The 144179-nt window shown below is 39.0% G+C and overlaps 3 protein-coding genes, 2 long non-coding RNA genes and 1 pseudogene across 9 annotated transcripts in view; 1 reads left to right on the forward strand and 5 right to left on the reverse strand.

Moving 5' to 3' along the window:
• The window catches only part of LOC143850700 (uncharacterized), a 10830-nt gene extending 5759 nt beyond the window's left edge, over nucleotides 1-5071 (reverse strand). The window contains exons 1-10 of one of the 3 annotated variants that reach the window (XM_077359925.1): nucleotides 4924-5071; nucleotides 4659-4774; nucleotides 4237-4306; nucleotides 3442-3525; nucleotides 2937-3053; nucleotides 2044-2484; nucleotides 1472-1869; nucleotides 706-805; nucleotides 405-464; nucleotides 229-315 (exon numbers count right to left, since the gene is read on the reverse strand). In XM_077359925.1, coding sequence (XP_077216040.1) covers nucleotides 229-315; nucleotides 405-464; nucleotides 706-805; nucleotides 1472-1869; nucleotides 2044-2484; nucleotides 2937-3053; nucleotides 3442-3525; nucleotides 4237-4306; nucleotides 4659-4747 — 1446 coding nt within the window. In that variant the 5' untranslated portion in view covers nucleotides 4748-4774; nucleotides 4924-5071. Of the gene's footprint in view, nucleotides 1-228; nucleotides 316-404; nucleotides 465-705; nucleotides 806-1471; nucleotides 1870-2043; nucleotides 2488-2936; nucleotides 3054-3441; nucleotides 3526-4236; nucleotides 4307-4658; nucleotides 4845-4923 lie in introns of those variants that run through there. The other 2 variants (XM_077359923.1, XM_077359924.1) reach the window with 2 other exon arrangements.
• A 24963-nt stretch (nucleotides 5072-30034) lies between these two features.
• On the reverse strand, nucleotides 30035-34587 carry LOC143851575 (uncharacterized). The gene is made up of 2 exons (XR_013236407.1): nucleotides 33532-34587; nucleotides 30035-30367 (listed from the first exon to the last, which is right to left on the reverse strand). It is a non-coding gene; the product is annotated as an uncharacterized LOC143851575 (long non-coding RNA).
• Nucleotides 34588-37684: 3097 nt separating this feature from the next.
• Nucleotides 37685-42583, reverse strand: LOC143851736 (uncharacterized). The gene is made up of 2 exons (XR_013236487.1): nucleotides 42323-42583; nucleotides 37685-39307 (listed from the first exon to the last, which is right to left on the reverse strand). It is a non-coding gene; the product is annotated as an uncharacterized LOC143851736 (long non-coding RNA).
• Nucleotides 42584-46134: 3551 nt separating this feature from the next.
• LOC143850643 (zinc finger BED domain-containing protein RICESLEEPER 2-like) lies at nucleotides 46135-52702 on the reverse strand (annotated as a pseudogene).
• Nucleotides 52703-62129: 9427 nt separating this feature from the next.
• LOC143849778 (putative E3 ubiquitin-protein ligase ARI2) lies at nucleotides 62130-120501 on the reverse strand. 3 transcript variants are annotated; one of them, XM_077358963.1, is made up of 7 exons: nucleotides 120208-120501; nucleotides 103482-103514; nucleotides 102924-103203; nucleotides 102068-102548; nucleotides 63531-64079; nucleotides 63261-63454; nucleotides 62130-63025 (listed from the first exon to the last, which is right to left on the reverse strand). In XM_077358963.1, the coding sequence occupies exons 1-7, from the start codon at nucleotides 120343-120345 to the stop codon at nucleotides 62865-62867; spliced, it is 1836 nt and encodes a 611-aa protein (XP_077215078.1). In that variant the 5' UTR covers nucleotides 120346-120501; the 3' UTR covers nucleotides 62130-62864. The 3 variants fall into 3 exon arrangements, with proteins under 3 accessions (XP_077215078.1, XP_077215079.1, XP_077215080.1); XM_077358965.1 differs by having other exon boundaries at nucleotides 62970-63108; XM_077358964.1 differs by lacking the exon at nucleotides 103482-103514.
• Nucleotides 120502-126978: 6477 nt separating this feature from the next.
• Nucleotides 126979-144179, forward strand: part of LOC143849849 (protein DETOXIFICATION 33-like) — a 24439-nt gene continuing 7238 nt past the window's right edge. Inside the window, exons 1-5 of the mRNA XM_077359116.1 lie at nucleotides 126979-127283; nucleotides 127483-127678; nucleotides 142474-142819; nucleotides 143465-143551; nucleotides 143652-143708. Of these exons, the coding sequence (XP_077215231.1) occupies nucleotides 127056-127283; nucleotides 127483-127678; nucleotides 142474-142819; nucleotides 143465-143551; nucleotides 143652-143708 (914 nt within the window). The 5' untranslated portion in view covers nucleotides 126979-127055. The remainder of the gene's footprint in view (nucleotides 127284-127482; nucleotides 127679-142473; nucleotides 142820-143464; nucleotides 143552-143651; nucleotides 143709-144179) is intronic.

A 144179-nucleotide genomic window follows, 5' to 3' on the forward strand; every position in this document is an offset into this window, starting at 1 on the left:
ATGATCCTACTAGAAAGTTTCCGGTAACTATGGTAATAACATAGTATTTGATAATTTAAAAGAGAAATATCTGGGTGAATTGATCTTCAATTGTTTTTACTAAAGATGTCAATATAATACAAGATCAAGTGCATGGACAAGAATAAACAGTATATGTGGTACCTCAAACTCATATAACATATCATATGCCAGATGACTTATTGGAAATGCGTAACATGGGGAACACACCTGTCCAGGACGCTGAGTACGACATCCCAAAATAGAACTCTGAATTGTGTCTGCACTAACAGTGCGACCTCCCACATTATATGCAGCCTGAAACAAACAAGGGAAGCAAATAAAGTTTCATATCCATAAAACTAAGAAATTTCTTCCTAAACACCAACTGATGAAGCTATGTTAACCTTAAGGAGTAACGACCCTCTTTTTAGATTGTTTCGTGGAATCCCATACGCCAAATATGCCTGCAGAATCCACCAAAAGCAAATGAGTGATGAACTGAGATCCTTTGGAAAGAGAAATGTGACAGAAAAGAGAACACAGTGGAATTAAGGCCCTGTTCGTTTGAGATTATGCCAACCGATGGTGAGTCCAAAACCAATTATTGGACTCAAAATTAAACATAAATTTGAGTCAAATAATTGGTTTTGAGCTTCATTGGTTTGCATAATTTTAAAGGAACAGGGCATAAGACTCAATTATTACATGCATCACCAACGCATTGTGGATGTTGATCCAAAAAGCAAGCTTCTCCTTGTTCTTCATTCTTCTCAGATCAACTTTCTCCAATCGCTGAATAAGTGACCTGCAACACAACCACTTTGAGGATGAGATGCATATTCTGAAAGGAGGTGCCTCGAAGATGGAAGTGAGGTCTACAAGGATGGGAGACAAAAGTATAGATTCAAAGCAGTGTTTAAAAATGTGGATGCGGTGCGCAACGCGGCCGAAGAAAATCCTAGTCGACTTCGCACGACGCGGTCGAGTACTTAGTTGATGCTGTCATAATTCGGGAGAGTCAAAGAAGTTTTTATTGACTTCATAGGGCAAAATGCAGAATGCGGTGAAGGTAAAAAGAAGTCAACTCAAGGGAGTCCACGATGATGTGGGGGAGTTTTAAAACGATCAAAGCACAAATGCGGGTCAAAATGCAGCCAGAGCAAATCCTAGTTGACTCGGTTGAGTACTCGGTTGACATGGCTGAGTACTCTGTTGATGCGATCATAACTCAGGAGGGTGCAAGGAGTTTTTATTAACTTTGTAGGGCAAAATGCAGCCTTAGACAAGAACACAGCCAAGGTAAAAGGGAGTTGACTTGGGAGAGTCCATGATAATGCGGGGGAGTTTTGAAACTATGGTATATACAATATTGATACAATACTCACTAGGTAATATGGAAGTTCTCGAAAAAGTAAATGATAGATTCATACACTACCAATACCAAAAACAATTCCTGAGTCATAGAACTCACTTGAAATTCTGTAGCATGTGTTCAACATCACCGAGTCTTTGGCTATCCCTACAAATCCAAGGAACTTCTACCATTGCACTGTAAGGCCCACTGAACTCTCTTACCCCTTCAACTTGTAAAGGGTTTTCTAACTGTGCTTCAAAAGAAAAATCTTTCCTGAAGTGAGGGCTCCACATATCACCATGGTCCACTGGATAAAATTCACTTGTTGATGATAAGGATGAGCTTGGAGAAGAGGACATGCCATGATACACCAGAGAGGGTTCTGCAAGTTTGCAATATATAGAGGCCATGCATCTAACCACATTTTCTGAAAGTCTATTGGGTGTCTCGGGAACGTGATCGGCAATTTGGGTACCGAGATGATCTGCTAAGCTGATCACATTTGTTGGTTCACTCTGTGCAGATAATCCAGCAAAAGAAGCCCTTAAAACACATTCATATTTTGGAAATAAAATGATTATCTATCACATATTAATTGAAGATGTTAAAGTATAAAAGATTAAATATCGCCATCTCCAAAGCTTAAGCTTTTGGAGTAATTGGTACTTTACAGAAGAAAATTCAGTTACCTCCATATATAAAGGTTGTGAATGACATGCTCTGAAAGATTTAGATAGTTTCTCCATTGGTGGGGAGGTTATAGCTGAGTAAACCGAACGGTGTGATAGTGAGGAATGGCAGCGGTGAACACCTTGATCAATTAGCTTATCTGTAATTCCAATGCTACTAGTTTCCCTTTTCGTCTTAACAATTGGAGTTGGAGGCAACATAAACTGATTAGATTGAACTCCTTTCTTTTCTCTCTTTGATGTGTGATCAATTCCATCAACTTTTAAAAATAGCCCTGCCTTGGAGATCAAAGGTGATCTTAACCTTTCATCAATGGTAGATGGAGATAAAGACGAAACTTGTTGGTCGAACGCTTTCCGATAAAGTGACAAAAGATATTGTTCCAAATACATGACTTCCAATTCCATTACTGCAATCTCCTTGATTAGTTCCTTGGTAGGCTGCTGAAAAGTAATTGTAAATTAATAAAGTGAAATTGACTATAAGTGGGGAACTAATCACAAAAAATAAAACAAGAGTGCTAACTATGCAAAATCCTAGTATGAATGTTTGAAAACAAGTAATGACCAAATTTTCTTTCTGGAGTCTAACCTCAAACAAACATAAGATGATAGAGATGATAAGGGTTTGATTGCTGTCCTCCAAGAGTTATGCAAACATTGACTCACCAAGAGATAAATAAAACCAACACCAATGAGTTGTGCTTGAACAAAAACTGAATTTTTTATTTCCACTTCACAAAATATGTTAAAAGTTATTATTTGATGATTATATTAACTGCATTAATCCTTCATTCAAGATATCTACGTAACTTCACAACCCTATATCCAATCAGTTTACATGGTGGTATTGTTAGCATCAGCCACATGCAAAATTGGAAGGAGTGGGCTACCTTGGAAATTGAATTTTCATTTGAATTATAATGGGAGGAATATCTATATCCCAATGCTTTTTCTAGAGCCTGGCGTACTGCAAACTGATCTTGTAAACGTCTTTCAAGGTCTAGAATCTGCATAAAACATTAAATATAATGAGGAATGATAACAAAAGTCCATGTTTGCAAGTTTGCAACAGGTTAAGGTGTACAAGAAGCGCGGAGTAGACATTTTAAATACACATTATGAATGGTAATTAGCCAATTCACTCATTATGAGGACATGAAACTAAAAAGTTATCAAGGAACCACTGAGGCCCTGTTTGTTTTGGATTTTGAGAATTGATTGAGTCTAATTTTGAGTCCAATAATCAGTTTTGGACTCAAAATTGATTATAAACATCCAAAATGAACAGGACCTAAGTGTGTTCTAAGGCCATACGAAAATTAGGTAAATAGCCTTGAAAGTTAGTAAATCTTCTTCATTGAGTGTATTCAGATCTCTACAATTTCACTTGCATACCTCTTGGTTCAAAGAACTTTGAAGCTCAGTTTTAGGGGATTGCTTATTCTCGATGTCAATATTGTCCTTGACTTTCCTCATATCCTTTCAACCAAAAGAATTCTAAAATCAAATACTTCTGAAAATACCTTAATAAAATCATTCAAAAGGAGATTAGTTCCAAACAACAGATTCAAGTTGTGAGTAACTGAAATGGTCACTAACAAAAACAGTACCCTAGAAAAGAAAAACACAAACAATAAACACCAGATACAACTATACAAGTAGTAAACAGTTCTCTTCAACAAAAATGGATAACCTAAAAGGTTGAACAGAAGCAACCTAAGTGCCATCCGTCCTTTACGACTATCTTAGTCTTCCTCTGTTAACTTACTCATTATTCAGCATTAAATCGCAGAAAAGAATGCAGCTACCAGCAACAAAATTCCATCATTAGGATAGCGAAAAAAATGCCAAAACTAAATACATTATCTAACCAATCTGCTACCAACCGGAAATAAAAATCCATCCAATCTTTTGATGCTATGTTGATGTTCATGATATATAGTGAAAAACAATCAAAATGTGTTTTTCAAAAACAATGTGGTGGGCCAAAAAGTAGGGTGCGAATGGGTCGAATCGAGTTGAGCTTTTGCTTAAAAAATGAATTGGAATCAACTCAAACCTGAACCAATTTTATTCCATTTCAAAAAAAAAAAAAAACATTAAAAATGTGTTTGTGTAGAAATTCCCTAGTCTTGCATTTGAGTATTAGTGATGCAGTAAGCTCTTAAAGAAGAAAGGCAGGAATCTTACCAGCTTAAGATGATGAAGAGAAAGAGGAGAAGTGCTCATTCCATCTCCATTGACTCTCTTATCAGGGTAACTGCCATTATAAAATAAAAATCAGGGGAATCTCAACAGCACATAAAGAACATAATGAAACATCAAATTCATATCTCTTTTTCCTTCAAAGGTGTCCTACTCTCCTACTTGATATAAACACAAACAAGATGAGATCCTATGTATCTATGAATGCACAAAGAAAAGGTCTTCTATAAAACCCAAAATTTCTGACTAAAGGATTCATTTTTGTTTCCATTTAGTTTTAGTTGTTAAAGGTCTGATTGTCATGTCTCTAAAGACCCACTTAAGAATTCTCTTCAATAGGCATAATAGACCTACTGAAACTAAGAAAAAATTAAAAGAAAAGGCCAGTTTTCAATAAGATTGGTTACCTCTTAGAGCGCTTGTGTCTTGAAAATATCTCCTCAGAACTCAATGGTTTCAAAGAAGAACCATGGCATTTGCTCACCTCAAATCCCATAGTTGGAAATAGTCTTAGACAGCACAGCTGAAATTTCAGGAAAACTTTTTATAAGAAACCAAAGGGTCTAAGGAGAATGACAGAAACAGAGCATAAACAGGACAGTAAACAAACAAAGACTTAATAAAGAAGAAAAGGAGAAGAAACACTTTTTGTATGAGAAAAAGATCACTCACCCAAATTGGGTGTCAAAAAGACCAAACCAAACAGCCCAATTCAATGTCAAACTGGGGCTCAGATTTCTCCAGCTCCAATCAAAATCTCATTTTTTAGTGTTCCTTGCAGTAACCAAAGCCAACCCACTACCACATGATGGTTGGGTCTATTAAGTGTCTGAAACAAACAGAACTAACAGTAGGAAGTTATATATATATATATATATATATATATATATATGAGAATACGGTTCCTGCGGGTGCCCTCAGGAAAGTTACCTGCGGTGATGAATTAAATAATAGCGGTGATGAATTAAATAATAGCGGTGGCGTGAGCTCATGTGCGCAAATGAATTAAATAATGTGAGAGTGCGTTCTATGAAAACAGTAGTGTTGATATTTTAATCTTTCTTATTTTATAATAATGTGCTACCAAGCTTCTCCTCTTGGCAAGTGGCAATGGTGGTGCAAAGATGCGCCAGATGGCAAATGGTGCTAGCAAAAAACGTAAAAACGTAATCATTAAAATTATGAAAAAAATACGAATAAAATATATAAGGTTATGACAATTACCGTAATAAAATACATAAGTTTATGACAATTATTGAAAGAAACACATATTTAGAATAATTGTGACAATTACTGAAAGAAACACATATATGAGATTTGGGCTGTTTTCAATACAATTAGGCCACATGATGAGCGATGGGGATCACATACACGTCATCCATGTGTGCGTAAGATGTCTTGTGTCTTGCTAATATTAGCAGTTCAATTATAGGGGATGTTTGTATGCATGGAAAACTTGTAATAATTATTCTAAGTAAGTGTTTCTTTTATTAATTGTCATAAACTTATGTATTTTATTACGGTAATTGTCATAACCTTATATATTTTATTGGTATTTTTTTCATAATTTTACAATTTTATAACTATTTCTAGGTAATGTTTCATTTAAAACTTTATACTTTACCTATTTTACTTCTCTGTGTAATGATTACGTTTACGTTTTTTTGCTAGCATCATTTGCCATCTGCGCGCATCTTTGCACCACCATTGCCACTTGCCAAGAGGAGAAGCTTGGTAGCACATTATTATAAAATAAGAAAGATTAAAATATCAACACTACTGTTTTCATAGAACGCACTCTCACATTATTTAATTCATTTGCGCACATGAGCTCACGCCACCGCTATTATTTAATTCATCACCGCAGGTAACTTTCCTGAGGGCACCCGCAGGAACCGTATTCTCTATATATATATACACCCCTTAAAAGGTATTTTGACTCTGGTATCTTTGCCTTTTTCTTCTCTTCTTTTCAAAGCTTTTTGTATTAAATGGAAAAATCAATATGTCACACTTAAATGTCAATGTCAAAGCAGACCAATTTTCAGCCACATGCAGGGAGAATGGAGAAAAAAGTAGTATCTCTGGTGAAAAGGAAGTGGAGTTGGTGGCTGACTCTCCAATTACTTTCTTTATACTTTAGATAAAAGGGATTTGCTAACGTCCATCGCACAAGGCATTTTGCGGATGGGCCGTTGCATGTGAGAGCAACCACCTCATGAATGATGACAAAACCTGCTGAAAAAGTGAGCCTGTGTGGCTGCTCACATGCAACAGCCCATCCGCGAAATGCCTTCTTCGATGGACGCTGGCAAATCCCAATAATATCAGCACAACCTTGTTTTAACAATTGCATTAACCCACGTAGTTCCCAAAAAAAGTCTCACAAGCCATTTAGAAAAGACAAGCTGAGTTTGTACAATTATTAGAACATGGTTGTGCTAGTATCATTTCCTTTAATTTATTTTTATAAATTTTGGCAATGCCATGTGCCCTTTGAGACAGGAATAAGAATCAGCATTCTATTTCGAGCCTCGCCATGACATGAGGTTTCCGACTTGTTGTTTATTTATGATCTTTGGTTGAATTGAATGTTGGCCGACCTTCATACTTTGACCGAAAGAAATCCAAATAAGCCTCTTCTGCTGTCTTCCCAACAGAAAAAAAAAATTAAGATAAATATTTAATTAAAAAATCTAATAAAAATTTCAATCAGAATACCATCTCTTGTGAGTGGAAACAAATTTTAGCATTTCCCCCATTTAATTCCACCCTGATGTCAGTTCCGCTCCTTGATTACACTATTTTTGAGCCAATCGAGCGGAATCGGAATAGGATGTCAATTCCCGTGCTTGATTCTTGCAATCCAAACCTATGCTTAATGTACTCAGCTAGACACCTTAATCTAAATTATATATGTTTTTATAAGAGACCCATAAGGCCATAACTATATCAATAGGTAGATATGGTCACTTGTGGCACTAAGGTTGAATGTATTAGGTAGATACTTAAGGTGGGTAATTTAGCATTAGTGCCAAGTGGGTGTTGTCTAAAAAGCAAGGTTTTAAATTTCAGTTTCGGTGAAATCCGAAATCCGAAATTTCGGGCTGAAATTTCGTAAAAATTAAAAAAGATTATTTAATTCATTTCGAAATTTCGGACCGAAATTTCAGCTGAAATTTTGTAACATTTTTTATTTTATTTTTTAAATATTTTTTCTCAAAATTCCGAAAAGTCCGAAATTCCGGATTTCGCCAAATTCCGGTTTCGGTCTCCACCGAAATCCGAAATTTAAAACCATGCTAAAAGGTCAATAAAACTGAAAAGAGAAAACCCCTCAAAAGGGCTGAAAGTTGGGGGTTAAAAGGAACATCGGATACTAAGGGATTGAAGATGCCCTAGTTGCCTCTATGTCAAAGGAGGCTCCTTTTTGTAACAGAATCCTTTAATAAAATATTGAGATGGGGTTTGGCCTTTTGCAAGATCGATACAAAAGTAGAAGTGGGTGTGATTGCGGTAAGGTGGGCATGGTCCCTCTTTTGGTAGTGATAGAGACATGCTTAGAAAAAGTCTACCTTTTACGGGGAGAGTTTTTTAAAGGTTCATTGGAGAATGCATAAAAAAGACTTCTCACTGTAATCACACGAGTTTATAGAGTATTATAGGGTTCCCTCTACCACCACTTGATAGACCAATATTCCATGGAAAAAATTCCCATGGCTGCCAAACATGGCTTAAGTTTTTTGCACAAGGGATTAAACGACTATTTGGACCTTATAGATTTTACATAATAACATATACTTTGAGATTCAGTTGTTAAATAAATGGCAATTGAATCATGAGCGGGATCATAACAAGCATATTGCGAAAAGATGGAATTTTGTTCAATGAATACATGATCAAACTTTGTACTAAGGCCTTGTTTTGCAACCATGAATATATTTTCCATGGAATATTAGTTTATCCAATGGTGAGGCAGGGCCAGTAAGGGAGAGACCTAAGAGCACCACTGATGCAACCCAAATCCTATGGGCTGATTTGTTTCTATTTTTTTGCATATCATTTAGGCTAGATCTATTTCAATTTTCTTTCATGCCAATTAGGATAGATTTATTTCTATTTCCATGCATGACCAAATAAGGAATTTGTCCATTCAATGCATAGCTAAATAAGGTCATTTAGGATTGAGTTTATTTTTTATATTTAAGTTGCCTTTAATATGAAGGTGGCAATTTTAGTTGTTTCTTTTTGCTTGTATGATATTCCATTTTTAGAATTCCTCCAAATCTATAGAATGAGGTGGATGAGACATGTAATGGGACTTGATTATTGAATGAAATTTGCCTTTGGCTTTTGAGTTCTTTTAAGAACTTTTGGTTGCTTGGATTAGCACCTGCAGGAGTATTTTCTAGTTTCACTCTAAGAAACTCGACTTCGACAAGATCGAAGTAAATCGCATCCCCTTCGACGGTGATCGAAGTATTATATTCCATACGACGGTGTTCGAAGGGCCCATTTTTCATTTATCTTATCAATCTTGCATCCGCTGCTGCGCCACGAAGAGCGTCCAAATTTTTAGACTCCATCAACCACACTTTGCAGAAATTAACCAATAAGGGCGCCCTTGAAGCTGATATTTCCAAGGGCGCCCTTCATTCTTTCATTTCTCAAAAAATAGCACTCAAGATATGATTTATTTTCCTATTTTTAGCCACTTCTCACCTTTCTCATCCACGTTCTCTCAAATCTCTCCTTCTCCCACCCTCCTTACCCCTCTCTCACCACTTGATAATCTAATATTCCATGAAATAAAAATTTTCACGATTGCCAAAATGCCCTAAAATTTGAAGAAATGTTTAAACAAATTTGCCTGGTAATTATAAGTGTTAAGCACAGTAGGATTAGCTCAAGTAATTAACTACGATTAGCATGTAGTAAGTTGACTACTATGAAAAAATATGATACCTGTCTTACTGGAAATGACAAGGGCAAAGTTGGTAATTTACCTAAGCGCAGCCACAAATTATGTTGAAATAAGTATACATAATAAGTACAGATAATTAATTTTAATAAAATAAATGGTTAGAAATTTTATTTTTTGATTATTTTTTCAGGTGTTACTCATTTTAAATTGAAATTAGGAATTCAAAATTAAATTTTAAAATTTTTAAGGTTACCCTAGGTGGGTGAATCTATTGTCTTAATAAAATTTAGGGAAAATTGTTTAAAAAAATGCAAACATTTGCTTAAATTGTTAATCAAGGTAAAATTATAAAAGAGGGGTTGTCAGGTACTTTTAGAGTGCTTTTAAGACAAGAATACCCTCCTCGCTTTTTCCTCTACCTTTTAGCTCTAATCCCCATGCACTTTTCACCTACCCCTTTTCACCTTTTACCTTCTTCTTCCCCAAGGCCCAAGCCATCCAAATGTGAGAAACTTCATTGAAGGACTTTTCACTCATCCAAGCTAAAACCTAGATTAAGTACATTTACAGGATTGTGAAATCCAAGTTTTATCTTATAGAGTCAAGGTTCTATCTTAAAAAATCTGAGTTTTTATATGGTGTAAGCCCTTATAGTACCGTATTTTTCACAAAGTACTGTATGGACAACACTATAAGATGATCCAAACCGTCCATGTGATGGGCCATAACGTAAATAGGTTGTGTCCAAAATATCATTTCTGTAGGATGATCCCAACCCTCTGATCTATAGAGGAACTGCATAATATGGAAACCTATGTAGATCGGGGGGCTAGGATCATCCTACATAAATTATTTTTGGGCCACAACCTATTTACGTTGAGTTCCATCACATGGACGGTTTGGATAATCCTATGATGTTGTCCGTACAGTACTTTGTGAAAAATACGGTACAACAAGGGCTTACACCATATAAAAACTCATAAAATCTAGGTTTTAGCCTATTAAATCTAGGATTTTACATGTATCCACACACTCTCTCCCTCTTTCTTTATATAGAAGAGGGAGAGGCATGAATGCCCACTTATACATGGACAATACTTTCTCATCGCACCATGTACACTTTATTTGTTTACATGTGAGAAATAATATTTCCTCTCGCTTATGATAATGAGACTCCATACTTTATCAAGCACTTTTTTGATTGGTTGTAGATAGGAGGGAATTATAACAGCCTATGACATCTCAATAGTCAAATGAAAGTTACGGTAAGGAGTGCCATTACCAGATCAAGGAAGGGTACATGTCATTGCATTATAATGTATATAAATATGCAGAGTATACATTATTGAGAAAGAGAGAGAGAGAGAGAGAGAGAGAGAGAGATAGTCAAGTATCTAGAGAATACATATACATTCATACACACAGGCGGCTAATTTCTACACCACCATGGTTTGATAATTGCACTACATAGCAGCATGAGTACTATTGTAAAAGCTGTTCAAATCTAAATAAAAATCTAAAACCATCAAAACCACTATTTATACACTTGGAACCACTATTTAATCAATCGAAACTACTAAATTGCAGTTTCGATGTCTACATAATGGTTCCGATTGTATACATACTGATTATGAGTACCTAAACCAGTATTATACACTTATGATCACTTTTGGAAACATTGAAATACTATTACATTGTATGAACCCCTATTTACACTCTTTGAACCATAATTTACACTCTTGGAACCACTATTTAATCAATCGAAACCACTAAATTATGGTTCCGAGGTCTACATAATGGTTCCGATTGTATACATACTGATTATGAGTACCTAAACCACTATTAATACACTTATGATCACTTTTGAAACCAATGAAATACTATTACAACCGCAATTTACACACTTGGAACCATTATTCAATCAGTCGAAACCACTAAATTGTGGTTCTGAGGTCTACATAATGGTTCCAATGGTATACATACTGATTATGAGTACATAAACCACTATTAATACACTTATGATCACTTTTGGAACCAATGAAATACTATTAGAACCCTTATTTACACTCTTGGAACCACTATTTAATCAATCGAAACCACTAAATTGTGGTTCCGAGGTCTACATAATGGTTCCGATTGTATACATACTGATTATGAGTACCTAAGCCACTATTAATACACATATTATCACTTTTGCAACCTTAGAAACCACTAAATTGTGGTTCCAAGGTCTACATAATGGTTCTGATTGTATACATACTTATTTTTGAGTACCTAAACCACTATTAATACACTTATGATCACTTTTGGAACCAATAAAATATTATTACAACGTATGAACCACTATTTACACTGTTGGAACCATAATTTACACTCTTGGAACCACTATTTAATCAATCGGAACAACTAAATTATGGTTCTGAGGTCAACATAATGGTTCTGATTGTATAGATACTAATTTTGAGTACCTAAGCCACTATTAATACACACATTATCACTTTCGCAACCTTCGAAACCACTAAATTATGGTTCCGAGGTCTACATAATGGTTTCGACTGTATGCTGTAGACACCCCATTTTGACCTGACCCAAACTTCCCAAAAATTGAATAAATCCCGAAATCGATCCCTGAAAAATTCGAAATTGCCCACTTGAAAATTATTTTCGAAATATTTTGAAAGCTCGAGTGATCTCTGAATCCCATTGATGTTCTCCGTTTAACCGTCCCGACCTTCTCTTTCATTTGTGCTAAAATTAGAAAAATTGTAAAGTGCCCCTGAGTTTTGGTAGTGACCCCCATGTTTGAACCCCGGACTCCAATGTGTATCGGCACAGTCATATTTTTATATTTTCGACAACTCGGCTTGTTCTGAGATTTAAAGGATTATCGAACGGTTTTTACATTTCAAAATACTCCATAAATGAGAAAAGACAAGCAGGGAGAGTGTAATTATCAAAATATGGATGTGCCGATATCATTTTCCTAGAAGAAATGTACAAAAGAAAAAAAAGAAAAATTCATCCTTCTCCTATTCTTGCTTAGACCACCCCCCTGTAGCACATAAAATATGTTAAGGAGGGTTGTTTGAGGAAGAAAGAAGAGGCAGATGTATTTTTTTAGAAATAGGGTGAATTAGCAAAGAAATGGTGCTCATTGATAAGAAGAAAAGGCAAGTAGGGCCTAATGGCAGGAGGGTAAAATCACCTTACCCTAGGGATATTTTAGTAAAATGAGTATTCCTTCCCCTACAAGTAATGAACATGGGCTGTTGGATCAAAAGGGTGAGGTGTATGGCTGGATTAGATTAGAACACTCTAGATCCTTAGGGTTTCTAAAATTGCATTATGGCAAAGACAAGGATCAAGGGCCAGGGGTAATCAAGAAGAATAAGATACCAAATGAATGGTTAAGATCAACTATTAAAAAAAAAAAAAAAACCTAGCTACTTAACCCAAGAGAGAGAGCTTGTCGAAAGAAAAAAGGGGGAGGGGAGTTCTTCATTTTTTGAAAAAAAAAAAAAAAAAACTTGCAGAGAAAAGAGAGAGAGGAGAAGAAGGAACGGCCGGCCAATCACCTCTACCACTGTCTTCCCCGGCCATCCTAGCCGGAGTCCGGCAAAAATCCAAGCCGCCATCAACCCCATCTCTTCTTACTATCTTCTTCCACCTTCATCTCTACACCACCACCTTCAGCCACCGATCTAACCTAAATCCGGCCCCCACTCTCCGGCGAATTCCACCCTAGCCGACCAACCTCCATCGTCTTCTCCAATCTACATCTTCTCTGCAAATCCAAATCCTCAACCACCTCCTAATCTAAGCCACCGAACCAAACCCATTTCATTTTCAACCAAACCCATCTTCAACCTCACAACCATTGCCCAAACCCCATCGGCCATTCCATCTCTACCTTCAAAAACCCATCCATTAAACCCCCTCAAATCTGACCGTATCCCACCTCCTTCACATCATCCCCATCTTCTCTTCTCCACACCCACAAGCCATCTCCTCCACCGAACCACCTCTTCAAACCCAATTCCATCTTCACAGACCCTATCTATAAACCCACTCCACCTTCTCCGGTGACATCGGCCGGAATCCGGCCACCCTTCCTCTGTATATCCGAGCCCAATATTTCCACAATCATTTCTACAATCCCTCCTCCATATAAACCCATTTCAATCATCCTCTACTCCCCATCAACTCTCTTCCATCTCCATTGCAGCCACCAAGCCCTCATTCATTTATATATTTTTTTTAAAGAAACACACACACACAGAGAGAGAGAGAGAGAGAGAGAGAGAGAGAGAGAGAGAGAGAAGGGGATTTTGCAGCCACCTCCTATCTCCATTCCGCCAGCCACCATCTCTACCACCACTTTCAACTTCCCCTGTTTTTACTCTTTTCCCATTTCCAACCTCCATCTCTAGCTAACCCACCCTCTTCACTACCCAAATCCAGCTCATCGACACCCATCTTCACTCTATTGCCTTCAATTCGACCACCTTTATCCTCATTAGCCTCCAATTTCCATTACTTTGTCAATACCCAACTCCATTTCTGCTCTCTGCAAACCCACCTTCAAATTCCAGTCAAAACCCACATCAAAACCGTCAATAGATCCTCCATCCCACCTCTAAACCATCACCAAATCTCTCCGTTCCCCCTGCTGTCCGAAAATCATTTGTATCCCCTACCCCGATTCGGACACGAAGCCATTAATTCCGGCAAGCACTATTGATTCCTGTGATTTCTCCTGGATCCGATCATCGTCATCTTCACCGGCATAAGCTCCGGTCATCATTGTCATCGCTGATATTACGTTCTATCCAGGAGAAGTTCTGACCGAGCACTACGCTCTCGTAGCGCGGGATCGTCCCCGGATTGGTTATTTTGTGAGACATCAATAGAAAGAGCTCTTATAGAATTGATATCTATTCTACCCCAGACAGATTCAGGTAATCCTCTCTCGCTTTCATTTTTACTCATGATTAGATCATAGATCAAGGTAGCGATGTAATTTTGGGTTTTGTGTGTTAGTTGCTAATGGTTTTCTAAGAGATTAAGATTCCCCTTCTCTGTTCTCTCTTCATGATTGCACAAGCTTGCCTTATGTGACCGAGAAAACAGGATAAGCTTGGTGTCAAGGAAATTACCTTGTCGTTTCCTCTCCTTTTATTGTTTTTTATCACAGGATGTTTCCAAATTATAAGAGCATTTGATGGCTCTGTGTATAATAAAAGAGAGGGTAAGTTGATACCATTGTGAAAACATTATTGTGAGGGCGCCATCTCCATAAGACATTCATTGAAGACTGATATCCCCATAACCATGTTTTGTTCATAGAGAACCCTTTTTTTAGTAGATTAATTGTTGACCCTATACTCATCTATGATGCGATTTTTCTAAAGCTCTATTAAGATGCTATGGAATATGCCAAAATGTACCTGTGGGTTGATGTAGCTCTTGCTCCTGCAAGCTTTATATTCTTTTGTATATCAGATGGTTTTGTTTTCAGTATAGGTGTTGAAACCATCTCTAATGTTTTGTTGGGCATTTGATCTTCACGATAGTGATGTCATGAGCAAATGGAAATTCAGCTCAACGTCCTATGTTTCTCGTCTTCTTTGGTGCTATTCTTCTTGTAATGCTTAATATTGGAGTCCACCCTGAATTGGACAGCATGGTCTAATACTAAGGTTCTGATTTCTAGAGCTTCTCCATGGCTGCGGTATTTTCATTAACGTTCGGGAATGCTATCGGCGTTTGATCTTTCCATTGATTTTCGGAAGCCTTCCTTCGGGCCTAGGCGATGACGGAATGTTTCTTGAGCCAACCCCTTGCCCTTCCTATCATTTTCCCCACCTTAGGGTCTTCACAGGATTTGAAGGGTTTCCTTTATTTTCGGGATTATTCTTTGCACGTTCCTCGGGATCCTTTTCGAGTTTCGGGATTCCATCGATTTTGGGAACACCTTCTCTCGGGTTTAGGCGACGACGGACAGAAACCTCCTGAGCCAAAACCCCCTTTCAATCAAAGGGATAAAATATCAAAAATCTAAAACAACAAAAATCTAAAAAACATCAAAAGCATTTTTCGAAAAGGTTGTTTCGAACTACGTTGGCTTGATCCTTTTCCACATGATACGTAGGTAGCTTGGGTCCACCCAAGTCCAGTCAAACCTTTTTAATAAATATTTACAAACATTTTCAAACCTTTCAAAACAAAAATGGGCAGGGATGATGATCGCCAGGTCACTCGGAGTCCCCTTTTCATTCCGTTTCCGATTTCGATCGTAGTTTTCCGGTTTTCATCGGTTTTTCGACGTTTTATCGGGTTTTGGGACGGGCGATGACATAGCGTGGTCCCTTCACGGGGATTGTCCTCGCTGAGCCCAACGATAGGTCATGACGATCTCGAGACTTGTCCGATCTTCAGCAGATTAGGATCACTGGGCTTGATTCTTTTTGAATCGCCCTCTAAGCCTATCGTGTGTTCCATTTTCTTTTTCCTTGTAGTTTTTGGTTCTCGCATACCGATGATTTTCTGATTCTTTTCTTTTCTTGCATCTTTTAGCTTATCGTGTGCTTGCCTCAGATTTCTCATGCGTCGCTTCTAGTTTGTTTGCTTCTCAAGCATGTGATTGATCGTTATTTTCTTAACCTTATCTCTCGCATAGGTTCGCATGTTAGTGTGATTACTTTATTGCTTTGGTTGCTTAGCTATAACGTTTATTCATTTGTCTTATCTTGATTATCTGTCTAGATATAGATCTTTACTGCTTTCCTTATCTCATTATATCTATCATTGTCTGTTTAGTTATAGCTCTGCATGTGGTTGTTTACTGCTTTATTAGATGCGATGAGTTAGGACTTGGATGTTTATTTTCTTTTGCCCATCCCCGGGTCATGCATGCTTAGATAGACATTTTCTCGGGGATGTTCGTTCTCATTTCACATGATTTTCGCCCAAAACTCTTCAAAGTTAATTAAAAATGGCATTAGAGACCAAGTGCTTGTACTTGGGCGAATTGGGGGTGCTCTTCGGATCTTCCTCATTAGTCACCAGGCACGGACCTTTGCATCTCTGGTTATCCGTTGCGACAGAGTATTTTATGGGATTCTAGGGCCGACTTCCTGGATGGCGACTCTGAGTTATTTTAGGTATGTCTTGGTTTCGAGGCTCCTATCTCCGGATCAAGATGTATCTCATACATATACATCGCCACCCATGCTGTGAGTGGCATCTGTTTCGAGAGTTCCTTGGTAGAGCTCTCCTTCACATTGTGGAGGTCTCAGAGGATTGACTGGGGGATCTCGCGTCCCTCGCTCACCATCCTCTCGGGATCGGGGTCCACATATGCATACTGATTATGAGTAGCTAAACCACTATTAATACACTTATGATCACTTTTAGAACCAATAAAATACTATTGCAATCTATGAACCACTATTTACACTGTTGGAACCATAATTTACACTCTTGGAACCACTATTTAATCAATCGAAACCACTAAATTGTGGTTCCGTGGTCTACATAATGGTTCTGATTGTATACATACTAATTATGAGTACCTAAGCTACTATTAATACACACATTACCACTTTTGCAACTTTGAAACCACTAAATTGAGCTTCCGAGGTCTACCAAATGGTTTCGAATGTATACATACTGCTTATGAGTACTTAAACACCTATTAATACACTTATGATCAGTTTTGGAACCAATAAAATACTATAACAATGTATGAACCCCTATGTATGTTGTTGGAACCATAATTTACACTCTTGGAACCACTATTTAATCAATCGAAACCACTAAATTATAGTTCCGAGGTCTACATAATGGTTCCGATTGTATACATAGTGATTATGAGTACCTAAACCACTATTAATACACTTATGATCACTTTTGGAACCAATGAAATAGTATTACAACCCCTGTTTACACTCTTGGAACCACTATTTAATCAATTGAAACCACTAAATTGTGGTTCCGAGGTCTACATAATTGTTCCGATTGTATACATACTGATTATGAGCATGGTTTAAAATTTCGGTTTCGGTAACCGTTTCGGACCCCATAGAAAACCGAAATTTCGGCGAAATCCGAAACTTCAGTTCGAAATTTGGTAATTTGGTTCGAAATTCCGGACTGAAATTTTGTAACACTTTTTAAAAAAATTAAAAACGGCATATAATCGAAATTTCAGACCGAAAATACTGAAATTTCTGAAAATGGTGAAATAATGAATTTCGGCAGATTTCGGTTTCGGTCCCCACCAAAATCCAAAATTTCAGATTTCGGTCGAAATTTAATACCATGATTATGAGTACTTAAGCCACTATTAATACACTCATGATCACTTTAGCAACTGAAATTCCAAGGGTAGGCCCGAGTACTTATTCTAACGGCAACTTATGAGGAGGGAAAATTTAGGTTACTAACAAGTTTTAATCTTTTGAAAACTTCTAACCCAATTTTGAAGATTAAGAGATCAAGAATGAAAATTAAGCACACAAGTTAAATCCTAAGTGCAATGCAAATGTAAAGCAAGAGATAGGAGAGAGTGCACCCGAGATTTAAAGTGGTTCAGTCCTCCAACGCGAGGCCTACTCCACTCTACCAACCAAACCCGTTGATGACTTCACTATTTGATCTTCTTAACTTCGGCGAAGATCGGTGCCGATTACAATTCCAATTGCCTTTAACCTTGGTGGCAATCTTCACCACGAAGAGAGGGCTCCGCTTCTCCGAACACTCGCCCGAATACAATCTTCTTGATAAGAAAGAAAGAACAAAAAAATCCCTCAAGGGTTTACAAGATTTGTAGAAGATGTACAAATTTGAGTCTAATGATCCAAATCCTAATTCTAGATGATGAGAGGCATAAACAAGCTTGATTCACTCTTAGGATATTCCAATAGGTTTTTTGAGTGTTAGGATTGATAGTTGGGAAGTTTAGAATACCCATATTTATAGAAAAATCCAAATATGACTGTTTGGTGGCATAGTGGTAATTCTGGCAAAAACACCAACTGCTCTTTTTTCTTCCCTAAGTAGTGGTCTCGGAGTTCCAAGAATTTCTCTCCGAGTTCCGGGAATACAAACAGAAGTTGAAAAACTGTTACTGGACCATTTCTCGGAGCTTCGAGGAATCTCTCGGAGTTCCGAGCTCGGAGCTCTGAGAATTCTCTTGGAGTTCCGAGAATCCTATTTCCAGCAGATTTTCAATTCTGTTTCTTGGACTTCCAACTTTACACCAAAATGGGATTGTTATGAGGGTTCCAAAGTGTTGGAACACCACAAGGACAATCTCTTAAACATTTAGGGTGTGTGAGATTACTTTATTTATACCTCTTAAAATCTAAACTAGGATTGGATCTTATACATTCTAAGATGACTTCGATCTTCAATTGCGATGCTTCAAGTCTTCGTGCGTCTTGGATCTCCGATGTCTTTGGCCTTCCGAATGCGGTTCAATGAGAGCTTCTTGGCCTCAATCCAAGCAATCTTGTCTTTAAACAATCATGATCTACAACTTAGACAATCAAACACATTAGTGATATAAAATCACTTGTGTATTGGAATCATCAAAAGAAGATGGGAATTGCCAAGGTGGGAACCATTGGGCTTATAGCAACCTTCGAAACCACTAAATTGTGGTTCCGAGGTCTACATAATGGTTCCGATTGTATACATACTGATTATGAGTACCTAAACCACTATTAATATACTCATGATCACTTTTACAATGTATGAACCCCTATTTACACTCTTAGAACCATAATTTACACACTTGAAACTACTATTTAATCAATCGAACCCACTAAATTGTGGTTCAGAGGTCTACATAATGGTTCCAACTGTATAAATAGGTTGTTCTGAGCGTCTAAATAGAGTACTCTACCATTGATAATGTTTACAACCATTGAACCATTTAGAGAGAGAGGTCAAAACATACATGTAACCAAATAAAGACACCACTGTAAATATGATGAAAATAAACCAAATCACAAAAAACATAAAAACATGAAAAGAATACCTAAAACCTAAGCAAGTGGAGGAGAATGGACCGACCGGAGCACTCGAAGCAAACTAAAGAAAACCAATGGAGTTTTTTTTCAAATGGCAATGGCAATAGAGTTTCTAACATATGGATTAGCAAGCTTCAACGGAGTTCATGGAGTTTCTCACGTTTGGGATGGGTTGGCGAAGAAGAAGGTAAAAGGTGGAGGGAAAAGGTGAAAAGTGCATGAGGATTAGAGCTAAATGGAGGAGGAAAATGGAAGGAGGGTATTCTTGTCCTATGAGCTCTCTAAAAGTACCCGACAACCCCTCTTTTACAATTTTTCAAAAGCTACCCTTAATTGACAATTTCAGCAAATGTTTGCATTTTTTTTAACAATTTTCCCTATTTTTTATATTATTTCCTCTTTTACACAAAGACATTAACTCATCTCGTGTCCTTTGCCTACCCATCTTGTCTTCTCTGCAAAGAAACCCCCTGAATGTAGAAACCCTCTTTTCAGATTCAAGATGCACAAGATGCCTTCTTCTTTGTTTAGAAGGCTGGCAACCATCCCACCTTCTCCGTTGATCGCACGACATGACGGCAAGCATCCCACCCCAAGAACTCTCTCCCGTCTTCTCCGACATCCTCGACTTACCTCTGCTTTTCATCCTCAACAGAAGAATTCGCCTTTTTACTTCTGTCTTAATCATTATGTTAATCACATTAGAATCATGACCTGGCCTCAACCACGTGGTGGAATTGATTTGGTCACGTTGTTCTTAACGACTAGCTTTCAAGGGCTAGTTGTACTCGAGTCGCAACACATATAATAAACTGCAGATGGTTTAAACTTACAGCACAACCAAACATATATTAATAAAAGAAGCCGTTTTTTGTTTCTTAATTAACCATATCTTACGTTGAAGGAAAGAGGGCCCTAAGTATACACATCATAGATAGAAAGAGGCCCCAAGAACACACATAATACAATACCTTCTAGTATTTTGCACCGTAGTCGAGAACCTTGCGCCCAATAGTGCAACACAAGGGGACCTTTGGGCAGCAGGATTTCTGGTGACTACTCCCCCTACCCTCCACGCTAATTGTGTGGGTGAGAAAATGAAGGAACAGAGCAACAATAAGGAAGAAAATTTTCTTGAACGTCATGATCTTATTTCTTTCTTTTATGCTTCTCTTGTCACAAGCTATGCCTTGAAACAATACAAATCACCGCTTTATATAGAGACAAGTAACACAAGTGAAAAGTAATAATGAGTCCACCACGAAATCACATGCCCTCCGCCACACCAACCACACCAACTACACCGACTATTAAAAAAATTATTTAAGTCTTTTTGATATATTTACCCTTCTTTTTTGACTTGGGACAGCCTCTTCAGTGTATTTATGATTTATGAGTTATGAGTTATGACTACTCTTTCATACTAGTGAGGGTTGTGCCAAGTAAATAAACGGAACTAATATATCGTTTGCCTTTTCAATTTCTTTGTAACAGAAACTCTCCACTTTCATAAAATCAAGAAATTTAAGGACTCTTGGGTAAAAGGTTTTAAAGACTCTTGGTTTTCACTTTTCACCCTTACATTTAATCCAAATTTACTGCTTTTTAAGTCTTGAATTTCTTTCTTTATAGGGAAAATTGTTAAAACAATGCAAACATTTGCTGAAATTGTCAATCAATGGTAGCTTTTGCAAACTTTGTAAAAGAGGGGTTGTCGGGTACTTTTAGAGAGCTCTTAGGACAACAATACCCTCCTTCCTTTGCCCCCCACCTTTTATCTCTAATCCCCATGAACTTTTCTCCTACCATTTTCACCTTTTACCTTCTTCTTCCCCAAGCCAACCCAAACGTGAGAAACTCCATGAAAATCCATTGAAGCTTGCCAATCCGTACGTTAGAAACTCCATTGCCATTGTCATTTGAAAAAAAAACTCCATTGGTTCTCTTTAGTTTGCTTTGGGTGCTCCGGTAGGTCCATTCTCCTCCACTTGCTTAGGTTTTAGATGTTGTTTCCATGTTTTTATGTGTTTTGTGATTTGGTTTATTTTCTTCCTATTTACAGTGGTGTCTTTGTTTGGTTATATGTATGTTTTGACCACTCTCTCTCTCTCTCAATGGTTCAACGGTTCAATGGTTCTAAATCCTATTACAATGTATGGATCGAGGAACCAATGGTGTTTTATTTCAAATGGCAATGGCAATGGAGTTTTTGACGTATGGATTGGCAAGCTTCAATGAGTTTCATGGAGTTTCTCACGTTTGCGATAGCTTGGGAAAGAAGAAGGTAAAAGGTGGAGGGAAAAGGTGAAAAGCGTACGTGAAAAGTGCATGGGGATTAGAGCTAAAAGGTGGAGGGAAAAGGAAGGAGGGTATTCTTGTCCTAAGAGCTCTCTAAAAGTACCTGACAACCCCTCTTTTACAATTTTTCGAAAGCTTCCCTTGATTGACAATTTCAGCAAATGTTTGCATTTTTTTTAACAATTTTCCCTATTTTTTATATCATTTCCTCTTTTCCACAAAGACATTTACTCATCTCGTGTCCTTTCTCTACCCATCCTACCTTCTCTGCAAAGCAACTATGGAATGTAGAAACCCTCTTTCAGATTCAAGATGCAAGAAATGCCTTCTTCTCTGTTTAGAAGACTGGCAACCATCCCACCTTTTCCGTTGCTCCCACGACATGATGGCAAACATCCCACCACAAGAACTCTCTCCTGTCTTCTCCGGTATCCTCGACTTACCTCTGCTTTTCATCCTCAACAGAAGAATTTGTCTTTTTAGTTCTGTCTTAATCATACTATGTTAAATCACATCAGAATCATGACTTGGTCTCAACCACGCGGTGGAATGGATTTGGTCACTTGTTCTTAACGGCTAGCTTTCAAGGGCTTGTTGTACTCGAGTCGCAACACTTATAAGAAATTGCATATGGTTTAAACTTACAGCATAACCAAACATATCTTAATAAAAGAAGCATTTTTTTATTTCTTAATTAACCATATCTTACATTGAAGGAAAGAGGCCCCTAAGTACACTCATCATAGATAGAAAGAGGCCCCAAGCACACATAATATAATACCTTCTAGTATTTTGCACCATAGCTGAGAACCTTGCGCCCAATAGTGCAGCACAAGGGGACTGTAAGTCCAAGGGTTCCCATGGGTTAACCATTCACCTTACCTTCTTGTTTTGATGCTAGCAAACAAAATTGATTAGCATTTATGGACTAATGTGTTGCTTTGAGGTGTTGTGGTGTACACAGGAATTTCATGTCATAATCGCCATTACACAACTCTTTACAACACATGGCTTGTGGATCAAGGAGCAAAGGAACCAAGAGCTTGCACCTATATTGGAGACATCCTCATTTGAAAATGTTCAAGTCAAGAAGCTCAACATGAAGATCCCACAAGTTCCCTAAGTAAGTGTCAAGGAGTTGAACATGCCATGGTGACACCTCATGTACCTCAACATGCATTGAAGATTGGAGGACAAGTCACAAGAGTCAAGACAAGGTCAAGATGTTCACCAAAGCAGAAGAAGTACAATGAAGTGCAAAGAAGTCGACACATTCCAAGAAGACTCAATGGTATTCATTTTTAGAATGTATTTAGAGTCCTCTTGATTTTATGTTTAAATGCACTTCCAAAAGGTTTTAAAATGGTTTTCATACTTAAGTTTTTATATCTTTGAAAACCATACAGACAACAAAAAATGTGTATGAAAACTTAGGACTAAAGCCCAAAGACCATGGCCCAAAAGCCCCTGGATTTTAAAGTTAAAAATGAAATTTCACACAGGGCCGGTCGACCGGGATATGCCGGGCGACCGCGGGATGTAACCTGGAATTCCAGGGCATCTCAAAATTTATCGGGCCGGTCGACCGGGATAGGCCGGGCGACAGCGGAATGGGTTCTGTTGAAACAGAACCATTCTATCAGGGGTTTGGGTGGGCGACTGCCATGGGTAGGTCGACCGCAGATAGGTTTTTGTGCCGAATTTTTTAGCAAACAAGTTGACCTCGCCGGGCGACCGCCATGGGGTCGGTCGACCGCGACAATAAGAAATTTGAAAATAAAAAAGGGCACCCAATAGGGGTGTACGACCGCGATGGCTAGGTCGACCGCCGCAGTCGAGCAAACTAGCCGTTGGGGCGTTTTCAGCTTGACTTTTTCAAGCCAGTTATTTATAGTTTTACCCCAAACGGTCATATTTTCAAATACACTATATATAAATCATTAAAACCTATCTCTGTAAGCTTTTGAACATTTTAGAAAAGATCAAATCCCATTTTCTTTAAGCCAAAATCTTCTATCAAAAGCTAAACCTCTTTGACTTGCATTTGCACATTTTATCAAGAGGAACTCCATAGGCTTTACATTTTATCTTTCCTTGGAGTGTTGGTGAGCTATTAAAGTTTGTAATCTGCCTATCTAAGGAGGCATTGAGAGTTTTTCATTTTATTTTCCTCATTGTATTTGAGGGTTTCCTCTTCGGCCCGGTAAGAAAGGTGAAGACATTGTGAGGGTCTACTCTTCTGCCCGTTAAGAAAGGTGAAGACGTGGTAAGAGGGTGTGTCCCCTCGCCAAGGCTTTGTGCAGAAAGGGTGTGTCCCCTTTGAAGTTGGAGAAGTCGGGTGTACGGCTTGGAGATTCGCCCGTTGAAGAATCTCATCTTTTTAGTGGAGATCCCAATGAGGTAAACTTAGAAGAGTGGTATAGGTCTTGTGTAGACCGAACCACTATAAATCTTGTGCCTTGTGGATTGCTTCTTCTTCTCCTTCTTCTCTTACACAATGTGGTGATTGGTAAACTCTAACCTTTTCTTATATTTAAGTTTTATTGAGCAAGGGTTAGGGCAAATAGGCTTAAAGTAACGTCTATACCCTAGCTTTCATTATATTGATTATTTGACCAAGGGTTAGATCAAATAGTGCTTAATTAGTAAATTAATTTTAATTACTCACCTAATTAAGCCCAAAAGTTTTAATTGACATATTCACCCCCCTCTTGGGTTGTCACACTTGTATTTCAGGGACCTTTGGGCAGCAGGGTTTCTGGTGACTACTCCCCCTACCATCCACGCTAATTGTGTGGATGGAAAAATGAAGGAAAAGATCAGCAATAAGGAGGAAAATTTTCTTGGGTGCCATGATCTTCTTTCTTCATTTTATGCTTCTCTTCTCACAAGCTATGCCTTGAAACAATACAAATCACCGCTTTATATAGAGATAAGTATGACAGGTGAAACGTAATAATGATTCCAACACGAAATCACATGCTCTCCGCCACACCAACACACCTACTATTAAAAAAACGATTTAAGTTTTTTTGATATATTTGCCCTTCTTTTTTTTACTTCGGACAGCCTCTTCAGTGTATTTGTGATTGATGAGTTATGACTTATGACTACTCTTTCATACTAGTGAGGGTTGTGCCAAGTAAATAAATGGAACTAATATATCGTTTATCTTTTCAATTTCTTTGTAGCAGAAACTCTCCACTTTCATAAAATCAAGAAGTTTAAAGACTCTTGGGTAAAAGGTTTTAAAGACTCTTGGTTTTGACTTTTCACACCCTTACATTTAACCCAAATTTACTGCTTTTAAGTCTAGTCTTTCTTTCTTTATACGGAAAATTGTTAAAAAAATGTAAACATTTGCTGAAATTATAAATCAAGGGTAGCTTTTGAAAAATTATAAAAGAGGGATTGTCAGGTACTTTTATAGAGCTCTTAAGACAAGAATACCCTCCTTCCTTGTCCCTCCACCTTTTAGCTCTAATCCCCATGCACTTTTCACCTACTGTTTTCACCTTTTCCCTCCACCTTTTACCTTCTTCTTCCCTAAGCCATACCAAACGTGAGAAACTCCATGAAACTCCATTGAAGCTTGCCAATCCATACGTTAGAAACTCCATTGCCATTGCTATTTGAAAAAAACTCCATTGGTTCTCTTTAGTTTGCTTTAGGTGCTTTGGTAGGTCCATCCTCCTTTACTTGCTTAGGTTTTAGATGTTCTTTTCATATTTTTGTGATTTAGTTTATTTTCATCCTACTTACAGTGGTGTCTTTGTTTGGTTACATATATGTTTTGACCTCTCTCTCTCTCTCACAATGAGTCAATGGTTCAACGGTTCAATAGTTCTAAATACTATTACAATGTATGGATAGTGGAACCAATGGAGTTTCTTTTCAAATGGCAATGGCAATGGAGTTTCTAACGTATGGATTGGCAAGCTTCAATGAAGTTTCATAGAGTTTCTCACGTTTAGGATGGCTTGGGGAAGAAGAAGGTAAAAGGTGGAGGGAAAAGGTGAAAAGCGTAGGTGAAAAGTGCATGGGGATTAGAGCTAAAAGGTGGAGGGAAAAAGAATGAGGGTATTCTTGTCCTAAGGGCTCTCTAAAAGTACCTGACAACCCCTCTTTTACAATTTTTCAAAAGCTACCCTTGATTGACAATTTCAGCAAATGTTTGCATTTTTTTAACAATTTTTCCTATTTTTTATATTGTTTCCTCTTTTTCACAAAGACATTTACTCATCTCGTGTCCTTTCTCTACCCATCTTGTCTTCTCTGCAAATCAACCCTGGAATGTAGAAACCCTCTTTTCAGATTCAAGATGCACGAAATGCCTTCTTCTCTGTTTGGAAGACTGGCAACCATCCCACCTTCTCTGTTTATCCCACGAGATGACGGCAAGCATCCCACCACAAGAACTCTCTCCCGTCTTCTCCGGTATCCTCGACTTACCTTTCCGTTTCATCCTCAACAGGAGAATTCGCATTTTCAGTTCCGCTTAATCATACTATGTTAAATCACATCAAAATCGTGACCTGGCCTCAACCACGTGGTTGAATGGATTTGGTCACGTTGTTCTTAACGACTGGCTTTCAAGGGCTAGTTATACTCGAGTCGCAACACTTATAATAAATTGCAAATGGTTTAAACTTACAACATAACCAAACATATCTTAATAAAAGAAGCCTTTTTTTAATTTCTTAATTAACCCTATCTTACATTCAAGGAAAGAGGCCCTAAGTACACACATCATAGATAGAAAGAGGCCCCAAGTACACACACAATATAATACCTTCTAGTATTTTGCATCGTAGCCGAGAACCATGGGGTAGTAGGGTGTCTGGTGACTACTCCCCCTACCCTGCACGCTAATTGTGTGGATGAGAAAATGAAAGAAAAGAGCAATAATAAGGAAGAAAATTTTCTTGGGCGCCATGATCTTCTTTCTTTCTTTTATGCTTCTCTTCTCACAAGCTATGCCTTGAAACAATACAGATCACCTCTTTATATAGAGATAAGTAAGACAAGTAAAAAGTAATAATGAGCCCAGCACGAAATCACATGCTCTCCGCCACACCAACCACACCAACTACACCTACTATTAAAATAACGATTTAAGTCTTTTTGATATATTTGCCCTTGTTTTTTGTCTTGGGACAGTCTCTTCAATGTATTTATGATTTATGAGTTATGACTACTCTTTCATACTAGTGAGGGCTGTGCCAAGTAAATAAAGGGAACTAATGTATCGTTTCTCTTTTTATTTTCTTTGTAACAGAAACTCTCCACTTTCATAGAATCAATAAGTTTAAAGACTCTTGGGTAAAAGGTTTTAAAGACTCTTGGTTTTCACTTTTCACATCCTTACATTTAACTCAAATTTACGGCTTTTAAGTTCGGTCTTTCTTTCTTTATAGGGAAAATTGTTAAAAAAAATGCAAATATTTGCTGAAATTGGCAATCATTGGTTCTCTTTAGTTTGCTTTGGGTGATCCGGTAGGTCCATTGTCCTCCACTTGCTTAGGTTTTAGATGTTCTTTTCAAGTTTTTATGTTTTTTGTGATTTGGTTTATTTTCATCCTATTTACAGGGGTGTCTTTGTTGGGTTAGATGTATGTTTTGACCCCTCTCTCTCTCTCTCTCAATGGTTCAATGGTTCAATAGTTCAAAATGGTTCAATGGTTGAAAACATTATCAAAGATAGAGTACTCTATTTAGACACTCAAAACAGCATATTTATAAAGTTGGAACCATTATGTAGACCTCAGAACCACACTTTAGTGGTTTCGATGGATTGAATAGTAGTTCCAAGAGTGTAAATTATTTTTCTAAGAGTGTAAATAGGAGTCCATACATTGTAAAAGTGATTATGAGTGTCTTAATAGTGGTTTCTCATAATTAGTATGTATACAATCAGAACTAATATGTAGACCTCGAAACCACAATTTAGTGGTTTTGAAGGTTGCAAAAGTGATCATAAGTGTATTAATAGGGGCTTTGGTACTCATAATCAGAATGTATACAATCAGAACCATTACGTGGAGCTCGGAACTATAATTTAGTGGTTTCGATTGATTAAATAGTGGTTCGAACATGCTAAATAGGGGTTGTAATACTATTTCACTGCTTCCAAAAGTGATCATAAGTGTATTAACAGTGGTTTAGGTACTCATAATCAGTATGTATACAATCAGAACCATTATGTAGACCTTTGAACCACAATTTAGTGTTTTCAATTGATTAAATAGTAGTTCTAAGACCGTAAATTATGGTTCCAAAAGGGTAAATTATGGTTCCAACAGTGTAAATAGGGGTTCACACATTGTAATAGGATTTTATTAGTTCCAAAACTGATCATAAGTGTCTTAATAGTGGTTCACGTACTCATAATCAGTATGTATACAATCAGAACCATTAGGTAGAACTCAGAAGCACAATTTAGTGGTTTCGAAGGTTGCAAAAGTGATAATGTGTGTATTAATAGTGGCTTAGGTACTCAAAATCAGTATGTATACAATCAGAACCATTATGTAGACCTCGGAACCACAGTTTAGTGGTTTCGATTGATTAAATAGCGGTTCCAAGACTGTAAATTATGGTTCTAAGATTGTAAATAGAGGTTCATACATTGTAATAGTATTTCAGTGGGTCCAAAAGTGATGATAAGTCTATTAATAGTGGTTTAGGTACTCATAATCAGTATTTATACAATCAGAACCATTATGTGGAGATCGGAACCACAATTTAGTGGTTTCGATTGAATAAATAGTGGTTCCAAGAGTGTAAATTATGGTTCCAAGTGTATAAATAGTGGTTTTGATTGTTTTAGACTCCTATTTAGATTTCAACAGCTTTTACAATAGTATTAATGCTGCAATGTAGTGCACTTATCATACTATGGTGGTGTAGAAATGAGCTGTCTGTGTGTGTATGAATGTATATGTATTCTCTAGATACTTGACTTTCGTTCTCTCTCTCTCTCAATAAAGTATATTGTGCACATTTATATGCATTATAATGAAATGACATGTACCCTTCGTTGATTGATAATGGCACTCCTTACCATAACTTGCGTTTGACTAATGTGATGTCATAGGCTATTATAATTCCCTGCTATATACAGCCAATAGAAAAAGTGTTTGATAAAGTATGGAGTCTCATTATCATAAGTGAGAGGAAATATTATTTCCCACATGTATACAAATAAAGTGTACATGATGCGAGGAGAAAGTATTGTCCATGTACAAGTGGGCATTCATGCCTCTCCCTCTTCTATAGAAAGAAAGAGGGAGAGAGTGTTCGGATACATGTAAAATCGTAGATTTAATAGGCTAAAACCTAGATTTTATGAGTTTTTATATGGTGTAAGCCCTTATAGTACCGTATTTTACACAAAGTACTGTACGGACAACATCATAGGATGATCCAAACCATCAATGTGATGGAACTCAACGTAAATAGGTTGTGGCCCAAAAATCATTTCTGTAGGATGATCCTAGCCCTCCGATCTACATAGGTTTCCATATTATGCAGTTCTTCTATAGATCAGAGGGTTGGGATAATCCTACAAAAATGATATTTTGGACACAACCTATTTACGTTATGGCCCATCACATGGACGGTTTGGATCATCCTATAATGTTGTCTGTACAGTACTTTGTGAAAAATACGGTACTATAAGGCCTTACACCATATAAAAACTCAGATTTTATAAGATAAAACCTGGACTCTATAAGATAAAGCTTGGATTTCACAATCCTGTAAATATACTTAATCTAGGTTTTAGCTTGGGTAGGTGAAAAGTCCTTCAATGGAGTTTCTCACGTTTGGATGGCTTGGGCCTTAGGGAAGAAGAAGGGAAAAGGTGAAAAGCGTAGGTGAAAAGTGCATGGGGATTAGAGCAAAAAGGTGGAGGGAAAAAGAAGGAGGCTATTATTGTCCTAAGCGCTCTCTAAAAGTACCTGGCAACCCCTCTTTTACAATTTTTCATAAGCTACCCTGATTGATAATTTCAGCAAATGTTTGCATTTTTTTAACAATTTTCCCTATTTTTATATTATTTCTTATTTTCCACAAAGACATTTACTCATCTCGTGTCCGTTCTCTACCCATCTTGTCTTCTCTGCATAGCAACCCTGGAATGTAGAAACCCTCTTTTCATATTCAAGATGCACGAAATGCCTTCTTCTCTGTTTAGAAGACTGGCAACCATCCCACCTTCTTCGTTGATCCCACGACATGACGGTAAGCTTCACACCACAAGAACTCTCTCTCGTCTTCTCCACCATCCTCGACTTACCTCTGCTTTTCATCCTCAACAGAAGAATTCGTATTTTTAGTTCCGTCTTAATCATACTGTGTTAAGTAACATCAGAATCGTGACCTGGCCTTAACCACACGGTGGAATGGATTTGGTCATGTTGTCTTTAACGGCTAGCTTTCAAGGGCTAGTTGTACTCTAGTCGCAACACTTATAATAAATTGTAGATAGTTTAAACTTACAGCATAACGAAACATATCTTAATAAAAGAAGCCTTTTTTATTTCTTAATTAACCATATCTTACATTGAAGGAAAGAGGCCCCAAGTACACACATCATAGATAGAAAGAGGTCCTAAGCACATACATAATTATAATACCTTCTAGTATTTTGCACTGTAGCCGAGAACGTTGCGCCCAATAGTTCAGCACAAGGGGACCTTTGGGTAGCAAGGTTTCTGGTGACTACTCCCCATCCCCTCAACACTAATTGTGTGGATGAGAAAATGAAGGAAAAGACCAACAATAAGGAAGAAAATTTTCTTGGGCATCACGATCTTCTTTCTTTCTTTTATGCTTCTCTTGTCACAAGCTATGCCTTGAAACAATACAAATCACCGCTTTATATAGAGATAAGTAAGACAAGTGAAAAGTAATAATGAGTCCAACACGAAATCACATGCTCTCTGCCACACCAACCACACCAATTACACCTACTATTAAAAAAGTGATTTAAGTCTTTTTGATATATTTGGCCTTATTTTTTGACTTGGGACAGCCTCTTCAGTGTATTTATGATTTTAGAGTTATGACTTATGACTACTCTTTCATACTAGTGAGGGTTGTGCCAAGTAAATAAATGGAACTAATATATCGTTTATCTTTTTAATTTCTTTGTAGCAGAAACTCTCCACTTTCATAAAATCAAGAAGTTTAAAGACTCTTGGGTAAAAGGTTTTAAAGACTCTTGGTTTTCATTTTTCACACCCTTACATTTAAGCCAAATTTACTACAAGTCTGGAATTTCTTTTTTTATAGGGAAAATTGTTAAAACAATGCAAACACTTGCTGAAATTGTCATTCAGGGGTGGCTTTTGAAAAATTTGTAAAAGAGGGGTTGTCAGGTACTTTTAGAGAGCTCTTAGGACAAGAATACCCTCCTTCCTTTTCCCTCTACCTTTTATCTCTAATCTCCATGCACTTTTCACCTGCTGTGGGACATGATCCCGCGAGAGGGGTGGGGCGCGAGCCGCCGCGCTCTCTCTCTTGGTCTCTCGTACCCACGCGATTGGCGTGTGCATTTTAATGTTGATTTGAATTAATCTTTCCTGTGAACTTGGGATCACTAAGGCAATCCGAATTCCACACGAAAGAGACTGACAGAGTCGCCACCTAGATGTGGGATCTAGGACCCGTAATTAACCAGAAATCTAGACTCGCTACCTGGTTACGAGAATGGAAGGTATGGGGAGTTATCCGCCACATGCACCATTCCTGCCCGATAATCGGTCTTCGATTCCAAAAGCTAATTCTTTTAAATTTATTTTAAATGGCTCATTCAACTCTATGTTAATGTGCGAACTAAGTGACATGCATCCTATGATCTAATTTTAATGTGAATCCTAGATGTGTATCTTGATTTATTAATTTGTCTGGATTCATTCTAAGTGAAAGTTCTCCTAGAATTCTAATTTCATGGAAAATCCTAAGTGATTTGATTAAGCATTTACAAGAAAATTAATATACAAAACACCACAATTTGTTTGTGGTGCCGACTCGCGGGTGGTATGCCATCAGACATCCAAGCTGCCTACGTACCCAAGCCTTACTGGGATCAGAGTCGACGTAGTTCGGTGCACCTAAGCTAAGCTACTTATGCCTAACTCAACTAGGACACCGACCTAGACGGGATTGACTGTTTCAACAGTTTTAGGAGAAGTTATTTAATTCAAGTTGAGGATTTTATTATCTTAAGATTTCATCTAAGATGCTATATGATTCTCATCTAAATGCAAATGGTCCCTTAGACTAATGCAGGTTTGCCTACATCCTAGTTTACTAGGCTTGTCCTAGGGAAAGATTGGGTGACTAGTGTAACTAGACCTATGGCACGGTTGCTATACATAGCAAACGTCCGTGATGAGGCTGGACTCCTAACTCTAGGACTCCCTAAAACCTAAGACTCCCTAAAACTTAGGACACGACACGACACCGGTGTTCCTAAATTGGGCTCTAAGGGTCCTTACGACGGAAACCGTAATCCAACGGTTCCGAGAGACACGAGGTGAATCGATTTCAGTTCTTGAGGTTAAAAAAAAAAAGGGATGGAAGAGATGATGAAATAGTGTGAGGGAATAAGAAAGATAGAGAAAGGTGCGACTGAACTTGGGAGTGCCAAATTGCCTACGTACCCCGCGATGGGGATCAAGCCACACGTAGTTCCGCTGGGGAGGTTACTTGGATTTTGGAAAACAGAATTGGTATTTGGATCAGGAATCGGGTTTGTATTTGAGCATTGGACTTGAGATTCAGAAACATTGATTTAGCAATGGGATTTTGGAATTGGGAATTTGCATCAAAGAATTGAGCATATAGGAATCATCAAGGGTTTGAATTTTGGGAATTCAAAATGGGCAGGCTTATGAGATTCGGCCAAATGGATTCAGACATGCGACTCAGATTGTGTTGGGATATGACTTGGTTAGGCAAAAGGGAGGAAGTTCTATTAGGTGTAAACGGGCATTAGTAGAATAGGGGAATGACTCGGTTGTGACATGGAAGGCCGCCACTTGGTCGAATGCGACTCGGTTGCATTGGGATGGGTTGATTAAGGAATTGGATTGAGTCAACTAAGGGGAGAGTCCAATCGGTTAAAGAGGTTGAGCATACTCGACTAGAGAGTTGGGTCAACTCGACTAGGGAGGTTGGCTAGAGTTGACTCAGTTGAGCTGGGTTGGGATCCCACTTGGTTGGATTGTATTGGGGCGATTTGACTTAAGCTGCAGGTGGCCTGGCTGGGTTAGATTTAATGTAACCAGATTTATGGATAAATGGTGTGCCTCAGTGAGTGGACAAAGGTATGGCTTGGGTTGATGTGACTCGGTTATAGGGTTTAAGGCTTATGGGTATGGGGTTTAGTGAGTTGGGTCTAAGTTAGGAGCAAACCCGAGACTAGCCATGGTCTAACCAGGAGGAAGCAGGGTACAAACCAGGGTGCGGACCAGGGTGCACCAGGGTGCGAACCAGCAGGGAACCAGGGTGCGAACCAGCAGGGGAACCAGGGTGCAACCAGCAGGGAACCTGGGTGCAACCAGCAGCGAACCTGGGTGCAACCAGGGTCTAACCAGAGTGCGAACCAGCAGGGAACCAGGGTGCGAACCAGTATCGAACCTGGGTGCAACCAGCAACGAACCTGGGTGCAACCAGGGTCTAACCAGAGGCTAACCAGGGGGAACCAGGGTGTGAACCAGGGTACGAACCAGAGTACAACCAGGGGCTGGCCAGGGTGCGAACCAGGGTGCGAATTAGTAGGGAACCAGAGTGCGAACCAGCAGGGAACCAGGGTGCGAATCAGTAGGGAACCAGGGTGCAACCAGCATCGAACCTGGGTGCAACCAGCAGCGAACCTGGGTGCAACCAGGGTCTAACCAGAGGCTAACCAGGGGGAAAACAGACCCTACATGCTTCCTAACATGGTTTTTCTTTTAAAGTAAAAGATATGTATGAAAACAGACCCTACATAGAATTGAAATAAATGCCTACCTCTTTGGAAACCCACTTTGTGTTTGATTTTTCTTTGATGTTAATTCTTTGAAGATGATTCCTTGCTTGATAATGACTGCTTTTGATATATATCACCCAACGTATAAAATCACCCGATCCGGCAAGGATGGCCGAACCCTTGAAGAGATGAGGGAGAGGGATGAATTTTCTAAGAGAGGGGTTCTTTTTTCTTCTCTTCTTTGATGGTGGGATGAGAGGGTATTTATAGGAGAATGGGATAGGAGGTTAGGTGAGGTTAGGTGGTTTTGGATGGTTAGGATGAGAGGATGAGGTTAGGTAAGGTTAGGTGGGGTTAGGTAAGGTTAGGTGAGGTTAGGTGAGGTTAGGTGAGGTTTGGATGGTTAGGATGAGAGGAGAGGTTAGGTGAGGTTAGGTGAGGTTTGGATGGTTAGGATGAGAGGAGAGGTTAGGTGGTTTTGGATGGTTAGACCCAGGTCAAGATCTGCCATTGATCTAACGATTTACGGAAATCGGGTCTCGGAATGGAATCAGGGTCCGGGCTATGAAGTGACCCTAGCTTATTTTGTCCCGATTGATGATCCGTAAAGTCAGATCAAGATATTAATGACCTAAAACATATAAATCAATGATAGAGGGGGTTCTCACATGGATTTAACACACTAATTTATTTGTTGATTAAAACAAAACAAAATGGGGTGTCTACAGATGCCCCTCTTTGGTAGAGATGACGTAGTCATTGAATACCAAAGTTAAAAATGACAGAACCATTTTGCGTAGCTTTAATCGACAAAGGACTCTCTAGACACAACGCACCTTAACATAATGCAAAACCTTAGATGAAATCCTGGAATTTGGAATGCAAAAAAAAAAAAATCCCGCTGCGGTGCCGCTCACAAACGGGCAACGAGAGAAGATGAGACCATTCACAAATGGATTCAGAAAATGAGATACCGTTCAGAAACGGGCTCAAAGAGGATAGGAGGCCATTCACAAATGGATTCGGACAATGAGGTATCGTTCACAAACGGCCTCAAGGAGGATAAGAGACCATTCACAAATGGACTCGAGAAATGAGGCACCGTTCACAAACGGGCTCCAGGAGGACATGAGACCATTCCCAAATGGACTCAGAAAACGAGACACCGTTCACAAACGGGTTCAAGGAGAAGACGAAACCATTCACAAATGAACTCGAGAAATGAGGCGCCGTTCACAAACGGGCTCAAGGAGAACACGAGACCATTCACAAATGAACTCGAGAAATGAGGCGCCGTTCACAAACGGGCTCAAGGAGAACACGAGACCATTCACAAATGAACTCGAGAAATGAGGCGCCGTTCACAAACGGGCTCAAGGAGAACACGAGACCATTCACAAATGGACTCAGAAAATGGGACACCGTTTACAAACGGGTTCAAGGAGAAGACGAGACCATTCACAAATGAACTCGAGAAATGAGGCGCCGTTCACAAACGGGCTCAAGGAGAACACGAGACCATTCACAAATGGACTCGAGAAATGAGGCACCGTTCACAAACGGGCTCAAGGAGAACACGAGACCATTCACAAATGGACTCAGAAAATGGGACACCGTTTACAAACGGGTTCAAGGAGAAGACGAGACCATTCACAAATGAACTCGAGAAATGAGGCGCCGTTCACAAACGGGCTCAAGGAGAACATGAGACCATTCACAAATGGACTCGGAAAAAGGAGACACCGTTCACAAACGGGTTCAAGGAGAAGACGAGACCATTTACAAATGGACTCGAGAAAAGAGGCACCGTTCACAAATGGGCTCAAAGAAACAAGAGAATTTTTATGAACTTGAATTTGTCGTAGGATTGGATTTTTTTGAATTAAGGATTTGGATTTGATAAATTTTTTATTTTTGGGAAAGGAGGTACCGTCCGTAAACGGGCTCAAGGAGAAGATGAGACCATTCACAAATGGACTCGAGAAATGGGGCACCTTTCACAAAAGGGCTCAAAGAGGACATGAGATTTTTCGTAGGATTGGATTTTTTTTTTTGAAGTAAGGATTTTGATTTGCTAAATTTTTTATTTTTGGGAAATGAGGTACCGTCCGTAAACGAGCTCAAAGAGAAGACGAGACCATTCACAAATGGCCTCGAGAAAAGAGGCACCGTTCACAAACGGGCTCAAAGAGGACATGAGATTTTTCGTAGAATTGGATTTTTTTTTTAAGTAAGGATTTGGATTTGCTAAATTTTTTATTTTTGGGAAATGAGGTACCGTCCATAAACAGGCTCAATGAGAAGACGAGACCATTCACAAATGGCCTCGAGAAAAGAGGCACCGTTCACAAACAGGCTCAAAGAGGACATGAGATTTTTCGTAGGATTGGATTTTTTTTTTTGAATTAAGGATTTGGATTTGATAAATTTTTTATTTTTGGGAAATGAGGTACCGTCCGCAAACGGGCTCAAGGAGAAGACGAGACCATTCACAAATGGCCTCGAGAAAAGAGGCACCGTTCACAAACGGACTCAAAGAGGACATGAGATTTTTCGTAGGATTGGATTTTTTTTTAGTTAAGGATTTGGATTTGATAAATTTTTTATTTTTGGGAGATGAGGTACCGTCCGCAAACGGGCTCACGGAGAAGACGAGACCATTCACAAATGGCCTCGAGAAAAGAGGCGCCGTTCACAAACGGGCTCAAAGAGGACATGAGATTTTTCGTAGGATTTGAATTTGACGTAAGATTGGACTTGTTTTTTTTTTTTTTGAATTGGGATTTGATTTGGTGAATTTTTATTATTTTTATTTATTTATTTTGTATTTTTGGGAAATGTGGCACCGTCCGCAAACGGGCTCATGGAGAAGATGAGACCATTCACAAATGGCCTCGAGAAAAGAGGCACTGTTCACAAATGGGCTCGAAGAATTTAGAGGTTTTCATGAATTTGAATTTGACGTAGAATTGGATTTGATGAATTTTAGATTTTTTTTTTTTGAACTCAATGAAATCGGGGACATTATAGATCGTGCCCAGTAAAGATATTGGAAACCAAGACTTTGACGAATGATGAGACGACCAACCTTATGAACGAAGAACCATTAGTAACAAGAATGGATTAGGAACACTTTTATGAAACTTCAACAAGATTTTTCTCAATGAGACTGTTGGTCTTGTCTTCTGGGGATTTTGATAACTGAAACCTTGAACAAGACAGTTGAGATTGGTAATTTAGAACAATGGCTCTCTTGGATATAATCATGGAAAAGTGGGATTTGCCTCTTGACAGGTGTTTAGATAAACATTTCTTGACCAGGATAGTATTTAACAACTGGAAGGAGATTCCGAATTTTAATGGTTCATCTTTCTGAGAAATTGGCTCAACCACCATTGCATCTGGGGCTCTTCCAAGCTTAAGGTGCCTTCCTGGGGTATGATCTTTTTACGAAAGTTGGGCTTTCTGATGTTTCTACTTCTGAACTCTTCTGAGTTGATCTTCTTTGAAATGTAGCTGTTTGACTAGATTCTCGAACTCCTTCATACGATCGCAGGGAGCTGACGAGGCTGGGCCTTCTTCACCGAGACAGTTGCATCATTTGGACACCAGGACGACGATTGACTCTTTCTAAAGAGAAAACTTAGATAAAATGCACTACTCAAAAGATTGAGCAGCTCTGAAGGAGTGAACATAGAATGACAAAGATTGACTGACTACACTGATAGACACAGTAATACTTCTGACTTAGTTAATATTTTATTTGGTAAGTCTATCCTTTCAAGGAATGTTTTTTTTCAATTGGTGCACATGGGACTTCTTCCTTGAAACAGTAATGCCTCAAGGATTTAATTACGCCCCTTAAGATTGCTTAGCTTCAATGCCCCCAGTTTTGAGGATAACACTTGAATTTGCTTGAATTTCAGTTGATCTTCAGTCTTGATACCGGCTGTAGCCTTCTTATACTGATTCTCTTACCGTGACCAAGTTACCTCTTCAGGGTTTTTAACTTGGCGGACCGCGCTAGCCTTAACTTTTGCCTGAACCACCTTTCTAGGTTTTCGATCCAGCAGGCTATCCCCTTAGCTTTTGCCTAAGCCGCCCTTTCGGGTTTTCAACTTAGCAGGGAAATGATCTTAAATTTTGCCTAGACCGCCCTTTCAGGTTTTCAGTCTAGCAGATCTTCAAACTCCGTTCTTTTTTTTTCTTTTTGTGTTTCGGGACCTAGATCATTAAATCTGAACACCGGAGGGACTTTATAGGTAGGATAGGGCTTTACAAAGAATGGCTTAAGGCTCAACAAAGATTTCGACCAAACCTGTGAACAGGTTGCCTCCATATCCCCATGTAGGAATTAGGACGTGTGTAGTTCAGGGCAAATGCCCCTAGTTTGAAAATAAATTGTTTGAAGGTTAATTGATTTTTCTTTTTTTCTTTTCTTTCTGGAATAATTATCTTCTCTTCTTTTGGAACTTGTCCCTCTTTTTTTTTTTGGAACGATTGATTTTTCTTTTTCTTTTTCTTTTGAATCGACCGAACTCGGTTTAACCGAGCTGCCTACGTACCCCAGTGTAGGGATCAGGTCTCGCGTAGTTCGGGGCGAATGCCCCGAGTTTGATGGGTTTTCAAGAAAATTTGATTTAGGCTCGAAGGGTTTGCAAATCGGTATTCTTTTGACATTGGGTTTTGATTTTGGGATTTAATCGGCCAAAGGAGGCCTTTCGATGTTCAGATTGGGAATCGATCTAGGTTACTAGAGTCTGTCTGGTACTGATTATTTATTTCTTTTTTTTTCTCTTTTTTTTTTTTCACGGAGTTTGACGGCATTTCCAGGTAAGATAATGGATTTTCTTCTTTCAAGATTCTAATGCGTGCTTTCGGCTTTCATAGAGCGAAACTTGTTCTTCGACATCCTCCATCTATGGATTTGTAACTCTTGATATCTGATGATCACTTTTCAATGCTTGCTCTTGAACTTCTTATCTCGAATTTGATGGCTTCATGTTATGAATTTGAGAACCAAGGTCATCGATTGGAAATATGAAAGTTGTTTCTACTCCATGCCTCTTGCATAGCATATGATATTCACTTCATTCATTTTCTTTGAGCTTTCCATCTATGTCTTGCCCCTGGTATCGGTTGTAGCTTTTCTAGACAATCTTCTTATTCTTGAAATAATTTTATCAATTCTTCACACTCTTTAGAGGGTAATGTATTTTCAATCGGCATTCACTGAATCAAAGTTTCAGTGCCAGTGTTTATCATTTCAATTTCATCTTTGAAAGGTTGGGATTGGCGCTCCTCCTCTCGTTCAAGTAATTGTTGTGACTCAAGTGGAGTTTCGTCAATTTTGTCCTCATTTGAAGAGGGAGTCTTATTTTAAGATCAGAAGCACACTTAAGAACAGACACAAGTGAACTTTTTGGAACTGACCGAAATTTTATTTAAAGAAAAGCTATTACATCAGACGACCTATCCTGAACATGCTCAGGATTCACAACTCTAAATAAGAAAGGGAAACAGAAGATAACTTGCCTGGACTAGGCATTGACCTTTAACTGTAAGACCGGACTCAACAATTATACTGACCATGATGACTGACTCAACATAAAATAGTAAGTGACTAAAACTTTAACTGCTGCAACTGTTTGGCGTTGAAGGCTCGGCGAAGGCTTGTTCGTTCTGAACATCATCATGGCTGATACTTTCAATTTTGGACAATGATGACTGATTCGCATAGGGAAATGCCCCTAGCTCAAGGATTCTGAGAGTAAACTCTGAAGGATTTAGCAGAAATATTCTTGAAAAAGGTAGCCCCTAGAGGAGGAAGAGATCAAGGGTACAGGCAAGATTGGATCATCAAGATTGCACGATCAAATGATTGAGACACAATTTCCGCCAATGAAGACACAATCGAATCCCACAAAAGACGAATGATAGACACATGATCAAAAGATGAGATTGCATAGGATTACTTTCAACGGATAGATCATGAATGACTAATCCTATGAGATCTTTGGAAATGATGGGATTTATATCCTAACCCCAAAGGGAAAGTTTTTATTCTTCACACATTTTATCAGTGTTACCTGAAGGCATCAACCCTAATCCTAATCTAGCGGAGTGGAGATAGGATCTCAACTCATGACTTTGTTTGTGTACCTAGGACCGATCGTAGCCATTGGAAGATGGACTACGGTCTAATCTAGACACAAATGGGTAGGATATCCTAAACTAGGCTCACACATGTGATGCACATGTGTTCGTATACTACATGCATGTGTGGGTTAATCTAGGGGTAAGGCCAAGAGTTCCCTTAGCGCGAATCCATGTTCGATATACTGTACCAGTGTCCGGCGTATCAGTACGTGAACAATAGATCCGTTTACGCACCATAAAGGTACTAGGCTAAGGGTGTAATGCTTCTCTAGCACAGAGGCACCAGGTGATGAAATCCCAGTCAACCATGCTAGATAACACTCCGGGTTCCTAAAATAGGACGTGTGTGAATGTGAGATGCAAGGGTTTAGATGCAAGTGATGTAAGTGTGTGCAATAAGTTCGCGCAATCTATGATGCCTTCAGGTTTTGTTAAATTAAGTTCGAGTAAAATGTGATGAGAGAAAATAAAACAAGACAAACTAATCTAACAAGTATAGAGTTTTTATGAGCCAGTTAAATTAAATTCAAATGAATTATCTTTTGAAATTTTAATGAAGTTAGGTGGTCCCCAGCAGAGTCGCCAGACTGTGGGACATGATCCCGCGAGAGGGGTGGGGCGCGAGCCGCCGCGCTCTCTCTCTTGGTCTCTCGTACCCACGCGATTGGCGTGTGCATTTTAATGTTGATTTGAATTAATCTTTCCTGTGAACTTGGGATCACTAAGGCAATCCGAATTCCACACGAAAGAGACTGACAGAGTCGCCACCTAGATGTGGGATCTAGGACCCGTAATTAACCAGAAATCTAGACTCGCTACCTGGTTACGAGAATGGAAGGTATGGGGAGTTATCCGCCACATGCACCATTCCTGCCCGATAATCGGTCTTCGATTCCAAAAGCTAATTCTTTTAAATTTATTTTAAATGGCTCATTCAACTCTATGTTAATGTGCGAACTAAGTGACATGCATCCTATGATCTAATTTTAATGTGAATCCTAGATGTGTATCTTGATTTATTAATTTGTCTGGATTCATTCTAAGTGAAAGTTCTCCTAGAATTCTAATTTCATGGAAAATCCTAAGTGATTTGATTAAGCATTTACAAGAAAATTAATATACAAAACACCACAATTTGTTTGTGGTGCCGACTCGCGGGTGGTATGCCATCAGACATCCAAGCTGCCTACGTACCCAAGCCTTACTGGGATCAGAGTCGACGTAGTTCGGTGCACCTAAGCTAAGCTACTTATGCCTAACTCAACTAGGACACCGACCTAGACGGGATTGACTGTTTCAACAGTTTTAGGAGAAGTTATTTAATTCAAGTTGAGGATTTTATTATCTTAAGATTTCATCTAAGATGCTATATGATTCTCATCTAAATGCAAATGGTCCCTTAGACTAATGCAGGTTTGCCTACATCCTAGTTTACTAGGCTTGTCCTAGGGAAAGATTGGGTGACTAGTGTAACTAGACCTATGGCACGGTTGCTATACATAGCAAACGTCCGTGATGAGGCTGGACTCCTAACTCTAGGACTCCCTAAAACCTAAGACTCCCTAAAACTTAGGACACGACACGACACCGGTGTTCCTAAATTGGGCTCTAAGGGTCCTTACGACGGAAACCGTAATCCAACGGTTCCGAGAGACACGAGGTGAATCGATTTCAGTTCTTGAGGTTAGTGAAAAAAAGGGATGGAAGAGATGATGAAATAGTGTGAGGGAATAAGAAAGATAGAGAAAGGTGCGACTGAACTTGGGAGTGCCAAATTGCCTACCCACCCCTCTCGCGGGATCATGTCCCACAGTCTGGCGACTCTGCTGGGGAGGTTGGCTAGAGTTGACTCAGTTGAGCTGGGTTGGGATCCCACTTGGTTGGATTGTATTGGGGCGATTTGACTTAAGCTGCAGGTGGCCTGGCTGGGTTAGATTTAATGTAACCAGATTTATGGATAAATGGTGTGCCTCAGTGAGTGGACAAAGGTATGGCTTGGGTTGATGTGACTCGGTTATAGGGTTTAAGGCTTATGGGTATGGGGTTTAGTGAGTTGGGTCTAAGTTAGGAGCAAACCCGAGACTAGCCATGGTCTAACCAGGAGGAAGCAGGGTACAAACCAGGGTGCGGACCAGGGTGCACCAGGGTGCGAACCAGCAGGGAACCAGGGTGCGAACCAGCAGGGGAACCAGGGTGCAACCAGCAGGGAACCTGGGTGCAACCAGCAGCGAACCTGGGTGCAACCAGGGTCTAACCAGAGTGCGAACCAGCAGGGAACCAGGGTGCGAACCAGTATCGAACCTGGGTGCAACCAGCAACGAACCTGGGTGCAACCAGGGTCTAACCAGAGGCTAACCAGGGGGAACCAGGGTGTGAACCAGGGTACGAACCAGAGTACAACCAGGGGCTGGCCAGGGTGCGAACCAGGGTGCGAATTAGTAGGGAACCAGAGTGTGAACCAGCAGGGAACCAGGGTGCGAATCAGTAGGGAACCAGGGTGCAACCAGCATCGAACCTGGGTGCAACCAGCAGCGAACCTGGGTGCAACCAGGGTCTAACCAGAGGCTAACCAGGGGGAAAACAGACCCTACATGCTTCCTAACATGGTTTTTCTTTTAAAGTAAAAGATATGTATGAAAACAGACCCTACATAGAATTGAAATAAATGCCTACCTCTTTGGAAACCCACTTTGTGTTTGATTTTTCTTTGATGTTAATTCTTTGAAGATGATTCCTTGCTTGATAATGACTGCTTTTGATATATATCACCCAACGTATAAAATCACCCGATCCGGCAAGGATGGCCGAACCCTTGAAGAGATGAGGGAGAGGGATGAATTTTCTAAGAGAGGGGTTCTTTTTTCTTCTCTTCTTTGATGGTGGGATGAGAGGGTATTTATAGGAGAATGGGATAGGAGGTTAGGTGAGGTTAGGTGGTTTTGGATGGTTAGGATGAGAGGATGAGGTTAGGTAAGGTTAGGTGGGGTTAGGTAAGGTTAGGTGAGGTTAGGTGAGGTTAGGTGAGGTTTGGATGGTTAGGATGAGAGGAGAGGTTAGGTGAGGTTAGGTGAGGTTTGGATGGTTAGGATGAGAGGAGAGGTTAGGTGGTTTTGGATGGTTAGACCCAGGTCAAGATCTGCCATTGATCTAACGATTTACGGAAATCGGGTCTCGGAATGGAATCAGGGTCCGGGCTATGAAGTGACCCTAGCTTATTTTGTCCCGATTGATGATCCGTAAAGTCAGATCAAGATATTAATGACCTAAAACATATAAATCAATGATAGAGGGGGTTCTCACATGGATTTAACACACTAATTTATTTGTTGATTAAAACAAAACAAAATGGGGTGTCTACACCTGCCCCTTTCACCTTTTCCCTCCACCTTTTACCTTCTTCTTTCCCAAGCCATCCCAAACGTGAGAAACTCCATGAAACTCTATTGAAACTTTCCAATCCATACATTAGAAACTCCATTGCCATTGCCATTTGAAAAAAAAATAACTCCATTGGTTCTCTTTAGTTTGCTTTGGTTTCTCCGGTAGGTCCATTCTCCTTCACTTGCTTAGGTTTTAGATGTTCTTTTCATGTTTTTATGTTTTTTGTGATTTGGTTTATTTTCATCCTATTTACAATGCTATCTTTGTTTGGTTACATGTATGTTTTGACCTCTGTCTCTCAATGGTTCAATGGTTGTAAACATTATCAAAGATAGAGTCTCTATTTAGACACTCAGAACAACCCATTTATAAAGTTGGAACCATTATGTACACCTCGGAAGTACAATTTAGTGGTTTCAATTGATTACATAGTAGTTCCAATAGTACATAAATTAATGTTCTAACAGTGTAAATTGGGGTTCTTACATTGTAAAACTGATCATGAGTGTCTTAATAGTGGTTTAGGTACTCATAATCAGTATGTATACAATCAGAACCTTTATGTTGCCCTCAGAACCATAATTTAGTGGTTTTGATGGTTGCAAAAGTGAGCATCAGTGTATTAATAGTGGCTTAGGTACTCATAATCAGTATGTATACATTCAGAACCATTATGTAGACCTCGGAACCACAATTTAGTGGTTCGATTGATTAAATAGTGGTTCCAACAGTGTAAATTATGGTTCCAACAGTGTAAATAGGGGTTCACAAATTGTAATAGTATTTTATTGGTTCCAAAACTGATCATAAGTGTATTAATTGTGGTTTGGTAGTCATAATCAGTATGTATACAATCAGAAGCATAATTTAGTGGTTTCAAAGATTGTAAAAGTGATAATGTGTGTATTAATAGTGGCTTAGGTACTCATAATCAGTATGTATACAATCAGAGCCATTATGTAGACCTCGGAACCACAATTTAGTGGTTCCTGTGGTTCCGATTGATTAAATAGTGGTTCCAACAGTGTAAATAGGGGTTCATACATTGTAATTATATTTTATTAGTTCCAAAAGAGATCATAAGTGTATTAATAGTGGTTTAGGTACTCATAATCAGTATGTATACAATCAGAACCATTATGTAGACCTCGGAACCTCAATTTAGTGGTTTTGAAGGTTGCGAAAGTGATAATGTGTGTATTAATAGTGGCTTAGGTACTCATAATAAGTATGTATACAATCAGAACCATTATGTAGACATCAGAACCACAATTTAGTTGTTTCGATTGATTAAATAGTGGTTCCAAGAGTATAAATAGGGTTTGATACATTGTAATCAAATTTTATTGGTTCAAAAAATAATCATAAGTGTATTAATAGTGTTTTAGGTACTCATAATCAGTATTTATACAATCAGAACCATTATGTAGATCTTGGAACCACAATTTAGTGGTTTCGAAGGTTGCAAAAGTGATAATGTGTGTATTAATAGTGGCTTGGAACTCATTATCAGTATGTATACAATCAGAACTATTATGTAGACCTCGAAACCACAATTTAGCAGTTTTGTTTGATTAAACATTAGTTTCAAGAGTATAAATAAGGGTTGTAATTGTATTTCATTAGTTCCAAAAGTGATCATAAGTGTATTAATAGTGGTTAAGGTACTCATAATCAGTATGTATACAATCAGAACCATTATGTAGACCTCAGTACCACAATTTAGTGGTTTTGATTGATTAAATAGTGGTTCCAAGTGTGTAAATAGGGGTTATAATAGTATTTCATTGGTTCCAAAAGTGATCATAAGTGTAATAATAGTGGTTTAGATACTCATAATCAGTATGTATACAATCAGAACCATTATGTAGACCTCAAAACCATAATTTAGTGGTTTCGATTGATTAAATAGTGGTTCCAAGAGTGTAAATTATAGTTCTAAGAGTGTAAATAGGGGTTCATACATTGTAATAGTATTTCAGCGGTTCCAAAAGTGATCATAAGTGTATTAATAGTGGTTTAGGTACTCATAATCAATATTATACAATCGGAACTAGGGGTGTCAACGGATCCACTTCGGGTCGGATCCACCTATGTCACAGTCACGATCCATTCAAATTCCTTATCGGTCTGGTCGGACTCGGATTGTTCTTCGGATCCTAATTTCCAAGTCATGGTCACGATCCATTTTAATTCGGACCGTCCATCGGAGTGTCCTATTATGTCCCACTAAGCTAAGTAAACAACTATTTTTTTTAAAACGAGTAAGAATGGCAGTCCACTATTAGTGTGTCTCTATGCATTTTCTTCTACTAAATTAAAAATTTATCTATGTTTAATCTATGTGTAAAATAATGCTTGTAAACAATAAAACTAATCAAAATTACATACACAAATATAATGTATAACTATTATCAAGGAATATGATTCATAACAATAACATTCAGTAATAAAAACTGATGAACTAATAATATATTCATGACGGCATATATGTTCAATAGACCAGCATAATGAAAGTAAAAACTGAGAAAATGAATCAAGAAAAAAAAAGACTCACCATGATAATCCTCACCAGCATGACGCGGAACCATCCAAAAATAGTATTGCTCTTCTAAGCCATTTCTAAATTCCTGCAAATTCTAAGAATTGTGTATACTTTCAACTGAAATAGTGAAACTTATAATAAGAAAAATGATGCTTGACCAAGACAACAAATCAAATGAGACATTTGTAAATAGTTCACTAATAATAACATCTACCCACCATAAATACATAGGTCTGCAAAAGTTGACAAGATTCGTGTAACCACAAAGTAATAAATAAAAATATCAAACTCAAAAACACAATGTTGCCATGTTGGTTTTGCAATTGGCACAACTAAACCAAAAATATCTCCAATCCATTGTTTTTGCGATTGGCACAACTAAACAAAAAAATCTCCAATCCATTGTCGATATACCATACACCAACATACAAAGGAACAAAATAATTAATTTAAATATATGTGAATCATAAATTCAACAATGCAAAACAAAAAATTAAGCAACATCTAATAAGTAACCAACTATTTACCTGTCTCAGAGAAAATACTATAAAGACCACCTCTAGTCTTCATCGCCAATTGTGATAGAATTCGTAGAACTAGCCAAACCTTTCACAAGTATACGAAGCAAATGTTAAAAATTAAAAACCACATTTATAAACTACAATTAGAATTATAAAAAACTTAAATTGAATATATATGTACCATCAATTGAAGCCAACCAATCTTGCCCACAAATGAGAGCCTCTACCGTCTCTAGAAGTAATGAACTACGATACTGATCTAATACTCTACCTCCAGTACTGAATGCAGACTCAGAAGCTACAGTTGATATGGGAATCCCCAAGATGTCACGAGCCATTATCGAGAGTGTGGGATAGTTGAGTGCATTGCTCTTTGTAGACACCCCATTTTGACCGTACCCTGCACCTCCATGTTTTGTGCTTAACTTTTTCAAATTAGTGTGGTAGGACCCCAAATTACACTAGTAGGCGGTTGTCCAAGCGGGTGAAGGGGGTTGAATTTACCATTTTCTCATATGAAAAGGGGAGTGAATTATATGAAAGAAGAGCTGTCCATAGAAATTGAAAGGGTCGGATTTATCATTTTTTCCTAGGGCTTACTTGTACCCAGGCCCCCATGTAATGTGAAGAGTAACCACAAATGCAATATGTGGCTGTCCAGAAAAGAGAAGGGGGGTGCTAAAATATCATTTCTTTTCCTTTGCCCTCGCTATTGCCCGAGCCACCCCTATAGGATTAAAAGAGTAGTGATAAAATACATTAAATAGGGTTGTCCAAGTAAGAAATAGGGGGGGGGGGTCGAATGACTCATTTCCTCTTTAAAAAGGGAAAAACGAGTTAGGGTTTTAGGGGGGGGAGCCACATTTTTCTGAGGAAGAGGGAGAGGGGCAGCCGCAAGAATGGCAGAGAGAGGAGGGATGAGGGTTTTGGTGGCTGGCCACCATTTTCTCCCCCACGGCTGCACCTCGCCGCCGTCGCCAGCAAGCCTCGATCATCTCCTAGCAGCCGCCTCCTCCAACCACCTCTAGCCGCCTCTAGCCACCGACCGCCACCACCATCATCTCCACTACCTTCGGCCCCATTTTTCACCACCACCACCACCACCACCACAAGGTATCTTCTTCTTCCCTAAACCCTTACCACCACCACAGCCACCACCCGACCAAAACCCACTTCAAACCTCAGCCACCACCATCATCTTCTCCATCAAACCCTCTCCACCATAGCAGCCACCACTCCAACCGCCTCCACCAACCACCATTAAATCCGCCCAACCTCCACTCTCACCATTTTCGCCTCTAACCCCCATCTTTATTAAACCCATTCCATCTCTTTTCTCAGCCACGATCTTTACATCCATTAAAACCCCTCCCCATCTACCCTAACCGAGCCACTACCTCTGTCCAAATCAATCCATTAAACCACTCTCACAACCCATTTCATTTATCTCCACCCCCCAAATCCACTTCATTCCCCTTTCTAACCACTTCTAAAACCCTCTCCATTAAACCCCCTTTTCCACCGGATTTCTCTGCAACTCCGGCCACCACCCCCATCTTGTTCTTGTTCTTCTTCTTCTTTATCTTCTCGTTCCACCTGCACCTTCTCCTCCATCTTCGTCAGCCAGCACCACCGCCATCTCCATCGATTCCGGCAAGCTTGCCGGAATCCGACCTCCCTACCTAAATCAACCATCACCAAACCACCTCATTTCTACCCCTAAATCCGGTCAGAATCCGAAACCCTCTTCTCCGGTCACCACCCTATTCTCGTTTCTCTTTAAAACCCAACATCCAAACCCATCTCATTTTTATCTCTGCAAATCCAGCCCCATTTTTGCCTCCATCGCAACCCCACTTCGCCCAACCCTTGTTTTTTCATCACAGCCCATCTCAACCAAACCTTATTCCAATCTCCATTGGTTCATTCGGCCTTGCCGGAATCACCACCATCAATATTCTCCTCGTCGGCCATCTCCACTACCTGAGCCATCGCCTCCAGTTGTTTTACAATCTATACTTCAATCGGCCTCTTCATTAGCTGTCGGGTAAGTTTATTGCCTTTTAATTCAAATAGAAATCAAGGTTATTTTGCTAATTGGTGGGTTTAAAAATACTTCTGTTAGTTTCCATTCTTCTTAAATATGCTAGTTTAGAGATTTGGATTGCTCCTATATTTCCCATTTTCTAACTAGACTAGCTTATGTGTTTGAATTGCCCCTATTGTTTTCATTTGCAAATCCTGCTAATTTGAGATTCCGAACCGTTCTTGTTGCTTATTGTTTTGGCATTTCGTTATAAATGGTTGATTCCTATTTTTCTGTCTATCCCTCTTGGGTGCCAAAGGTGTGTCCAAAGCAGGAAGTATACAGGGGATTGTGGTTTTGGTATGATGTTTGGATGATGTCAGGACTTGCAATTCATGTTTAAAGAATCGAACAAGGAGGGAAATTAGGTCCCTTAATTCGGTTTCAGTTCAGTGCCTAACACAAGCCATTATCCCTAAAAGGAAGCCTTAGAGCCTTTTTCTTTCCTCAGTTGTTTGCGCCCTGAGATTGTACAAGTCTTCTTTCGTTCGCTGGTCTGGTTAATTCTTGCCTAAATATGGCTTGGTTCCCTATGTTTAGTTTTGTGGATTCTTTCGGAGCCTTTACAAACCACATATCTGTCGGTGGCGATGCATTTATGAAGGTATGGTGGTAGGGGTGTCCTCTCAAAATTTGGTATTTGAATGTGATCTAGTGAGGTTTTTTTTGTTTCAGCTCTGATGTTCGAGCTGGAGTGAAGGGCGATGAAGGCGCTAGCCCAAGCCCACCCTTAGAGGACTTGCTCAGTCCAAGTTAGCGTTCCCCTCATTTATATAGTAGACTTGCTTAGTCTTTTAGATGCCTCTTAGATATTAGTAGCCCCATTCATTGATAGGGCGATGATAGGGATACTTTGACCCCTCCTTTGTATATAGGAGACTTGCCCAGTCTCATCAGATGTTACATCATTTGTGTCTCGGAGACAAGCCTTGTCTCATATAGAGAGTTTCCCCTTTAGGAGGCTTACCTAGCCTCATGTTAGAGTGGCCTCCTCTTTTAGAGCGAGTCCGCCTTTAGAGTTGTTGTCATTCATCATCGTTTGAGACTAACTCAGCCTTATTAGAGCCTTCAGTGCTAGGGATCTTAGATCGTTTTCATTTTTCTTGGGGCACCAGTTACTTGTTGTGGATCGTCTCTTTGAGGCGTTAGTTACTTGTTCGGAGTTTCCCCTTTTGGATTTAGGGCTTTGCCCTAATTTGTGGTTGTGCTTGCGTGTTCCCTTTAAGATTGAAAGCATTTAAAGGTTTAGAGCATTGGAAAAGCTTTAAAACCCAAAAACAGTAGGAATTCAAAACTCAAACATTTGAAAACTATAAAAATATCAAAAAAAAACATTTGAAAATATAAAAAACCTTAAAAAAATCTGAAGTGTTAGTGTTTCTTTTAGAAGCGTAGTTTGAGAGTTCGTTTCGAACTACGTTGGCTTGATCCTCTTCCACGAGGTACGTAGTGCAGCTTGGGATTCTTATCCCAAGTCCAGCCAAACTTTATAAATAAATGCTTTAACCCTTTTTCTTCAAAACTTTGTTTTCAACAAGATCTTCCTCTAGAGTTAGGAGTTTGTCCTTGATAGAGAGTTTTAGAGTTAGGAGTTTATCTTTTTTTGTGTACTTGTTGTGTGTTTGTGTTAGAGTTAGGAGTTTGTCCTAGCTAGGAGCGCCTCCGTCCGGTCAGTTGGCGATTTACATCGCCGACTGATGACTAGGTCTAAGATGCGTTAGTCCACCCTTTGTTTTCCTTAGGAAGCACAGCCTAGTTACACATAGGTTGTAGGAACCACCTGCATTAGCTTAGGGCTAACCTGCATTTAGTTAGGGCATATAGGGTGTCCTAAAATCTACAATTCACTGGAATTTAAATAATCGTTCAAGAAGCTTTAATAATTAGTCCGGCCTTTTAGATCGAGTCTAAGATAGATGTATAGGTGTCTTAGGCATCCTAGCTTAGAATAGACGCGAAGAACTACGTTGCCTGGATTCTCGTGGAGGCGGGGATACGTAGGCTTCTTTGGATGAACATCAGACCATCCGAGGACTCGGGCTAATCATTTAGAGTCTTAGGATTTGTTGTGTAGTTATTGTATTTTTTTTTGATGTGTTTTCTTACTTTCTTGTACTGATCCTATACCTTTAGCTATAGCTTGTATGTGTTTGCACATCAGAACTTAGACACCCATTAGGCATGTCACTCATAACCTAGCTATGCTTAGGTGACATTTATTTCGGTTCTTTTGTGTGTGCTTATTTTCATCTCCGAGACATGCATGATTAGATAGACGTTTTCTCGGAGATGCGTGTTCCCATTTCATATGATTTTCGCTTGAAACTCTTCAAGGTTAATAATAATAAATGGCATAAGAGATCAAGTGTTCGCACTCGGGCGAATTGGGGGCGCTCTTCGGACCTTCTCCATTCGTCATCAGGCACGGACCTTTTGTATCTCTGGTTATCCATTGCAAACAGAGCATTTGTTTTGGTTCCATGGCGTGTCCATGGATGGCGACTCTGAGTTATTTTTAGATATATCTTGGTTTCGAGCCTTGGCTCCTGATCAGGATGTATCTCTCTCTTTTTTATAGCGCCACTCATGCTATGCTGTGAGGGTGGCAACAGTTTCGAGAGTTCCTTGGCAGAGCTCTCCTTCACTTTGTGGAGATCCAGAGAGGGTGTTAGGGACCCGTTCCCTCACTCGTCCTCCTCGGATCGGGGTCCACACTCTTCCACCAACTCAATACATCAAATTCATCCGTGGGAGGAACTATGATAATGGCTTCATCCAAATAATGATCTAAATCCCCCTTCCTTTCCACCCTTGAAGAACTTTTTATAGCAAATTGGTGAAAAAGATTCATTTTATCTTGTCGACTTGGATTAGTGTTGAGCCCTACCCTTTCCTCATTTGCAAAATTAAAACCTGAGAGAGATGATCTCTCGGTAGACGAAGCTTGTTTTCTTTCATACTCTCGGTAAAGGTCTCTAATGGCATTTTTGGCTTTTTGGATTTCCATCTCACTTCTTTCAAAGTAGTAAATTTTAGGATAATTATACTCTAATAGCTTCAACTTGTACCTAGGATCTAAAACTACTGCAATCGATAAGATCAAGCTGCATTCTCCCCAATACTTATCAAACTTGTCTTTCATTCTCTCAACAATGGATCTCATAAACAATTTATCGCACACATATGCCTCATGCAATGCACACCGAATTGATACTAATTCAGGAAAAAATATATTTGCAGTAGGAGACTTGGTAGCAGAAAAAATATTGGTAGCATCATAAAAGACTTTCAAAAAATTGCAAATAATTTTAGCATTTTCCCATTCATCTTTTGTAGGTGCTACTTGATAATTCAGATCACGCTGTGTCATTTGAAGAAATGCATCCTTATATTCTAGTGCAACTTGTAACATAAGGAATGTCGAGTTCCACCTAGTTGGAACATCAAGGCAAACCTTCTTTTCACAAGTCTCTTTGACACTCTAGCCAATTCCTGAAAAATTTGTTGACGTGATTGTGAAGCCTTCACATACTTCACACTCTCACGAACCTTGTGAATCACATTATTAATCACTTCCAAGCCACTCTGTACAACCAAGTTTAAGATGTGTGCACAACAACGAACGTGAAAAAACTTACCCTCAAGTGGAAGTGTGTCATGCAATTTTTCTTTCAACCTGGCACACATGCTATCATTTGTTGTCAAATTATCTACAGTCATGGTAGATATCTTTCCATCAATTTTCCACTCTAATAACTGTCGATAAATTGTGTCACATAAATTTATTGCAGTGTGAGGAGATGGTTCCACGGCAAAATTAATTATCTTCTTGTTCAACACCCAGTCATGATCAACAAAATGTGCTGTGAGACATATATATCCAAGTGTTTGGTTGGATGTCCACATATCTGTTGTAAGGCTGATACGACCAGGAATAGTTTCAAATATTGTAGAGAGCTTTTCTTTCTCTTTCTTATAAATCGCTAAGCAATCAGACTTAATAGTGTTCCTAGACACCATCTTGAATAACGGCTGAAGATTCTTAGCAAATTTAATAAACCCGGGGTGTTCTACCATTTTAAAGGGGTACTCGTGCAACATTATCATATGAGCAAGATCTTGTCGGCTTTGATTTTGATCAAACTTAAAATTACTAATACAAGTACTCCCATCTGTTTTTGCTTGACCCAAGACAAATTTTTTTGTCTTACGTCCTGATTTTTGTTTTTAGGACAATGTGCAAGATGTCGTTTTAAGTGAGTAGTTCCACTAGTACTTGAACCCGTGAGATTCCTCTTACAATGTTTGCATTTAGCCCACAAAACCCCTTTTGAATCTTCTTGTTTTTCAAAATCATTCCAAATGACTGACCTTAATTTACGTCATCTAGGGCTAGGTGGTGAGTGATTTCCATCATTAACATCATCATCCACAATATCATCAGACATTGTTGAAATAATTTCCTATATAACATGTAAAAATAACCATAGATATTGTTTAGCTAGTTTAGCATCATTCATTACAATCAAGAAAGATACAAGGCAAGATTAATACAGGAGAATGTAAATGAGTTTCTGAATTGTACATAAAAAGCATTCATAAACAAAAGGCCAAGTTTGGAAACCATGAAAACTTATAGAGCGAGGATTTTTTCACCCCACGTCAAAAAGTGTTAAGTCTGCCCACAATTCCGCTAAAAGGGGAGCGCAATTAGATGGGCCATAGGATGATCCAAAACCATGAAAACTTATTGCCTTCACTTTATTAAAAGTACAGTATTGCCTGCACCATAGGATGATCCAAACCGTCCATTAGATGGGCCACGGCCGAAATAGGTTGTGTCCCAAAAATCATTTCCATAGGCTGATCCTAACCCTTCGATCTGAATGTTAGAGGGTTGATCCTAACCATCTAGATCATTTAGCCCATTAATATTTAAGAAGGCCCAGCCCAATTCAATGTATAAACATTGCTTAAAACAAAGAGATTCTAACTTCACAAGGGGTGAGGAATAGTTCTTAATCCTCACCATCTGCAAAAAGACTCTTCTACAAATTCCAGAACCTTTTTCCAACACTATTTCAAATTCAAAATTTTCATTTCTGAAATTTAATCCTCCAACAATCTGACAGATGGGTCTCAATTTATCTCTTTAAAGCTAACGAAAGCCCTCAAAAAGGTATGCTTGATGCTTCAAAATAACTTTCTTGATTTTTCAGTGTTTATTTTTTGGGTTGTTTTTTGGGTTTTGGGGAATCTCTATCTAAAACCATTTTCCCTAAAAAAAATTTATGTTTTCTGCTTGAAATTCATGTATTGGGTTTTGGGACTTTTCCAAAACCCTTAGTTATTCACTGTAGGTTTCTTTCTGAGAAGGGTTTGGATGTTGCAGGCTATGCTATGGTATTTTGGGGAGATTGAAAAAAATTTCTGTCATTTGAGGCAAGTGGGTCTCCTTAATTTTACCCCTTTTCGAAGTCTTGGATTTGGTTTGGGCGGGCTTTGAATATTGGGAATCAAAGAAGCTGATATCAGGTTAGAGATTGGGGTTTTGATTTGTCCCTATTTTTTGTGGATAGGGTTTATGGGTATCTCATGAAAAAAAAAGCAAAATCCCCAAATTTAATGCATGTGTTTTCTAGGGTAATATACTAATATGTGAGTTTATGAACTAACATAATCAAACCTTACCTTCAAGGCTTGAGAGATACACACCGTTGTTATTAATGGTAGAGAAAAGAACAAAACCCTAAAATCCCTTTTTCTTTCCTCCGTGAAAAGTGAAAACTGAAACGGTGAAAGACTGAAAGTAAAAGTTAAAAAGGAGGAATGAAACGGCTGAAAAGTGAAAAACTGAAAGTCTGAAAATAAGGAAATCCCGCTGCCTTATCCTATTCATTAGTGATAAGAGATGTTTTGACCAAAATACCCTTCATAGAAATAATAGCATTTACAAAATTTGAAGGGTATTTTTGTCAAACATTTCGGATTGTGACTATCCAATGGGCATCTCTGCCATGCCCATACCCAATCCGAAATTTTTCGGATTCCAGATTTTAGCGTTCGAAATAAGCCCATGGATCCTATTCGTATGTTTAGATCCCGTTCATTAACGTTCGGATTCGGACGATCCATTGGACCGTCTGGATCCATTGACACCCCTAATCGGAACCATTATGTAGACATCGGAACTACAATTTAATGGCTTCGATTGATTAAATAGTGGTCCCAAGAGTGTAAATTTTGGTTCCAAGTGTATAAATAGTGGTTCCGATGGTTTTAAATTTTTATTTAGATTTGACCAGCTTTTACAGTAGTACTCATGCTGCTATGTATTGTAATTATCAAACCATGGTGGTGTAGAAATCAGCTGCCTCTGTGTGTATGAATGTATATGTATTCTCTAGATACTTTACTTTCGCTCTCTCTCTCTCTCTCTCAATAAAGTATACTCTGCATATTTATATACATTATAATGAATTGACATGTACCCTTCTTTGATCTGATAATGGCACTCCTTTCCGTAACTTGCGTTTGACTATTGAGTTGTCATAGGTTGTTATAATTCCATGCTATCTATAGCCAATAAAAAAAGTGCTTGATAAAGTATGGTGTCTCATTATTATAAGCGAGAGGAAATATTATTTCTCACATGTATACAAATAAAGTGTACATGATGCGATGAGAAAGTATTGTCCGTGTATAAGTGGGCATTCATGCCTCTCCCTCTTCTATAGAAAGAAAGGCTAAAATCGTAGATTTAATAGGCTAAAATCTTGATTTTATGACTTTTTATATGGTGTAAGCCCTTGTAGTATCGTATTTTTCACAAAGTACTGTACGGACAACATCATAGGATTATCCAAACCGTCCATGTGATGGAACTCAACGTAAATAGGTTGTGGCCCAAAGATCATTTCTGTAGGATGATCCTAGCCCTCCGATCTACAGAGGTTTCCATATTATACCGTTCCTCTATAGATCAGAGGGTCAAGATCATCCTACAGAAATGATATTTTAGACACAACCTATTTACGTTATGGCAGACCTTTGATTGATAATTTACGCAAATGTTTGCATTTTTTCAACAATTTTCCCTAAAATTTAAAATGAAAAAAAGTATTTATTTTTAAGGGGTAGACAAGATGTGTGTTATAAATTTTCGGAAAATAAAACTAAAAAAATTAGTTATTAAATTTCCCAATGATTCAAAAATATCATTCTTTAAGATAAACTGGCAAACATACCTGGTGATTCACAAACTAATCTAAGTTGCTAACAACAGTTATTTAGTTGAAGCTAGCAAAAAGGTAAATCCCAAGATATGATGAACAGACTCCCGAGCTACTTAGATATTCCCCCATGAATAACTTAATTTTGAATGTGAAATTAGTAATGTCACCCCCTCTGTTTTATGACTATAATAAGAAAAATGGTTTTTATATGTTTCGATAAGGTCAAACTATGACATGCTATTGAAAACAACCCATTGTAACAAATTTAATAGGAAATTATTAGGGACCAATATGGATATATTTATTGGGAAATGATATTTCCACCCCTTTCTCAGCCTTTCAACTGCCTTTTGTTCCTGAAAATGAAGAAAAAGGGAAAGGCAAACAAACGAGGTTAGATTGCAACCAAGACGGGGTGAAAATGCTGGAAAAAGGGGTAGAAAGATTTTCCCTCCTATGTTTCGGTAATGAGGCAAACTCCCCTTGTGTTTTCCTTTTAAATTGGCTGCTGAGAGACTTTTGGGATTTGTAATAGCTTTTGACTGCTGGTTAAATAATAAACGATAAGTTGAGTTTGTCTCATTATAAAAATATGATAGTGTAGATATCAGTAGTCTATATATATGGTACCGATATTTTCACTACCATGTTCTGATAATGGGACTAACTTGTAAGATTTTATTATGGTCATTGATCAACGATCGGCGGTTTAGATTGAAGAATGAGATTAAGAGTGAAATCACGGGAGTTGCCCATTGATCATGGTGGGCAATAGGGTAATCAGTGCATCTCATCCTCTTGAGACATGTATGGTTAGTGTAGCCCAATTCAGCTACATTTTGCTATGTCCAGATAGTGGAGTTGGTTAAATAGATTAAGCTAAATAGAGTCCTATTGTGGGTGGAGCTCTAGGAGGCCTTTTTTCTATAAATAAATGGTTGGTCTTTGCTGCCATCTAATTTGATCAAAGGAGATCTTCCCCACCAAAGATCACGTAGACCAGAGAGGCAGTCGAAGATCTTGCCTGATCTAAACCCTATCTAGATAAGTTAATTAACCTTTTGTATTCTAACAATTTGCATTGTCAAATCCAAATAGATATGCAATGATTCGATTAGATCTAGCATTTGTGATGATGACATATTGATTGCCCTTATCCTAGCTAGGTTTACATAACTTTCCTTTCGATTTATTATTTAATTAATTGTTGAGAGATTTTTGGAAATTGTAATAGCTTTTCATATCTGGTTAAATAATAAACGACAACATGAGTTACTTCCATTATCAAAACATAGTAGTGCCAATATAAGTAGCCCATATAAATAATTAAATAAGCTTATAAAATGACCTAACAGCTGGTATTGTGATTCCAGCTAGGGGTGTAAACGGATCGAATTCGGAGCGGATATGGCTATATCCGAATTCGATTACAGTATACACTATCCGAATTCGAATTCGGATTCGGATTCAACGGATATTTAATATATATTACCGAATTCGTATCCGTCGGATATTGTTCGAATTCGGATATTATCCGTATCCGTTTATCCGGTAAATTCGACCATTTTATTGCAGCGCTTTATGTTTTTTCTCCTACTTACTCGAATGAATTTTCCAAACCTTAAAACTAGACCTCTACATTCTCTTCACAAAATTAACTCTCAAACCTAAAATATATGAGATCATCTTCTTCCTTTTAAAACAAAGGCAGAGAGAGAGAGGGAGGCGATGGGGATGGATGATAGTGTTGGTAGTGGTCTTTGGGTTTTTCCTTTTTTTTTTGTATATGATGGAATGAGTTTGGGCTATTTTGATGGAATGGGTTTGGGCTATTTTTGTTTTTATATTTTTTTCTAAAAAGAATATTCACTTTTCTTATAGAAACAAAAGATAGTGTGTCATTACTAAAAATAAATATTAATGATATTATTAATAATAAATAAAAAGGATTTACTTCTCGGATTCGGATGTTAAACGGATCGGATATACCATTTACCAGATTCGCATCCGCTAAGAGCCGGATATCTCATAAACGGATTCGGATAATATCCGCTTGAAACGGATTCGGATAATATTCGCTTTAAACGGATTCGGATGCGGACGGTAATCGAATTTTCGAATATCCATTTACACCCCTAATTCCAGCCCAACCATAATGAAATTTTTACTGGTTTTTATTAATTTTTTCCATTTTTATTCTTAAGAAAATCAGAATAAAATGCAGATTCCAATTCTTGATTCGTACAATCCAAATGTGTGAAGCTAGGGGCCGAGGCACATATAGCATGCGGTGGCCATGGCCACCCCACACCCCCAATGACTTGCAAAATCAGTTAAAAATTCCTTTTATAGTCAGACAAGGAGTTAAAAAGTTAGTAAGCGGCCCCCAATGAGTCCGGCCCTCCAAGTATAAATTAGTCTGGCATCCCCATATGTAAATGCCTGGCTCCGCCCCTATGTGAAATGACCAATTACTCCAAAAGCTAAAGCTGTTGGAGAAGACGTTATTTAATCTTTTATACTTTAACACTCCCCCTCATGTGTGGACCCGCTTTTTAAGGCCTTAGACCTGGCAAAAAGTGACCCGGACCCACGGGTCAGCCCGCCCCGCCCGTAAATTACGGGTCCGGTCACCAATCCGTGACCCGTTTGAAATTGACCCGCGGGTGCCCGTAGAGAAGTGCGAAGGTTTCTTTTGCACCTTTTCAGCACTTTTTTCCTTTATTATCATAACTTTTACTTTTTCTATGTATTTTTTTCCTCATTGTTATAACTTTTAGTTTTTCTATGTATTTTTTTTCCGTAATTGTCATATTTTAGAACATTCTTTCGGTTCTTTCCCCTTTAATTTTTCTACTTTGGTCCCATTTTCCTGTAATTTCTCATTTAAAACTTAGTACCCCATGATTATTATTTATTGCTAGCCACCTTTTTCACACATCGTACTTCTGCCAATCTTTGCAGTTTGCACCACGCGACAATAAGCCAAATCTCAAACAGTCAACATAAATGGTTGGCGAAGGTGGCTAGCAAATCCGTATACAAATAAAAAAAATCTGAAAAAATATGTCAAAAAATCCGGGTGACCCGCGGGTCCACCCGGCTCATGCGGGCTGGGTCCGGGTCCAAGCTTAGTGACCTGTAGAATTTTCCGAGTCATTTTAACCCGGACCCGTACGGGCAGGGTCAAAACCGGCCCGGCCCTCCCGTTTGCTAGGTCTAGTTGGCCTACAGTTGGCACATGTGGCCCCCCTTTTGGGTTGGCCATTAAATGTGGATTTTTAATATCAAGGAGTTCTAAACCCAATCACTTTGCTCTGATATCACGTGAAAAAACCAATTACTCCAAAAGCTTAAGTAGTTGGAGAAGGCGTTATCTAATCTTTTATACTTTAACTAAATGCAGCCAAGAAACATGTGATACTAATAATCACAGTGGCGAATAATCCAAATTTCTCAAAACAAAACCTCAAAACTATATCAACCTATGCCTCTCGATTTCCACAACCCATTTTCAAAAGGGAAATGATATTTCCTCCCTCTGACGGATAAAATCACTCCTCTTAATTCAAAAGGGGGTGAATTAATCCTCAAGCAGTGAACCATTCTCACAGAAATCGTTATGGGGTGGGATTTTATCAGTTTGGGGCATATCATTTCCCTGTCAAAATCCTATAAAAAAAAAAGATGGGTGTGAATATCAAAACAAAGAGGTAGAGTCTGTTTACCAATTAAAGTAAAAAAAGAGGTTACCGCGAGTCTGGGTCTGTTATTTCTTGTCCCGATGTATGCCCTTGGGGTTGAGAAGCACATGAAAAAATTCAAGAGAAGTGTCGTTAGCTTAGTCATTGAAAATGGGAACAGTGTAGATATCAAAAGGCGACAATAGAAATTTCCAAAGGCATTTGGACAATAGTCAATGCCAATGATATAAGCTCACCATAACATGCATCTAATTTTCCCACTAAAGTTTCCTTAACTTTAGTTTACTCTCTCTCTCTCTCTCTCACTCTCTCTCTCTCCAATGGACCGTGATGGGTCCGATTGACTATCTGAATCCAAACTTAAACGTACAGGATCTACACTATTATATACGGACAGGATCTAGAATCTAGACAGTTATAGGATCCAAAATTATTTCAGATTGGGCCCTCTTCACTCTTCGTAGTCTTTTTAACTATGTATACTGTAAGTAGACCCACTGGGACACTTCGATGGACAGTGCGATTTGAAATGGATCGTGACAGAGACACAGGAAGTAGGATTTGAAGAACATTCTGAATCCAATCCGACCGATAAGAGATTTAAATGGATTATGACTATGACATAGGTAGATCTAATCTAAAGTTGACACCCTCTCTCTCTCTCTCTCTCTCTCTCTCTCTCATACATGACTATGTCCACCTGGCATATGTGCTTCGTGATCATGATCGTTGATCTAATGGGTCATCACATGCGATCTAATGTATCTAATGTATCCCGTCTGGTCATCACATTTCAACGAGCTTGATCAAAGGTCTAGAATCATCGGACAAGTGTGGGACCAGGGAAAATATGCCAAAATTGTGATGGCCAATTTATATACATGGAAGGACCCACCATTTTCATCCCTTGATTGTTTTACTCAACAAATTCCATATATACATATAGGGGATTTTGCTAGGTGGACTTTCACATTCAACAGACCAACCGCGAAATGCCTTTTGCAATGGTCCCTAGCAAATCCCTACATATACATAGAAAATTTTACACCTGTATGAGCCGACCCCAACTAGTTTGGGACAAAGGCTTAGTTGAGTTGAGAATTAGTGGGGCCCACCATTTTACGCCTCAATTTTACGGAACGAGGCCACTATTTTACAACTCATCTTTTAACTGGTGGGTCCCACCATCTTCGCAAAAAGTCATGCATAGAATGAAACTCACCATTTTAGTATTTTACAGCCATGTTTAGGGCTGGAGCCCACCATTTAACACTTCATAGGTGATCTCCACCCAAACCGTGCATAGACAAGGGCCTACCATTTCACATCTCATGTTTTGATGGGCTGGGGCCCATCATTTTACACCAATCCTAGCCTATCTTTGTAATTATATTTTTATAATAGTAGTACAGATCGAAGCAGCAAGTTGCCTCAAACCTATGCAACATTAAGAGGACTGCTTGGGACAATTTTCACAACAGTCTTAGTATGTTTTCCCTTCTTGCTTCCTATACGAATGAGCAAAAGAGCAAAGTGGTAAAACATCCAAATATTAACCTTTTGTGTGCTAACCTAACTTTAGAATAGGTAAAGTGGCAAACCATCCAACCATTGTCACAAATGGCTCACCTTGTGTGCTAACCTGCTGTAAGATGTCTAATGAAACCGAAGCTGTAATTGAGATCTCGTTAAAAGAACTGGTGTATAACCATAGTTTTAAATTTCGACCGAAATCCAAAATTTCAGGTTTCTGTTGAGACTGAAACCGAAATCACACATACCCAAAGCAGTCGTTTTTTTCGACCGAAATTTTGCTTATCCTGAAATTTCGTCCGAAATTTAAGAGATTTCACCCAAACATATCAATTTTTATTCGAAATTTAAGGGATTTCACCCAAACATATCAATTTTTATTAATTATTCAATATCTTCCCGAAATTTCAGCTGAAATTATGTACGTGATAAAATATTTTTCATTCGATTTCGTCAGTTTCCATCTGAAATTTCAAATTTTCAGTTACTGTGAGGACTGAAACGCATTCCGAAACCGAAATTTGAAACCATGCGTATAACTACCACCAATTCAAAGGTTGATCTTATTAAACTAAAACTAAGTCTATAGAGTCAATTCTAGTTGTAAGATATCCAATGAAACTACACCTGAAATTGAGATCTCATTCAAAGAGAAAAATATAAAAAAGGAAATGATATTTTGATATTTTCACAAACCATCTTGTCTGTTGGTATTTAAATAGCTGTCAAAAGGTCATTACATTAATACATGTCCCAAAAAGCTCTCACAAGCCGATTAAAGAAAAGACAGGTGGGTTTGTGCAAATATCAAAATATGGTTGGGCTGATAACATCTCCCTATAAAAATACCAGGAATTTGTTTTTGTAACCTATATGGATGATCATCCTCAAGGAATATGAACTTGAATTTGTCTGAACAACCATAGAAGAAGTCAAACATAATCAACATGAATTATGTTGGATCATTTGTTTTGATTTCCGTCCTTATTCCTCCTTATTTCGGGTTTCGGTCCTGTCAAAATTTTGCTTATCCTGAAATTTCATACGAAATTTAAGGAATTTCATCTTGATTTTTATTAATTATTTGATATCTTCCCAAAATTTCAGTCGAAATTACCGAAATTTTGGCCAAAATTATGTACAAGATAAAATATTTTTTATTTGATTTTGTCAGTTTCCGTCCGAAATTTCAAGATTTCGGTTACTGTGAGGACTGATACGCATTTCAAAACCGAAATTTGAAACCATGTGTATAACTACCACCAATTCAAAGGTTAATCTTATTAAACTGAAATGAAGCCGATAGTGTCAATTCTAGCTGTAAGATATCTACGAAACTGCAGCTGATATTGAGATCTCATTCAAAGAGAAAAATATAAAAAGGAAATGATATCAGCACATTCATATTTTGATATTTTCAAAATAAAAAAGGAAATGATATCAACACAACCATATTTTGATATTTTCACAAACCATCTTGTCTGTTGGTATTTAAATAGCTGTCAAAAGGCATTACAATAATACATGTCCCAAAAAGCTCTCACAAGCCGATTAAAGAAAAGACAGCTGGGTTTGTGCAAATATCAAAATATGGTTGTTCTGATAACATTTCCCTATAAAAATACAAGGAATTTCTTTTTGTAACCTATACGGATGATCATCCGCGAGGAATATGAACTTGAATTTGACTGAACAACCATCGAAGAAGTCAAACATAATCAACTTCAATTATGGAGGATCATCTGTTCTGATTTGCCTCCTTATTCAATAAAAACAATGTCCCCCCTCTGATTTGCCTCCTTATCCAATATAACACCCCCGCACCCCACCCCGAAAATCCATTACAGCCAAAGTACCGGTAAAATGGATTTACAAGGATTATTTACAGTCTGAAAAATTGTAGAGCAATGACATAACAAGAAAACACAAAAACCCTATATAAGTTGTTGGAAAAAGCTGGTATAGAGTAATTCAGGCTTTTGGATGGACTGAACATTATTATGCTGTATAGAAAAAGACTCAGGAGAGGAATGTACAGAAAGGTGATTTCAAAAGATTCACAGAAAAAAACCCTAGTGTGCTACTTCTCTTTCCTAGCCAATCTAAATAGATGCTAAGACTATAGTAGAGTGCGAATCGAACAGGAAAAAAAATAAAATTTGAAGCGCCTCGTTAGAGCTGTACACTTGATGATATGTCAGTGATCAAAATCAATTCATGTCGATCATCTCCACGGGCAAATTGAGATCAAAGAGAGCATCTCCAATGGCAGCTTTCCTGTCACGCTTTCGAGTAGAGCGGCCACTTTCATCTAAACTTGGAGACGCATATAACTGATCGTTGAAAGTAAGTCTACCACATTCAGATTCTCCTATATTGCATATTTCCATAATATTCTGTCATTAGCTTTTGAGAGAGTTGGTCTTAATTTCTTCAAATTCGCTTCCAGTTATACTAATTGAGAAAGAGCAAGCGTGCACGATATGTTCGTTAGTAGTGATTAGAAAGAAATTACCTTCATGGGTTGATATAAATTTAAGTTAAGTAGGATCTAATCTATAGACAACTGAAAATGAAAGGGCAGATTGCTGAGAAAAAGCTTATACCGGCTCCATTTGTGCTCGAATGGTGCTGCAGAGAGCTGTCTGTATTGCAGGCTTTCATGCTCCTCGAACTCTGATCGGACGCCCAAAAAACTGAAAGTTCTGATGCTCTCTCCACACCCTTTGACTTGTAAGGCGCGATGTTGTGAGTAGTACGTTGAAGGGTACCCAATAAATCATTCTCAATACATTCATACCTGTAAAAAATAATCAGGTCAATATAAAGAACTCAAAACTCCATGAATCCACTGAGAGTTGCAATAGAAAACTTACATTTTCTTGCAGAGCTTATCAATGATTACAGATAGGTTAATAATTTGCATTCTTAGCTCCAAGATCTTATCCTCGGGAAGCTTATCAAAGGGCTTCTCTACGAATTTAGAAAGCTCCTCTACATTTGCTTCAAGCTGTTGTTGTTGGTCCTCGAATAGGTGTTGTTTCAATTCCCTTTGTTCCTTGGTCATTTCATCCTTGAAGAGATCATCCCCAAACATGTAAAATGCAAATGGGTATGAGTATGAAAGAACCCGTCTAGATCTGAATAGTCTGCAAAGTCCATTTGTGACCCAACTGTAATCCCTAATTCCAGACTCCCTCATTTCCGAAGCCGATACCTTATCCTCTATAGTTTCCTTGAGCTTAGATTCAAGCTTAAAGGAATCTGTATGGGCTTTGTACCTGTTATGATAGTGCATATATCTATTAAGATCACGCTTTGCACGCGCAGCTTTTTGCTCTGTTTCTTCTTTGTAGCGTCCACAACTGTGCCCACTAATACTTGTCCACGTATGATCACGCCCAGTTGCTCCACCGCATAACCAACTGCGTCAAAATGGTGAAATTTTAGCAGGCCAGTTTTAAACGGACAAAATCCCGAAATAATAGTGAGAATTTAAAAATATAGCGATATTTTAATTTTTATCATAAATCATTGTGATAATAACATGATATTATTCCGATATTTTTATGATACTTTTATTTTATATTTTCTTAAATTTTATATTATATATATATATATATTTTTAAATAATTTTATTTTCATCGTTTTCCTCGATATAAACCTGAAAAAATAAAAAATTAATATATCTTGAGATTTTCCCTTGCCAAGAAATCCCCGAGAACGATATTTGTGACATAGGACGCAAGAGGAGAATGTGCTATACATACATAATCATAAAGCTTCTAGATAAAAAGACGCAAAGCAGAGCATTATCTTCTATGATTTGTGGACGACACGAGTGTCGCGTGCCGACACGGACAAGGAGTGTCGGACACGGCGAACTCCCAAAATTTATAAACAGGGACACCCCTAAAATAGAAAGTACATATAATCATGATTTGTGAACACGGATTCGGGTGCCGAGTTTCGACACGGGTATGAGGTATCTAACATGGCAACCTCTTAAATCTAGAAATAGTGTTACACTAGTACACACACATACATACATATAAAGTTACTGACACTTCTAGCATTACACTTAAAGTATCTAAAGGAGTGTCGACATGTGTGGACACGGGTGTCGTGTCAGACACAACATGACACGGGTGTCGGCAATAAATTCAAAGTGTCGGCAAATCATAGATTATCTTTGAACAAACAGATATATCTCTTGGACATACCTCACTTTGAAGTTGCCTAAACAAAATTCAGTCATTATTTGCAAGAAAAAAATTTGGAACTTTATTGTATAGCTGATAAGAAAACCATAAGTATGGTTAACACTTGAACATAAATCGTGTTACAAACTCATTACCTATATCCAACTGAAGGATACAGCAAAAGGTAACCTCCTAACCACCAATTGGCGAAAGTCATACATTTGGGACCTAATAGGCAAACCCCTGCATGAAACCTGCAAGTAAACATTCTAATGCAGGGTTATTTTGACAGAAATCGAGGGATGACTTCTATCACTCCCTCCAAGTTTTTGAAAGACACACAGACAAAGATGAGAGATGACACAGAAATCGAGGGATGACTCCTATCACTCTCTCCAATTTGGAGATGACTCCTATCACTCTCTCCAAGTTTTTGAAAGACACACAGACAAAGATATCCCCCACTGCCCACAACATTTATTGTATGCTATTTTTTCTAAACAATGTCCATTCTATAATCTCCTCCATCACATTTTACTATTTGGAAGAATCTCAAGGTCACATGCCTAGCTAGGATTAGACCATGCATGGTTTTACCATGTTTTTCCATCCTATAATAGCCAATTTCCACAAGAAATGAGGCTTTGGCGATCTGTTAGAGGAGTTGATTTCTCAGATATACAGGAGGCCCGGCAAGTGGCACACCTTACTCCCCATATGTGCACACACTTGCTCTTGCAATTATTTATTTTTCTAAAAGTTAGCAAATTTATTAATGGCTATAATCGGGTAACATCAACTGGGACAGGGCGTCCCACCAATGAAAACAACACTTGTACATCAAAAACCCAAACAACTCTAATCAATACCCATTGAGACGCCCCATCTCAGCTAACCATGAACAGTTCAATTCTTCATTTGGTTTCCTGAGTGGCACTCTAAATTGACTTGCTAATTTTGACATGTCCTTATGAAAGTGAACCCCCCCCCCTGCACTGAAAAAACTCCACGCTCATTCTCATATGAATACTATTCTGCACCCTTATCATATCCCTAACTACCTGCTCGTGCGCTACCTGGATATCCCCAGCTGGGTCCACCCAGAGCCTGAGCTTGTACTCCTCTCAAAATCATACCGCAAAAGTTGCGCTATCCCTTCCCTTTTCCTATCCTGCAATCCTAATAAAATTTACTTACAAAAGCATCATCTGAATATTTTGACCCGCAGTGGACACCATCATCTGTCTAGCAAAGACTCCCTCGCCCCTGTCTATACTGCCTGGGCAGAATCTAAGTCACAAATATCTCAGATAATTTCAAAATATAGTGATTTTATAGCGATATTTTGATAAAACGACAAAATCCTGAAATAGTCCCGAGAATTTAAAAAATACAGAGATATTTTCATTTACCGTGATAATATCACGATAATGTCACAATATTTTTATTTTTTGCTTAATTTATATATTTTTAAATTATTTTATTTTTATCATTTTTTACCGATATAAACCAAAAATAAAATAAAATAAAATATCCCGAGATCTTCCCTTGCCGAGAAATTCTCGGGACCAATATTTGTGACATAGGGCAGAATTAACCTCTACATGCACTTGCAATTAAGTAGGCAAGTACTGATTGTCAAGCTCTTACGAGTCAACTCTCGAGTTGAGTCAAGTCGCACGGGCGACTCGCCTCTATTGAAGACTCTTACGAGTCGTTGCGAGTTGAGTCGAAAAACTAAGACTCTCACGAGTCAAGTCGAGTCGTTGGGCCTGGGCTTTCTTGTTTTTTTTTGGTTGAAAACTTTTAAGTTGGAACTTAGAACTTAATTATTATTATTATTATTATTATTTTGAATGGTAGGCAAGTGCATTAAATGCGAAAAAAAGACTGAGGAAGTATATATACAAATAAAGAGACATAACAAGCCCCACTGCAAAGGTCAAGGAGGAACAGAGTCAAATAGCTCAACTCTCTCTCTAGATACACCATCTCTAGCTAAATTGTTCGCCACCCCATTAGCTGATCACCTAACATGATGGAAAGAAATCGATGCATCCCCCACCCTGTCTTGGATCTTGGGTTTTTTGCCCGAACCAACAAAAATCTCCTTCCAATCATACCATAAATCATGGGTGGATACAAATCTAACGCAAGGAAGAGTTTTCTCCCATGACTAAGTTCCAACCAAAACTTAATTATCTTCGTTCATGCAAGTTACAAGCATATAGTTATTTATATTTTTGGCTTAGTGCTTTATCTATGGGCTATTGGGTTATATTCTTTACATGCTTCATCTTTTGATGTATAATTATATTTTTTTCAACTAAATTTCACGAGTCATAAAATTAAGAAATCGAATCGAGTCGCGAGTCGAGTCATGGGTTGACAACTATATTGAGAGCAAAGTGGAAGGAAAACATTCAAACAGATGTCTGGAATGAACCTATCACAACCTACATTTCATGGACATTATAGTTAGGTTTTTAAGGGTACATAGTGTGACGATGCCACTTTTAAGGTGCCACTAGCCAAGAAGCCTTTTTTTTTATGAAAATAACACAACTTGTAATAAAAGGAAAAAGATTACAAACGCATATCAAAGGGCAATGACTGCCTTGAATACAAGGAACCTCACAAAGCATACGATTTGGTGAGCCGTTCTGCCAGTTCATTGGCGCTTCTCCTATGAATATGAATTAAAGTTATGTTCTTGATGTAGGACTAGGAAAAGAAATAAAAGAAAGAGTAGAAAAGAGAAGAAGAAGAGGAAGAGGAAGAGGAGAACTAGAAGTAGGAGAAGAGAAGAATTAGAAGAAGCATAGGGGTAGAAGAATAGAGGAAATTAGAGGGGAGAATCTCAATCAATCTTATTAATCATCAAAAGCTTAAAATCCCTAATACATGAGGCCTATTTATAGGCAATTGAAATAAAATTCCACGGAAAGTAAATAAATGCCCTAAATCTAAATAACATGGAAAATAAAATCCTAAAAACTAAATAACATGGAGATAAATCGTAATGGGCAAATATGCCTCTTATTTGGCCTACTATCGGCACCATTCTCCCCTTCTTGAAAAGAACTCACCCTCGAATTCTAGTCCACCTGGTTCAAATATGTAGATGATCCACTGAAGCAGCAGGACTCGCAATCTGTCGGAGGCACTCCTGATGTCTAATGCCCCCTGACAACTGTGAAAGTAACCTGAAATACCGGTGAAGCAAGAGGGAAGAAATAGGCCATGTGGAATCATAAGGACGTAAACCACTTCGAAGAAGCAAACGGCATGGAAAGATAGCAACGTACTCCTCCTGGATTGGTGAGATCAGCATGACAGCTATGGGCAGTACCAATCCATGACCATCCTCCAAAAGATCAACAACAATAAGCTCATTCGTGGGCATCTTATCTGGCTCAATGATGTAAAACTGATAATCCTCCCGATGATCGTCAAGTGTATTGAAATCCTCGGTCTCAACCTGCACAACCATCTCGATCAGAGCATCTACCGTGGAATCAATCTTTTCACTGTTTTCATGTAATGATATGGAATCGGCATCCTCAATGAATTGCCCGTGCTCTGCATGCTCTGGCAATGCCTCATCAATCACTGAACTCTGGCTCTATATCTTCCAACTCTGATTTTGTATCTACCATCACGGACTCTGTATCTGACATAAGCAAGGGCTCAACATCTATAATGGTCTCGTCCATAATGTCAGCTGGATCATCATGCGGCTCCTCAATAGTATTAGCAAATCCCTTCTCCCTTTCTTGAGAACTAATATCAACAACAAGTGGTAGGGGAGAAGAAGTGGCTGAGTAGCGCTGCAAATCCTACTCATGCATGCAACGCTCAAGATATCTGTTTTGCTGCTTTCATTTTAGCTTCTTCTTTACGTCGAGCGGATTCTTTACACATCAATCTTTTTTCATACCGATGTGCCAATATCGCATAAAAACTCATAAACTCATAACGGACCTCCTCCCATCGACGGAATGGAGGTTCGGCTTTGTGGCGACGACATGCCGTCACCATGCGAATACAGAACGATTGGGCTTGTTGTTTCGCAATTTCTTTAGCTCGATAGATGGTCGCTCGATGATCATAACCGTAATACTCATGATATGCGTCTATTGCATCGATCCACAGTAAGCATGAATCCTCATAGTAGCTATAGGGAGTGTAGCCTTGCAAATATCGATCATCGTACCCATTAAAATATGGAATAAATGGTGGAGCCATTAGGATGGGTGTCGGAAAATGAAATCAACCGTATGATATGTCTGTCATGTCGAAAGAAACACAATGCTTTAAATGGATCTCAAATCAGACTCCGAGATGGCTCGGATCAGCGATCAGACCAAAATGGATGGACGACGAGAGTTGGACGAAGTGGTACTTGCACTAATTGCTGGCTGCTGAGAGTAGGATGGATAGACTATACAAGTTGTCACGAACAACTTTTCTCTTGATGACAAAAGAAAGTGACTGACTGCCTATCGTGGATCGTCGATCGGATATCAGGAAGGCACTGATCGAATGATGGAACGTGATTGACGGTTGAGATTACTCCTGAAACTGGGCTGAAAGTCGTTGTCTGCTGCTAGAACTGAGAAGGATAAGCTCTGCCAGTCGCACGGAACGACTTCCGTGTTGAGGACGCGAGCAACTTTTGAGCGGAAATAGCCCAAAAGTAGAGAGAGAAACTAACTGGGAAGGGGAGAGAGAAGGTGAAGACAGAATAAAAGTCTATTTTTGTTTTTGTTTCTTTTTTTTTCCTGATTTTTTTGGGGGTGTTAAAGATAAAAGAGGGGAGGGTGAAAAACTGGTTTGCTCAATGAAAAGGGGTGTCCATAGGGAAAAAGTGGGTATGGAATTACTTAAGTAAAAGTAACTTAGTAGAAGGGGTGTGCAAGGGATTGGGGGGGGGGGGGGGGGGGGGGGGTTATATTCCACTTGATATTAAGAAAATAAAGGAAACATATGTTTCCTTCTCTCTGCTATGACAGAAAGAAACCCACTTGGGTTTCCTTCTTCGCCAAGATAGGTGCTGGCTGGTGGAGGAGGGGAGGAGCGACGGTGGCCCTCGGATGACGCGAATCTCTAGGTTTCACGGTGGGCGAAGCGCGGTGCCAGAAGTTTGGAAGCATCAATGAATGTGCTCTCTTCCTCTCAAGTCTCGATCTTTCTGAAGGAGATGCTTTTTTTTGGGAGTTCTGTTGGTATGTGGGACATTGAGAGGGTTCTGTGTTGGGTATGGAAGGGAGATAATATGGGGTTGTTCGGTTGGAGGAAAAATTGGACTGTTTTGGATCAAATACGGTGTAGTTCAGCTAATAGCAGGGTGATACTTTTGGGAAGACAACGGCAAGGGTTCGATGGTTATTGAGCAAACTCGGAAGGGGAATAGGGTTAGGGCTAGGGCTAAGGAGAATGAGGGCTAGTGTTAGGAAAGAGGATTTGGGTTTCGGGTGAATATTTTGGGGTTCTGGGAGAAGATCTGGGTTTAGGTAGTTTGGCTAGGGCTTTTTATTGTGGGAGAAGGGTTTCGGGTGAGTCTTTGGGTGAAGGCTTGAGTGGAGTAGAAATCGATCAAGAATGATTGATTCTCTTCGGTAGCTTCACAGGTTTGATGGATCGATTCTTGTACTTAACAAGCAAAAAAAAAACTTGAAACAAATTCTGCTCTCTTATGGAAGTCTTTGAGTTCGTGGATCTTTGGCTCTCTGATACCAAACTTAATGTAGGACTAGGAAGAGAAATAGAAAGAGGAGAAAGGAGAAAGGGGAGAAGAAGAGGAAGAGGAGAACTAGAAGTAGGAGAAGAGAAGAATTAGAAGAAGAATAGGTAAGAAGAAAAGAGGAAACTAGAGGGGAGAATCTCAATCAATCTTATTAATCATCAAAAGCTTAAAATCCCTAATACATGAGGTCTATCTATAGGCAACTCTCAACTCAACTCAACTCAACTCAACAAAGCCTTTGTCCCAAACTAGTTGGGGTTGGCTACATAAATCCTTTAGAAAAAATTCATGAAGAAGGTAAAAGGAATCTACCCGGCTATAATCCTGGTTCTAGTTGGGTTTTCTTCGTGGATCATTTTCTTCCATTCTATCCTATACAGGGTCACGTTCTCTGTTATGTTCCTAGCTATCAAGTCTTTCCTCACTGTTTCTACCCAAGTTGTTTTCGGTCGGCCCCTACCTCTTTTTACTCTATCAATTTGGCACGAGTCGCCTCTTCTCACCGGAGCATCCAAAGGCCTACGTTGGATATGTCCAAACCATCTTAAGCGGTGCTCTCTCATCTTCTCCTCAATTGGTGCCACCCCCACCTTTTTATAGGCAATTGAAATAAAATTCCATGGAAAGTAAATAAATCCCCTAAATCTAAATAACATGAAAAATAAAATCCTAAAAACTAAATAACACGGAAATAAATCGTAATGGGCAAATATGCCTCTTATTTGGCCTACTATCTGCATCAGTTCCTATCCCCATACAAATCTCTAATATGATCTATGAGATTTGCTAACCTCCATGGACCTTTGCTATTATCAATGGACCAAGAAATAACACGAGGAATCAGCTCCTTCTATCTCGTTTGAGGAATTCTGATGCTTAAGTGGAGAGCTGTAAAAATCCTCATTTTGCTCCGTTTCAAAGTAGTAAGGGTTTCTATGCTAAATTCCCAAGACATTTAAAAAATTCCCTAGAGCAAAGGCTGTTTGAAGATTACTCAGGTCACCAAGTCATTTCAGACTATTCCCTAAATTTTAGGAAATTTCATAAAATTTAGAAAAGTCCTGTATCTGGGGAATTCCTTGAAAAAAGGAGGCAGTCCGCATATCTTGAGAACTTTCAAGTCATTTTGAGTCATTTCGTACCATTTCCTAAATTTTAGGAAAAATCCTAACTTGTAGGAGAGTCCTACATTTTAGGGTATTCCCTAAATTTTAGGAGAAAACTTCGAATCCGGAAAGAATATCTAGCCATCTGAGTCGTTTCGGACCATTTCCTAAATTTTAGGAAAAGTCCTAAATTGTAGGAGAGTCCTACATTTTAGGTATGGCTGGCAATTTCACCCGTGAATACGGGGATTCACCCCGCCCCGCCCCGTTCGGAGCGAGGATTCCCCGATTCAGGCGGAGGATGAGGGAGGGGGGGCTTAACTAATTCCCTGTTGTGGGGACGGGCCCGCCCCGCCCCGTAACCAATACCAATTCCTACCTTTATACTTGACTGTTTTAGTGCAAAAATTAATTTTTTTTATAGGCTAATGATATTGGCAGACCATGTTTTGACTAATGCACTAACTCATTGCTTTTTACTATTCAAACAGCTGTCAAGTGTCAAAATTCAAAAGTTATTATAGTTTTCAAAAGTTAAAAAACAAAGAGGGAATGGTCAATGGTGCTATAATTAACTCATATTGCCTTTTATTTTGGTCTTTCCTTTCCTAACGAGGACAGAGTCAGACAGAGGGCTTTTAACGTTTTGGGATATTAGGGTTTGGGGGAGAGACGTAGAGGGGAAGAAGAAAGGGCCTCATCTTCGCCCTCCACCACCGATTTCCGACTTCAGCAGCCACCCATCCTCCATTTCTCCACTCAGATCTCTCTCTCTCTCTCTCTCTCTCTCTCTCTCAACCTCAGCTATCTTCATCTCCAATCATCATCTCCATTTTCAGGTATGCTCTCTAGATCTATCTCCCTCTCTTTCCATCACTCTATCTCATTTTCTCCATCTCTAGTTTAGGGTTTCAAATTATTGATTCTCTATAAAAAAATCTCCCTGATCCAACCGTTGGATCTTTGCCAATTCATTGGGCCAGTTGTTAAAATTAACCATCTTTTCCAAAAATCCAAAGTTAGTTCTCTTAAAATCCTTGGATTTAATAGATGCATTAAAAAAATAAAAAATAAAAAATAAAAATAATCCTTGGATTTGATTTCATCCCGTTTGGATGCCAAGAAGATTTTGACTTGGATTTCTCACAGTTGGCAGCCCTTATTGCATTGTAATCTGTATCTCACCCTCCAAAGCCCAAATTTCTCTGCAAAAAAAGAACAGAGAGAGCATTATGGGGGCGGAGAATGGGCGGGGAATTTGGCCCCGTCCTGTGCGGGGTGGGGATGGGGGCATACATTCCCCGCATTCCCCGAAGCGGGGACGGGGAATTCAACCTTAGGAGGGGACGGGGAAGGCAATATCCGGCCCCGACCCGCCCCGTTGCCAGCCCTAATTTTAGGGTATTTCCTAAATTTTAGTGGAAACTAAACTGGGAAGGATGTCTTGCATTTTGAGTCATTTCGGGCCGTTTCCTAAATTTTAAGAAAAGTCCTAAACTGTAGGAAAGTAGTACATTTTAGGGTATTCCCTAAAATTTAGGATAGTCTTCGTGTCTTGAAAGAATGTCCTACGTTTCGAGACATTTCGGAGTATTTTCGAAAGACCCCTAAAAAATTAGGAAACCTTACATCGTAGGACATGACCGGTATCAAACAGTCCTACTCTACTTGAGACTCCTCACTCCTGGGACGATCCCAATGTTCTAGGACCTCCTTAATCATCTTCCTTGCATTTCCTTCATATTTCCTACTTTCCTCTCCCTTCGGGCCCGCGTTGGATAATGAATGACCATTATTCAGAAGATAAAGAGCCAAGATCAATTTTTGGCAACTTGGATTCGCTTTGGACTGAAGTTCTATGAACCGACGGTCAAGATCATTTTATCTAAAATCGATGATCAAGTTGGGAGTGACTGGATCACTGATCACCTAAGAATATAAAGGTTTGGATTATCTACGAAATCGATGGCTCTCATTAAAGATGGAGTATTGAAGTTCAAGATGATATTTTCCTTGGATTTCTTATTCTGGGAAAATATCCCCCATTTATCAAGAGCCAAGATCAATTTTTGGCAACTTGGATTCGCTTTGGACTGAAGTTCTATGAACCGACGGTCAAGATCATTTTATCTCAAATCGATGATCAAGTTGGTAGTGACTGGATCACAGATCACCTAAGAATATAAAGGTTTAGATTATCAACGAAATCGATGGCTCTCATTAAAGATGGAGCATTGAAGTTCGAGATGGTATTTTCCTTGGATTTCTTATTCTGGGAAAATATCCCCCCCTTATCATTTTTCTTTCTTTGGATTGGCTTTTCCTCAAAAAGCATTATCCAAGAAAGTAAAATGCCTTCCATCTTTGAGTGCCATACGGCATGGTCTCATTGGTCAAGTAACTCCCATTTATACTTTGTTGGGAAACACAATCTTGACCGTCAAATTGGGAGATGATCTCAAGATAGTCAATCAAAGCACATCTCAGCGGTTCTCCTAGTAGACAAAATTATTTATTTGAGAAGCTAAGGAAGGGTAGTCTTGCCATTTTCAAATAAAGAGGGTAGTCTTGCAATTCATATAAAGGTGAGGGGCAGTTTTGCCATCACAAAAGAAGAGATAGAAGAAAAAGGGAAAGGGAAAGATAAGAACGAGAGAGAGAGAGAGAGAGTTGACCAACTACTCTCTCCCTCTCCCCCAAACGACCATTCTCTCTCTCTCTCTCTCTCTCTCTCTCTCTCTCTCTCCCTGGCCAATCCTCCCTCTCTCTCCCCTCACTCAATCGACCCCCCTCCCCTAATTCGTCTCCTTCTCTCTCTTCCACCTCACTCTCTCTCTCCCCCCAAAGAGATTTCCCATCTCTCTCACTCTTCTATCATGATTTAATCTAAACCATCCATTTGATTGCCATCCAACCAACCACCCTTTTATATCTCCACCACATTTCACATGTGCACAAATCCAGAAGATTTTCCCCTCTCATTTTGGCTTCATCTTGATCATCAATGGCTCTTTCTCTTAGATGATCGCATCCGCACCGTCCGTTTCAAACCACTTTAGGGAGGTGGCAAGCTTATCCCTTGCTAGCCAATTAGGGCATTTCCCTCCCTCTCTTGATCCTATGGAACCTTAGATCAAAACCAATATGATCTAGGCCATACAGTCATTCCCCTCTGTGAAAAACCCGAAATACCCCTAATTTGGCCTATAAATAGGACCGTCCCCAACCCTTGTTGCACACAATTCAATAGCCTTCCCTCCCCACCACAATTTCAACAATCCAATAGCCTTCCCTCCATCAAAGTTCATCCAATTGCCCCCTCTATACTCCTAGGGGTGGTTATTCGGTTATAACCGAACCGAAGTAACCGAAATTTGGTAACCGAAATAATTTCATTTTACCAAATTTCGGCAACTGAAACCGAACCGAACAAAAATTCGGTTATAACCGAATAACCAAATTGTGGGAGGAAAAGAGTGAAAAAAGCAAAATCTTGGTTTGGATCAGAGGGCTAGGATCATCCGATCGAAATGATTTTTTGAACACAACCTAATTAAGTTGTGATCAATCAAATGGACAGTTTTGATGATCCTACGGAGTGCACATATAGCACTTTTTTTTGGAAAAAACGGTTTTTATCATAATTTTGGTTAACCGAATTTTTTTTTAGATAACCGAATAACCAAATTTCCAAAACAACTAAGGGCCTGTTCAGTTGTGCCGTGAAACGGAAAAGAAACGGAAATGGGGGGCCTTTTCCGTGGAAACGAGCGTAAGTGGTCGTTTAGTTGGCAAAAGTCAGAAAGCGGTCGGATTTCTCGCGTCCCACCTGGAATCCGAATAATCTCGCGTGGCAGGGCATTTTCTGCCAGTTCGAATCCGTGAAATATACTCGGATTCCATTTTCTTTTCCGCGACTTCCGTCAAAAAAAGCGAGACCACGAACGAAGCCCTAAAACCCGTCTTCTCCTTCTCCTTCTCCTTCTCCTTCGTCTGCAACTTCAAGATCGAGGTGCGATCTCCACTCCTCGCGTCGGCTACCACCTCCTCCCTTCTTCTATCACCTCCTCCCTTCGGGTAGCACAGGTAGGCATCGTCTCCTTCTCCTCTTTCCCTCGTTTTGCAATTTTTTTTTTTCACTTCTTGTTAGATATGCTAAGATCTGTGATTTTAAGGTATGGATAGATGTATTTGTATTTGGAATCTTTCGATCTAACCCCTTTTCCATTTCTTCTCCATTTTTCTGCATTTTCTTTATTTTCTGTGTTATTTTTTCGATTTTTTCAGCAGAAGCTGTTTATTTTCTTCCTTTTTCTTAGGACATTTGGATTTTTGGTGTCTCAGTTGGCCGAATCGCATGCGCAACTGAAGAGACCCATACAACTTCATCTTCTACCTCTCGTCGGCGGAAACTCCACTCCTCGCGCTCTTCCTCGGCAAGAAACAGGTATGCCTCATCTCTTTCTTCTCTACCCCTCTTATTTTTTGTATTTTTTGGGCTATATACTCTGTTCTTATGCCTTGGTCTATGTTTTTTGGTTCTTCAATCTTTGTTTATTTTTTTCTTTTTGGTTTTTTGCTTCAATCTATCGATTTTTTGAGGGATTTTTTTTGGGGCTTGGATCCTTCGTGAGCTTGAACCTGTTTTTTTTTTGGCGTGATTTTGGGTTATCCTTTGCTAATTTTTTTACCCTAAAGCCAGGGTTATCCTTGTGGTTTTCGGATATTTGTAGATTTAAGTTTTCCCTAATTTTTTTTGGGGCTTAGATACTATCACGTCTGTTTTTCTGTTTTTTGCTGGGGCTTGGATACTACCACATCATTTTGTGCTGGGGCTTAGAAGACATGTTTTCTGTTTTTGGATATTAGAAGACATGTTTTGTTGGATCCGATTGAAAATCAGATTTATAGTGTATTGGTATGGAATTTAAAACTAGGGTTTTGCATATGATTTTGATCTTGGTATTGTAATGATGGATGTGGTGGAGGGATGGTTTGTGAATGAATATTAATGTAGGATTGTGGAGGGATGGCTTCCTGTTAATCCTTTCATTCATTTTTGCTCTTCTTTGTCTTACAGGTTGTTCGTGTCCTCATCTGAGCTTCCTTTTCAAGAACTTTTTCATTTTTTGCAAGGTAATCAACACTCACACTTAATTTCTTCCCTTTCATTTCTATTATAAATGTATTTACGTAGATGTACTTGTATGTGTTTGGAGGATGGTTATGGATGGATATGGATGGATGGATTGTTTGTGTGTGTTTTTCTTTGTGATTGTGTTATGGATGGATGGGTTGTGGATGGATGGGTTGTTTATGGAGGGAGGGTTTATGGATGGATGGATTGTTTGTCTCTTATTTGTGATTGTGTTATGGATGGTTTTGGAGGGATGGGTTGTGGATGGATGGAATGTTTATGGAGTGAGGGTTTATGAATGGATGGATTGTTTCTGTGTGTCTTGTTTGTGATTGTGTTATGGATGGATATGGATGGTTTTGGAGGGATGGATTGTTTATGGAGGGAGGGTTTATGGATGGATGGATGGATTATTTGTGCGTGTCTTGTTTGTGATTTGTGTTATGGATGGTTTTGGAGGGATGGATTTTTTACGGAGGGAGGGTTTATGGATGGATGGTTTATTGAGGGGTTGTTTATGGAGGGATAGGTTATGGATGGATGGTTTATGGAGTGGTTGTTTATGGAAGGATGTGTGATTTGTGGAGACTTTTATGGAGGGAGGGGGTTTATGGATGGTTTTATGGAGGGAGGGTTTATGGATGTGTGATTTTTTGTGGTTGTGTTTAAGATGCCTTGTTTTTTTATTGTGTTGTCATTTCCATTGACTTATTAACTTCTTCTTTAGAGTAAGATGCCCCGTCGTCCTATAAGGAGGAGGAAGAAAGAGTTGATGCGAAGAGATGAGTTGAAGCGTAGGAATAAGCTAGTTGGGCAAGCAGTCGCACTACTAATGGCTGGTGCTGCTGCTATGTTAGTACTTTGGAAAGAGTACTACGAAAAGTATCTTCTTAGAGCTCCCTATGAAAGCAATTACTTAACGCGTCGTACGTTCATTTCTTTTGTCATCGATTCAGATGAACATTGTCATAACTTGCTACGGATGAACGTCAGCTGCTTTCATCAATTTGTTGAAATATTTAAACGGGCGGGAACCCTACAAGATACAATCCATTGTAAGGTAGAGGAGCAAGTTGCCATCTTCTTGCATATTGTGGCACATAATCAGAGGGTTAGGACTATTAGAGCATGTGCTAGACGTTCAGGGGCAACTGTTTCAACGTATTTCAACAAAGTACTAAAGGCAATTTTGGGTATGCAAGATTTCTTCATCAAACCACCGACAGGTGAGACACCATCGCAGATTGAGGGGAATCCAAGGTGGATGCCATATTTCAAGGATTGCATCGGTGCAATAGACGGGACATACATACGTGCTAAAGTACGTATTGAAGACAAACCTGCCTACTTTTGTCGTAAGCATTTTATAGCTCAAAATGTTTTGGCGGCCTGTGACTTTGACTTAAAATTCATGTATATCCTAGCCGGATGGGAGGGTTCGGCTTCCGACTCGAGAGTGTTAGCGGATGCATTAACAAGGGCTGAGAAGATTCCACTTATTCCAGGTACATTGTATACGATATAGTTACATTCTAGGAAAGAAGTTCCCACTTATTAGTAGTTGCTGATATAGAATCTTTTTTTATTTGTAGGAAAGTTTTACCTCGCCGATGGCGGGTACCCTCTCTTACGACATTTCATTACCCCGCATCGTAAGACAGCATACCACCTGAGTGAGTGGAGTGGGCGGCGTCCACGGACTAGTAATGAGTTGTTCAATCACAGACACTCGTCCTGTCGAAATGTCATTGAGCGCACATTTGGCGTCTTGAAGAAGCGTTTCAATATTCTTAATGAAGAACCAATGTACAATATCGAGAAGCAGATTGACATCTTCTTAGCATGTTGTTGCATCCATAATCATATTCGGCGTTTCATGCCTAATGATTCAATACTAGAAGATGTCGACAACTTTCTAGCTAGACAACTCTTGCTACAAACTGTGGAAGATGAGGACATACCACGAGATCCTCCTCAATCAAGGGATGATGACAAAAAAGCAGGAGATGAAATTAGAAACACGCTTACCACACAGATGTGGAATGATTTCAGTAGACGTCATTGACTGTTTTACAACTTCATGGTTATATGACTCTTTTACTGTTTCGAGTAACTTTATTATTTTCAAACATGGCTTTTTTTGTTCCCAATAAGTACCTTGATTTCTTAATTATTAATGCTTGCTTGCCCATATTTTTACCTGAAAAAATACAAATTAACTCCGTATAATTTCTCATAGAAAATGATATTTCCACCACTTCTGTGATGTTTCTTTTCCGTTTCCCTGGCAACTGAATGCACATTCCTGTTGTTTCTTTATTGTTTCTTTTCCGTTTCCTGACAACTGAACGCGCACTCTTACTGCTTTCTTAGCAGTTTCTTTTCCTTTCCGTTTCCTTCTGCCACGTCCTTTCCGTTTCCTTTCCGTTTCCTCCGCGCAACTGAACAGGCCCTAACAGAAACCGAACCGAAATGGAAAAAACCGAACCGAACCGACCAAATTCGATTTGGTTATTCGGTTATAACCGAATAATGGTCACCCCTATCTACTCCCCTCAAGCCCAACAACAATAGCCTTCTTTATCTCCCATTGGGGAAAATTTGTCCTCTCTCCCCCATTTGTCGTTGGCTGAATACTCTCACCTTCACTCTCTCTCTCACAATTCGCAGCCGAGTCTCTTCTTCAAGCCGTTCGATGAAAACCTCAACTTCTTCCCGAAAGCCAAAGCTCCTTCCAAGTGTAGATTTCATCTAGTCAAAGGTATGATAGTACTTTTTTATTTGATCCAAATAAAAGCTCTTCCCGACAGCACTTTTGTTCTAATTGTTTGATCCAAATGAAAGCTACTCATAACAACGCTTTTGTTAGATTCAAATAAAAGCTATTCACAACAGCGCTTTGGTTCAAATTATTTGATCCTAACAAGAGCTACCAATAACACTACTTTTGTCCAAGTTATTTGATCCAAATAAGAGCAATTCGAAACAGTGTTTTTTTTTTCGAAACAGTGTTTTTGTTCAATAAGTAGTTCAATTCACAACAACGCTCTTGTTCATCAAATGCTTTTGTTCATTAAGTTATCCAAATGATAGTCATCCAAAACGGTGCTTTTCTTTGGTTCGTAAAATAATTTGATCCAAGTGATGGATATTGAGGTGTTTGATTCAAAACAATACTTTTGTTCATAAAATTATTTGCTTCAAGTAATGGCTATCGTGCTATTTAATTCAAAACTGTGTTGTTGTCGTGATCTTTGACATGAAGAGGTAAGCCATTATAGTTATGAATGGTTGAATCAAAGAAATAAGATGGCAGCAGTTCCGCTGTAATAACAAACAAAAAAACAAGAACAAATAAGTCTTTGTTGTGCTACCCTTTAGGAAGAACGGAAACTGCAAATAAATGGACCCAAACCCATCATTATGGTCAAATCGGCTAAGGAGATGCAGCCTAAATTCTAGGGGCCGCACGGCCCGGAAAGTTGACCCCAACCTTTGGCTTTCTTCGGCCTCTTGGTGCAAGTCGACCCTAAATCCTGTAGACCCAAGCCAAGTTAACATCAACCCAAGTTGCACCCCTACTCCAACCCAAGCCCCACCCCTACCCAAACCCAATACAAGTTGCACCCCTACTCCAACCCGAGCCCCACCCCTATGCAAACCCAACACAAGTTGCACCCCTATTCCAACCTGAGCCCCACCCCTACCCAAACCCAACCCAAGTTGCACCGCTACTCCAACCCGAGCCCCACCCCTACCCAAACCCAACCTAGGTTGCACCCTTACCCAAAACCCGAGCCCAAGCCCTACCCAAAGCCCAATCTAAGTTGCAATTCAACCCAACCCCACGCCACCCATACCCTAACCCCAATCTAAGCCAGCCCAACCCCACCCCATCCATACCCTAACCCCAACCCAATCCGAGCCCAACCCCAACCCAAGCCTCACAAAAGCCGCATCCTAATTCAATTCACATCCCAGTCCAAGCTTAATCTCAACTCAATCTAGGGGCCCACTCGGCCACGAAATCCCAATCCATAAGGGCCCACTCGACCTTCCCAAGTCTCAAACCCTCAAGGGCCCACTCGGCCAAATCTGAATCCCTAAATCCAACCCCATTCGACAATCTCTTAGTTCCTTAAATCCCATTCAGTTCCTTAGTGCAACCACCAACCCATTAGATTCCATAGTACTAACCCAACCCCATTCGGTTCCCTAGTGCAAAACCCAACCCCAATCGATTTTCTAATGCAACCGCCAACTCTATTCGGTTCCTTAGTGTTAAAAAAACCCAACCCCAATCAGTTCTCTAGTGCAAATCCAACTCCATTCGGTTCCCTTGTGCTAAACCCAACCCCATTCGGTTCTCTAGTGCAACCTCCAACCCTATTCGGTTCTCAAAGAGTAGCCTCAATCTCATTCGATTACCAAAGGGCAGTCCCAACCCATTCGATTCTCTAATGCTAAATTCAATCCCCAATTGATCTTGGCCCTACTCGGCCTAGCCAACTCCCAAACATCTAAGGGCCCACTCGGCCAAGCTAGCAAACCCAACCCTTAGGGCAATTCGGCCTGGTCAATCCTCTAACCCAAGTCTAGAGCCAACTCAACCCAATCCAAAATGTCCAAATCCATAGGACCCACCAAGCTTACTCATGCTTAGGATCAATATACAAGCAGCGCCCCCCCCCCCCCCCCCCCCCCCCCCGCCCCTTCCCCCCCTGCCCAGCCTCAATCCTAGGACTCAATTCACCATAACCTAAGAATTCAAATCATCCCAACCCACTCGGCCTTGACTTAATCCCCATGGCCCATCCGGCCTTTAACCCAAATGGCTAATCTAAAGCCTACTTCTAGGAGTTAGAACCACCAGAGTTCCCAGTGTCAACAAAGAGTCCCTCTGGAATGATGCAGAGTACATCAGAGAACCCAAGAAAAACGACAAAAAAGTCTCCTGGAATAAACCAGAGAACACCAAAGTGCTCCGAGAGTGACCAATTTGCACAACTAGAGTTCCCCAGAGTCCACCTAAATTAGAAACTAACCAAACCCAATTCCCAAAACTCCTACAGCCCACTTGGCCTTAAACCCAATCCCATCCCGAGCCCAACTCAAACCCGAATTTGAACCCAATCCCCTCCCGAGTCCAATTCGAACCTAGAATTCTTAATCTTAGAACTCAATCCTAGGATATCTTATCTTGGGACACCCCATCCTAGAATATCTTATCTTAGGACACCCCAACCTTATGATACATAATCTTAGGACCCAAACCCTAGGATGCCTAATCTTGGAACCCAAACTAGGATACCTTATCCTAGGAACCCCTCATCTAGAACCTTCAATCTAGAACATCCAATCTCACACCTCAAGATCAAGCCTTAGCTTAGGCTTATTAGGTTTCCCTGCATTAGTTCTAGGATCATATAGAACTAGCATTTTAGGCATGTAGGAATTAGCTCTCACTAGCACTTAGCACCCAGAACATTCAATCAACCTTCAATTCTCAAGCTCTGTCAAACCACACTCAGACACATAGGATCCATGCTAGGCACTTAGGCATCTTAGCTAGGCATTTAGGACTGAAACTCCTGGTCCGCATGAGTATAAATTGTGAACGGCTAAATTAACTCAATAAAACATTAGGCCAGTTAATTCCCTTCGAATAAATCACCTTAATAAAGACTTTAATCCCTTTTAGTTAGCATTTAAATGAATAAAGTTCTCAAATATAAAAACCGGCTTTAACCGGGCGAGAACGGTGCCTAACACCTTCCGTTCTCGTAATCAGGCAACGGACCCAATCTTTTATTAGAATTCGGACTTAGTTCGCAGAGTCATTCATGGGTCCTAGGCCCTAACCTAGGTGGCGACTCTGGTCAACACTTTTTCGTGAAATTTGGATTTCTTATCCCAAGTTCACGGAAAAGTAAGAAAAATCAAATGCAACACACTCGAATTGAGCAAACGCCTACAAATAACCAGCAATGCCTACAAACTACATCGACAGCAACTCGTGGGTGTGGGCAGGATCGTACCGGTTTCAGGGCAGGGCTCTACAGACTGGCGACTTTGCTGGGGAAGCCTAACTTTAGAACTTTAAGAACTTTGTTTATTAAAGTGGTAATTAAAAGGGGTAAAGGTGAATAAAAAATTCAAAAAAATACAAAACAAAAAAGAGAACAAAAATTGTTGTGTGTTTACTTGTATGAAAAAAACAAAAAAGTGGACCTAATCCTACATGTTCAAAAGACATAAAGAACAAAACGTAATCTTGTGTGAAAAGGCGAACTTTTGGTGTTGTTTGTTCACTAACAAAAAGAAAAGTGGAAACAATAATTCATGCTCATAAAACTTAATCACCCAAATCTTCAAGAGATCAATAAAAGGACATGAGGTATTAGATGCGAATCATAAAGGGAATGCATACACAGAACTCACTCTCATCCATTTTGCATTTCATTCTTGCATACCTATTTGTCCTAGAGTGCGTATTTGATATTGTGGTCTGGGCCGTGGTAGGGCCAATCGCACTGTGTCGGAGAAACGTCCCACTCTTAGCTTAGTACCTTTATGGTGCTAAACGGATCTGTTGATTTACTACTCGGACACTGTGTAATATGTCGCGGATTCGTACTAAGGGAACCTTTGGCCTTACCCCCTACATTACCCCATCATACTCATGTAGGACGCATATGTGCAAATCGTGCATGTTAGCCTAGACTAGGAAAACCTTTCCCATCTTTAGATTAGGTAGCCGGTCTCTTGAAGCTACATCCGATGTCTAAGAAACACTAACAAAGTCATGAATCGAACATCTTGGTTCCTCTAGATTACGGATTAGGAATTGCGCCTCCAAGTAAAGGACCGAAAAAACAAAATGACTTCGAGGTTGGGATAAAAATCTCATTAGATTTAGGGAGTCTTATCAGTCATTGTCGTTCCATGATAAATCTTCAATTTCAATCATCCTTAAAGTGAGATCTTGCTAGATCATCTGATTGGTCCAATCCGGCCTGATTTTTAGGAATCATGTCTACCCCCAATATTCTAGCTTGGATCCGTGGGACTTTGAAAGAACCAATCCATTTTGCCTTGCATCTTCACGAAAAGGATCTCTTCGGTTACTTGACCACCACCATTGTTGACTGAAATCTACTTTACGCAGCACCAGAATTTTGGGATCCCAATCACCATGTCTTCCGCTCCGGTGATCAAGAGGTTTGTCTTACCTTCGAAGAGTGGTGCACCTTATTACAACACTCCGTTGATGGCCTTCTTGTCGGATCCTCTTTTCAACAGGATTATCGTGCCTTGTTTCACCGCTTGATAGACACCCCGTTGGAATCCATCGACTCCTTCATGGATAAACAAGGAGTGTTCATGCAACAGTTGATCAATACCTTCTCTCCCACTAGATCACGTATCAATTAGGGAATTTTAGAAGTCTCGACGCCGCCCTTTGCTATTCTGTATTTACGCTCGATACTTCACAATCAAGTCCTCTCGCATTGCTTCAGCCTCTCTTCTCGATATTGTACACCAAGTCGATCGTCGTTCCAATCCCGTCCCGATCATGTTGGCACAACACTCAATGGATTGGATGACATCGCCAACTCCCATACCACTCCATTTTCTGGTTGTCCGGTCCTGCTTTATGTGTGGTTGTGTCATAAGCTAAGGATCAGGGTTCCTAAGGATGACAATCCCTCATACTCAATTTTCATAAGTGGAAGCACATCATTCTCCCTCAAGGAAAATCTGGCTGGGTCAAATGGTTAAAATCTTGTCGACGAGAGCATATCTGTTGGCAAATGCCAGGATTTTAAAGCGCCGTCTTCCAAACCAAGAATGCCAATTATGTTCACTTCCTTGGGATAAAAAAGACTTCATTCTATGTGCTCGCCTGAATCCTTCGTCAATATGGAAGGCCACAAAGCATTGTGCTTCCTCTCGATCCGTTTCATCCCCTGAAGAGTTCAATAGCAATATCGCCAAAACCATCATACTCTATTGGAACAACAAAAATATCAAATCATTGGAAGAAGTCCCTCTTGAAGATCATCACGTAAAGAAAAAATCCAAAAAAAAATCCTCTAAAGTTTCTTTATTTGTATCCCCAATAATAAAAGCAACTATGTATTTTCTTTTTCTTTTTTTAAATCATCAATAAAATTGTTTTTACTTTCCAAATGTGCATCGTTTTCTGAATATTGAGAGACTATCAACTATCATTAACATGATTATGTCCTATGCACCAGGTCTACACCTTACGGCACCCACAGAGTTATAGTTTTGAACCCACCGGGCCCTGCTCTGCGATGTCGAGTTAGAAGTATACCCTCTGGATGTCATAGCTCCCGTGATCGAGATTAATGTTGACTGGAATCTCTTGCATGCAGCAGCCAAATGTTGGGACCCCCATTTCCATTTGTTCCGATTTGGTAACTTCGACTTGTGTCCTACTCACGAAGAATTTTGCGCTATTCTCGAGTGTTCTTCTGACGGTTCAATGGTTCAACCGTCTTTCGGTCGTAGTTACTTCCACATGTTCAATAGGATGATGGGTCTACCAGACCATGATAGACGAACCTTCATCACATGGGAAAGGATCACTGTCGACCAACTGATCAGGGAATATGCACCAATAGAAGAGAAGGATTGCGATCCGCAGCTCCTTCTCAAGCAACGCAGGGCTTTACTCTCCCGCCTCTTTGCACTCTATCTGTTGTGTCAAAAGTATGACTTGGCCTCACTTCAGATTATAGATGTCATTGATCAGATATCTCAGGGAGCCAACCCGGTTTCTACCATCCTTACCGAGACATTTTACTGGCTGGATGGAGCAAGTGATTCTCCTTCAGCTTCACTTACCGGCAGTCCTGTTCTCCTATATGTATGGCTGTGTCAGAAGATGAGAATCGTCTGGCCGCATGTCCATGACAAGATGACCATTTCTACATTCCCAACAAGGTGGCATCACAGGGTCAGCTTTGAAAATATAGGCAGTTGGGAGTTCTGGCTAAGCTGTATTCGTGAAGGGGGCATTCGATGGGACACCCCCTCAATCACGAAGGCCGTCTTGCGCACTAGAAATGTTGATTCTATCGCCTTGTTGGGATTTAACAACTGCATCTTATTATATTCCCGATCGCATCAGTCACCAGTACAGTTCCGCCAAGAGGTTGTCTTCAGACTCTCATCCATATTCCGACCCTTTTGATATTCCAAGGAAGCCGTTGAAGCCTTTGCCGAAGCCGCTGAAGCATAGAGTTGTCACGACACTGCAATAATCTCACATTGCACATTGGGGAGAGCATTCCCCTGAGAACTACCCTTGGTTGCTAGGGGACGATGATATCGAGTAATGATAGTTGTAGTCTCTCTCATTTGTCTTGTTTTCCTTTCAAATAAAAAGTGATGTACTTTTCACAAATTGATCAATAAAGAAATCTTTCCTTTTCTTCTCTAGCACGTCTCTATTTTCTTTTCAAATGCAAAAGTTCATAAATAATAAAAAAAGAAAAAAGGGAAACCTAAAAACCTTTCACTCATGTGGCAGCCATCCTCATCATTGATCAGTCACAAGCTACTTGGTCAGTCTCCTCCCGCCTAGTGAGGAAGTCACCCCTTCCATCTCCAATCATGACCTCAGTAGACGATCTTCAAGAGATAGCCCAATCCCCTCGGATTGAGGAAGTGATGAGTAACCTCCTCCAACAAATGAACCAAAAAGCTCTCCCCAATGTCTGCATAACCTTCTCCAACAGAGAGACTACAATTATCATTACTCGGTATCATCGTCCCCTAGCAACCAAGGGTAGTACTCAGGGGAATGCTCTCCCCAATGTGCAAGGCAAGACTTTTGCAGTGTCATGACAACTCTATGCTCCCAGGCTTCGTTGAAGGCTTCAGCGGCTTGGAATACCATAAGGGTCGAAAGATGGATGAGAGTCTGAAGACGACCTTTTGGGCGGAGACAGTACTAGCGACTGATGCGATCAGAAATGTAATAAGATGGAGTTGTTAATCCTAGCAAGGCGATAGAATCAACGTTTCCAGTGCACAAGACGACCTTCATGATTGAGGGGGAGCCCCATCGAATGCCCCTTTCATGAATACAGCTTAGCCAGAACTCCCAACTGGCTATATTTTCAAAGCTGACCCTATGATGCCACCTCATTGGGGATCCACCTCGTTGGGAATGTAGAAATAGTCATCTTGTCATAGACACGCGGCCAGACGATTCTCGTCTTCTGACACAGCCATACATATAGAAGAACAGGACTGCCGGTGAATGGAGCTGAAGGAGAATCACTTGTTGCATCCAGCCAGTGAAATGTCTCGGCAAGGATGGTAGGAAACTAGGTACCGAGCTGGCTCCCTGAGATATCTGATCAATGACATCTAGAATATGAAACGAGGACAAGTTGTACTTTTGACACAGCAGATAGCGTGCAAAGAGGCAAGAAAATAAAGCCCTGCGCTGCTTGAGGAGTTGCGGATTGCAATCCTTCTCTTCTATTGGTGCATATACCCTGATCAGTTGGTCGACGGAGATCCCTTCCCAGGTGATGAAGGTTCGCCTATCATGGTCTGGTAGACCCATCATCCTATCGAACATGTGGAAGAAACTACGACTGAAAGACGATTGAACCATCGAATCGTCAAAACACTCGAGAAGAGCACAAAATTCTTTGAGTAGGACACACGTCAAAGTTACCGAAGCGGAACAAATGGAACTGGAGGTCCCAACATTTGGCAGCTGGATGCAAGAGATTCCAGTCAACATTAATGTCGATCAAGGGGGCTATGACATCCAGAGGGTATACTTCTCACTCGATATCGCTGAGGCCCGGTGGATTCAAAACTATAACTCTGTGGGTGCCATAAGGTGTAGACCTAGTGCATAGGACATAATCATGTTAATGATAATCGATAGCCTCTCAATTTCCAGAAAAAAGATGCACATTTGGAAAGTAAAAACCATTTTATTGAGGATTTTCTAAAAAAAAAAGAAAATACATAGTTGCTTTTATTATTGGGGATACAAATAAAGAAAATGATGAGGATTTTTTTTGGAATTTTTCTTTGTGTGATGATCTTCAAGAGGGACTTCTTCCAGTGATTTGATATTTTTGTCGTTCGAATAGAGTATGATGGTTTTGGCGATCTTGTAATTGAACTCTTCAGGGGGATGAAACGGATGGAGAGGAAGCGGAATGCTTTGTGGCCTTCCATACTGACGAAGGATTCGGGTGGGCACGTCGAATGAAGTCTTTTTTATACCAAGGAAGCGAACATAATTGGCGTTCTTAGTTTGGAAGACGGCCCTTTAAAATCCTAGCATTTGCTAACAGATATGCTCTCGTCGACAGGATTTTAACCATTTGACCCAGCCAAATTTTCCTTAATGGAGAATGATGTGCTGCCATTTATGAAAATAGAGTATGAGGGGATTTTCATCATTGGGAACCCTGATCCTTCGCTTATGGGCATGCAATAGAGTATGAGGGGATTTTCATCTCTTGAAGATTTGGGTAATTAAGTTTTATGAGCATGCATTATTGTTTCCACTTTTCTTTTTGTTTGTGAACAAACAACACCAAAAGTTCGTCTTTTCACACAAGATTACGTTTTGTTCTTTACGTCTTATGAACATATAGGATTAGTTCCACTTTTTTTTCATACAAGTAAACACAACAATTTTTGTTCTTTTTCGTTTTATATATATATATATATATATATATATATATATATATTTTGAAAGATGACATATTTTCATTGATACTATAAAAATTACAATGGGGACCATGAGTCCCACCAGCAATACATTGCATCAAATAAAGCTGGCCAGGGTATACCCTGAGCCAGAAAGGCTAAAGAAAAACATATCGAATTCATTACCTTCAATCCTTACAAAAAGAAGCTTACCCCGACCGTGCCGAGACAAACGCCATGTTTTACAGTCTTTTCACCCTTCATCCATCGTCTTCCTCCACCAACAACCACCATAATTTCAGGAATTCATCCAAGACGCAGTGCCATCCCAACCCCACCAAGATCAACTAAGAGGATCATTTACAGAGCTCATCCAGAAGACTTTGGAGGTTGGAAGTCGGCAAACCCATGACAATCGCTTCCGGATTTTGTTCTAAAAAGCCAGGGCTTGATCGAGTCTCAATTTCTTCCTCCAGATAAGAAACAGCCACCTCCCTCGAAAGATCCCATAATCTTCTCCGCCGGCTCCTATCTTCTTGTAATTCTCCAGAGATCTCTTGAAATGGGGGGACATTAGTGGAGGCTATCCTTTCATCATAAGTCATTCTTCTCATCTTGTGAAGAATTTTTTCTAGCACCATGATCTCCATCAGCAACTTCCTCCAGCAGCCCCCTGAACATTAAGATGATTCCTGTTGCAAGGGATATTGTTCTTCCATCTTTACTTGCTTAGATATGAAGGATACCCGTAAAATCTTACAAATTCTAATCAGTTAGTGTTATAAATAATGTCACCGCCATAAGACCACCGTCCTGAACCCAGGTGTCCCATCCCGAAGCTCTTTTGCAATTACTACTAATTATTACTTTAAGTGGGCCATCCCATCCGAGGGAACCTGCTCACCTTCTCAAGGTGAGTTTTGAAAGCGGTTGCATATATCACAGATTTGACGGTTGCTTACACATTCCCCTGCCCCACCCACCTTTGACCCAAAACTAACTAAGGAAGAAATTTATCACTAATCCAAACCTGGACCCAACCCCCTATCCGGCTCCAGGGTATAGACCCGAGACTAGGGGAGTCCATTCAAGGCCCAAAACTACGAAATTAGCTGTAAATGGGACCTAACCTACCAAATTTGGAAAGAGATTTTAGGAGCTTGAACAATCTGTTGTTTATCTTCCTTGATCTTGATTTCGAGGCCAAGGTATTCTCCAATATTTTCATAAAGACACTTCCCTGTGATCTTGGCCCCTTGGCCACAGGATTTGAACCATCATAGACGCCGCCATTGGCTCGATAGTCAAAAGCTATTTTTGACTCTTAGGAACAGGGATTTCCTTCGAAAGCTCAACCCCAACGGTATTGGTCTGGTCTGAAATTTTGAGCTTAATGCAAGAACTAAGAAGGTGCCAGCGGGGAGCTACAATTTTGGCCGAAACATAACACATGCAATTCTAATGGTTACCTTCTATCTTGGTTTCTACAACCTTACAAAAGAGGCCCCCTAGCGCCTCCACCATTGAAACAGCCCAGGCGTGCAGTGGGATATCGAAGAAGTGAACCCAAAAATCCTCCTCTCCCCTGAATGAATTCCTTTTTTCATTGTGAGAGGGAGAGCAAATGATTGTCCAAGGCCTCAGATCCTTTAGCAAGGATCTGTAATGCTTGAGACTCAGTTTCAAACATAAAGAGAACTTCATTCGTCACCAATATAAAGGGGCAATGTAAAGATGGTATTTCCCAGGACACTTGTGCCCAGTTCGAGAGCTCCTGCAAAGTCTCATTAGGATTCTTCTTTTTCCCTATCAGGCAAGCTCTTAGGAAGCCCATACGTTTCTCCACTTCCCTACGCGTGATAGATAAAGATGGAAACCGTGAATTGTTACAACGGAAAATTTTACCCGAATCAGGCCAGGGGTCATCCTCATCATCATTGAGAACTTCCCTATAGGATGACCTAGCAAAGCCAGATTTGTTGTCTACTACGTGGGTCATGCCAGATATTCACTGTGGGTCTCCCCTCCCCTCCCTGAGGTAAACTTGGTGAGGGGATCAAATTCGATCTAGTTTGCTGACACCTTCTGCATCTATTCCTCCATCCAAAAATTATGATAGTGACATGGCAAGCATTGCCAATCTTCTGCCATTTTCCACAAAATATCAGGGTTTTGAATTCTTTAAAAAAGCAAAGAGCACCTCAGGGCTTTTTCTTCACTTTTACCCCTTTTAATTACCACTTGAATAAACAAAGTTCTCAAAGTTCTAAAGTTAGGCGTCCCCAGCAGAGTCGGCGGACTGTGGAGCCCTGCTCTGAATCCGGTAGGATCCGGCCCGCACCCACGAGTTGCTGTCGATGTAGTTTGTAGGCATTGCTAGTTATTTGTTGGCATTTGCTCAATTCGAGTGTATTGCATTTGATTTTTCGTGCTTTGCAGTAACTAGGGATAAGAAATCTGAATTTCACGAAAAAGTGTTGACCAGAGTCGCCACCTAGGTTAGGGCCTAGGACCCATGAATGACTCTGCAAACTAAGTCCGCGTGCCAATACGATTGGGTCTGTTGCCTTATTACGAGAATGAAAGGTGTTATGCACCGTTATCCCTCGGTTAAAACCGGTCTTTATATTTGAGAACTTTATTCATTTAAATGATAGCTAAAAGGGGTTAAAGTCTTTATTACGGAGATTTATTCGAAGGAAATTAATCGACCTAATGTTTTATTGAGTTACTGTTCACAGTTTATACTCATGCGGGCCAGGAGTTTCAGTCATAAATGCCTAGCTTAGATGCCTAAGTGCCTAGCATGGGTCCTATGTGTCTGAGTGTGGTTTGACTGACCTGAGAATTAAAGGTTGATTGAATGTTCTAGGTGCTAAGTGCTAGTGAGAGCTAATTCCTACATACCTAAAATGCTGGTTCTATATGATCTTAGAACTAATGCAGGGAAACCTAATAAGCCTAAGCTAAGCTTTGATCTTGAGGTGCGAGACTGGATGTTCTAGATTGAAGGTTCAAGATGAGGGGTTCCTAAGATAAGGTATCCTAGTTTGGGTTCCAAGATTGGGTATCCTCGGGTTTGAATTCTAGGTTTGGGTCCTAGGATTATGTATCATAAGGTTGGGGTGTCCTAAGATAAGATATTCTAGGATAGGGTGTCCAAGGATAAGATATCCTAGGATTGAGTTCTAGGATTAAGAATTCTAGGTTCGAATTGGACTCGGGACGAGATTGGGTTCAAATTCGGGTTTGAGTTGGGCTCCAGATGGGATTGGGTTCAAGGCAAGAAGGATGTAGGAGTTTTAGGAATTGGGTTTGGTTAGTTTCTAATTCAAGTGGACTCTGGAGAACTCTGGTTGTGCAACTGGGTCACTCTGGGAACTCAGGGGGACTCTGGTTGGTTCTAACTCCTAAAAGTAGGCTTTAAATTAGCCATTTGGGTAAGGGTGCAACCTGGGTTGGGTTTGGGTAGGGGTGGGGCTCGGGTTTGGGGTAAGGGTGCAACTTGGGTTGGGTTTGGGTAGGGGTGGGGCTCGGGTTGGAGTAGGGGTGCAACTTGGGTCGGGTTTGGGTACAAGTGGGGCCCGTGTTGGAGTAGGGGTGCAACTTGGGTTGGGTTGGGTTGGGTTTGGATAGGGATGCAACTTGGGTTGGGTTTGGGGAGGGGTGGGGCTCGGGTTGGAGTAGGGGTGCAACTTGGGTTGGGTTTGCATAGGGGTGGGGCTCGGGTTGGAGTAGGGATGCAACTTGGGTTAGGTTTGGATAGGGATGAACCTTGGGATGGGTTTGGGTAGGGGTGGGGCTCGGGTTCGAGTAGGGGTGCAACTTGGATTGGGTTTGGGTAGGAATGGGGCTCGGGTTGGAGTAGGGGTGTAACTTGGGTTGGGTTTGGGTAGGGGCGGGGGCTCGGGTTGGAGTAGGGGTGCAACTTGGGTTTTCATGTTAACTTGGCTTGGGTCTATAGGGTTTAGGGTCGACTTGCACCAAGAGGACAAATGGATCAGGGGGTGAGGCCGAATAAAGCCAAAAGATGGGGTCAACTTTCCGGGCCGTGCGGGCCCTAGAATTTAGGCTGGATCACCTTAGCCGATTTGACCATAAGGATGGGTTTGGGTCCATTTGTTTGGAGCTCGTCCTTTTGTTTCTGTTCTTCCTAAAGGATAGCACTACAGAGACTTATTTGTTCTTTTTAACTACTGCCATCTTGTTTCTTTGATTCAACCATTCATAACTACAATGGCTTACCTCTTCATGTCAAATATCACAACGGCATAGTTTTGAATTAAATAGCAGGATAACCATTACTTGAAGCAAATAATTTTATGAACAAAATTATTGTTTTGGATAAATCACCTAAATATCCATCACTTGGATCAAATTATTATATGAACCAAAGAAATGCACAGATTTGGATAACTATCATTTGGATAACTTAATGAACAAAAGCATTTGATGAACAAGAGCGTTGTTGTGAATTGAACAACTTATTGAACAAAAACACTGTTTTGAATTGCTCTTATTTGGATCAAATAACTTAGACAAAAATACTGTTGTGAGTAGCTCTTATTAGGATCAAATAATTTGAGCAAAAGCACTGTTGTGAATATTCTTTTGTTTGAATCAAATGATTCGAACAAAAGCGCTGTTGTAAACAGCTACCATTTGGATCAAATAATTGAACCAAAGCGCTGTTGTGAATAGCTTTTATTTGAATCAAATGATTCGAACAAAAGCGTTGTTATGAGTAGCTTTCATTTGAATCAAACAATTAGAACAAAAGTGCTGTCGGGAAGAGCTTTTATTTGGATCAATAAAAAAGTACTCTCATACCTTTGACTAAATGAAATCTACACTTGGTAGGAGCTTTGACTTTCGGGAAGAAGTCGAGCTTTTGATTGAACAGCTTGAAGAAGAGACTCAGCGGCGAATTGTTAGAGAGAGGGAAGGCAAGAGTATTCGGCCAACGGCAACTGGGGGAGAGAGGACAATTTTTTCCCAAGGAGAGGGAAAGAAGGCTATTGTTGTTGGGCTTGAGGGGGTAGAGAGAGGGCAATTGGATGAACTTTGATGGAGGGAAGGCTCTTAGATTGTTGAAATTGTGGTGGAGAGGGAAGGCTATTGATTTTTGTGCAACAAGGGTTGGGGGGTCCTATTTGTAGGACAAATTGGGGGTATTTCAGGGTTTTCGCAGAGGGGAAGGAGTGTATGGCCTAGATCAAATTGGTTTTGATCTAAGGGTCCATAGGATCAAGAGAGGGAGGGAAATGCCCTGATTGGCTAGCAAGGGATAAGCTTGCCACCTCCCCGAAAGTGGTTTGAAACGGACGGTGCGGATGCGATCATCTAAGAGAAAGAGCCAATGATGGTCAAGATGGAGCCAAAATGGGAGGGAAAAATCTTCTGAATTTGTGCACATGTGAAATGAGGTGGAGGTAAAAAAGGGTGGTTGGTTGGATGTCCATCAAATGGATGGCTTAGATTAATTCATGATAGAAGAGAGTGAGAGAGAGATGGGAAATCCATTTGGGGGAGAGAGGGAGAGAGAGAGTGAGGCGGAAGAGAGAGAGAGAGAGAGAGAGAGAGAGAGACGAATTAGGGGAGGGGGTCGATTGAGAGAGAGAGAGAGAGAGAGAGAGAGAGAGAGAGAGAGAGGATCGGCCAGGAAGGGAGAGGGAGAGAAGGAATGGTCGTTTGGGGGAGAGAGGGAGAGAATAGTTGGTCAACTCTCTGTCTCTCTCTTTTGTTCTTATCTTTCCCTTTTTCTTCTCTCTTCTTTGGTGATGGCAAAATTGCCACCCACCTTTAGACAAATTACATGACTACCCTCTTTATTTGAAAATGGCAAGAGTACCTTTCCTTGGCTTCTAAAATAAATGAATTTTGCCTTCTAGAGGAACGACTGAGATGTGCTTTGATTGACTATCTTGGGATCATCTCCCAATTTGACGGTCAAGATTGTGTTTCCCAACAAAGTATAAAGGAGAGTTACTTGAACCAATGAGACCATGCCATGTAGCACTCAAAGATGGGGAAGGCATTTTACTTTCTTAGATAATGCTTTTTCAGGAAAAGCCAATCCAAAGAAAGAAAAATGATAAAGGGGGAAAATTTTCCCGGAATAAGAATTCTAAGGACAATACCATCTCAATCTTCAATACTCCATCTTTAATGAGAGCCATCAATTTCATAGAGAATCTAAACCTTTATATTCTTAGGAGATCAGTGATCAAGTCACTCCCAACTTGATCATTGAGTTGAGATAAAATGATCTTGGCTGTCAGTTCATAGAACTTCAGCCCAAAAATTGATCGATCTTCTTGATCTTCCGATTAAAGGTCATTCCTTATCCAATACGGGCCCGAAGGGAGAGGAAAATAGAAAATATAAAGAAAATGCAAGGAAGCTGATTCAGGAGGTCCTAGAACATTGGGACCGACCCAAGAGTGAGGAGTCCCAAGTAGAGTAGTACTCTTTGATATCGGTCATGTCCTACGATATAAGGTCTCCTAATTTTTTAGGGGTCTTTGCAAAATACTCCGAAATGACTCGAAACGTAGGACATTCCTTCAAGACAAGAAGACTATCCTAAAGTTCAGGGAATACCCTAAAATGTAAGACTTTCATACAATTTAGGATTTTTTCTAAAATTTAGGAAACAGCCAAAAACGACTCAAAAAGCAAGACATCCTTCCCAATTCTACAGGTTTCCCCTAAAATTTAGGGAATACCCTAAAATGTAGAACTCTTCTACAATTTAGGACTTTTACTAAAATTTAGGAAACGGTCCGAAACGACTCAGATTGCTGGATATTCTTTCCAGTTTCGAAGTTATTTCCTAAAACTTAAGGAATACCCTAAAATGTAGGACTCTCCTACAATTTAGGATTTTTCCTAAAATTTAGGAAATGGTACAAAATGACTCAGAATGACTTGAAAGATCTCAAGATATGGGGATTGGCTCCTTTTTTCAAGGAATTCCCTGGATACGAGACTTTCTTAAATTTTAGGAAATTTCCTAAAATTAAGGGAATAGTCCGAAATGACTCGGAATGACCCGAGTAATCTTCAAATAGGCTTTACTGTAGGGAATTTTCCAAATGTCTTGGGAATTTAGCATAGAAACCCTTACTTCTTTGAAACGAAGAAAAATGAGGGTGTCTACAAGAGCACAAACCTTTACCTCAGTTGAATCCGTTGAGCTAGTCGGACCAAAAAGGAATTGATAATGACACCCTTGTTGCCCCCAAACACTCACCATTGGCAGCTTTGTTCGGGTTGCCAAGAGAGCAACCACCGATGTTGAGCTTCGAAACATTAGAGGGAGGAGGCTTCCTTCTAGCTCCCAACGGCTTATGAACTTTGACTTTCATGATCATCCTCCAAGTTCCTTCTTTTCCTTCCCCAATAAAGTCTGTCTGAAATTTTCTAACTTTCTTGCCACTCGCACTGAAAACTTAAACAAGGACATAAAAGGTTGGAGAGAACAAATTTAGTAAGAGTGATACGACCCCCACCAATAGGAAATACTTCTTCCAAGGAGCTATTTTTGTCCCCATCCTTTTAATGGTTGGATTCCAAAAGGATCCCAACCAAATACCAATGCTCAATGGAAGACCCAAGTAATATATAAGAAAAGAAGCAATTGAACACCCCAACACATCTGCCAAGCTTTGGCGATAAGTAGAAACCATATCGCAACCTAGCATATAACTTTTATCCAAGTTCACTTTGAGTCCACTCCAGACACCACCTCAAACCAACTCTGAATGACGTGGAAATTATAAACTTGATCCCAAACATGGTTTTAAATTTCGGCCAAAACGAAACGAAATGGTCGAAAAATTTCGGCTTCGGCCACGACCGAAACAAAATTTACATGAAGTTGTTTCTTTACAAGATTTCATCGAAATTTCACCGAAATTCTGAAAATTTTGAAATGTAGCCAAAATTTCAGTTGAAATTTCATTTTTAAGTTCTTTTACAAAATTTCCACCGAAATTTTAAATATGTCCATCGAAATGTTATAATTTTGATGCAGTGCAAACATGGCAGCCATGTCATGCCTAGGTGGTTTTGGCGGAGTTCCAAGGTGCATTCCCGCAATAATGTTGCTGGCCCGTTTTGAACCTGCTTTTGGGGCTTCTAAATGGCAGAATCATGGAAAGTGGTAAACTACAGTGTTGTAGGTCTTTTTAAGATCTTTCCAACAAGTATTTGTGCTCGAAAATTGAAAAAGTGGTTAGAAAGTTATGGCAGTTTTAGTGGACTGATTTTATAGGTTCCCAAACCAGTCAAAGTTAGTGAGTTCCAGCGTAATTAATGTTATCTTAGTCCCTAAGTTAGCTTGTGGAAGAAGTTGGACGAATTTTGTTTGCTTCTCTTCTATTTAAAAGGTTAGAAACGATCTTTAGAGGGGATTTTAGATTTAGATTAACTTATGTAATTGATGGAATATCAATTGGGTTGAGCATTGCTCCCATTTTCTTCTTCTTCTCTTGGATGTGATCTTGTGTTCTTATTTCTCTTCTTCTTCCCTCTTAAGCACCCGCATTAAATTTCCACAGAAATAGCCAAAATTTTCACCGAAATTTAAAGATTTCTGTGGAAATTTTAAAAAAAAAACGAAATTTTACATGACTTAGGCTGAAACCGATATATTTCGATTTCAGTGGTGGCCAAAACCGACACCGAAACCGAAATTTAAAACCTTGATCCCAAAGAACTTTGCAGAATAAAAGAGTATCATCCACAAATTGGGGAAGAGTAATAGACCCTACCTCCCTAATGCTCACCCCCTCGATTAAAGCTCGTTCATTCAGCTTTGGCCAACAATTGGCTAAGGACTTCTCCTACAATCAAGAAGGGGAAAGGAGATAGGTGATCTCCCAACCCCAATCCCGTAGAACTTCGGAAAAAAACAAAACCATTGACTCCCATTAATTACCATTGAAAGGGTTCGATAGGCAATACATTCCTCTCCATTCATTTCCTCTACACTACCCCATAGCTCATTTTCCCTAGAACATAATCCATGAACTCCCACTCATCATGGTCATAAACCTTTTCCATATCAAGTTTATAAACCACACCCAAAGTCCCTTGTATGTTCCAAGATTCCAAACACTCATTAGCAATGAGAATCCTGTCAAGAATACGACTTTCTTCTGAAAGTTCCATGGAAAAATAATACAATCGAGCCCATTGACATCTATAGATGATCCGCACGAATCTTGACAATAATCATATAAATGAAATTAATGAGACTACTAGGTCTAAGATCTTTTACCTTCCTACACCCCTCAGTCTTATAGATTAAGGAGAGGAAAGTGCCTTTTAGACACTAATTAAGCTTACCTCTCCAATGAACTCATCAAGCACCTTCATCACGTTATCCTTCAAAGTACCCCGAAACTCTTTAAAAAAGGCCATAGTGAAAAATGTATTCCTATCTTCCTCTTTGAACCAAAGAGCTTTTGAATGTTGTGTCCATTAAATTTCCTCATATACCAGGATTCTAACGTATTACATGCATAATTAAGGGCGTCAGACTATGACACATCCATGTGCCCCTTTTTGGCTTCCTCATCAACAATCTCGAGCTTAGCTTCGATCTCCTCTTTCTTCTTTTTAATGCAACTAAAGGAGGAAAACTTTCCACTCTATGACTTTACCATTAATATATTTAAGTCTTTTGGACAGTCTAAAATCTTCACACCCATGAACATCGCTTGCCTGCCACCATTCCTAAATAAGATCCTTAAAACTCAGCACTTTGAACCACATGTTGTCAAACCAAAAAAGGAGGGTAAGTTTCATGTATCAATTTTGGTATGCATTTCGGTCACCGCAAAAAAGAAAACATATCAGTTTTGGTTAAAAATCTTGGTGAAAATCCTATAAAATCATGGCAACATGTAGAAACATATGCAAATAGACATTTACGATGAAATTTCAGAAAATGTTCGAATAAAGTAGGAAGATACATAGAATCCATCACATAAGCAAGATAACTATCCATAATGATTTAACAGCAACGAACACCCAGTGAAATGAGGTGTCCCACACGTCTGTAATTCATATATACTAGATTTCACATGTAATTCATATAAATATTTATATAATATGCACACCACATTGCACATAAAATTCATATAAATATAATTATGTAACACGTACTAGTATAGTATACCAAATAGAGTTTTTATATGGTGTGTGGCTGTATTCCAGTATATTTCAAAAAGTATTGTACGACACTCCATAGGATGATCCAAACATTCCATTCGTTGGGCCACAACCTATGATTTGTGGACACGGACACGAGTGTCGCATGTCGACACGGAGTGTCGGACATGACAAACTCCAAAAAGTTAGAAACAGAGACACGGCTAAAATAGAAAGTACATATAATCATGATTTGTGGACACGGATTTGAGGTATTTGACGTGGCAACTCCTGAAAATCTAGAAATAGTCACACCCATATACATCCATACTTATAAAGTTACTGACACTTCTAGCAGTACATTCAAAAGTGTCTAAAGGAGTGTCGACACTTGTGGACACGGGTGTTGTGTCGGACACGATACGACACGGGTGTTGTGTCGGACACGATACGACACGTGTGTCAGGAGTAAATTCAAAGTGTACCAAATCATAGGCCACAACATAAATAGGTTGTGCCCCAAAAAAATCATTCTCATGGGAGATCGTAACCCTCTGATCTATAGAGGTTCCCATAATGTGCAGTTCTTCTATAAATTGGAGCGTTAGGATCATCCCATGGAAATGATTTTTTGGGGACAACCTATTTATGTTGTGGCCCAATGAATGGAAGGTTTGGATCATCCTATGGAGTGGGCTGTACGGTAGTTTTTGAAAAATACTGAAATACAACCACACACCATATAAAATCTCTACCAAATAATACACTAAATGACAGGAAGATATGTTTTTCTTTTCTTAAAAAAGTTATTTTTTAATATTACTATTTTTTTTTTTTTTAAAGTAGCAACTAGTGAGTAAATACAACATTAATTTTATGTAAAACATGGCATGGCTATGTTTAAACATGCTTTGATTTTGTAGATATTTTTAATTTTTTTTTTTCTAATTTTTTTTTTTGAATAAAAATATAAAAATTAGGTACCATGCTATAAATATATTATATAACAAAACAATAGTATGAATATGCTATTTATATAATTTTCTTGTCCATTTTAAATTTTCATAATTTAAAAATATTATTTATTATTCCTATAATATTTTTAATACAAGAAACTAAACAAAATAAATATTTTTTAAAAAGTTCAATATAAATATTTATAGTATCATATAATGTAACATATAAACTTATGGTAAGGTTTCATTTTCAATTACGGTGTGCGTATTTTGGTTGAAAACTTATAAAATATATGCAAATGATAGACTATTAATATGAAACTTCAATAAGTGCAAGAATAGGCACAACTTACAAAAACAAACTAGAAAACCATCACCAGAAAGAAAAAAAACAATCATAGTGGTTTAACAACATCGAACACCCAGTGACGCGTTGATGCACATATCTAATAATTTAGGAATTTTTTTTTTTGATAGGTAAGCTGGGATCGAACCTCCGACCTCAAGGTCGAAAGAACAGTCTTTACCAACTGAGCTGGAGGCTCAACCCCACATATCTGATAATTTAGTACAAACCACATTTCACATGTAACTCATACAAATATTAGCACATGATAGATACAACACAGTTCACTTGCAATTCATATAAATATAATTATATATCACAAACTGGTATAATATATGACTAATATACTTACAGTTTTGGTTCGGCTTAACGTCGCTATCTCGACTAGAGAGAAATCACCCGGGCTCTTGTGAAGTTGGGATTGGAGAGCAATAATCTTAGGGTGGGCTTACTACTTAGGTATGTGTTTCAGTTTCGTTATGCGTTTTAGTGACAATGGAAACAAAAACATTTTGATCGTTTCGTGTCGGTTTCAATGGAAATTTAAAATAATGCCTTACAGTTTAATGTTTCAATCTAAATGATCAAAAAGAAACAAAAATAGCACCGAAACAATCGAAATTTTGACCATTTTTTTAATCCAATGCAATTTCATATCGACTCCGCTGGAAACCAAAATGTCAGAGTAAAGTTTTGTACACTGGAGAGACCCAAACTGAGAACTGCCCTAAATGTCACCCCTTGGGATCAATTAAACCATAGAGTGACAAAAACTTCCAACAAAATCAATCCTGCACATTTAGAAACAGATCATGAGCAAGAAACAATCCATCCTACTGTCCGCCCTGATCATAAGATGGAACATCTCATGCACACTTCAATGTTTCCGCTTGGGAGGATCTGGGATCAACCTCAAGCAGTTCTCCCAGGCATTCACCCAACTTACTAAAGTCTTGGATCCCCACGCATGAAAGGGGACCTTGATGAAACTTATCCAGATGTGTCAAGAAATCAGGTTTCCAGTTCATGAAACCCCAAAAAATTTGACGACGCTCCTTTCTCAAGCTTTTGGATCTCCTCGGCCTCCTTCTTCGAGTTGAAAATCAGCAGAAAAAAGTCTTACTCCACTTTCTGGGAATCAATCAAAACCAAAATTTTAAGACTAGCTATTATATTATCCTTTCAAAAACCTTCTCTCAGTTTTCCGATTAACATCATTGCAGGAAGGAGGGTCTAACTCTCCTGCAGATTCTTTGACAACTACGGTATCACGGGAAGAAATACATCGAGCTCCACTGTCACTAGGCCATTTATTTCCTCCAGACAAACCCTTGTGAAGAAAAAAAAACTCTCCTTTAGACGCATATATTGCAGAAAAGCTACTGGATATAGCTGAGGTGCCAATCATTTTCCCCTTCTATGCAACCTCCTTAATTCAATTTTCCTACGGAATATAGCGAAGATCCAAATATAAACTTGTCATCCATTTGTGTGGGTGGTGGGGTGACACAAAAGCAAACCAAGCTAGCACCTAATAACACATTGGATCAAGAGACTGCCATTGCAGACTAGACTAAATGTAAGATCTGTGGAATATCAAATTAATGTCAACATAGTATCACCCTAGACTAAATGTAAGATCTGTGGAATATCAAATTAATGTCAACATAGTATCACAAGGTTACTTCCAAGGAAGTAGTAATCAAACTGGAGAGTGACTTACCCTCCCAACATCTGCATTAACATCAACAGGAAAAACAAGAGAGAATTGCAAGAATCCGTGCCAAAATGCCTGTCTACTATCCACATATACAACAGACAAGGGAATGGTATACCCATGGATTTAAATTTCGGTTTCGGTTTCGGTTTCGGTCATTTCTGCCAAAATTATTACGAAATTAAAACTGAAATCCGAAATATTGATTTCGGACCCTACCGAAATCTGAAATTTCGGATTTTGGACAAAATTTAAAACAATGGGAATACCTACACAACATCCAGACAAGAGAAAAGAAGAGTATGAGAGAATTCTCACCAAAATGCCTGTCCACAGACACAGCCAACAAGGTTGCAACCACCATTCTTCTCCACGGGCTTGTGGCACTTAGGGCAAGGCTTTGTGTTAACTGTAATCCAATTGACTGTCTCGGATTCATCTCGGCACTTCTTGGTCCAGAGGTCCCACATGAGGCACGAACAAGGAGAGTGTGCTTCTGACGAGCAGCCGAAACAAAATTGTAGTCCACATGTACATTCCACCTCACAATAGGGCTCACCCTCAACGCGTATTGCATTTCCACAATGTGGAACACTGGGACACCATTTAACCTTGTTGTTGTCCTCAATGTATGACTCCAGGAGAAAACGATCAAAACGCTCGGCAAGGTCAGGGTGCTTTAGGCTGACTAGATTTCTTATGATTGCCTCATCACAAATAGCATTGCACTTGTGTGCCATGCATCTAATGCGCCTACTTTGTCCATCATTTATCTTCACGACAAAATGCTCCGTCCAACCTGAAATAGAGAAAAAACAGCCCAAGTTTGTCTGACATAATAGGAGAAATAAAATAGTAGATTAAAACTTTCAGCTAAGAATTTTAAAAATAACAGCAACAAGCCTTATTTTATGCTGTTTGATACTACGGTAGAAGATATTGAAAAGAGAAGCAAGGTTTAAAATTTCGGTTTCGGTTTCGGCCTACACCGAAAATGAAATTTCCGTGGAAATTTCGGTGCCAATTTCGGTTTTAGTGAAAATCTTATAATTTCAGCTGAAAATTTTAAATTTCGATTTAGGTTTTAAATTTTGGTCCCTGTCGAAATCCGAATTTCAGTCCGCAATTTCGGATTTCGGCCGAAATTTAAAACCATGAAGAGGAGAATGCTTACAATCATTGCAAAAGTAGTGGCCACAGTCCATTGTTGTAACTGCACCCATGGGAACATCCTCAATACAGATATTGCATGTTAGTAGAGACAATGACCCAAAAGCATCAAGATTTTTGCATTCCACGACGGTCACACCAGCTTCGGAAAATAACCAATCTCTTCCCTTCTCTACAAGAACTGATAACACACTCTCAACATTCCAACGATGATGAATAAGTAGAGTACGTGCATGTTGTTCGTTCAGTTTTAGCAAGTCCATTACCCTAAACAAATCTTCCCTCTGCAAAGAATTCATACCAGGATTTTCAGCAACGCAAGCATCCATATTTACTTACAAGAACATAAAAAAAGGGAAATGATTTCAAAACAAACATGTTTTGATACATGAAGCTCATGTTTCTTGTCTTTTATATTTAAAGAGCTGTAAAAGGGTTTTATGGTCCCCAGAAAGCACTTACATGGCAATTATATGCTAAAAGACAAGATGCATGAGCGCATGTATCAAAACATAGTTGTGCCGAAATCATTTCCCTAAAACAATGCACAAAGGAGTTTTACCTGTGCTACCAAAAGTGATTCTTTTGTAATAACCTGTAACATGACCAAGGATATGTAGAAACAATGTCAATGAAGAGGAAAAAAAACCCATCTAGATGCTAAATTTGACACAGTTATCATCTTCTTTATTCAGTTCATCGAGTTGATAAGCACAAAATGAGACTATAACCATCCGTGTACACTAGATTAACCAAATCGACCAAGATTAAGAGGCCATCTCTAATTATTTCAAAATATATCCTTATAAAAGAATAATACCTTCGCACAAGATGAATTTTCAGAAAAAAGTAGACATGATTATTGACTTTGTTTGTTTAGAAGAAAAAGACACATTGTAATTCAAAATTACAAGTGAGTGCTTTTGTCTTTAATAGATTTCAAACTCAATTTGAATTTCCCACTATCACTTTGAGTTTTGTGGATAACTCTTGTCCCACATTGGAAAATAAGGGTGCGAAGAGAAGGGTTTATATCTATCTATCTATCTATCTATCTATATATCTATCCATTTTCATTCACTTCTTTTTTCCAAGAAAAAATTTTATTGGAAAAACTTTTCTTCTACTAAATCGGTTTTGCAATTGCTAATTATGGTTTGTCGCTCAATTTTAATTTTCCTGCATTTTGCGGATAATATTCATCCCTTACTAAAATGATTCTACCGATAACCATTACTCATACAACGTGTCAAGCTTTTATCCATTTTGGCACTAATCATGTTGTTTTGCCATTACTAATTATGGTTTCAATTTCCTTGCAACTACTTTGATTGGCACTATATTTTGCTCCTAGAAAATCGGAATCGCCCTGCTATTTCAGTTTTGCCACTGCTAAAACATCACTGAATTTATGTTATCCGAAAGTCCCTCCTAAAATCCCCTCTCCCCTCCTCTCTCTCTCTTCAATTGAGTTTCCAAACATTTCCAAAACGCAATATCCTAAAAACAAGCGTAAATCGCTCGTTTTGTCTCACTTAAAAACCCTTCTTAACTGTTAGAAAAATTCTCTCCTACAATATCTCTCTTACGAATCTCTCTCTCCTATCATTTATTTACGTAAATCTCTCTTTAAATCTTCCTCCCCCCTCTCTTAGTCCTAGTTCCCATTTATTTTCGTATACACAATATTGAATAATTAATTAGGTTTGCATAATTAATGTAATTCTTGGGCCATAGGAAATCCGAAGCAAAGGGCTATCAAATAAATGGTTGGGAAAATGAATTTTGAGTGGCCATGGAAGTGACGAGGAGAAAGGCACAGGAGCAACCAAATGAAGCAATTGTGTAAAAACAAACCCGCTCCATACTATATCACTAGAGAAAAGGCAACCTGCAGACGCTTTACCTACCAAAATTGAACAAATCTTGACGAGAGTCCCTGTCTCTCTCACTGATGTGATCCAACCGTTGGATCATCTCTTATTTGCTTAGTGCATTGATTTTTTCGCTTATTTGATGATTATTCGATTTATTTGTGATTATTTTATTTGCCTAGATGAAGGGATGTCCACATCATCTAGGGCCCATCCTTGCACACAACACTTTTACCTTTTTTCCCCTTTTATTAGTTGGTTTTCCTATTATGCCCTTATGTGACTATTTGTTGTTCTTTGTGATTAGGGGTATGGCAGTCTTTTCATCCTCATTTAAGTGAGCTACCAAAGGGACCCACTAAGAAGAGAGTTGTGGAGGAAATACCGGAATTTTTCACAAAAAAAGGGGAATTGAAGAAAGAAGAGCCAACGGCTCCCCTCTCCCCAATGACGCCTACGGCGTCTGTCTCTTCCTCTCCTCCATCTCTACAGTAAGCCTTCCCCCCTCCTTGCTTCTCTCTCATTCTCTTCCTCTATTCTCTCTCTCTCTCTCTCTCTCTCTCTCTCTCTCTCTCTCTCTCTCTCTCTCTCTCACACGCCCTCCTCTTTGTTTCTCTCCCTCTCATCTCTCTATTTCTCGCCTCTCACTCTCTGTCTCTACGCTCTTTCGTCTCTCTCAATTCTCACTCACCTCTTTCTCTCATTCTGTTTTTCATTCACCCTCTCCCTTTTCTACATCTCTTCTCAAGTCTCTCTTTCTTAGCCACTTTCTCACACCTCTCTCGGCTTCTCACCTCTCACTTCCTATTTTCCATCTTTCCATCTATCTTGAATGATCGCAACCCCTTCTTCTCCTTCTCATCTTCTTCTTTCTTCCCCTTCTATTTTCTTGTCTCCTACCCCACCTTGGAACCTTCCCATACACATTATTTTGAGGACTACTGCTGTCCGGACTTCGGATCACGCCCACGAGCTTCTCCCCCGCTCTCTTGGACCTCGTGCTTCTCCCCTGCTCTCTTGGACCTCGTGCTAGCACGGATTTGAGGCGAAAGGACTGCGTTTTCCCAGTGAGATTTTTCCATTATCTTCAGTCCTTTAATGAACCTTTTTGTAGGGGTGCAACTCAAGTCGGGTTGGCCTCAACCCGACCCAACCCGATTTCCAACCCGGCCGGGTTCAACCCGACCCAACCTGATTTGCAATTTCCTCAACCCAACCCAACCCGATTTCCAATTCGGGTTGGGTTGGTTCGGGTTGACCCGATTTGATATGTTACCAACAGTTGACCACCTCAACTCAAGCCGGGTTGTTTTGGATTTTGAGAACCAATAGTGAGTCACCGATATTCAGTTTTTGACTCACAATTGGTTCTCAAAATCAAAAACAAACAAGGACTGACAATTAAAAAAGGGAAATGTTATCCGCACTACTATATTTTGATGATCACACTCCTCACTTTATTAAAGTAAGGTATGGCCTGCACCATAGGATTATCCAAACCGTCCATTGTGGATTGTGGAGACTATTTCAATGTTGAAAAAGAAAAACACATACAGAACTTCGTTCTTCAGATGGAATACAGTAATATTAATATAAACTAGGATCATATGTACATGTTGGAATTAACATCACTACTAAATGGGAATTTGAAATTTCCAATTCGGGTTGGGTCGGGTCGGGTTGCCCGACACCCCAACCCGATTTTCAATTCGGGTTGATTTTTCCCAACCCTAACCCAACCCAATTTGCGAAAAGCTTAACCCGACCCAACCCAAATTCGGGTTGAACCCGACCCTAGTTGCACCCCTACCATTTTTCCCTTTTTAAACCCATAGGAACCTTGCCAATAATTTGCACTAGCCTATTTTAGAGATTTTATCACTTTCTAGTGGGCGTTTTGGGCCTTAGACATTTATTTACTTTTGTGGACAGCATCCTAACAACATTTATTTCAATATATTTGAACCTTTAATTACCATCGTTTGTGTTATCTAAGTTGATGTGTGCAATAACTGTTTGGTGTAGAAGCATTTTCCATTAATGATTTATCTTTTAAGGCTAGTCCCATGATTCACTAGGCTGAAATTTACTATTAAATGTTTGTTAATTCTTTATGGGTTATGGTTTGGTTATAAGGATGTGAAGACTTGGTTCCATTAAGCTCCTAAGGTTCATGGTAGTATTCACGAGCCTCCGGGTTTGCACCAAAAAGTGGTATCAGAGCCCAAAGCTCAAATTCCTAGTCGTATCTGTCACCATACGCTATCTTGGCGTTCATTTCAATCCAGTAGGGTTTAGGTGTCACTACATTAGGTTTCCAGTAGCAGTTCTAGGTCGTAGCGTCAGTCCAGGTCAGTTTAGCATTTTCTTAGTGTTTAGAGTTTTGTTTTGTGTCGGTTGAGTCTTTAGTAGTTCCTGCACTTCTTTCGTGTTTATCATGGCACAAAAAGCCAACATGCTCCACCACGAGCCAGTGCCTAGGTCATCTTCAGCCCTGGGGACCCTGGCATCAGCAAACACAGAACGCACTAGATCAGCAGACTCTTATGATGGCGACGATGAGAGACTTTGGAGAGGATCGGCGCTCATTTAGGGATACAGCATCCCCTGCCAGCCGGACCACTTTGACCACAGCTTCCTATGTCTCCCATTGCCACAGGTGGTGAGAACGGTCGTCGAGATCTAGACTAGGAGGGATCCTCAGACAGACAGTTCGATCAGGATGATGCCTACAATTTGGATGAGAAGGGCCGGTCCCAAGATAGACCTCGCCCAAGATTTGAGGAGAGATTAGTTAGAGCCTTAAAGCACTCACCCGCGATTTTAGCATCGACGCTGATATTAGGGATTTCCATGGTAGTCTCAACCCCGATGGATTCATCGATTGGCTCAAGAGCGTCAGCAATTTCTTCGAGTGGAAAGAACTCCCTGATGATAAAAGGGACAAATTTGTGACCATGAGATTGAAGGGTTCTGTCCTTGTTTGGTGGAAACAAATACAAACTAGGAGAGTTCAACATGGAAAGAGAAAAAATGATAGATGGGATAAGATGAAAGGAAAGTTGAAGAGCAAATACCTCCCTGCCAACTTCAAATCCTATCTATATCAGATATTGTTAGAACTTAGGCAACGTGCGAGATCCGTGAGAGAATACACGAAGGTGTTCCACCTTTTGACAGCTCGCAACAGTATTATAGAGGATGACGAGCAGGCCACTGCTTGGTATCTCCACAAGCTGAGGTATCAGATTCAGAATTCCATCTCCTTTCATATGATTCTTACAATGGATGATGCCTTTCGTCTGGCATTAAAAGCCGAGAAGTTGTCCCAGCAATCTCAGAAGCGAGAGGCAGATCGAGCCCAGCCTAGCTCATCCAACAGAGGAGCGGCTGCTGTCAGTCGACCATCTCCACTCTCCCACCTAAGAGCACGACTGCTAATCCTCCTTTTGGTGAGTCGGGTGCAAGACGTGGACTCCTTGGACGCAGGCCACAGAACAATGCCATTGAATGCTTTAAGTGTGGTGAGATGGGTCATCGATCAACAGAGTGCCCATGTAGGACGTTCAATTCTTAGAATACTTTAGCAGAACCAGTACAAGACGAGGATAAGAATGATCCTGAGTATGACGAGGACCCCCTAAATGATAATTCTCTGCCAGATGATCCAGGAGAACATGAGGTTATCCTTGATAGAGACAAGGGCCAGATTCACTTCTTATCCGAAGGGTCATGATGTCTCCTAAAGCGTCAAATCTAGACAGACAGTTGCGAAGCAACATTTTCCACACCACATGCACATCAGGAGGAAAGCTTTGCACCATCATAGTTGATCGTGGAAGTACAGAGAATCTCGTCTCCTAGTTGATGGTCTATTGATTAAAATTGAAGATGGAAAAACTTGATCGGCCATATAACATCGTGTGGTTCAAGGGTGGAGCCGAAGTACTCGTCACATCTCATTGTCTTGTGGACTTTTCTATTGGAACTGTTTACAAAGACGCAGTTTGGTGCGATGTGGATCCTTTAGAGGTGTGTCATATTATGCTGGGCCTATGAAAGACCACCAATGACGGGGAGAAGAATAGGTACTCCTTCATGAAAGACGGTATTCGCTTCACTTTGAATCCTGTAAAGGATCCCCCTAAACTGTCTAGGAATGTGCCAACACTTCATGTGCCGGTTAAAGAGGGTGTTCCACTCAAAGGGAAAGAGTTGGCACTTGGCACTATTCCTGTCATGATCTAGTTTCGAGAACGCTTGCACAGAAGCGAACGTTGGTTTTGTCCTCATAGGAAAAGAAGAAACGAATAGTCCCCCTATCCCGATTGAGATGTTACCACTGGTGGAGGAGTTCTGTGATTTAGTTCCTGATAATTTGCCTGATGGACTCCCTCCATTGCACGACATACAGCATTGCATTGATCTTGTCCCGGGCGGGAGCTTACCTCAATTATCGCATTATCGCATGAGCTCGACTGAGTACGAGTTACATCAACGGGTCTTAGACTTGTTGAAGAAGGGTTACATTAAAGAGAGCATGAGTCCATGAACAGTTCCCGCCCTTCTAACTCCCAAGAAAGATGGAGCGTGGAGGATATGCGTAGCCATCAACAAGATAACTGTCAAGTATAGGTTACCCATACCTAGACTCGATGACATGTTAGACATGTTGAGTGGTGCATGTACATTCTCTAAGATCGATCTTAAGGGCGGATATTATTAGATTCGCATACGGCCTAGCGACGAATGGAAGACCGCCTTTAAGACTCGTGAGGGTCTATATGAGTGGTTGGTCATGCCATTTGGTTTATCTAACGTACCCAGCACATTCATGCATGTGATGAACCAGGTGTTACAATACTTTATAGGGAAGTTCGTTGTTGTTTATTTCGATGATATCCTTCTTTACAGTAGAGACCCCAACGAGCATGTTTCCCACGTGCGTCAAGTCTTCAATGTCTTGAGGGAAAATAAGTTGTTCGCGAATCTCAAGAAGTGTGTCTTCTCAACTGATAATTTAACCTTCTTGAGATATATCATGTCGACCGAGTGCATTAAAGTAGATCCCATTAAAATCGAGGCCAAAAGAAGTTGGTCAGTGCCGATATTTATTAGTGTTGTGCGACGATTCCACGGAATAGCATCTTTCCATTGGCAATTTAATCGTAACTTTAGCTATGTAATCGCACCAACCTAAGTGTCTGAAGGGAGGTGTATTCCAATGGACCCTGAGGTTGATCGGGGTTTCAACCTTATTAAGACAAAAATGACGAGTGCTTTCATTTTAGCGCTCTCGGACCTCAGTAAGGTCTTCGAGGTTGATTGCGATGCCTCTTAGGTAGACATTGGAGTTGTCCTTAGTCATAAGGGACGCCCTGTGGCCTTCTTTAAAGAGAAGCTAAGCGATGCGAGATTGAGGTACTCAACGTACGACGTCGAATTTTATGCCATCATCCAAGCTCTCAAACATTGGAGGCACTACCTAATCATGCGTGAGTTTGTACTTAACTCTGACCATGAAGCATTGCACTATATAAATTTCCAGCGTACTATAAATAAGCGCCATGCTAAATGGGTAACATTTTTACAAGAGTACACATTCAATCTTAGGCACAAAGTAGGTGTTCAGAACCGCGCAGCAGATGGTCTCATTTGACTCCCTTAAAGACCCATACCCAATTGATCCATTCTTTGGTTTTATTTGGGAGTCATGTCGGTCAAAAGGTGCAAATCCTAGTTCGACATTCGTCATCCATGATGGATATTTGTTTCGCGGTACTCGCCTATGCATTCCTGAGGGATCTTTACGCGAAAACCTGATTCAAGAGCCTCACAATGGAGGCTTAGTAGGTCATTTTGGGCAGGCGAAGACCCTTCCTTTGGTCGAGAAGAGGAACTTTTGGCCTAGGTTAAAACACGATGTGATTCGTTATGTGTGTCAACGCAGGATGTGTCAGTCCTTTAAAGGTCAGCCAGAATAGAGGTTTGTATTCTCCTTTGTATGTTCCTAGTAAACCTTGGGAGCATGTCAGTATGGATTTTGTCATAGGTTTACCTCGGACTGCTAGGAAGTTCAATTTTGTTTTTGTCATAGGTTCTCCAAAATGTCACATTTCATTCCATGTCAGAAGACGTCTGATGTTAGTCATATAGCTGGTATATTCTTTAGGGAGGTTGTTCATCTACATGGAATCCCTAGGTCGTTCACTTCAGATAGAGACACTAGGTTGCTAAGTCATTTTTTGGAGAACTCTATGGAGCATAATGGGAACCAAACTTTAGTTCGTAGTGCTTACTATCCCCAGATGGGCAAACAGAAGTGGTTAATCACAGCCATTGTTTTAAATTTCGACCCGAAATTTCGAATTTCGGTCAAGACCGAAACTGAAACGTACCGAACCCGAAATTGCCGAAATTTCAGAAATTTTGGCAATTTCGGCAAAAATTTCAATAAAATACTATTTTTTATCTTCTTACAGAATTTGGACAGAAATTTCCGTTTTTTTCGGCCCAAAAATCGACATTCGTGACTTTCTACAGAATTTCGGCCGAAATTTACCGAAACCGGAATTTAAAACCATGATCACAGCCTAGGGAATTCAATGAGATGTTTAGTTGGCGAGAGACCCCATCAATGGGATTTGATTCTACCTCAAGCTGAATTTGCATATAACAATTTCGTTAGAATTACCAAAGGTAGGTCGCCGTTTGCGACCATTTATGGCTTTCCCATTCCCCACTTACTTGATCGTACCCCCATACCATACCCTGGACGCAGCAGTGCTGAAGCCAAGGATCTCGTTCAACACATAAAAGAGGTACAACAAGAGGCGTTGGGGCGGTTGCATGGGAGAACTAAGAAGTACAAAGCAGCAACAGATCAGCATCGTCGAGATCAAGGCAAATCTCAGTTTAGGTTTCGGTCATCAGCGAAAACGTTTCAGTTTCGGTACGAAATTTCGGACGAAATCTTGTAAAAATTTCACCGAAATTTCGGTGAAATTTTGTACTTCACCGAAACGTTTCACCGAAATTTCAAATTTCTGAAACGTTTCACCGACATTTCCAAAAAGTTTCACATAAATTTCACCGAAACGTAGCCGAAATTTCCGAAACGTTTCGCCGAAGTTTGGTACTTTTCCGACTAAATGTGGATTTCGTTTCATTTTCCGCCGAAACGAAACATTTCGGCCGAAATTTAAAACCATGGTCGAGATCAGACTTTCAGTGTGGCAGATTGGGTGATGGCGTACTTTCGTTGAGAGAGATTTCCAGCTGGAGCCTACGGCAAGTTGAAGCGGAAGAAGTGTGGACCTTATCGGACCCTCGAGAGGTTGGGTCATAATGCTTACCTATTGGACCTCCCTGAGAATATTGCGCTTCTCCCGTCTTCAATGTTGTTGACCTGTATCATTTTCATGGAGACACGCCAGAGCATGCACTAGATGATGTCAGTACCTTACCATTTCAAGCGACCACTTCTTCAGAGGATCAGATCGAGGACATTATCGACATCAAGACGATGGACACTCGCCACTAATCACATCGATGATACCTTGTTCGTTGGAGAGACAGTTCGTTGACGGATTGCATCTGGATAGATGAGCCTGAGTTCTGCAGACTACGCGAGGACTTGTTTCTGCGCGTTACAAATATTTACTCAACGGAGTCGAGTTCTTCCCACCCGGGGAAACATGATGTGATCTGGATCGTCTCTTATTTGCTTACTACATTGATTTTTTGTTTGTTTGAGGATTATTGGATTTATTTGTGACTATTTTATTTGCCTAAATGTGGGGGATGTCCACATCATCTAGGGCCACCCTTGTACACACCAATTTTACCTTTTTCCCCTTTTATTAATTGGTTTTCCTATTATGCCCTCATGTGACTTTGTTGTTCTTTGTGACAACTGATAAGGGGTATGGCGGTCTTTTCATCCTTATTTAATTGAGCTAGCAAAGGGGCCCACCAAGAAAAGAGTATAAAAGAAAGCAAATGGGGGAAATTCCCTAATTTTTGACAAAGAAAAACTTGAATTGAAGAAAGAAGAGCCGATGTCTCCCCTCTCCTCCATCTCTACGGTTCCCCCCTCCTTGCTTCTCTCTCATTCTCTTCCTCTATTATATCTCTCTCTTACGCCCTCTTTGTTTCTCTCCCTCTCATCTCTCTCTTTCTCGCCTCTCACTCTCTGTCTCACTCGTCTCTCTCTCTCTCTCTATTCTCACTCGTCTCTCTCTCTTTCTGTTTTCCTCTCACCCTCGCCCTTTTCTACATCACTTTTCAAGTCTCTCTCTCTTAGCCACTTTCTCTCTCACATCTCTCTTGGCCTCTCTCCTCTCACTTTCTAGTTTCCATCTTTCCATCTATCTTGAATGATACCAAACCCTTCTTCTCCTTGTCATCTTCTTCTTTCTTCCCCTTCTATTTTCTTGTCTCCTACACCTCCTTGGAACCTTCCCATCCACATTATTTTTGGAGGACTACTGTTGTCCGGACTTCGGATCGCGCCCATGAGCTTCTTCCCCGCTCTCTTGGACCTTTTGCTAGCACGGATTTGAGGCGAAAGGACTGTTGCATTTTCCCGGTGAGATTTTTCCATTATCTTCAGTCCTTTCTTGAACCTTTTTGCCATTTTTAAACCCATAGGAACCTTGCCAATAATTTTCTCTAGCCTATTTTAGAGATTTTATCACTTTCGAGTGGTAGTTTTGGACCTTAGACATTTATTTTCTTTTGTGGACAGCAGCCTAACAGCATTTATTTCAATATATTTGAACCTTTAATTATCATCTTTTGTGTTATCTATGTTGATGTACGCAATAACTGTTTGGTGTAGAAGCATTTTCAATTAATGGTTTATCTTTTAAGGCTAATTTCATGATTCTAGACTCAACTCAACTCAACTAAGCCTTTGTCCCAAACTAGTTGGGGTCGGCAAATGAATCCATTAGAAAAAATTTATGAAGGTGAAAGGATCTATCCGGCTCAAATTGACTAAGTCTAATCCCGACACTAGTTGGGTTTGGGTTATGGTTTACTAGGCTGAAATTTACCACTAAATGCTTGCTAGTTGTTTATGGGTTATGGTTTGGTTATATGGATGTGAAGACTTGGTTCCATTAAGCTTTTCTTGGTAGTATTCGCGAGCCCCCGGGTCTGCACCACTCATCTACATTTTATTAAATAGCCCTTTATATACCTTCTCATAAACTCTCCGTATGACTTAAAGTTTTGTGCACCAATAGTAGTTGACATGAGTTTTTTTCTGAAAAATAATGATGGTTTACACTTTACACATTCTTCCCCTTTTAACTAATCATCATTGGTGAATATCTGTGACAATGCGTACTCTGCAGCAATGAATATGTAGTGATTTCACTTGTTAAATTTGACCTTCCTAAACAGTTGTATTGCAGTTTTTTAATTATTTATTTTTCTTTTGTTGCCCCGTGCATCCGCACAGGTTACTTATGGGAATTGAATCTCTAAGGGTTGTGAATTCTTATAGAGAGAAAACCATGGAATTTTGAGGAGAACTCTTGTCCAACATTGGAAAATGAGAGTAGTAAGAGAGGGGTATATATATGGAAATAGGATCTCTGAGGGTTGAGGATTCTCAAAGAGACAACCATGGAGTTTGTGGGAAAATTTTGACCACACGTGCACAGTTCTAAATTGTGCTTTACCGTCTAAACATGTGGTTCACCGATTACCACGGAAAACCTTTGGCTTACAGTAATATTTAAGACTTAATGCTGTTTAGCACCTTTTGATTTCCGAGATAAAGAGCTTGTTCACTGCGGAAAAGAGTTTCTTAGTATCCATTTAGCTTCTTAATACGGATAGTTTTTTTATTACGTTTTTTTTATAATACAACTTTACCGCTTGAGTTATGTTCTCACGTCGTTTACTAGACCGTTTTGGAAATGATTAATGTGTGTTTAACATAACGTTTCGGGTAAATCACTTCCTTTGCTTTTCTTACGATAGTAGTTACGAATAAAGAAAGGGATTCGAAAAAGAATGAAGAATTGACTTCCTGGTTACTCTTGTTTTTTGGTTTTCTGATCTTCATCCTCCATTTCTTTTGATCAAGGCAAGCGGCAAGATAAGCAAGTTTGCAAGGCAACTGAGCAGCGTGAGTGCACAGCCCTGGAGTGGAGTTGTTGTATACTAGAGGCATATGGCACACATCCCATCTGCACCGTTGATTTATCATAGTGGGGGCAAGATTTGCCTTAAAGAACAAGGAAAACCGATTCATGCCTCAACTCAATAAGTTGTTAAAAATTGTAAATCAATAGCAATGTTTATGGTTTTGTGAAAATTCTTCATGGCTTCTAGGATGGTTATTATGTGTTGAAATGTATGAGTTCTCTATGTTTTCTAGAGTTCTTAATGCCTAGGCTGGATTAAAAAAGAGTCAATAGAGAGTTCGTATGATATTGCTTAGGATCCTTGAAGGAATCATGGGTTGGGTTGCAACTCAGGTCGGGTTTTCCAATACCCTACCCTACAAGAGAACCTACCTCGCCTAGGGTTTTTTGGGGGAAAACCAGGGATTCATAAACCCGGTCCTACCCAAGACAGTTTCTCGGGTTGGGTCGGGTCGGGTTGGGTTTTTTAATATTCTCGATTCATGCACCATAAATCCACCATGAAGATTGCATTAACACTAAGAAAATATATCAATTGGGAACATTTTAAGTGACAGCTTTTTAAAAGAACAAAGAAAAAACCAAAACAGAAACTCCATTTTTTCTTGCATGAGAAAGTGTTAAAGTTCTGAAAATTGTTACAAAAAGGCTACTAGTTCTAAGAATTGTTAAACGGTAATGAAAACTGCATTAGAAGTAATACAAGTTGGCATTTCAAACCTGAGAGAATAATCAATTTTAACCTATAGATGGGTGTTGTTATAAGACAGCCATGTTGAAGAGGATGTTAACCACAAAATAAGAGCTGATTGGTTGAAGTGGAAGCATGCTTCAGGAGTTCTGTGCGACCGTAAAATACCTACCAAGTTGAAGGGAAAGTTTTATAAGACAGCTATGAGGCCAGCCATGCTGTACGGCTCAGAATGTTGGGCCGCCAAGAAGCAACATGTGCATAAGATTAGTGTAGCAGAGATGCGAATGCTTAGATGGATGTACGGCCACACAAGGTTAGATCGAATTAAAAATGAAGACATCCGTAAAAAGGTGGGGGTGGCACCAATTGAGGAGAAAATGAGAGAGCACCACTTAAGATGGTTTGGGTATATCCAACGTAGGCCTTTGGATGCTCAAGTGAGAAGAAGTGACTCGTGCCAAGTTGATAGAGTAAAAAGAGGTAGGGGCAGACCGAAAACAACTGGGGTAGAAACAGTGAGGAATGACTTGAGGGCTAGGAAGTAGGACCATAACAGAGAACATGACCTTAGATAAGATAGAATGGAAGAAAATGATCCATGTAGACGAACCCAAGTAGTGTCAAGATTACACTTAGTCAATTGTTAGTAGGATAGATCCTTTCACCTTCCTCATGAAAATTTTCTAATGGATTTATTAGCCGTCCCCAACCAAGGTTTTAAATTTCAGTTTCGGTGTCGGTTCCAGTGGTGGGTCGGTTTCAGGGTGAAATATCAGCCGAAATCATGTAAAAATATGATTGTGATTTCGTTTTTTTATTATTATTTTAACTGAAATGTCTAAAATTTTGGTGTAAATTTCGGCGATTTCAGTGGAAATTTTGGCTATTTCGGTGAATATTTCATAAATTTCGGTGGGAATTATAACATTCCGGTTGACTTTTTAAAAATTTCGGTGGAAATTTTGTAAAAAAAACCAAAAACTGACATTTCGGCGAAATTTCTCTGAAATCTTGTAAAGAAACGACTTCATGTAAATTTCATTTCGGTCGCAATCGAAACCGAAATGTTTTAGCCGAAATTTAAAACCATGGCTAGTTTGGGACAAAGACTTAGTTGAGTTGAGTTGAGTAGATGGGTGTTGTTATCAAAACAATCTTTTGAAACAAATACAAAACAAAAGTTTAAACCCCCTTTGCTTTATAAGAGTGCCATTATCAAAACTAGCAAGGGTGTTTGGCAGACATTAGAGTTGCAACTCGGGTCGGGCGGGTCGGGTTTTCCAAAACCCTACCCCCTAACCTACAATATATCTCGGGTCGAGCCAGGTCAGGTTTTTTATATTAAAAAACCGAGATTCCTAAACCCGGCCCATGATTTTCTCAGGTCGGTTGGATGCGGGTCAAGTAAAATCCGACCCAAGTTGCAACCCTACTCATGGGGAATACAACAAAGTGTTTAATGTATTTAGCTATTTTAGGAGTGCTTTGTGTCTATAAGTATGAAGTCATTAGTGTACAGCATTGTAAGCTTAAAAGAGTAAAGCTTCAATGGTAAAGGTTCAACGGAGAAGAAGTGTAGTGATTCTAAGGAAAAAGGGAAAAGAACACCGAATCACTTGCAAGTTGTTTTCATATATAAAATTCTTTTTATTTTGGTGTTACATTTGTGCTTTTGTTGGAGATCTACATGGGCCCTTTGGTGTCATGTATCTCCCAAGCTCCCTCACCTTGCTCTTATGATCACAACACTGCATAATTGATCCACTCAGTTGGAGTCAACAAGTGGTATTAGAGCATGTGTTATGTTGAAAATCTAGTCCAAGATTTATGCACGTTTTATTCAATTTTTTTCGAAAATGTTATTTTAGTCAAAATGTGCCATATCATATACCGATGGAACGATATTTTAGTCTAGTTTCCAAAAAAACAGATCGCCAATCACAGTTTTTTATTAAAATTTATCTTCGAAAGAATGAAAGTCTGTCAAAGTGGACTTTTTTTTCGAAATCCAAATTTTTAAGTAAAAAATTCCTTCATGTGTATGATTAGGAAGGATGATCTACTTTAAAAGTGTTTAGGATGATTATTGTCCAAATTTTTAAATTTTAAGGGAGAGGATTCGGTTAGAATTTTTTGTTAGCGTAGAGAACAATATTCTTCCACATATCTACTTGTGGGTTTCCATTTGATGAATGGTGCAGATTTTTAATGATTTGAGAAAGAAAACAATTTTCTGTTCTTATTTCTCAAGAGTCGATTGAACGGACAAGTGTCTTCTTTTGTGTGCCGGAAAAGAGAATGAATTTCTCTTATTATCCCGATGAGTGTTATTTTGAGTACCGAGAAAAAGAACAAATTTCTTTTTTATCCCGATGGCATTGCAAGAAGGCAACAATTATGATTTTTGTTTATGTAGAAGTACCGTGCAAATCGTTTTTATCAAAGCTTCATTCAAAGTATGTCTAAAGTAAGCTACAGAAAAATTGAATCTAAAGCATCTTTTGTACGACATTTGGTAAGAAAGATAAGACCGCAGACCAATTTCTAAAGCCTTGATTAAAGTAGGAAAAACATGAATTTTTCAGAAATGCGACAAATACCAAGAAAGAAGCTAAAGAAAGCACGGCACATGCTGCCATTCTTTTCTTGTCAAAATGCTACCCTGTCATCTTCATCGACGGTAAACAACACAATCTAATAGACGAAAGAGAACAACTGAAAGATTTGAAGAATCTCAAGCCCCTTGAGCCATTCAAAAAAAAACTCCCAAGTCCCTTGAAGGAGAAATTGCAAAGTTGAAGATGAAGATTTCATCAAGTGCAGATGTTGACCAAAGAGATGATGAATAGATATTTCTAATTTTTAGATTTTGATTTAAGGAAGGGTGTTCAAAATTGTAAATCAAAATCAATGTTTATGAATTTGTGAAAAGTCGTTGTGGTCTTCTAGTATAGTAATTATGCGTTGAAAATGTACGAGTCCTCTATGTTTTCTAGAGTTCTTAATGTCTAGGGTAGATTATCAAAGAGTTGATGTGGAGTTCCTATGATGTTGCTTAGGATACCTAACGGACTCATGGGGACTACAACAAGTGTTTTCTGTATTTAGCGAATTTGGGAGTATTTTGTGTCTATAAGTATGAAGTCACTTGTTTAGAAAATTGTATGCTTCAAGGGTAATCTTAAAAGAGTAAAGCTTCAAGTGTAAAGGTTCAAGGGAGAAGAAGTGTCTAAGGAAAAAGAGATAAAAGCACTAAGTCACTTGTAAGCTGTTTAGATATATAAAAGTCTTTTTTATTTTTGTGTTATATTTGTGTTTTTGGTGGAGCTGTACAAGGTCCCTTTGGCCGTGTATCTCCCAAGGTCCCTTAGCTTGCTCTTATGATCACAACATTGTATAATTGACTCATTCAATTGAGGCCAGCATAAGTCAATTCTCCTTCCATTGTTTATTGTTCAGTTCATGCTAATCTATTACGGCTTTAATTAATTAAAAGTAGAGTTTGAAACCCTACTTCCTTACATTTTTTTTTTAGAAAACAAAAATCTCACACCTATTTTATGAAATGACGTTCTAGAAATCATCTGCATGGTAGAAAAAGAATTCCAATGCATTACTTAAGCAATAGCAAGGATAACACCAAAAATACACGAAATTGTTTCCTTCGTTTTGGTTATCAATGCAATTGTTTTGCCCCTGCAGCGGTTTTATACTTGTTTCGCCCTAATCTACTTTGTTTCCAAAAGAGAACGAACCCAGCCTCTCTCGGTCCTCCTTTGTGCTCAAAACTCAATCTCTAGAATAAAATTCTTCATTAATTTAAAAAAAGGCTAGGTACATGTTATTTATATAAATAAGAAGGCGAGCCTTGGCGCAACGGTAAGGTTGTTCCATTGTGACCTAGTGATTGGTAAGGTTGCTTTATTGTGACCTGGTGATCACGTGTCCGAGTCACGGAAACAGCCTCTCTGCAAAGCAAGGGTAAGGCTATGTACATCTAGCCCTCCCCAGAGCCCGTAATGGCAGGACCCTCGTGCACTGGGCCGCCCTTTTGCATGTTATTTATAGAAAATCCCTAATCTAGATAACCCTTATCTCTAAGACACCTATCCATATTAAACAACAACTAGAGAGCAAAATCTAAAAACAACCAATATCTAAACTAATTTATTTCATCCTAAGCGGGACCCATCTAGTCACATAACATTTAGAAACCCACTTAAAATTTAGAAACCTAAAACAAGATATTATATGATCAAACGCTTGCATTTGTTTGGCCCTAAACTATTTTGCTTTAGAAATCCCATACCTTCAACAACAACAAAAAACCGATATTTAACATTGAGCAATATATTTTAGAATGAGCAATCAATGATCAAACGCTTTCCATACCAGAAACCTAAAACAAACGATCGTGTAAAACCTAAACCCTAAAACAGTTCAAAAGCGATTAAAGAAAAAAAAAACAGAGAAATACAAGAATTCAAAACGCAAAAACCACCAAAACGCTTAGCAAATTCTCTAATTCAGAAGAAATGCCGTAAAAATCGCTCTAACCTGACAAGATCGAGACGAAGAACAGTTGAGGAACTCGTCATCGTCATTCTCAATTCCTTCCAAAGAATTCTCAATCTCTTCAATCGAATCCTCGCCTGAATAGTAGTTTTCTTCATCGCTCGTTAGAAAATCGGCCATCTTCCGATCAGATTGCCGCTCTTCCGGCGAGATCGTGTCAGATTCCGGCCGTTCTTCCGGCGAGAAGCGAGGGAAGAAGAAGTAGAAGAAGAAGCAACTTTTTTTTTTTAATTGGAGAAGAAGCAAACTTTGGGAGTAAATGAAACGGAGGAGTGGTATTACTAATAAAGGTGATGAGGCTAAAAAAGGAAGTGATATATTCGTCACCTTTTTAACTTGGGACAGCCCCCTCTAGCGTAAAAGAGTAGTCATAGACTCATAGTCTCATAGATACACAAGAGGGGGCTGTCTCAAGTAATATATTTTGGTGAATATATCACTTCCCCTAAAAAATAGGGATTTGCATGACTACGAGTGAGTAAGTGACTTTCTAAGTTTTAAGTTTTAACTCTATCTAACGGCGAAGAGTTCACGTCGTTAAGTGCTAACGGCGTAATTGTTGAGTTTCTATGCTGGGGTTTCTTTGCTTTATTGGGAGAGGGAAGTGTTATCAGCACAACCAAATTTTGATATTTGCACAAACCCAGCTGTTTATCTTCTTTAATTTGCCTGTGAGAGCTTTTTGGGAAGTTTAATAACTTTTTGACAGCTCTTTAAATACTAAAAGGCAAGATATGGTTGTCTTGATATAATTTCGTAAAAACAATTTTCTAGTTTGATAATTTGCAAATAGAGTCAGGCCACGTTTGGATAACCACAAGATTTAGATTTGGATTTATCACATTTGCAGTTGAGATTTGGAACTCGATCAGATTCTTAGATTTCCAAATCAGCTACAATAGTGAAAAAAAAAAAAAAATCTGATTTTCAAAATCTGTTTTTGCAAGACATTATTTGGAACTCCATATTTGTGGCTATTCCAAATACAAAAACATAAGGTATCCAAACGTGGCAAGTGAATTTTGAGATCATGTCAACCCATCAGTTTGTGAGCAAAATACCCATGATAAATCTTTCTTCTTTTTTTTACACATAAAAAGACCAAAATGTCCTAGATAAGAATGTTAGAGATTTTTCAAAATCAAGTATTTTGTGGTCAAAACAAGTTTTGGAAAATATTTTCTTTAATTTGTTTTGGAAAAGAAAATATTTTTACTTTTGCTTTTAGAAAGAGTGTATAAGTGCATTGAAAAGATAGTCCCACATTGCTCCGGAGAAAAGTTGGAGATGGGCATATATTACTTTCACACATTCCTCTCTCTTGTTTAAGTGCACAATGGGTCTTAGCCATGGTCGAACCGCAACACACCATCCTCGCTTGAGCACGCGCGGCATGGGCAATGGGCTATAGGGCGCATAATGACGCTTTATTGGCACTTAAAAAGTTTAATCATTTTGATTGTTCACCTACTTCAACTCATTTTCATCCTAGTGGGTGGATTTTCACCCTTGGTGGGGAGCAGTCTCCTGGGCATCTAAGAAACAGACATGCATAACAACTTCAACTATGGAAGCAGAGTTTATAGCTCTGTCAGCATGTTGTAAAGAGGCGGAATGGCTTCGGAATTTGTTACTGGAAATTCTGTTATGGCCTAAACCTATGCCATCGATTTATGTCCACTGTGATAGTCAGGCCACACTATCTAGGGCATATAATCATATTTATAATGGTAAGTCCAGACATATAGGACTTAGGCACAGTACTGTGAGAGAGTTACTTACTAATGGAGTAGTAACTATTGATTATGTGAGATCAAGCCACAATTTGGCTGATCCATTCACTAAAGCTCTTGCGAGAGATCTAGTGTGTAAAACATCAATAGCGATGGGGTTAAAGCCATTACCAAATGGTCACCAATGATGGAACCTCGACTCAACACTTGAGTAAATATCAAATCTTGAGTTCAATGAGTCAAAGTACATCATATGGAGTGATTGCAAGCACTATAATATATTATATTTCCATCTCAAGGTAAAGTGTTTGGTACTTGTAATGTATAAAAAGGAAAGGCTGAGCATTTGAGCTCTTAATATACTTATAACAAAGTGTTTGGAGTGTTATAGTTACATGGGCACTCTTCATAAGTCTACCTATGTGAGTGTGGGAGTGGTGCCGCTTCTTATGAGACCTGGCTAGTCTCTAGAGCGCTCAAGAAACCATGATATAGACACAAGGCCAATACATGTGTCGGTTGTTTAGAAATTGCCTAAAGAGATGAATTCTTATGTGTGAGACATGTCCGGTTAACCAAATAGGATCGCTAGTTCAAAGACATGTCTACTTTGCAATTCTGGTTAACTTTGATGTGTTTTCACTAAGTAAATGTTAAAATCGAGGGATACCTTTATTTATGCATAAAGATTTCAAGCCTGATGACAAAACTTTCTTAGATTTTGAAAATGGTGAGGGAATGTTAGAGATTTTTCAAAATCAAGTATTTGTGGTCAAAACAAGTTTTGGAAAATATTTTCTTTAAGTCGTTTTGGAAAAGAAAAACTCTTCTTTGAAAAAGTTGCTTTTTGCTTTTGCTTTTGGAAAGAGTGTAGAAGTGCATTGAGAAGATAGTCTCACATTGCTCCGGAGAAAAGTTGGAGATGGGCATATATTACTTCACCCATTCCTCTCTCTTGTTTAAGTGCACAATGAGCCTTAGCCATGGTCAAACCGCAGGCGCGGCATAGGCAATGGACTATAGGGCGCATAGTGGCGCTTTATTGGCATTTTTTTAGACGCACTTTGCACTTCGGCCATTGGAGCTAGACCGGGTTGAGTGGATAGACCGAGTGGTTCGGTCCATTCGGTTGGGTTGGCATTGGGTTCGGGCCCAACGGTTGGCCCAGCGGGCCTAGTGTACTCCAACGGATAGTGTCTGGTCGGGTGAGATCTGGGCCATCGGATTGAATGGTTGCTTCTGGATCGTCCCAACGGTCAAGAGGCGATCAGATACGATTCGAACCATAGAGTTGCGATCAGTCACAATCTAACGGTTATGTGGAAGGACGAGGTTTTAAATATCCCAACAGCCACTCCAAGATTGATCTGGATCGTTGAATCGCGTATGTGAGCGAACTAACGGCCAGAATTCAAACCGAATTGGAAAGTCACTATACAGGGGGTGCTTTTCACACTGAAAAGTCACCAGATACTCTCTAAAAAGTGCAGAACCCAACCATTTCTAAATAGAAAACAAATTTATCCATTTCTGGTGCAATTCTCAAGATTTCCAGTGCAATTATACTCTCTTTTGTATCCTCCAAAGTCCAAATTCATTTTTTCTACTGTTTTCATTGTTGTTTGTCTAATTACTATTATACTGCATTAGCAGTAATTAGACTGATTTTCTAAGGCTAGTTATTCTCTAAGGGCATTTTGGATTTGACTCTGCTTGTGCATAGCATCGTCAAATATTAGTAGGACATTTGTACTGGCTTCATTATATCTTGGAGGCAGTTCGCGGATCGCCTTTGCACATTTGTTGGGGGCGAAATCTGTCTTAAGCAAAGCAATTTCGCGCCTTGAAGCAAACCGATTTCCATATTTCATCTCCTACAGATACAAATTACTCTCCAAGAAAGAAAAGATAAAAACTACCTTAATAAAAGACCAAAATACCAACCGATGGGACTCACTTTATCAGAACATATCAAGGAGAATTTTTGTCTTTACATATGTAGGACATTTTGGTCTCTTTACGTGTAAAAAATATTCCCAGGGGATGTACCTGATATTCAAAATTCACTGACAACTCTATTCAAAATTCACTGACAACTCTATATGCAAATTGTGAAACTTGAAGAATGTCGTTGTAGATAAAGGTATAAAGCAAAGGACAAGACTTCTTTTCGGAAAACCCCTTCAAAGTTTTACAATTGTTCTATTTTTTTTTTTTTGGGAGATGATATTTTCACCCCCTCAGCCCCCTTATAAGTTATAACGTAAACAACCGGCAATGTTAACGCTTTTTGACGTCAAAATCAGGTTACAAGGGGGGCGAATGCATACTGCAGGGGTGAAAATATCAACGCCCTTTTTTGTCACTCTTTTTCATTTTTCTTTCTTTATAGTGTTAGTGTATATATGTACAATGATCCCAACCTCTCATCATGTAGCTAAAACCCCGTCAAGGTTTTACAATTGTATACAACGTGAAAAACTGGCAATTTTAACACTTTTTGACGTCAAATCACGTTAAAAGGGGGGCGAATGCACACTGAAGGGTGAAAAATATCATCGCCCTTTTTTGTCACTCTTTCTAATTTTTCTTTCTTTATTTATTATAGTGTTTGTGTATATATGTGCAATGATCCCAACCTCTCATCAAGTAGCTAAAACCCCATTGATTGGATGATCCTAACCATACAATCAGAGTGCTTTTACACAATGAGGGTAAGCCTTTCATAGAGTTTTGGGAAAAATACACTTAGACGCCCTTTGGTTTGCGACACATTCAACTTAACCCCTAATGTTTAAAAAGTTACAAGTAGACCCCTGTGGTTTCAATTTGTATAAGGTAGGCCCCCTTAGTTTCACGTTTCGTCCACAGATTGAACAGTTAGTATGATCCGATGGAGCTGATTTTTTGGGCACACCCTAGCTATGTCAGGGCCCATCAAACGAACGCTTTGGATCATCCAAACAATGTGGGCCCATGCCCAAATCCAAACACTACAAAAAACACAGTGGGCCCACATTGTTTGGATGACCCAAAGCGTTCATTTGATGGGCCCTGACATAGATAGGGTGTGCCTAAAAAATCAGCTCCATCGGATCATCCTAACCTTTCAATCTGTGGACGAACTGTCAACTGAGGGGGTCTACCTTACACAAATTGAAACAACAGGGGGTCTACTTGTAACTTTTTAAACATCAGGGGTTAAGTTGAATGTGTCAGAAATCCCAGGGGGTCTAAGTGTATTTTTCCCTAGAGTTTTTATATGGTGTGTGGACGTATAATATTTTCAATAAGTACTTTCGGCCCACTCCATATGGTGGTCCAAACCGTTCATTTGTTGAGCCACAATGTAAATAAGTTGTGCCCCAAAAATTATTTCCTTGGTCGTTCCTTCCCTCAACAGATCCGAGGGTTACAATTATCTTAAGGAATTGATTTTTGGGGCACAACTTTTTCCTCATCAAATGAACCGTTTGGATCATGCTATGGATTGGGCCGTACAGACTTTTGGAAAAATATTGGACTATAATGCCACACACACTGTATAAAATCTCACCTCTCATCAAACCCGCTTTTTTTAGAAGAGAATAGAGTTCCTAAGGTGTCACCTCATATAGCTTATACGAGGTGGTGCTCACAACACATAAGGGGATCACATTTTTGGGGTGATCGAAACCACTCATTTGAAAGGCCCTTAGATGGATATGGTGCCTACAAAAAATCAGGTCCATAGGATCATCCTAACCCTTCCATTTATGGAGGTTAAAAATGGGCAGATTTATAGAGGTTTATACCCATCCATTTCAACCTCCACAAATGAAAGGGTTAGGATGATCCTATTAAGTTGAGTTTTTGGGCACACCCTATCTATGTGAGGGCCTATCAAATGAATGCTTTAGATCATCCAAACAAAGTGGGCCCTTATATTTTTAAGCGCCACCTCATATAAGTTATATGAGGTGACACCTTAGGAATTATATTCTCTTTTTAGAAAATGCTAAAATGGAAAGTCAGTTATGGCCGTGGAACATTAGCGGCGGAAAAAGAAAATCCATCTTTGACGACTGTTTTACGTGTAGGGATAAAATTTTCAATGCAAAATTATCACAGTTCCAACAAAATTGAGCTCTACATCGAAAAGAAGGAAAACAATTTATTTTGGAAAATCATTTTAGTAGAAAATGAGTTAACTAAAAGTTGGGAAACACATTTTTTTCAATGCCATTATAAATGAACTTTGGTGACGTGGTCCTAAGAGAGGCACCCTTGTTCAGCTGGCTTTTGCAAAGGAGCCCTTCAGTTTAGCATTCCTCTCAAAATTATGGGAGTTTTTAATTCTAGGATATTCCTTTAAGGGAAATGCTATCAGCACTACTGTATTTTGGCGATCTCACTCCTCACTTTATTAAAAGTACGTTATGGTCTGCACCATAGGATGATCCAGACCGTCCATTAGATGGGCCACAGCCTAAATAGGTTGTGCCCCAAAAATCACTTCCATAGGTTGATCCTAACCCTCCGATCTATAGAGGGTTAGGATCAACACTCTAACATTCAGATCGGAAGGTTAGGATCAACCTATGGAAATGATTTTTGGGGCACAACCTATTTATGTTGTGGTCCATCTAATGGACGGTCTAGATCATCCTATGGTGGGGTCCATACCGTACTTTTAATAAAGTGAGGAGTGTGATCATCAAAATCCAGTAGTGCTGATACCATTTCCCTCCTTTAATTGTAAAATATCACAGGTCCAACAAAATTGAGGTTTCCCTAGAAAGCAAAGAAAAATTCGATTTTGGAAATACATTTCCATAGAAAGCTAGTTAGCCAGAAGCAGGAAAACATATTTTCCAGGGAATCTTCGCTAGATTAATTTTTGTTGTCCTAGAAACGGACTACCTACCAATAGGTCTACTTTTCTACTTACCAAAAAAAAGTGTACCTACCCTTCAAATCTTCAAGTCTTTCTTTTCCACCAAATTTCAACTCTTAAATCTCTTTTTTTTGAAATGGTTCAACTCTTAATCTCTTATTAATAGAAAAATTCACATACCCAACATTTGTAACACTTGTGAAGAGAAAGTCTACAGAGAGATGGAAGCTCCTCTCCTTCAAGAACACATAGAACCCAATCTCTTCAAGAGATCCCTCATAGAATCTAAGAAGCTTTGGAGAATTGCAGGGCCAGCAATTTTCACTTCACTATGTCAATACTCTCTTGGTGCCATCACACAAACCTTTGTAGGCCATGTGGGCACAGTCGAACTAGCCGCTGTTTCGATCGAAGACTCTGTCATTGGCGGGTTTGCCTTTGGTGTAATGGTAAGATTCTCCCTTAAGTTAAACTGATAATTTAGTGCTATTTTATCTTCGATTTTTCTTCTGTAATTCATCATTAATTAGGAAGCTGTGTTCACTCTTTTTTGTTTTGAAGTAGTTAAGTGGGTCCTATATATTTCGTTTTGTAGTGTCAATGTGAGAATCTCAGATGGTTTGGAATTTTGTATGTGGGTTTCTGTAGTTAGGAATGGGAAGTGCTTTGGAGACTTTGTGTGGTCAAGCTTTTGGTGCAGGATCAATTAGGATGTTGGGTGTGTACTTGCAGAGATCTTGGATTATTTTGCTTTGCTCGGCTCTTGTTTTGCTTCCCATTTACATCTTCTCTCCTCCCCTTCTCATTCTGTTTGGGCAGACAAGAGAGGTTGCTGATTTAGCTGGTAACTCTCTCTCTCTCTCTGAATTTTGAAAGTCAAAATCACTTTTGACTCTATGAAATTTGCAGGGAAGATTCAAAATTAAAAGATCTCTCTTGTTCTTCAAAGAGCACTTGTACTTTGTGGTCAGTGTGACTTGAAGCCAAAACCTTTCAGTGTGTGGAGAGGAATCTCAACTACAATGCAAAAACATTTAGTCCCACATTGGAACCTATGTTTGGTTGCAGGAATTTTTTTGGTTCTTGAGATTTTTGTGGAACAAAAAACTTCCTGGGAGATTGGTGGGAAAAAAAACTCCCTGGAAGTATCCCGGAAAATAAAAATCCCATGTTATTTTTCCTTCCTGGAGTTTCGTGCGGGGTTATTTTGCTTCTTGGGATTATTTTGGGCCCACCAACCAACAGTCCCAAGAATAAAAAAACTCCGGCAACCAAACGGAGGAGTTTTCCCTCCATATAAGAGGTAGCTTGGGAGGAAAGGCTTGGTTGTTGGCGTTTTATTGTGTGGCCCACATTGGTGGGACCAACTTTAAAGAAAACGCTGGTTTTCCTATACGAGTCCAACGCCTCTGGCAGCGCTCCAATCCGACGGTTGGATGAATTTTAATCGCGACCCGAAGTTTTCTAGGAAGAGAGTTTTTGTAAGCCCAAGGGTCTACTCTCCTATCTTGTTTTGATGATTCTAAACATAATTGATTGTGTTTTTGAATAACTAATCAATTTGCTTTGAAGTGTTGTGTTTAAGATAGGATTGATCATTGAAGAAACCAACACACAATATGGTCATGTTTGAAGATGTACCCAACAAGAGTCAAATAAGCTAAGTGGAGCTCACATCAACTCTCAAGCAAGCATACAAAGATGGAAGATCAACTTGAAGACCAAAGCTAAAGAGAAATTGAAGGTTGCATAGGTATCATTGTACATCTCCTCTCTTTAGATTTTCAAGTCAAGGCAAAGTATTTTCAAAATGTTTTTCAAAGAACACTTAAAGAACTTTAAAGGTTTAGTGAATGATTATGTGGTGGACCAACATGTTGGGACCCTCATAAACATTCCATAATTATCATAAGAGTTGAGTTCCGAAAGCCAAAAATCAAACAAGAAATAAAATCTCAAAATATACAGATTTTTAGGCTTCTCGGAACTCCGAGAAATGGTCCAGTAGCTTCTGGCCATTTTCTCGGAACTCCGAGAAATGGTCCAATAGAAAAATTGCATTTTCTGGCCGTTCTCTCGGAGCTCCGAGAACCTTGCGACAGCTCAAAAAAGAGCCGTTGGGATTTGAATTAATTTGTGGTTTTTGTTATTTCCACCCCCAAAGGGTCATATTTTGAGGAGAGACTATTTATACAACATCTAGAGAATTATTTCCTCTCTCTTGATCATTTGAAAAACTTTCTTAAGCATTCAAGCAAACTTGCAACCCTTTCAAGCTTAAGATTTTGATTTTTCCAACTTGCCTTGCACTTGCAAATCTATTGAGTTTGGGTTTAGAGCTTTCACTTGCAATCATCATTGAAGAGCAATCAAGGGACTTCAAAGAGCATCAAGCTTTCAAGAAGAAGCTAAGCTATTCAACTTTCATTTCTTGTAAAGGTGTAAGGGCATCCTATTTTAATTCCCTAGAGAGAAACCGCTTAGAACTCGGCGAAGAAGGAGAGTCATTGTAAAGGTGTAAGGGCATCCTCATTTAATATCCCTTGGAAGTGTAACCGCCTCGGAGCCGGGCATCGTGGAGGTCTCGCATAGTGGAAATCCTTAAGGACGATCTTAAGAAGAGTGGAGTAGGGCTTTGCCCGAACTACTATACATCGGTGTGTCTCTTCCATTATCTTACACTTTCATTCTTTTTGGTTTAGCATTTCACTTTGTCTTTTAATATTATTTGCACTAACCAAAAATTCAATCAAGAGAAGAACATTCAAATTAGGGTTTATAATTAATTTTCAAAAGGGCTAATTAAGTGTTAAATTCAATTCACCCCCCTCTTGTTTATTTCAATTGGTATCAGAGCCTCGTCTCTAATTTTTAAAACCCTAACCGGTCTAGAGTAAAGATTCTAAAAATGGCAAACCATCCTCAACACCATGAAGGTTACTCAAACACTAGGCCACCCTATTTTGATGGAACAAACTATAGTTTTTGGAAAACTAAAATGAAAATATTTTTAACACAAGATTATCAAATGTGGAGAGCAATTAATAATGAATACACATTACCCACAAGAAATCTAAATGATTGGACCGAAGCCGAACAACAAGCTTCAAATTACAATGCCAAAGCTATGAATTCCCTTATTTGTGCTCTATCTCCCGGAGAATTCAATAGAGTATCAAATTTGAATTCGGCTAAGGAAATTTGGGATACCTTAGAGGTCACCCATGAAGGAACCAATCAAGTCAAAGAATCTAAAATGAATCATCTTTTTCCGCAATATGAACTCTTTCAAATGACACCCGATGAAACAATTGCCGACATGTACACTAGATTCACCAATCTTGTAAATGGACTAAGGGGTCTTCGAAAATAATTTTCTAATAGATATTTAGTGACCAAAATCCTTAGGTCCCTACCTTTGTCATGAGAATCCAAAACCTCCGCAATCACCGAAGCCAAGGACATGAACAGATTGAACCTAGATGAACTAATAGGGTCCTTGATCACCCATGAAATGATTTTCAAAACAAAAGCACCCGAAATTGAAACTAAAATTGAAAAAGGAAAAGGAATTGCTTTTGCCTGTAATGTAGGTGAAAATGAAGATGCAAAGGAAAACATGGAAGATGAGGTTGCCCTCCTAACAAGAAGGATCAAATTCTTGTAAAGGAACATGTGAGGTATGAGAAATAGAAGGACCAATCCTCCATTCAAGAAGAAAGAAGAACTCGGTGATGGATCTTCTCAACCCCAATGCTACGGTTGCAAGAAGATTGGACACATTCGCCCGGATTGTCCACTCAATAATGAGCCTTCTTCAACCAACCGCTTCAAGAGAAGAGAAGGCAAGAAAGGAATGACCGCCACTTGGGATGAGGAAATTGAAAGTGAAGGTGAACAAAATGATGGCGAAGATTGCTTGATAGCAAGGAACGTGTGCTTCATGGCCTCAACAAACGACAATAACGAGGTAAATACTTTAAATGATGTCATTATCTTAAAAGAAGTTCTAGATTCCTTACAAAATGCAAATGATGAACTTGAAATTCAATTCGATAAAATTGCATCACTTGAAAATTCTCTTGCTAACATGACAAAAGAATTTGGTTGGTTAAAGAAAGATCATGAATTTTTAGATGATAAAAATGAAAAATACAAAGTAGAAATTCATGAGTTAAATGCTTCTATCAAAATCTTAAATGAAAACCAACAAGAACTTTCTAATGAAAACAACAAGCTAAATTATGAAAATGGTAAACTATCTTTTGAATATGATGAACTAAAGAAACTTTTTGAAAAATTTGAAAATAGTTCATTGAAATTAGATAAGCTTGTTAATATACAAAGAATGTTAAGTGACAAAAGTGGACTTGGACATAAATGGAATACTACAATATCTAACTATAAAAACAAACTTGAAAATGCTTCTTCTAGTAGTACCAAGATTTATTTTTATTGTGGTCTAGAAGGTCATTACAAGGTTTCTTGCTTGCATGCTAAACAAGATAAAATCAAATTGAACTCTAAAGTGAAATTAAATGAACATAGCAAGATTAGGAAGATTTGGGTACCTAAGGGATCTCACTTGCCTATTCATATGTATGTATGCCTTAAAAGCCATAACAAGAAGAACACATGGTACCTTGATAGTGGATGCTCTAGACACATGACATGAGACCTTACTCAATTCGCATCCCTATCACTCAAGGATGGTGGAGACGTTACCTTTGGAGATGATAAGAAAGGAAAAGTCAAATGTGAAAGCACCATAGGTAACTCTACCTCTCCCATACATGATGTACTATTTGTTGATGGCTTGTCCCATAATCTTATTAGCATTAGTCAATTATGTGATAATGGTTTTGAAGTAGTCTTCAATCCCGACAAATGCATTGTTAAAAATAAGATAGATGGAAAAGTAAAATTCATAGGTTCTAGAGACAATAACATTTACACAATTGGACTAGATGATCTTAGACTCCAAAATGTGACTTGTCTTAATGCCATTAGTGAGGATTCTTGGCTATGGCATAGGAGGTTGGGTCATGCTGGAATGGAACTCATTTCGACCCTCTCATCAAAAGAAATTGTTAGATGATTGCCTAAGTTCAAATACACCAAAGATCACATTTGTAGAACTTGTCAATTAGGAAAACAATTGAAGAGCTCATTTGCACCTAAAAATATGATTTCAACTTCCTACCCCTTGGAGCTACTTCATATGGATCTTTTTGGACCAATGAAGACAAGTAGCCTAGGTGGAAAGAGGTACGTGTTTGTAGTTGTGGATGACTACTCACGATTTACTTGGGTCATATTTCTAGCACACAAAGATGAAACTTATGAAAATTTTCTTATATTGTGCAATCAAATACAAAATGAAAAAGGTGTTGCTATCTCTTACATTAGAAGTGATCATGGAACGGAATTTGAAAATGTACATTTTGACACTTACTGTAATGAACATGGCATAAAACATAATTTTTTCCGCACCTAGAACACCTCAACAAAATGGAGTTGTAGAAAGAAAGAATCGAACTCTCCAAGAAATGGCTAGAACTATGTTGCATGAAAATGATCTCCCTAGATATTTTTGGGCGGAAGCGGTTAGCACCGCTTGCTATATCATAAACAGGGTATATTTAAGGCAAATTTCTAAGAAAACACCCTATGAGCTTTGGAAAAACTTGAAACCTAATATAAGCTATTTTAGAGTGTTTGGATGTAAATGCTTCATTTTAAACATTAAAGATAATTTACACAAATTTGATAAGAAGTCGGATGATGGAATATTCTTAGGGTACTCTTCACATAGCAAGGCATATAGAGTATTTAATAGAAGAACCCTAGTTGTCGAAGAATCCATGCATGTGACATTTGATGAGAGAGAGCAAACACCTCAAGAAATGCCACATGATGAGGATGAACCCATTGAACATCTTTTTCCTAAATTAAGTGCTCCTCCTCATGCATCTACAAGTCATACATTACCTAGTGAGGAAGCAGAAAATGTAGATGATGACTCATTGCCTAGGGATATGAGAACATTGGTAGATCATCCTGAATCCCAAATCTTAGGTGATGCCACATCGCCGGTAAGAACTAGATCATACTATCGAAGTGTGAGTAACAATTTGGCGTTCCTATCCGAATTAGAACCTAAAACCATCAAGGAAGCCGAAAAGGATGAATATTGGTTGATGGCTATGCAAGAAGAGTTAAGTCAATTCGAAAGGAACAAGTTGTGGAGGCTAGTGCCTAGACCTAGTGATCATCAAGTCATTGGCACGAGATGAGTGTATAGAAACAAGTTAGATAAAAATAAAATTATCACTAGAAACAAAGCTAGGCTTGTAGCCCAAGGGTACAATCAGGAGGAGGGAATAGACTATGATGAGACATTTGCTCCTGTTGCCAGTATGGAGGCTATTAGGATACTCTTGGCATATGCATCTCATAAAGGATTTAAACTATATCAAATGGATGTCAAAAGTGCATTCCTAAATGGCTATATCCAAGAGGAAGTGTATGTTGATCAACCTCCAGGTTTTGAGGACTACAAACATCCAAATCATGTCTTCAGGCTTGATAAAGCTTTATATGGATTAAAGCAAGCTCCTAGAGCTTGGTATGAGAGGCTTTGCACTTTTTTGGTTGAAAAAGGATTTGAGATGGGAAAGGTGGATAAAACATTGTTTATCAAAAGAGAGAATCAAGATATCCTCCTTGTCCAGATCTATGTGGATGATACCATCTGTGGCTCAACTAATCAAAAATTGTGTGATGAATTTGCAACTTTAATGAAAAATGAATTTAAAATGAGAATGATGGGTGAGTTAACCTATTTCTTAGGACTCCAAATTAAACAATACAAAAATGGAATATTTTTAAATCAAGAGAAATATACAAAGGAGTTATTAAAGAAGTATGGCATGGATAGCAGTAAGACATCAAGAATTCCCATGAGTACTACTGCTAAGCTAGAAAAGGATGAATTTGGCAAATCTGTGGACCAGAAGATGTATAGGGGTATGATAGTTAGTTTACTCTATTTGACAGCTAGCAGACCAGACATTATGTTTACTGTCTGTCTCTGTGCTCGATTTCAATCGGATCCAAAAGAGTCTCACCTATCAGCAGTCAAGAAGATCTTCAAGTATTTAAGAGGAACACAAAGTCTCGGACTATGGTATGAAAGATCATCTTCCTTTACTCTCATCGGATATTCAGATGCAAACTTCGCCGGATGTAGAGTAGATAGGAAAAGCACTAGTGGGACTTGCCAATTCTTGGGTAAATCACTTGTTTCATGGTTTAGCAAGAAGCAAAATTCAGTAGCTCTGTCCACAACAGAAGCATAATATGTGGCAGCTGGAGCTTGTTGTGCACAAGTCCTATGGATGAAAAGCACATTGATGGACTATGCAATTAAAATAAAAAATATTCTCATCCAATGTGACAACACTAGTGCTATAAGCTTAACAAAGAACCCCATACAACACTCAAGAACAAAACATATTGAGATTAGGCACCACTTCATTAGAGATCACTCACAAAAAGGGGATATTTGCTTAAAATATATCAACACTGATGATCAATTAGCGGATATCTTTACAAAACCCCTTAGTGATGATAGAATTTGCTATATTCGAAGTGCCTTAAACATTTGGAGTGCAGATCAAGTTAAAGAAATTGCCAAATAAATACTTTGTGCCCTTCACCTGCTCATTTATATAGTATTTATTTATATATCATCTTTGTTTGGTAGTATCTGCATGAATGAGATGTCAAATATTAATCTTAAAAATCACTCAATTGATACTCTTAGCCTTCTTAGTTTTCTAAGTTGGAGAGGTATCTTCACTTTAATTAAAAATACCTAACAATTTGACATTTGTCAACATCTTGATCATGAACAGGTATATGTGCATTACTTGGCTATATATTTTTATACCATAAGCATTGATTTAGGGGGAGTACCTAACTCAATATTTATCTACTCCTAAATTGCTTTATTTTTTTTCACCCTTTCTGTCAATGACAAAAGGGGGAGAAGTTTGAAATTGATTATCTATTCAATTGACTTTATGCACCATATGCTTTTAATTGTTATCATTTATCTGTGTGCATATATTGAGGGGGAGTTCCAGTATTCACTTGCCCACTATGTCACTCCACACACACCTCATAATCAATTTTGTTTGTCATCATAAAAAAGGGGGAGATTGTAAGCCCAAGGGTCTACTCTCCTATCTTGTTTTGATGATTCTAAACATAATTGATTATGTTTTTGAATAACTAATCAATTTGCTTTGAAGTGTTGTGTTTAAGATATGATTGATCATTGAAGAAACCAACACACAACATGATCATGCTTGAAGATTACCCAACAAGAGTCAAAGGAGCTAAGTGGAGCTCACATCATCTCTCAAGCAAGCATACAAAGATGGAAGATTAACTTGAAGACCAAAGCTAAAGAGAAATTGAAGGTTGCATAGGTATCATTGTACATCTCATCTCTTTAGATTTTCAAGTCAAGGCAAAGTATTTTCAAAATGTTGTTCAAAGAACACTTAAAGAACTTTAAATGTTTAGTGAATGATTATGTGGTGGACCAACATGTTGGGACCCTCATATAAATTCCATAATTATCATAAGAGTTGAGTTCCAAAAGCCAAAAATCAAACAAGAAATAAAATATCAAAATATACATATTTTTAGGCTTCTCGCAACTCCGAGATTTTTCTCGGAGCTCCGAGCTCGGAACTCCGAGAAATGGTCCAGTAGAAAAATTGCATTTTCTGGCCGTTCTCTCGGAACTCCGAGAACCTTGCGACAGCTCAAAAAAGAGCCGTTGGGATTTGAATTAATTTGTGGTTTTTGTTATTTCCACCCCCAAACGGTCATATTTTGAGGAGAGACTATTTATACAACATCTAGAGGATTATTTCCTCTCTCTTGATCATTTGAAAAACTTTCTTAAGCATTCAAGCAAACTTGCAACCCTTTCAAGCTTAAGATTTTGATTTTTCCCAACTTGCCTTGCACTTGCAAATCTATTGAGTTTGGGTTTAGAGCTTTCACTTGCAATCATCATTGAAGAGCAATCAAGGGACTTCAAAGAGCATCAAGCTTTCAAGAAGAAGCTAAGCTATTCAACTTTCATTTCTTGTAAAGGTGTAAGGGCATCCTATTTTAATTTCCTAGAGAGAAACCGCTTAGAACTCGGCGAAGAAGGAGAGTCATTGTAAAGGTATAAGGGCATCCTCATTTAATATCCCTTGGAAGTGTAACCGCCTCGGAGCCGGGCATCGTGGAGGTCTCGCATAGTGGAAATCCTTAAGGACGATCTTAAGAAGAGTGGAGTAGGGCTTTGCCCGAACCACTATACATCGGTGTGTCTCTTCCATTATCTTGCACTTTCATTCTTTTTGGTTTAGCATTTCACTTTGTCTTTTAATCTTATTTGCACTAACCAAAAATTCAATCAAGAGAAGAAAATTCAAATTAGGGTTTATAATTAATTTTCAAAAGGGCTAATTAAGTGTTAAAATTCAATTCACCCCCCCTCCTGTTTATTTCAGTTTTCCAAGTGGGTTTCGATTTACAGATACGAGCGCGTTTAGACTTTTGCGCTATCACGTGACGCACCAGCTGTCACTACGCATATGTGATTTCTTTGTTTTTAGTTTATTTTGTCCTCTTCTTCGAATTTACTTCGGCCCAATTTGGACCCTTAAATCTCATATTCTGAAAAAGTGTTGAACTGTATCTTACATTTTTTTTGGCGTTTCGGACGTAATGGTACTGGTTTGGTAACAATCTGAGACCTGTAGGTTACTTTTCTATGAATCTCCGCTTTTCTTGGGCACTAGATATTTCAATTTTTCTTGGGTTTAGAATCATAAAAAGAAAAAGTTTTGAACTGTACCCTAAAGTTTTTCGGCGTTTCGGACGCAATGGTATAGTTTTCAGAATAATCTGAGATCAGTAGGTTGTTGTTCTCTATGTTTCCACTATAAAAGGGCTTCGGATTTTGGACCTAGGGCTTGGGAAACACTCCCAAATTTTGATAGAATGTTACCAACACCCTAAGGTACTATGTGTATCAGTTTCAGACTGATTGGATTAATGGATTTTAGTTTTGAAGAGGTTTAAGTTGTTTATGGTCAGTTTTGCCTACATCCTAAAGGCCCTTGAAAACTGATTTGAGTTTCCATTAAGGTAAAATCTAATCAATCCAAAACCTCTACAATAAAGTTAATAATTGCCAAAAATTATACAATATGAATTTAAAGTGTTTTTTGCTTGAGTTTCAATTCATACGCATATTTCTTTAAATTTAGTTGTAGTTGTATGCAATTCCTTCAGTTGTATTGGTTAGTTGTAATTACGTAAATCATACCCCATAAAGTAAATTGTTGTAATATGACATAAAGATCAGTCATACACCCAAGATACCATTATAAAGAGGAATTCGATTAGTCTGGGAGGGGCCAAAGCATCCTATGGCTATGAGGATACGTGTGACAAGTGGTGCATTAACAATGCCCATTGACACATAAAGTGCAACTTTTCAGTTGCTTTACTCTAATGGTATCTGCAATGGCAATGCGTTTGTAATGCATAGTCGCTTGGCCCAAAGGAAAGTGCTTGTGCATTATGAATTCATTGGAATCGTGAGATCAATGAAATTAGATGAAGGCTCTTGTCCTAGGCCCAAAAGTATGGAGAAGGGATCAAATTCTGATCTAATTGTTCGGTATGATTACTAAGGGTAAATCTAATGTGTGCTGTAGCCTTGGCCCAAAGGAGGGCTACAGTGATACGATGCATTTACAACCAGATATGTCAATATGGGTTGGCATTCTGGTATTATGGCTTAATTGGAATTTAGCACTTAGTAAGCATGTGTTTGTATTTTATATTTTGCAGCTAATCAGTCAATATTTGTATTATAAATCTATTAGGATTCCTTTCCTTACTGGGATAATTTTCTCAGTCAATGGATAGGGTATGCTCATTCTTGGGTTGGATGGACCTTGATCTTGTTCTCAGAGTGGATGAATTACCAACTCATACAGATCAGAGTACGCAAGAAGAGAGGGACCATTATAAAGAGTGGGAGAGGTCAAACCGCTTAAGCTTGTTTCTCATTTAGAGCCACATTGCTCAAAGCATCAGGACATCTCTCCCTAAGATCACCAATGCCAGGGAGTTTATGGAAGTGGTTCAAGAACAGTTTGTAAGTTCAGATAAGGCATTGGCTGCTACTCTTATGAGCAAACTTGTATCTTTAAAGCACAATGCAGATAAAGGAGTTAGAGAGAATATCATGAAAATGCGCAATAATGATGCACAAGTGCAGGCCATGAAATTGAAATTTCTGAGTCATTCTTGGTAATTCTTTATCCTCAACTCCCTCTTTATAGAATATAGTGAATTCAAGATTAGCTATAATATTCATAAGGGCAAATGGTCTCTCGACAATCTTTAGACCATGTGTGTAGAAGAGAAATGGAGGTTGAGCTAAGAAAAGCAGGAAACAACCAATCTTGTCATTCGACGAAAGAAATAAGGAAAGATTGGCAGGAGTGTTCCTATGAAGAAGAAGCTAAACAAACTGTCAGTTAACCAAATTGACGCTAAGGATACTCAAGTAAAGTGCTTCTTCTACAGAAAGAAGGGACAATTAAAGGAAAACTGCCTCAAGTACATAAAGTGACTCAAAAGCGAGATAATCACATTTTGTTTGTATGAATCTAATATAGTTTATGTTCAAAATGACACGTGAAGGATTGATTCCAGTTTTTCAATCCATGTTACCAGAACCTTATAATTATTAGTTAGTCATCCAACACCGACGTAAAGTGAGCTGTTTATCTTCTCAAGAAACTAGAAACACTCACGGGTGGAAGATAAAGGGACCTACCAGCTTGAGCCATCTACATGATTTGTTTTATAAGACCTTTTACATACCTTTATCTATTTTAGACTTTTGGACCATGATAAAAACCTTAATTTTCATTATTCTTCCCTTGATATAATTAAGAATTCTATCATTAGCATTGGTACCTTATTTTGATGGCCTACATCATTTGAGCCTAAATATTTTTTCTCAAAATACCCTAACTGTGCAAAATGGTGTTGGCATTGAACGTAGTCATGAGAATAAGGAATCCTCTACATTGTGGCACATGAGATATGATCATATCTCTAGAAAGTTTATTAAAAGGTTAGTAAAAGATGAGGTCCTAGAGACTCTTGATTTTGCTAACTTTGGAACTTGTGTGAACTGCGTAAAGAAAAAGCAGACAAACAAGTCCAAAAAGGGTGCCAAGAGGAGTTCAGAAAAGTTAGAGATCATACATACTGATATTTGCGGGCCAATTCCAACTTCTTGTGTGAATCGTCTAAGATGTTTTATCTCTTTTATCCACAATTATACGAGATATATGTATCTCTATCATCTCTTTGAAAAGAGTGAGGAGTTAAGTGTAAACACAAAGCAGAAGTAGAGAGACAATCTGGAAAGAAAATAAAGATCGTTAGATCAGATAGATGAGGTGAATATTATGACAAATACACTAAATTGGGATAAAGGTCATGTTCATTTGCTGGATTCCTAAAGGAAGAGGGCATTATTGCCCAATATTTCATGCCGAGAACACCACATCAAAGCTGAAAGGAGGAATTGCACGCCAATGGATATGGTTGAGAGTATGATTAGCCATTCAATCCTCTCATTAAATTAGTGGAACGAAGCCTTCAAGACAACCGTGTATGTTTTAAATAGGGTTCCCAGTAAAGTAGTTCTTAAAACTCCATTCAAGTTGTGGAAATGTTGGAAACCCAGTTTAAAACACTTAATGATATGTGGCTGTCCAGTTGAAGTTAAAGTGTTCAATCCACATGAGAGGAAATTAGACTTAAAGACTATTAGTGGCTATTTTATTGGCTATGCTGAAGGGTCTAAAGGTTATAAGTTTTACTGTCCTAATCATACTACTAAATTTGTTGAAGGAAAGAACACTGTCTTTCTTGAGGACGATGACGACAGTGGGAGCAAACTACCTCGAGACTTAGTCTTTGATGAAGTGCAGAATCTAGTTATCATATCTGCACCTGAGGATCAAGTGGTCAGAATTCATGACCCTTCACAAGATGTGGTTATGGAGGACGAACTAACTGATGGTTTGCCACCCCAAGAGGATATTGTCATTGAAAATGCCAACCAAAATCCACAAGAAGTGGAGGATGTAGTGGCACCAAGAAGATCTTCAAGAATAAGGAGACCGGCTATCTCTTCATATTATATTGTGTATCTTCAAGAAGTTGACCAAGAGTGTGCGAATGATGGAAACCCTTTGACGTTTTCACTAGCTATGAGTGGTGAGGATTCTAATTTATGGCATGAGGCCATGAAGGATGAATTAGAACCTATAGCTAAGAACCAAGGCTGGGATCTTGTCGAATTGCCTAACATCACCCCAATAAACCTTAGATCTGGAACATATTAGTGTGAGTCATATCCAATAAGTATCGTATCTTCCTCTCAGTGACACCATTCTACTGCGAGGTATAAGCATAGGAAGACTCATGGATGATGCCGCGTGACTCAAGAAATTGCTGAAAACCATTATAGGTAGAGAAATATTATTTGGCATTATCAGTGCACAAGCAAGAAATAGAACATTTAAATTGATTAGCAATTTCAAAGTAAAAGCGACGAAATGCATTAAAAACTTCAGAACAATCTTTAAGTAGAAACAACCATGTAGCGCGTGAAAAATCATCCACAAATATAACAAAATATCAAAAACCATATAAAGAGACAGTACTTGAAGGATCCCAAATGTCAGAATGAACAATTTCAAAAGGACTCGACGAACGATGAATACCAAGTGAAGGATAAGAAACTCGATGGTACTTTTTCCAACTCACAAGACTCACAGGAAAATGACTCAATAGGCCTAGTAATGTAAGAACATTTGTGAAGCTTCTCGGTAAGAGGGTGACCCAAATGATAGTGCCACTGATAAGCATCAACAAAAGTATGAAGAGCAAAACCAGCATGTCTCGAATTAAGATAGTATAAGCCACCAATATCACGGCCCAAACTAATCCTCGTCCCAGTCTTCAGATCCTGAAAGGTGCAATAAGAGGTATAGAAGAAAACATAACAATTTAGAGTTTTTGTCAATTGACGCAAAGACAGTTGACCAATAGGAAATGCAAGAACATACAGAACATAAGATAAACAATGGTTGTTAGAGATGGAGACTACAAACCCAAAAAAAGGTGATGTGGTTCTATCTACTAATGTAACAGAATGAGGGGCACTAGATCGAAAATAAACCTAAAACACTCCTAAAGTAATTGAAATGACCAAAATAACCTTATCTCATGGGAAAATGGGAAGATCGGAAAAATTGGAAGAAGTACTAAAATTTTTAAAAATGCTAAAGAATGAAAAAGTTCTTAAACACCCATATATCATGGAAAATGACCAAAATGCCGTTATCTAATAGAAAACAACCAAACAAACTGTATCTCATGAAAAATATGAAAAAAAGAAAAATAATTATAAAAAAGGAAAAATTCCTAAAGTAACCCAAAATATTAAAAAAATCTAAAATACTACTTGATCCAACTTTTCCCGATTCGACCCCAACTTTTGCCGACTTAACCCCAACTTTTGGTCCTTTTCATCATACGATGCCACTCTTCAGTGCAAATAATTTTAACTACCAGCCAACTGATATTTCAAAAATATAATGCAGTTTCTTCGTAAATTATCTGGGAAAAATAAATTGTATATTGATGAAATATTTTATTTTCCTTGTTTTTTAGTATTTCACTATTTCATTACCCTGTCCTCACTCATGCCCGCTAGTCTCTCCTTCCATCCTCTCTCACCACTTGATAAACTAAAATTCCATGGAAAATTTTTTCATGGCAGCCAATCATGGCTTTAGCGTTACTCAGAAGTGGTTTCATTAGAAGAAAGTTTGTTATCTAATATATGTTAACATAAGTTTTATTTAGGTACCCATTAGAAATACTTTGGAAAAAAAATTTTAGGCTAAAAACATGATTCTCCATATCCAATTGAAATATACTTTTAAAATTAAGAATTTAATGGTGTATTTAAAACTCTCCTTTAGTAACTAAAAAGCTGCATTATAAGTTTTCTTCAAAAAGGTTTCAAAATTTTCTCCAAATTCCTAGAGAAACCATCAAACATTTACTTGGATAGAAATCCTTGGATAAGCTGTTCCAGGGATTGGTTTCCCACTTGGATAATTTTAAAATTAATAAACCCAGCCATGCAATCCCATGGAGAACAGCCCCCCCAAAGGCCACACATAGAGCTCAGTTGTGGGATCTCTGATAATATTTTCTTACCCTCTTTGGATTGCAGGAATTTTTTCGGAAATGGTTGGAAAGAAAAAATATTTGTAAAAATTTATCCTTTTTGAAAAAAAATAACATGAACCAAAGCATTTTTTTTTGGGACCTTCAATTTACACTGATAACCATCTAAATTAACTATAATCATATCATTTCCATCTAACTTGTTTATAATTTTTTTTTCCAAACAGAGCGTATGAGAAACAAGATTGTTCTTTTATACAGGGAAGTTTGCCTTGTGGATGATTCCTCAGTTGTTCGCCTACGCCCTCAATTTCCCAATTCGAAAATTCTTGGTGGCTCAAAGAAAGGTCATGGTGCCGGCTATGGTGGCGGGCGTAGTCTTGGTGATACATGTTGTGTTCAGCTGGTTGCTTATATTTAAGCTCGGGTGCGGCCTTCTCGGTGCAGCCGTCGCCCTTGATTTGTCGTGGTGGCTCATCATCTTTGGCCAATTGAGCTACATCTTTGTAACAAAATCTGATGGTGCTTGGTCCGGTTTTTCATGGCTTGCCTTCAAAGATCTCTTTGCTTTTGTCAAACTTTTCTTAGCTTCAGCTGTAATGTTATGGTAAGCCACTTCCAATGTTACATAATCTTAATTGTGAAACAACCAATTACTCCAAAAGCTTAAGCTGTTAGGCCATGTTTGGATACCTCATGTTTTTTTATTTGGATTTGGATACAAAATACATCAATCATCCTCATGCTCATGTTGTACGAGGGAGGGAAGGAGGGAGGGAGGGACGTCTTGCTGTTGCTGCAGCAAGGTCGAGGAGCAGCGAGGGTGAAGGTAATTGCCACAAATATGTATTTCTAAATAATGTCTAGCAGAAAAGACTTGAAAATCAGGTTTTTTTTTCACTGTTGTAGCTGATTTGGAAATCGAAGGATTCGATCCAGCTACAAATCTCAACTGCAAATGTGAGAAATCCAAATCTAAATCTTGTGGGTATCCAAACGTGGCGTTAGGGAATTGGTGTTATTTAATCACATGTACTTCAACAAACCTCTCCCCCACCCCCATGTGAAACAACCAATTACTCCAAAAGCTTAACCTGGTAGAGAGTTATCATTTAATCATTTATACTTCTAAATTCTAACATTATTTGAATCTTGATAATACAAGTTTCCATTCTCGACTTGATGGCAATCAATGATGCTCTCTCTTTCTCTCTCATGAGAAATAGATATGTTTTGTTTGCTGAAATTGCAGTTTAGAGTTTTGGTACTTGACGATATTGATAATCTTGACTGGCAACCTTACAAACCCTGTTATAGCAGTTGATGCCCTCTCCATATGGTAAAAGAGCATCAATACACTTACTTTCACCATTTTTCAATTATATAAAATTATTGAGATCATAAAATGGAAAATATTCTTGCAATTGTATTTTTTGCAGCATGAACTTAAATGGATGGGTGTTTATGATTGCATTTGGATTCAATGCTGCCATAAGGTTTGTCACTCTTTTACTTTTTGTTTTCTTTATGGCTCTGTTTCTTTCTGTAGTGGTTTGGGCCACTTCGAACTAATGGGTATTTAATTGACAATTCAAATCTCGAGTTGCTGCCATGTTAACTTGTTTTACTGGTGAGTTGAGTTAACCCAATGAGTTTTTAGTTGAGTAGATGAATTTTTACTGAATATATATCTCTCCTCCTGCCACTTTTTTTACTGAATATATATCTCTCCTCCTGCCACTTTTTTGTGGGAATCTAGAATAGAGTCCCAAAGAACTAACCATAGTTTATGTTTAAGATTTTTTTGTATATTAAAATGAGAACAATGATTCCTATTGGAAATTATAAATCAAATCAATGTTTATGGTTTTGTGAAAAGTACTCTTTTGGGGTTTTCTAGGATAGTTATTATGTGAGGAAAATGTAAAAGTCATTGTATGTTTTTTGGAGTTCTTAATGTCTAGGTT

Source organism: Tasmannia lanceolata, unplaced genomic scaffold, assembly GCF_043159265.1.
Source record: "Tasmannia lanceolata isolate RefF3 unplaced genomic scaffold, GAP_Taslan_0.1 ptg000018l, whole genome shotgun sequence".
In the NCBI taxonomy this organism is placed as follows: domain Eukaryota; kingdom Viridiplantae; phylum Streptophyta; class Magnoliopsida; order Canellales; family Winteraceae; genus Tasmannia; species Tasmannia lanceolata.

Bases quoted from the DNA above. Each gene is read 5' to 3' on its own strand.
- LOC143849778 (XM_077358963.1), bottom strand. From the start codon at position 120,345: ATGGCCGATTTTCTAACGAGCGATGAAGAAAACTACTATTCAGGCGAG. The intron at 103,204-103,481 runs GTAAAACTCCTT...AATTCTTTGCAG, and splicing joins AATCACTTTTGGTAGCACAG to AGGGAAGATTTGTTTAGGGT. The intron at 63,026-63,260 runs GTATAAGCTTTT...TATGCAATATAG, and splicing joins TTCGAGCACAAATGGAGCCG to GAGAATCTGAATGTGGTAGA.